This window comes from Arvicanthis niloticus, chromosome 2 (assembly GCF_011762505.2).
Source record: "Arvicanthis niloticus isolate mArvNil1 chromosome 2, mArvNil1.pat.X, whole genome shotgun sequence".
Taxonomy (NCBI): domain Eukaryota; kingdom Metazoa; phylum Chordata; class Mammalia; order Rodentia; family Muridae; genus Arvicanthis; species Arvicanthis niloticus.
The window spans coordinates 16419447-16549916 of NC_047659.1; the positions used below are offsets into that span (position 1 = coordinate 16419447).

Consider the following 130470-nt stretch of genomic DNA (forward strand, 5'->3'; position numbering starts at 1 on the left):
GTTCTGAGGAGGGATAGATGAGTAATTGAGATCAGGGTGATACCAACAGGGTGTACTAATAGGAGCGTGTTCACGGCTACTGTTTGCTGAGGCCTGACTTTGAGCGCTTGCTGGGCACTTTCTACAGGTTAGGGATGGCTCTGAGACCAACGTCAGGGCCTCGGACAGCCAGCTTCCCAGCTCTGAGACTTTGGGCAAGTTGCTTAACATATTGCTTTGCCTCAGTTTCCTCTGCTCTAAACCAACAAATTATTATATAAAAGGTATTCAAGCCAGGTGTGATGGCTCAGGCTCTAATCCCAGTATGTAGGAAGCAAAGGCAGGCAGTCCTCTGAGGTCAGCCTGGTCTACATTGTGAATTCCAGGCCAACCAGGGTCACATAGTAAGACCCTTTCACAAAATGGGGGTGGGGACAGAAGGGCTGGAGAGATGGTTCAGCAGTTAAAAGCACTGGCTGTTACTCTCCTAGAGTTCAAGGTTCAGTTCCCAGTACCCACATCTCTGAGACTAACAATTGTCTGTAACTCCAGGTCCAGAGGATCCAAGGCCCTCTCCTGGGCTCCTGGGCACTGCACACATGTGGTACACATACAAGCAGGCAAAAACACCCACACATATCACATTTTTAAAATCTTAAAAAAATAATAATAAAAAGAAACTAAATAACAGTATCTTCTATTTGGGATCTCCTTGGTGCTTTGTGGTCACCTGGATGGAAGGTCTTGTTATCTATTGTCACTTGATGATGAGGAAACAGACTGATCTATTTGAAACAGTCTTTAAAAGGGGACTGGCCAAGCTGAGCGTTGACTCTAGCCTGATACAAAGTTTGGTCCCAAATGGTTCCTATTTGTAGCATTGACCGGGCAGTTCCTAACTGGTTGGGACAACATTCTGAGCTGAGAAGGGTTTCCCCATGAATCACTCGTTTGAGTCCGTCCAGATCCTTAAGAAGGGCATTTAATATTGCACACATGCTGCTCTCCCTTCCTTCCTGGCTTGCGCCCCCTAGAGTACAGTATTACTTCTGGGTACTCAGGACACACAAGTGGCTCCATACCAGACTTGTGAGTGAATGACACTGGACACCCTGAGCTAGAGCAGAGGATTTGAGAGGAACCACCTGAAAAGCAAATGTCTGTGTTGGAATGGAAGAGGCAGGTGTGCCACACCCCCCCCCCAACACAATCTATATCTATAGGGACACGTAATAGTGTGCTAGACAGTTGGGTGTGATTTAAGGGCTTTGTAGTCATCTCTTTTAATCCCCAGAAAGTCTCATGTAATTCTGAAAACTTGTTTAGTACAAGTAACAGTCAATCTGGTTTTCCAGATAAAGAACTTTGGGTCGGAGCCCACAAGACTACGCAGCTCGCTGAGCTGGACCGGAACTCCGGTCATCCACATGCCTTCTGCCAAAACCAGGAGAGAACTGAGATGTTCCCCTGCAAAAACTGCAGGCCTGGCCCGGCTCTCCTTGGCTTCTAGAACCAGGAAAGGAGGCTCCAGGTGTAGGTATGATGGCCCCCCACTTTCCTCTTGGCTCACTCCAGGTTCCCACAGCTCGCACCCCCGCTGCCCCAAAGCAGGGCTGGGCTTGCAGCAGGATAACTGGGTCGGGCACCTGGGTCCAGGGTGAGATATCGGATGACACCTGCAGGGTGGCTTGGATTTAGACGAACCCCGAGAGCCGCTCTTGCAGCCTGGACGTAGCCCCCACTCCTGACGGGCGGAACCCGGAGAGGGGAGGGATGCTGTGGCCTGCTGGGTACCCCCTGGGGCTTCCTCAGTGCAAGCCAGGAACCGCCCGCCACTGAGCCAGTGCGTTGTTTTTCCATCAACAAGCGGCTTACGTAAACTCCCCGCCGCCTCCCAGAGCTGCCAGCGCGGGGGAGGCGCTTTATCTGATCGGGTCTCAGCCAGTGCAGGGGTATCCTGCGTGCCCGGGCACAGGCCACCAGCACTCAGGAGGGAGAGCGAGGTCCCCTCCCCCACACCCACCTGGGGGACCCCACCTTCACCTTGAGATTCCAGTGTGCTGTCCTGCAAGGAAAACCCCTTCACCTGCCCACAACGAAGAGCATGTCTTAGAGAGATGACCAGGTGGCCAGCCACCAGCTCACCTGCTCAGCGCTCCTTCTCAGGAACAGCAAGTCAGCGGGGCGTGGGGGTTGGGGGGCAGATTGGCATCTGATAGTGAAGACTAAAGCAGCAATAAAAAAGAAACCCACAAACAAAGGAAAAACAGAAACCATGTTTTATTTAGAAAACTTCAAAATCATAGAAAAGTCATTATAGACCCATAAACCCCTGCATGCCCTTCCTTGAGTTCCCAGTTTTTAAGCTTTTGCCCCTTACCAAGTCCTTCTCCAAGGTATCTTTGAAGTAAGGGCATATTATTCTTTCCATTTTGCAGATGGTGATGTTGAAGTTGAAGTGACTTCTCCAAGAGGCCCAGGGGAGCTAGAATTTAGAGTCACATCTCAGCTGAAAACGGGTTTACTTTGTCTTTTCTTAATTTTTAGAATTACATGTGTGTGTGTCTGTGTGTCTGTGTCTATCTGTGTATGTGTGTGTGTGTGTGTGTGTGTGTGTGTGTGTGTGTGAGAGAGAGAGAGAGAGAGAGAGAGAGAGAGAGAGACAGAGAGAGAGAGAGACAGAGAGAGCATCTGACTGCATATGGTGGTCAGAGGTCAACGTTCTGGAGTCTGTTCCTACCTCTCATCAGGTGAGGCTAAGGTAGCACCTTTATCTGCTGAGACAACTCAACCCTCCCCACACTCAACTATCCACAATCCCCCACGCCCCACGCTTTGCACTTTCAAAGTTACATTCCCCTACTTCCCCTACGGCTACCCTATACACATAGTCTACGAAGATACCCAGAACTTTCCCTACCAGTTCCTTACCAAGATGCATATCTTTCCACAGACATCCTTGGCCTGTGAAAGCCAGTCCAGAAGACATTTCACACAAGGGCTTTTGTTCAGTGTGCACGACTCTGGGCTTCGCCATAGAGATTTTTTTTTTTCCATATAGGAAATAAAAAAAAAAAAAAAAAAACTACTCCATTCTTTTAAACCAGTGTATATTATTCCACTGAATAGACACTTGAACATGACTTTACTAACTCCCTGTGGGTGAGGAATCAGGCTGCTTCCAACCTATTAGCATAAGCGGAGCTGTGGCAAATGATCTGTCTTAGACACCAAGCCACACATGTGTGACGGTATTTGCATGGTGGATTCCTAGAGATGAAAATTGTGGGTTAAAGGGTATGCAGATTTTTAATTTACTCAGATATTGCCAAATCTCTCCTCAGGGAGGGTGCCCCAGTGTTCCCTCCCACTTACAATGAATGGAAATGCTTGTTTCCCACACCCGTGCCAACACAGCGTGTTATCAAACTTTCTGATCTTTGTCAATCTGTTAGATAGAAAATGGTATCTCAGAGCTGTAATCTCTTCTCTCCTGCTACAAGGGAGGTTGACCGTGTTTTCATCTGACTAAGAATCATTTATGTTTTTTTTCCCTGGGAACTGTGTGTCTATCTCCTCTGCCTATCTTTTTAATTAGGTTGTCATCCCCCTCCTCTTCCTAATACGTAGGAGCTCTTAAAATAACAGAGATAGCAGCCTTTTGTCAATAACATATGATATGTCTGTAATGTATGTGCCTTTTGACTTTGTTTATGTCATTTTCTCCTGTGGAAATAAAAATAATTTATGTGGCTAAATGTATCCATCTTTTCATTTACAGATTCAGAGTTTTGTTTGAAATTCATTTTTCAAAGGACTTCAGAAAAAAACCAACAACCCCCCCCCCCCCAAACTGATAGTGATGGTGAAAGCTTTTAATCCTAGCATTCAGGAGGCAGAGGCAGGAGGATCACTAGAGTTGGAGACCAGCCTGGTCTACGGAGCAAGTTCCATGGCAACCAGGGCCACACAGAGAAATCCTGTCTGGAAAAACCAAATAAAATAAAATAAAATAAGAAAACTTCACCATAAGAATAGCTTGAAAAGCAGATTCTCATTGTCTTTATCCCAGAGGCTGGGATTGGCTGTCTCTGTGGGAGGCTATCCGGCTTCCCCTGACCATATATATCTTTTTTCTTTTTAGTGGTACGAACAAGTGGACACACACACACACACATTGACATCTGAGACGGCAGGTTTATAATCCTGCCTCTACACTTCCCAAACTGAGATTACAGGTGGCTCCAGCACATCTGTTCTTGAACTTTGAATTTGTGGAATTACAAAGTGAGTACTCTCAAGTGAATACTAGTGATGGGATCCCATACATGGTTGCTCTGCTGTGGTAGGCCATCTCTCTTTCATTGCTGTATAGTACTTCAGTGTAGAAGTCCTCTACAAGTCTTTTATCTAGTCTTTTCCTGTGGGTGTTTAAGTTGCTTCCAGTTTGGGACCTGTCTTTGTTACTTTTTTATTGCTGTGAAGAGACACCATGAGCCAGGCAACTTATAAAAGAAAGCGTTTAGATGTTGGCTTGCTTACAGTTTTAGAATTTATAGTTAATTCATGATGATCATGACAGGGAGCAGGTGGAGGCGTGCAGGCTGGAGCAGTAGCTGAGAATTTATAATCCTGATACACAGGCAGCAGTTACAGAGAGTGAGACTGGGTCTGACATGGGCTTCTCAAACCTCAAAGCCCACCCTACTGACACACCTCCTTCAACAGGGCCACACCTCCTAATCCTTCGTAAACGGTCCACCAAGTGGAAAATAGAACTTAAATATATGAACCTATGAGGGCCATTGTCGTTCAAACCATAAGAGCAATGTGAACAAGGCTTCAGTGAGCATTTATATCAGGTCTTAATGGTTGTTTCTTGCATTCATATCTTGGGCCTATGCTCAACTTTGAATTGCTGGGTCATGTATATGTTTAGAAAGAGCAGGTACTTGCTACTTTGTTACACATTTGTAAAAATCAATGTGACTAAATATGCATATGACAGACAACACATGAGCCCTGAAGAGCCTTCTCCGGGGCACTTCTGGTCTCTTTCCCATGTAGGTCAGAAGGCCTGGTTTCATCTCCTGTCTTTCTGCCCTCCTCTTAATCAACCACCCACTGTGGATGCTACACACTGAACTGGGTCCTGTGTACACAGGTGACTTGAGTGTAAGGGAGGGACTCATCACATAAACATTACTAGGTTTCTACCTGTCCATTCGACTGTTTCCCCACCAGGGGCAAGAAGCTATATGAGCAGTTTGGAAAGTATGTTTGGTGTGGCCCATCTTAGGGATCATGGAATCCTCAGAATGTTCAGGTCACGGGAACAGAGGGCAGCGCCACAGGCATAGGCAGATGTCCCTATGGTGTGTTCAAATGAACAAACAAACACAGTTTGCTGGCCGGGAGCCATGTGGCTTGTAGTGACAGCAGAGAGCTGATGATCTGGGCTTGTTCCTGTCCTCTGTGTCTTATTTTGTATTGAGATACAGTCTCTTGCATCTCTAGATGGCCTTGCGCTCACTACATAGCCCAGGATGACCTTAGATGTCTGAACCTTCCGCCTTCACCTCAAGATTACTCCATGCCCAGTTTCAATATAAGAGGCAGCATCTGGGGAGCAATCACATGGCACCAGACACTACCTACATGGGGTGCTTGACTTGAGTCATCTCCTCCTGAGACTCTTGCAGCAGTGCAGGGTGTGAGCACTATCTTAGCCAGGCTGAGTAACTTCCTTAGCTAGTACATGGCACATGCAGTGTATTTGAACCCAGACTGGTCTGCCAGCTGCCTAGCCCGTATTCTACATATCTAGTCTTCATTGCTTCTTTCCTTGAGACTCCGCAAATGACTACCTTCAAAGCTCCTCCTGGTGACTGGGGAGTGAGGAAATCCTCTGGAAGTGGGGCTATGAGATCAACATAGAAAACCCACAGCATGCTTGTTTCCCAGCAGCGACTGATCAGAAAATGTCACCCTACTATAATAAGATGGGATGTGAAAACTGAGCTTAGTAGTCGACTGACCAAAGATGTGTGCTCACACTGTGGAGAAACTGTAAATACAAGTGATAAATACACACATATACACACTCACATACACACATAGACAAAAACAAATACACATACACCACAGATATACACACAAACATACACCAGACACACACATACACACATAGACACACAAACATTTATCACATAGATGTACTCTCACACACTCACACACACACACATAGATACACATTGACATAAAAGCGCACACACACATACACCACATACACACACACACCATGCAAACATATACAGTCACACACACATAGGCACACAAGCACAGATATACACATGTACATCACATCACAACACACACACACACATATGCACATGCTCAGAATCAGTAAGGGCAGGGCTGGGGATGTAGCTCAGTTGATAGCTTCATGCATAAAGTCCTGGGTTCAATCCTTAACACTGAATAAAACCAGGCATGGTGCGGTACCTGAAATCATAGAACTTTGGGAGGTGAGGCAGAAGGATCACAAATGCAAGACCATCTTCAGCCACATACTCATAAAATCAGTACAATTTCACCTCCAGTGAGGTTGCTCATTAAATATGGTAACTGATTTTAAAATTCTAAAAAACCAGTAGTGATGTAAGATGGTTAGGAGCAATTTGAGATAGAATAGAGATGGGATTTGACCTGGGAAATAGACTGGCTCATATGCAGAGCTTAGGTGATGAACCTAGCCTGGCTGCACCATCAGTGTGCATATGAACCACATTATGGATCTTTAGGGGACATTCCAGTAAACCACCTGAGTCCAGGATCTTGAGAGTAACCTGGAAAACAATCATTTTCTGCCTAAAAAAAAAAAAAATCCTTTTAGTGGGAGATGGACTATTGAAAAACAAGACACACCTTTAATCTTATTACTTAGGGGTCAGAAGCAGGAAGATCTCTGTGAGTTCAAGGCCAGCTTGGTCTACATAGGGAGTTCTAGGTCTACCAGGGGTTCATAGGGAGACCCTGGCTCCAAAACAGCAACAAAACCAAAGGGACAGTAGAGCAGGAGGGCTCTCAGACTGATCATGGCTGTCTCTGTGTAAGGAAGGAAGGTGAAGCTGGAGAAGGGTCTAATAGGGACATTAGTCTGAAATCTTTACTCTTCATGAAAAAAAAGTCTAAGCAAAAATAACAAAATAGCAACCCCTGTTCTCAGTCAGGAGCGTGTGGTGTACATGAGTATGTACGTATGTGCAGTACACACGTGTGCAGGTGTGCATGCACATGCCTGTAAAGGCCAGAGGCCAACCTCAGGTTGTTCCTCAGGCACTGTCCACCTTTCTTTTTGAGCTACTCCAGCTCAGGCCTTCCCAGAGGTCAGTGCTGGACAGTGGCCTCGGAGAGATAGACTCATCCCTGGAGTGGACCAGTCCTCAAGGTCTCTCTGATTTAGATGTTCTGGGACCTTAGTCTCTTGATAGGAGTGACCCCTGGGAGCTCTCAGTTACCTCATCTGGAAAGTGGGAGTGAGGACCCTCTAGCCCATCTGATGATAGATGGTACCTTTGGCCACCTTCTTCCCAGGCTTGGAGGATATGGTGAATCCTGTGCCTGATGCAAACCTTGAGAATTCAAACAAGAAAATAACAATAAATGTAATAACTACTCCACACAGTACAGACGCAGCTTGTGGACTATGTTCTAACTGCTTCACATACTCAGCTCATCCAGTGCGCCTGTGAAATGGGTACTATTTTCTCATTGTGGGGGGGGGTATGTGATACACAGACTAGAATACTTATGTCACATATTCAAACATACACAGAGCTAGAGGTCAGAACAAGTGTTATGGCCCCAGGTGAGCTGTTCCTGCCTTTCTCAAGGTGAATACTGCCATCCCCACCTCCCAGATGGGCAGATGGAGCCTTAGAGCAGAAAAGGCTCCAGGTGCCAGATGACAGAGTAAATCCAGGTGACTTCAGCCAGGACCCTACCCCACTTCACTCAGCTCCAGGTCCTTTCTGGCCTATGGGAAAGCTGCAGAGTAGGATCTTGGTGCACCATTGTCCCTAGGGAAGGGAGGAAGATGGGTGCAGTCTGTGTGAACAGCCTCTGGGGGCCAAGGAGCAGGGCCTGGGATCACCAGGGCCTTTAGAAGTTGAAGGGTGAGCAAGATCAGTGCTGAGATGGATCTCATGGACGTGTTCAGCCTCTTCCTCAGAGCACAGATCTCTATGGCAATGCCCCAGATTTATCTGCAAAGAGCTGTGGAGATGGAGCCCTGCCAGAGAGACCAGGGAGGCTTCTGAACACCACCTCACCTACATTCTCCCTGCCTAGACTCAGTATCATGTACTCAACACACAGCTTGCCTTCATCCACATTGGTCATTGTAGCCCAACAGAGCCCGTCGGCTTCCTGACAGGTTCCAGGCACTTGCCTGGAGAATCAGGAATAGCAAGAAGGGCTCAGGAAAGGGAGCCAGGCATTGTCATTGCTTGCCTTTATCCCAGCCCTGGCAGAGGCAGGCAGATCTCTGTGAATTCAGGGCCAGCCTAGCCTTTAAAAATAAATGAACAAACAAACAACAACAAAAAAGACCAGACTCACAGAGGCCCAGAGTGCTTATTCTAACGTTCAGCCAGTGTGTAGGCTAAAGCCACTACTGTAGGATAAAGGGTTTTGGCTGCGGTCTGCCTCTGTCTGTGTGTGTGGACTGCACCACACAGTGTGGCAATCCTTCCTCCTGTGAGCTGAATGCAAGGATATGTTGCAACGATTGGAATTTGGAATCCTGAAAAGTTATCCTTCCCTCCCACCCCAAATCTCTCCCGAACCCAAGCGAACAGATTTATTTTTAGCAATCCGTCCTTATTGCGTATTTTCCAAAGCACTCTATTTAGTTTTTCTCAACACATTCCTTTTGTTATACAGGGTTCATTTCTTTGTGTTTTATCTAGCTAAATGATGTAATTACAACAATTCATACAACACAGCCAGCACTGTTTGGGTACAGACTTCACGATTCTGGTAGTGCAGCTCAGTCAGTGGAAAGAAAGGTTGGGCTGAGTGGGGACGGTTCTAGAAGCTCAAACCATAGGAATTTCCAAGCAGGGTCAGAGTGTTTAGACTTGTGACGAGAGGATAGCCATGGGTCCACAGGCCAATGTCGATATCTTCTGCTGGATTTAGGTCACAAGGCTACTGAGACCATCAGAAACCACCTAGGTCAACTCATAAGGGTCCTCCACGCTGCCTCGCACCCCAAGCCCTTTGTATCCAGCATCTACTTGCTGTTTGGTTTTCCAAATGTTGGGGATTGAACTTAAGAGCTTTTAGCCATCCCAACTAAGAATTCTACCATGAAGCTGCACCCAAGTCCTCTGTGTACACTGTCGGAGCTCTGGCCTACAAGGGCTGATTCCCTGTGATATAGGGAGTTCTTGTAGGTAGGGACAAATCTCCCTCCTCTGTGCCCTTGGGTCCCAGTGACTGATTGGTATGGTGTCTAGCTAAGCCAGCTCTCTTAATTACCACATAGCATGTGGCACATATCTGCAAGGATAGGATCGTTCTAATTAGGGTCAGGTGGCCTTCTGGAGACCATGGAAGTAGCCCCTGGTTCCTGCAGAGGCCTAAGAGGTGGATCGCACAGTCTAGACTGGGATCAGACAGTGGTGGGTTAAACCAGCCTCACACCCATGGCTATACACGGCTAACTGCCCTTCATAGATTCCTCCATCTAGGCACCCTAATGTTCATCCCTGAGGTGCTTCCCCTTCCTGTAGCCTTCCTGATAGCATGCTCTTGGCTCTTTTCTCATCCCTAAAGTAAGGATCTCTTGATAGGCACGTGAAAAGGTTTGCCATCTAGTCATTAATGGCTAACACAAACAAACCTGAGATGAGACAGCACTTTGGACAAGAGCAGGTGTTGGGACAAGGGGAGGCAGGAACCTCAGACACTGCAGAAGACTTCAAACTAATGCAAGCCACTCAGGAAAGCAGCTTCTCCAAAAGTTCAACACAGGGCTGGGAGTATGACTCAGCAAGTAAATGCACTTGCTCTACAAGCCTGGTGACCTGAGTTCAAGTCCTGGAACCTGAAATAGAAGGAGAGCACCAACTCCCCAGAGTTGTCCTTTGACCTCCACAAGTATGTGGCATGCACTCAACCGTGCACTCTCAGGTATATGTTGTTTCTCTCTCTCTCTCTCTCTCTCTCTCTCTCTCTCTCTCTCTCTCTTTCTCTCTCTCTCTCACACACAATCACACACACAAACTATATACATTACTATTCCTACTACTAGCAACAATAATAACAACAATAGACAAAGTAATTTTTTAGAAAAATTTGACAAAAAACTACCATATGACTCAGCCACTCCTTTAGCATCTTCACCCCAGATCAAAGAAAGCATTTTTTTACACAAAGGTTCCTATGGTGATTATAAACAGCATTATTTATAATACCTAAACCTGGACATACCCATTACTATGAATGGATAGACAAAATACGATGGTATATCCACACAATGGATATTACTTAGCCATGAAGAGGATCCAAGACTCCCATTGCTTGATGGCTGAGCTGTATCAGTGTCATGCTAAGTAAAAGGTGCTGGTTGATATATTATTGCATTTGTAAGAAGCTTCCAGAAAAGACATAGATATTGAGACAGCATATTAGTGGTCATCTGAGGCTGAAGTTGAGAAAAGAGATCGATAGTAAATAGGTCTGGGAAATCTTAAGGATGTTGACCTCTTCTAAAACTAAGGGTTGGTGATGGTGGTGCTACCGGGAAAAATTACTAAGATTCACTATCTCCTATCCTCAAAGTGTGTGAATTTTACAGTGTGCAAAACATACCATGGTGAAGCTTTTTGGAATGATGAAATGTACATGGCTAATAAATAGTGCTAGCCTCACACAGCTGCACATGTACACATCACCGTACGTGGAGTGCTTGCTGCAGACCAGGTGCCACACTGATGAGCCAGCTGGAGTAAGCAGCAGACACATCGAGGTAGTTAAGTTAGACCCTGCTTTATGGGTGAGATGCATGGAAAGGTTAAAGGACTTGCCCACGGCTACAGAGTGGTGGCAGGAGACTGGCAAAGTGACGCTGCTCCGTGTCTGCTCTGTCCAGTGGGGAAAATGGAGGCTCAGAGAGTGACCATTAGGATTCACACTCGCTCAGGAGGCCCATGATTGTGTCTTGTCCTCTGTGCCCTAATGATGTCACAAGTATTCTCTAATCTCTGTGACGGTAGCAATGGGCAGAAAGTAGGATTTTCCCATCCCCACTTTTTGATTTGTTTATTATACAGGTTCTTACTATGTAGCCCGGGTTGGCCTGGGATCTGGCATCTAGACCAGGCTGGCCCCTGCCTCCTTTATGCTAGGATTGAAATTGTATGCCACCACATTCAGTTGCCCCACCTCCATTTTTGAGAATCAGTCTGGACCCAGAGCCCATCTTGCTCCTAGTCTCTAGAAAGCAGGATTGTAGCCTCCGACTCTTCATTTTCTCTGTAACAACACCATATCCTCCACTCCCAGATTGGTCAATCTTCTCAGGGGAACCATAGAGAATCCATTGCCACTGGATGGGGCTCATTTTGGCCAGTGATAACTTCTCCACGAAGGAAGCAGAGCTGCAAAGGCATTTGTGTGTTTTACCTGGGTCGACTGAGGATCTGCCATCCTTCATTGCAACAGCTCTGGGTACCCACTGCTCTTAAAATGAGAGTCACATGGAGCAGACTTAGACCTGACCTGAGCCAAATCCAAGCAGTCCCAGAGGAGCCTGGGAGAGCCCATTCCAGCCACAGTGTGCTGAGTACAGAGGCAATGCTTGTTACCAGTCATCAAACTTGAGGACTGTCTGCTATGTGACTGAGGTAATGGTTAACACCCCTTTTGTTACATGGTCCTTGCAACTCTGTTTTCTCAGGCTTCTATGGCTCCAGTGGCCAGGATGGAGTCTTGGCTCTGATAGGAGTGCCGTCGAGGGTTTGTTGACTATGGAGGGTGTGGCTGAGGGTTGCGAGCTCCTAACTCATCTCCCTCTCTTAAGGTCACCAGCAGAAAGGTTCCTTCCAGGTAGGGGCTTCCTGTATCTCTTCACCTATGGTGGTGTTTCAAAGCAAGCTCGGACTCATGCAGAGGGTAGGAAGCTATGGATTCCTGGAAGTATCAAGCCTTGCAAGATATGAGTGGGTAAACCTGACAGCCTCCTTGTTCATCAGCCCAGCTTCTCTGAAGCATGCTCCAAGCAGCCCCACCATAGACTACAAATGCCTCAGTTGCCTGCAGGGTCTTCCTTGAATGGGAGCTCTCGTCAGCTTCCTTTCTTCCCTCTGACCTGCCTATTCTCTGTCTCTTTTGATCATTTCCCAAGTGAATCAATCACCAAGTGTGACTGAATTATTTTGTTTAAATAGTTATGTAGCAACCTGTTGTTCTAACATTAGAGATACAGTGTTTACTCCAGGGATACAGGACGTGCTCTCAGCTCCATATAAGACATGGAAGCCAGCTGACTTCATATTACAAAATACAGATGGAGTAGTTATTATAGGACCACCTGCAGCTGTCATCCTTTCAAGAGCCTGACTAAGAACTGGTGGCTCAGACACACACAGGTTCTCCAGAGAATGCTGGGAAGAAGGCAAATTCTATACTCGGACCAGTCTACCTCAGATCCCAGCTTTGGCTTGTACCAGCTGAACCTTGGGGAAAGATGTTGCCCTTCTCTGAGCCCTGTGTGGTGAGACTGCATGCCAGCCTCACCCAGCTGTGGGGAAGAGAGGACAGAGATGAAGGTAGAAACTCTCAGTAAAATGCCAAGTCAGATTCTAACTCTGATGGAATGTTAGTGACCATCAGAATGGCAGCTGTGGAGTCTGCATCTCAGATACAGATGACTGGTGAAAAGTCACTTTGCCTCTCTGAGCCTTGGTTTCTCTGCCTGGTAAGTGTGGACAATAATGTCCACTAGGTAGATCTCACATACTTCGTCATTGGATCCCTTTATAGTATTAAACTGGTTATGAATCAGTGTCCATTAATACTGTTTAACAGATTCATTATTAGCTAGGTGATATTTACTATAAAACATGAAAGTTAAAACTTAAAGCATTTACTGAATTAATTTTAAAAAAAGGACAAAGAACCCATTAGCCATTCACATAATCTTGGTCTGGAACAAAAGCTCAGCAGGTAACCTGCTTGCTACACAAGCCTGACCTATCCTTGTAGAGGTGAAAGGAGACACTAGTGCCATGTAGTTGTCTTCTGACCTTCAGAAATAGTAAATAAAGGAAAATAAATTTAAAAACATGAACTTGGGGTTGGAAAGAGATAGCTCAATGGTTAAGAGAGCACTGGCTGCTCTTCCAGAAGACTCAGGTTTGGTTCCCAGCACCCACATGGCAGTTCACAGCCATCTGTGACTTCAGGTCTGGGGGTTTGGCGCCCTGTTTTTACTTCTGAGGGCTCCTGCACACACATGATGCACACATAAACCACAGGCGTACACACACATAAACATGAAATTAAATCAATATTTAAAAAGTCCAACATAATATTTATAAAAAAATAGCATTTTTCCAAAAGAAAAATTTAATGAGAAACATGTTTTTATTGCATTTTTGAAACTCGTGGAGCTTTCTTGCTGGAAGAGAGCTAGACCCTCCTGCTGGCCTTGGTCTCTAGTCTGCTGTGATAAACTGTGTTGATTCAACTCTGTGCAAAACATCTGGTCTCATGCAAATACACAGCTGGAAGAGGGAGGGCATGTTCATAGTTTTCAACAAGATAATTGTATTATTTCTTGATCCTCCATCACAACATGACAAGCAGGAGACTTTTTAAGAGGTTAGTTAAATGGAGATTCCAGACCACACCATCCAAAATTTTGGTGCTGGAAATTAAATCCAGGGCCTCAAACATGCTAGACAAGTCTGCTACTGCTGAGAAACACACCAGCCCCAGCTTGCTTGTGTGTTTGTGTGTGTGTGTGTGTATACACACATGTATGTCTTTGATGGAGACAGCCTTTGTGTTACCTCCTGTAGCAGAAGCGCCCCAAGTACGTACCCCACCACCCCCACCCCGGTCACCCAGAATGTTAAGTGTACAAAGAGCTGACAAAAGGCCTCAGCAGGTAAAGGTACCACAGCCAAGCCTGGCAACCTGACTTCAATCCTGGGAACCACAAGTGTGTGCTTTTCACATCTGACAGCAAGTGTGCCATGGGCTAAGGGTTTAGTTGGGCCACAGAGTCAAGAGAAGCTCACAGGATAATGGAGCTGAAGTCTGTGAATCCAAAGAGACTGGCCTTCTTACTCAGGCCCAAAACTCAAAACCATACCAGGAATGTTCCTCTGTTTGGCTTCCCTGGAACTAGAACCCACCAGGGAGCCAACACACAGGGCCTGCATTCAATAAACACTTCAGAACTGTTTTTCTTTCAGCCTTGGAGCTTGGCATTGGGGGCAGACACTAGTCTAGCCCTTTCTGAGCTTGCAGGAGGATGAGACGATCCGCTTTAACTTACTTCAGTAAAGTGCATGACCAAGGAATGTCCAGAGCCCTAAATTACCTGTTCCATCCCATTGAAGAGCTGATAATGAAGTGGGGTCTTGAAGGATGAATAGGAATTTGACAGGCTTTCTTGGACTTTCTAGGAAAAGCAAGTGTGAGGAAGGAATGGAGCTAACTTGAGAGATTTGGTTAAACTCTGAGGTGAAAACAGCTTCATCAACAGGTGATTGGATCATCTAACCCCATGAATGGACAGATCTACCCTGAAGAGATGATTATGGTTGGGAGGTACTGGTGGGAGTAGGTCATTGGTACCTTGCTTTTGAAGGACATACTTTGCTCTTGGGCCTTCTCTCTCTGTTTCTCTGTGTCCAGGATGCAAGCAGCTTTCCCCCCTGGGGCCCTTCGGCCATTTTGTTTGTTTGGTAACAATTTCCTCTGAACTGAAACATTCAACCACCTACCACCCACTACCCACCACCCACCCTGAGGGAGGAGGCAGGCTAGACAGATTCAAGAAGCTGTAAGTAAGCTGAACTTTATAAGACACACAAGGCCCCCTCCCCAACATTGTGGCCACACTCCCTTTGAGTCCCAGTGTCCTATGGGGAGGGAGCAGGGGCTTTCACAGTGATGCCCTATCCTCATGAAACAGTGGGGCAGGATAACCCGACTTTAGTAACTGAGCCAAGATAAATCCTCCCTCTCTCAAGCTATTTTCTGAGGTATTTTGCCAAAGAGATGTGACAAGTTAGCTGGGTTCACCTGAAGCACACTCAGACACCTACACTAGCCCACGGTTGGAAGCCATCTCACAACCGTAACCCCTTATAGAAGGAGGCGCTGTCTGTCTCATCAACTTTACTGAATACTGCACTGAATCTGGTGACATGGGTGCACTCTGGTGCCATGATGGGGATCAGACACCTTAAGGGGCCATCTGTGTCAGTAACCATTCTCACTGCTGAGACAAAATACTGGACAACTTCACGGAAGAAGGGTTTACGCTGGTGCAGTTTGAGGGCACAGTCTATTATGGCAGGTAGGCATGAAATGGCTGGTTACACTGGGACTCCAGTAGGAGACAGGGAGACTTGCATGCAGATACTTCTTTCTTTGCTTCCTTTCTATTCAGCCCAGGACTCTGGTCCAAAGAATGGAGCCACCCGCGTGGGTCTTCCCTCCTCAGTCAAACCCTTTGAAAACTCCCTCAGAGACATACATTGAAGCGTGTCTCCTAAGTGATTCCAAATCCAGTCTGTTGGCCATGAAGATGGACCACCATCACATCATCTGCACTTGCTTAGTACTTACTGTTTACAAAACGGGGAATGTTCATGTGTTTAAGATGATGGAGCAGCTCTCAACCCAGCTTCAAAGTCATCTTCTGCATGGCCTTGGGCCAATCTTTCCTCCATTTTGGGTCTAAGTTTCTCCATTGGTAGCAAGTTCTGTTAGACTTAAAGGTCACGGTCATCACACTCTGCCCATGTGTCAGTGACCTACTCTCTGGTCCTGGGCAAGCCCCTGCCCTCTCTAGACTCTAGTTTGCTCACCTGTAAAATGGGAGGTAGGGACAGCTTTCACCCCTGACCTACGGAGCATGTGCATTGTTCCCCGACCTCCCTGCCCAGCCCAGGTTCCACGTCCCCCAGCTTACTTAGCTTCTTTCACGAGTCTCATCAGGATGCAACATACTTTAAATAGCATCTGCATGACTGGCTGGGTTTTTTTTTTTTTTTTTTTCTTCCCAGAGAAGCTTTCTACAAAGTGTGCCAAGTGGCAGCTGTCAGGGCCGAGGTGGCATTTTCCTCAGTGATGCTGACAGCAGCTGTCCCGGCGCAGGCTGAATGGAATGGAAATGACATCATGTTTATTCAGGAAAGACGTTCCCAGGCCCAGATCAGTGTCAGCAAGATTCTGGGATGCAAGGAACGAACACTCGCCCGAGACCATCAGTCAGTGGGGCTCCTCTCCTGTTGCACACATGATGCTTCAAGCCATAAACACCTCGAACACCAACGTGTACCACGAATGCTCCACCTTTTACATTCATTACATGGAGACTTCCACATACACCACACCCCCTCACACACACACCAACATGAGCCTCATGCCCCACACATACACATCACACATACATACACAGTTCATACCACACCCTCTCACATTCAACACTCAAGGACTTCCACATACACCACATCCCTTACACAAATACATATCAACACAAGCACTATACCTTACACACACACACCATACACAGCAACACAGCACACAGCACATCTCCTCACACCCTTAGACCCCCACATACTCTGCCTGTCCCCCATACCTCACACACAGAGTCCTCCACAGATACAAACACATGAGTCAACCATCTCACACAATACACCCCTACACAAATACACAGTGTGAACCATATTCTTCACACACATCTGAAAGATGCATACTATACCATACCTATATACTCAGCACCCACAGACCCCCACATACACTGTATCCCAGGTACAGACCAGAACAGGCCTCACACACATATCCTTGACACACACTCTACATACTTCTCATATAAACACATGCCAAAATGAGCCACACACTTCACAACCCCCCAAACACACACACACACACACACACACACACACACACAGATCACCACAGGCTACATGATAGTATGCCATAAGCTCACAGCCACAGGGACACCCAGGTGACATACACAGGTTATTGAGACCACTCACATCCTGCATTTGGAACCATGTCACAACCACACACAGGATGGAGAGAAACTTCAGTCCTGAAGGTATCAGTTGTTGTTGTTGTTGTTGTTGTTGTTGTTGTTGTTGTTGTTCTTCTTCTTCTTCTTCTTCTTCTTCTTCTTCTTCTTCTTCTTCTTCTTCTTCTTCTTCTTCTTCCTCTCTCTCTCTCTCTCTCTCTCTCTCTCTCTCTCTCTCGTTCTCTCACTCTCTTGCTCTCTGTCACTCTCTATCTCTTCTGAGAGATGCCTACTGAACCATCCTGTCAGTCTTGGCTTATGTAAAGACTGAATGGTAGAGGTGATACCCTGTGCCAGGAAGAGCTTGAGTTAAATCCAGACTCCATTCCTCCTGCCACTGTCTAGGTATGTGGTTCACTTGTGCTGAGCCCTTCGTTTCCCATGTCATTTAAACAAGAAGATACCTAGTGGCTCCCGTGGGCTGGCCACGTGTGGCTTCTGCTGTGCATTGAGGTCTGTGGGCCTGCACGAGATTGTCGGTGAGTATTCTGTGGGCTGGGCCTGGCTCAGCATGAACACAGGCCCCGGGCCTCTGCAGCACAGGTCTGGCTATAGGCATGGAACACTATGGGGATGAAGCAATAGAAGGTGAAGATGACTTTATGCCTTAGCGTCATGTCTCCTCTGCTGTCTCCTGTTTGTTAGAGTAAGTCCTAGGGCCAGCCCGTGTTGAGCTTGTGGCCAGCAGACACTGTTTACATATCACTGTTCCATCCTGCTGCAGAGCCCCGTAGAAACACCCAGTCTCTCCCTGGGATGTTATAGCCACTGAGAGACTACAGAGAAGGAGGAGGAGAAAGTCTTCTCTCTGTGTCTCTGTCTCTGTGTGTGTGTGTCTCCTCCCCTCTCCCCCTCCCCCTCCCTCTGCCTCTCCTTCTGCCTCTGCCTCTGCCTCTGCCTCTCCCTCCTTCCCTCCCTTCCTCCTCCCTCTCCTGGTCTCCCTTTTCAAATACTGGGACCTGAAGCCAGTGCCTTGGTGTGCTGGGCAAATATTCTTCCATCCTTAATCCAGCACTGAGCTTCTAGGTAGCTCCACTATAACCAAGCTACTGGGTTTTGCTGTCTCTCCTCTGCCCAGCTCCTCAGCTTGGATTTGCCCCTAGATTCCACAAATGCAACCCCCAAAAGTCAACATAGCGCTCCTCAGCTTAGATAAAGAATTTGTGGCTGCCATTTGTGGAGCACCACTGTGTGCCAGGCACCTTCCTCGCTTGTGTCATTGAAACTCCCCACTGGCCCCTGATGTACAGTCTCATTCCCACGTGATGAAAGCAGGCTTCCTCAAGGTCAAGTCAGAGGTGGTAACACTCCAGCCTCCACTGTATTCGGTTTCCTCCAATCAATACACATTCCAAGATGGCTGCCTGGCCCCACCTCTGAGACAGGGTTGGCGCTTCTGAGTGTGGGCACTGATCATCCTTCCCCACTCTTCTTTTGCCGGCAGCTGAGGATGGTACAAAAGCACAGGACCTGGAATCAGACAGACCTCTGTTTGACTTCTAACAATGCTGGATTTCCTTAGGCAAGTGACTGAATGTCTCGGTTTTTTCATCTAAAAATGAGCTAAATGAAAAGCAGTATACTGCACAGGCTTGCAGTGAGAATTCAGTGATGCATTGTAAGCACACAATGATGTTGGGGTGCACAAAGCAAGCAAGACCGACAAAACTACCACCGCGGCGAAAACTAGGGCAAGGGGGTTCGTTATGTTTATCCTATTTTTGTGTATGTTTAAGGTTTTTTTATAATGATTTTTTTTCTTGTTGTCTTTCATGAAGCTCAGCTATGATTATAAGTAGGGCTGCTCTTGGGAGGTTGGGGTGGGTAGGAGTGGGCAAGGGGTGGGGCTTCTCCAGAGACGATGGTGTCCTCCTCAGCCTGGAAGAGAGTCACGGTCTCCTTTAAGCCATACACAGCTCTAAAGGACCAGCAGCTGTTGGGAGCGCTCACAGCTTGTTCCTGGCCCTGCCCTCTTCCTTAGGCCACTGTCTTCTCTGGTGATGTCACTCTTCTCACCAGGCTGGGTCCTCCCATCCCACTGTACCGCAGTGAAGGGGTGACATGAAGGAAAGTTTCATTGTCTTGTTTTTATTTCTGTCCAATTTTTCTCTTTCTTTTGGGAAAAGGGTTTTTTTTGAATTATTATCCATTGGCCCTTGCTATTCTTTTTTTAATATCAGTTTTGGGTTTGTTTGTTTGTTTGTTTGTTTCATTTTGTTCGACATTTTGTATCCCAGGCTAGCCTAAAACTCACTATGTAGATGAGGATGACCTTGAATTCCTGGTCCTCCTGCTTCCACCTTCTAAGTGGTAGCATTGTGGACATGCATGTTCAAGCCCCACGTTTGCATTGTTTTTTGTTTTTTGTTTTTTTTTTTGTTTTTGTTTTTTGTCATTGTTTGCTTTTAAAAACAAAACAAAAGAAAAAAAACAAAAAAAACAAAAACAAAAAAAAAAAACAAGGACTTGCTATGTCACTCAGGATGGCCTGAAACTTGCTGTGCAGCTCAGGCTGGTCTCAAGTTGTTGATTCTCTCACTTCAGCGTCCCCAGCGATGGGTGACAGGTGGCTCTACCACACCTGGCATCTGAGCCTTCCACGAAAATATGTCTACTCAGGTTGTTTACCCAATCTTTGACTTTCTATTTTTTGAGTGAAGCGTTTTTAAAAATACATTTTGGAAACATACCCCTTATGAAATATGAGATCACAAATACTCTCTTCCCTTTCATTTTTCTTAAAGTTTTACATTTTAATTAATTGCTACTAGTAATTACTATTTAAGTATCCATGTTATGGGGAAAGGTGTGATAATCCGACAGAGGCTGTGTCATCATCAAACCAGGGGCTTGAGCTGTCTGTCTCCAGCGTGACTCATCAGAACTCCTCCTTGCTTCTACTTCTTTATAAAGTCAGTAGCAGGTCACTGTGAACTGTAATTGTCCCACTGTGCCGTAGAGGCTGGAGCTTAAGCTTTGTGATCTATTGCCTAACTTCTCTCTACTTCCCCCACCTCCCCAGGACCAGGAATCACCAATCCCGACAATGCTTTCTGCCTCCACGAATGAGGGAGAACACACTCCATTTGCCTTTCTGTGTCTGACTTACCGACTTTCTTCATGTGACACAACATCCTCTGGTTTTGCACATTTGTCGCAAATGACAGTACATCATTCTTTTTTTTTTTTTTTTTTTTATAGCTAATGATATTTCATTGCATATACATGTTTTCTTTATTCACCTACCCGTTGATGGCATCTAGACTGATTCTGGATCTCGGCCATTGTGAACAGAGCAGTATTGAACACAGACAGGTGTGCAGGCATCTCTCCGATCTGTTGGCACCAATAATCAGTAGCTGGGTGACCAGATCACATGGTAGTTCTGTTTTTGTAGTATTGTCCATAGTGTCTGAACCAATATCCTCATACATGTACAGACCATTCTTCCCCTCACATCCCCACCGAAATTATTTTTTTCTTTTGAGACAAGGTCTCATTATGTAGCCTTAGATAGCCCTGACTGGGTTAGAACTTTCTATATAGACCAAGCTGGCCTCAAACTCATGGAGATCTGCCAGACCCTGCCTCCTGAGTGTTGATACTAAAGGCATGTGCCACCACACCTGGGTGGCATTTTTTAATAATGGCAGTTCTAACTGGAATGGTATCTCATTGTGGTTTGAACTTACATTTTTGTGACGGCCAGCAGGTTTCTGTAAACTGTTGATTGTCTGTGCTCCCTCCCTCTCCCAAGAACTGTCTATTCAGAGCACTGTGTCTCCTGAGCCTGTCTGGATTTCACCATAACCTTAACCCTGCCTAGTACTTAAAATTTCCCTGGAAGATTCCATGTCTTGACTATGTGTCCTTAAGCAAGAAACGCAATCTCTCTGAGATTCATTCAGGTAGTTCTTTTATGAAGAAGGGGCAATGGTGCCCACTCTACCTCCAAAGGAGAAATGGCTACAGCAAGTGAAGTCATCTTTTAAACATAGTTTCCAACAAGACTGTACTCAGGACCTTTCTTAAACTTGCTTAAAAACTGTTGGAGCTTGAAATGGTTTACTTGGTAAAATGCTTGCCGTGCAAACACTAGGACCTGAATTTGGATCACCAGCATCCTTGTAAAAAACGCCAGGTTTGTATGTGCACATCTGTAATCTCAGCACTGAGAAAGAGGGGACAGGAGGATTCCTGGGGCTCACTGTCAGCTAGCTTAGTCAAATCAGTGAGCTCCAGAGGTTCAATGAAAGAGGCTACCTCAAAATAAGCCGGAGAGCAATTTCTGTGTACCTCTCAAATGTGTACACAGCATGAACATGTGCACATACACACACAGTTAGTCGGCTAAGATTTCACTAGTGAAAGTTGTTTAATGCAAACTAGATGACATTGAGTTACCTTATGCAAAATGACTGCTCATATAAAGTTATTGTCACTTAGAATCTATAGAATGTAGCAATCACTCCTGTTGAATCCCAGGCATTCAGTACTCTGTTTAGATGGGCCCACAGGTTCAGCTTTTGTCCCTGTGGATCTCAATACATCACTAAAATAGAAGTAAGGATGTTTAAGAAGAAAAAAAGGAAAAAAACGAAAAGAAAGGAATGAGTTCACAGTTGACAATAGCAAAAGTGGAAAGTGGAGATTTCTATTCCTTTTGTGATGAGGATTTCAGAGAATGCTAAACAGGTCAGAGTGGGCTGGATGGGCCAGTGGGTAGAACAGGCCCAGCTTGGCGCACACTCTTGCAGGGAAGATAGAGGGTGGGGCTCTGAGGGATTCTGCCCTGGAACCAACAGCTGGGATGGAGGTCTGGAGACCAGGCTGAAGGCAGGGTGTCACCTATAGGCCTTTACGTGATCACTGCCATTTGTCTCTCCAGCCCTGTCCCTAACCTAATGTGGGAAGCAAGCTGTGGCACATATCTGTAGGCCAAGGCGGGGAGGGGGGAACCCAACCTATCTCTTAACAGAGCAAGAGCTGTCAAGGAAAGCTGAAGCCATGCCTTTTGGTAAACTGCCCCGAAGTCTTCTTCTCCTGGCACTGGGAAGATCTTCAACCCAGAATGTAAAAACAGGCTCCTCAGCCACTTCCAACATCAGGCCAAGCATCTTTATGAACCATCCCAAGTCCTGGAACAGACAAGGGGAATTAAAGGGAGGGAGGGGATAGACAGAAACAAACAAAAATGTCAGTAGAGAAGTCTTACTGGATGCTTACATAGAAGCCACCAAGTACCCAGCACACACACATTTAGACACATCATGAAATATCCAGGTAAAGGGATCCAAATGCTGTTTAGAGAGAAAGTTCAGTCCTCCCGACACAGAACCAGAAGCATGCTACCACAGCCTTCCCGCCCAGGACACCAGCTTCTAAATGGAAATTAACATACAGAAGGAAAGCGATTTTCAGCTTGAATTCTCTTGCCTTGGTTTTTGTTTTGTTTTTGAGATAGGGCTTCTCTGTGTAGCCTCGCCTGTCCTGGAACTCACTCTAGAGACCAGGGTGGCCTCAAACCCACAGAGATCTGCCTGCTTCTGCCTCCCCAGTGCTGGGATTAAAGGTGTGTCCCACCACGCCCAGCAGAGAGTATTTTTAAAGATTCAACACGTTACAGAACTCGATTTCCATCTGTGCTCTGATGGTTAGCTTCTGCAATGTTCCCTACGGGCTCTTATTTTGAATGCTGTATGCGGATGCTGTGGACTTTTAGCAGGGTCTACACTGCAGAAAGAGGCCATTAGGGGTGGGCCTACATCTTAAAGGTTATTCCCAGCTTCCTTTCTGTCTTCTGTCTCTTCATGTAAAGAGCCTCTGCTATTCCAACCAACATGACTGGTGTGGCTCCGCCATGCCTGTCATATTGTGACAAACCAACACTCTCTGAAACTATGATTCTCAGTTGTGTCTGACAGGTGTTTTGCTCACAATGATGTAGAAGTAACTAATACATGGCTCCCCACCCCCAGCGAGCACACACACACACACACATACATACACACACACACACACATACATACACGGATGGTGAATTAAGATTCATGCTAGCAAAATAAGTCAACTTATAAAGTAAAATTGGCTCTGGAATGTCAGATCCAGTCCAAGACTGTAGTGCCTGTAAGTCCCAGTATTACAGACATCGAGAGCAGGTTAGTGAACAGTCTGTCTGGAAAGAGAAAGGAGGTGGGAGGGAAATTTCTGAGGATCTGGTAGTTTGACTGGAGGAGGGATGAGACATTTTAAACATTTGAAAATATAGTAATGTGTGCATTAAAGATAGCTCAGTGATGACTGAGTCTGATCTTGGGACCCACACAGTGAGAGGAAAGAACTGACTCCTGCACGTTGACCTCTGGCCTCCATGCCTGCAGCACGCACGCACGCACGCACGCACTCACCCCCACACCATTCAAAGGGGATTATTTAGCTGGGCTGGTAGCTTGAGTCTGTGATCCAGAACTCAGGAGGCTGAGGCAGGAGAATTGTCATGAGTTCAAATCCAGTCTGAGTCACATAGTGAGCTTGGGTAAACTAGGCTATGTTCAGACTCTGTCTCAAGAAAAAAGAATCAAAGATGATAGCTGACAGGAAGAAGAACGCCAGCATAGCAATAGAAGCCTCGAAGGCCACCATGACTCCTGGTTGCCGAGTGCTGCCCCTTAACCAACACTCCTCTGAGGGATGTCCCCTCTGCGTTGACAGCTCTCTGCTTGAGGAACACACACTTCCTTGTGCTAGCAGCCTCCCTCAGCCTCAGTTTTAACTCCTGTAAAGGGGAGGGGGCAGTGTTTTTACCCTGCTAACTTGTGTTGTGGCTCTCGGGCCTGCCTCCCCCACCCGATTTCTTTTCCTCTGTCCTAGGCAAATATGTGGACTCTGAGGTGTAAGACTGGTTTTTAAAAATTCAATCGGAAGAAAAATTCCTCAGTTCCCGAGAAACATTCTTTTACAGGACATCAGTGAGGGGGTGTTTTGCCTCTGTGTGACTCTGTCTTCTGGGAATAATGTGTGAGTGTGAAGAAATGTGCGAGTAAGTGAGAGTGTGTGAGAATGTGAGTGTGTGTGGGGTGCCTGTGAGCATGGTACGTAGCTTCTTTCTACATGTGTATGAGAATATGTGTGTAAGCTCATAGATGCCCGTGAGCATGAGTGTGTGTGAGTGCAGGAGTCACAAGGGTGCCTGTGAACACACTGTGTGTGCACATGGGCAACTGTTGTGTGTGTGTATATACCTGTTAGCAAGAGTGTGTGTTCACGCTCGTCTGCACATAGGTACCTGTGAGCATGGTATGTATACACATGCCTGTAATCGTGTGTGTGTTCATGTGTGTGTTTGTGTGCATGCATGGGTGCCTGTGAGCATGCAAGGTGAGTGTGTGCATGTGTGTGTGTATCACAGCCTAGTGGTCCCTCTTTCATAGTTGGGGGTGGGGGGTGTCAGCTGGAAGCTGCCGTGCGGCAAGCATCTCGCTGGAAGCAGAGGGCAAGAGGGTGACTGCTTAATGACTAGATGTTAAATGTTCCAAACAATTTATACATTTAGAATCCTAAGTTTTCAAAACTCAGCCCGCCGCGCTGTTCTGCAGATCTTGTTTATAACACATTCTGCTAAAATTATCCTGGTGCCTCCTGCGCTGCCTGTGGCACAGATGCCGCGGAACCTGAAGCTGTCTGGATTCCAGAGACTCCTGCCCAAGCTATTTGTGCTCTCCGTAAATGAAACGTGAAACTGAGGAACCGTGGCTCAGAGGATTTTTATAAATATATGCCTAATCTTCACAGCGGGCACTGGGGTTCAAGTTTTATTTATGTGTGTTTTTGCCTCTGAGGGCCCCAAGGGACTTGTTTTCCCTTGTGTTTGCAAGAGCTTCTCTATGTTGAAGGAGGAGGAGCCAGGGTAGAGCCTAGCTTGATTCCTAAGGACTCTGCCCAGGAAAGTGATTTGGGCTCTGCTGTTTATGTTCAGCGATTCTTAACCCAATCTCAAGCCTCACCTTGCCTCATCTGAGCAATGGGAACAGTCCTCATTCACATTGGGAAACATGTAAAATGCTTAATAAAGCTGCCTCATACATTCAATAGACATTTACTAAGGCTAGGGTTTTTTGTTTTGTTTTGTTGTTTTTTAAGGTCTGCTGCATGTTAGTTTGGGGTGGAGTACTTTCAGCAATTCAGACAGTCAGATTAAGCACTCCAGGCTCTGTTCGCCCAGTATCCAGACCTGGGGAGATTTTGAAATCCCCCAGGTGACTTCAATGTGAAATCGAGTCTGAGAACCACTGACCTAGATAAGCGGCTCTCAGACTTTTATGTGCGGAGCAGTCCTCTGGGATTTGTTAAAGAATATCACACGGAGTAGGTGGAAGAGCAGGGTTGCTAAGCACCCGTATCTCTAACAAGCCCTTGGGTGATGCTGTTGCTGGTGTGTAGACCACACTAGAGCCCAGCATCTGGGTACTGGGAGAGTTCCTGGGGGCACCGTGTCACACCAGTTGGTGGCAGCTGCTGTCTGTGTGGCTCTTATGAGAGGCACAGACAATTAAGCAGATGGTGACAATGATAAATACTCCTCGGGAAGTACAAGGACCTATGGAAGCTCAAAGAGGGGTGTGGGGAACCAAAGGACCGGACTTTGGGAATTTAGGGCAGCCTTCTGGGAACAATCTAAGCTATAGTCGAAAGCAGGGGGAGGGGTGCTGGAGAGAGTGCTGCAGGCAGAGGGGATGGCGTGTGCAAAGGCCCAGAAACAGTAGCGTGGACAGAGCAGCGTGACTGGAGATTCCAGGTGAAGACAGAGGCTTGAGCCGAGTTGGGAGTGGATGCGGGAGCTAGAGAAGCATTCTGGGATTAGGGAGATGTGGTTGACTTTGCCCCGTGGGACCATCACTCATTTCACGTATCCCTCTACTCTCCAATAACCAGTGACGAGAGTGGGTACTGCCCCTGCTGTGTGTAGCACCCAAGGCCAGCTGCTGCCCGGAAATACGGAGATAAGCCTGCCGCCAGTTCTTCAAAATCTCCAGATCTATGTGTGGTTGGGGAAAGGGGGACAGACACACAGATCTAGGGAACTACAGATCTGTGGGACTTGGTAGGTTCTGAAAGACCAGAATAAGGTGACAATGAGCTGAACAGAAATAAATGGAACACGGGGGATGGAGGTGTGTCCACAGACTGGAGGTCTGGGAGGGTTTCTGGCAGGGGGAATTTAAAGGGTGATATGACTTCAACCTGTCAGAGAACACAAAGAAGAGAATGGCATGCCCAGAGAATGGTGGACAGCCATCAAGGCTGCACGAAGGGGTCAGGAAGTGGCTCTGCTGTTGACATTGCTGATTCAAAGAGTGCCTGGCACAAAGCTGACACTAAAGGGTTTGTTTAATAAATGTTGATGGTACGTTGATACTGTGTCCTCTCTAGCTCCTGTATTTTATGCTCTTATGCCCTGTTTGATCCTACTTGGAGAATGAAACTTTGGGAAAAATAAGTCATAGGATAGAAGAGAAAGATTCACTTCACACTCTCTCTTCCTTTTTGTTTTGTTCTGAGACAGGTTTCCTTTTTTTTTTTTTTTTTTTTTCTTTTGTGAGTGTGTAGCCCTGGTTGTCCTGGAACTTGCTCTGTAGTCCAGGCTGGCCTTGATTTCACAGAGATTTACCTGCTTCTGCCTCCTAAGATCAAGAATTTACAAATGAGACCTCATAAAAATTGCAAAGTTTCTGTAAGGCAAAGGATATTGTCCAACAATCTGTCCAACAGATTGGGAAAAGATCTTTACCAATCCTACATCTGATAGAGGGTTAATATCCAATATATATACACAGAACTCAAGAAACTAGACTCCAGACAACCAAATAACCCTATTAAAAAAGAGGTACAGAGCTAAACAAAGAATTCTCAACTGAAGAAACTTGAATGGCTGAGAAGCACCTAAAGAAATGTTCAGCATCCTTAGTCATCAGGGAAATGCAAATCAAAACCCTGAGATTTCACCTCACACCAGTCAGAACGGCTAAGATCAAAAACTCAGGTGACAGCAGATGCTGGCGAGGATGTGGAGAAAGAGGAACACTCCTCCATTGTTGATGGGATTGCAAGATGGTGCAACCATTCTGGAAATCAGTCTGGCTGTTCCTCAGAAAATTGGACATAGCATTACCTGAGGACCCACCTATACCACTCCTGGGCATATACCCAGAAGATGCTCCAACATATAATAAGGACATATGCTCCACTATGTTCATAGCAGCCTTATTTATAATAGCCAGAAGCTGGAAAGAACCCAGATGTCCTTCAACAGAGGAATGGATACAAAAAATGTGGTGCATTTACACAATGGAGTATTACTCAGCTATTCAAAACAATGAATTTGAGAAATTCTTAGGTAAGTGGATGGAACTAGAAACTATAATCCTGAGTGAGGTAACACAATCACAAAAGAACACACATGGTATGCCCTCACTGATAATTGGATATTAGCCCAGAAGCTTGAAATAGCCAAGATTCAACTCACAGACCACATGAAGTTCCTGAAGAAGGAAGACCAACTGTGGGTGCTTTGGTCCTTCTTAGAAGGAATAACAAAATACTCAAGGGAGCAAATATGGAGACAAAGTGTGGGACAGAAACTGAAGGAGGGGCCATCTGGAGACTGCTCCACCTGGGTATCCATCCCATGTGCAGTCACCAAAGGTAGATGCTGATGTGGATGTCAGGAAGTGCATGCTGACAGAAGCCTGATATAGCTGTCTCCTTAGAGGTCTGCCAGAGTCTGACACATTCAGAGGCAGATGCTCACAGATAACCATTGAACTGATCATTGGGTTCCCAATGGAGGAGTTAGAGAGAAGACTGAAGGAGCTGAAAGGGTTTGTGACTCCATGAGGAGAGCAACAATACCAACCAACCAGAGCTCCCAGGGTCTAAACTACCAGCCTGGAAGCACATAGGGAGGGACCCATGGCTCCAGCTGTATATGTAGGGGAGGATGGCCTTGTCGGGCATAGGTGAGAGAGGATATCCTTGGTCCCATGAAGGCTGGACGCCAAGTGTGGGAGAATTAGTGGGTCCCCACTAATTAGTGGGGAGGTGGGAGTGGGGGGGGGTAGGTGGAGGCAAATCCTCATAGAAGCAGGAGAAAGGGGGATGGGATAGGGGGCTCCTGGGTGTGGGGGGGAATGGGGTAAGGGGATAACATCTGAAATGTAAATAAAATATCCAATAAAAAAATTATAAAAAAAAAAAAAATAGCCAAAAAGCATCTGTCTATACTCCAGGAAGGGAGACCTGCTCGGGGACTCAGATGACTAATACCTTGACCACAGATGTCCCAGCCCCCGGAACAGAGGATGTAAAGTTCCAAATATGTTGAGCCAGCTAGCCTATGGCCTCGTGTTATACTCACAAGCAGACTTGTATGCATGTGGTATAGAGGAAACAGGTTCTGGATGCACAAGTGGACCTGCAGGCAGCTGGGGCTTACTTCAGGTGGCATCATGAGCTATTGGGACACTTCCGTTCAGTTGGCAAATAGTAGCCAACTCCACTCACTGTTACCTCTAATGCTAGGACATCTGTGCCTCTCTGCCCTCCAGTTATTAAAGGGTTACTGTTCTGACTACTAAGGGCAAAGCCACTGACAGTCAGATGCTGGCAGCTTCACCCCTGGCTTCTAGTAACAGGAGCCTCCTGGGAAATGATAAGTGTGGGGGTATCAGGTTGGCTGGCTGATGGTGGTGGTGACACATGGGTGCTTATGTGATGGAGTAGGGCTTACCCCTCTGATATCCCCGTAGGTGTTCTGTGTCCTACAGCCTACACGTGCCTCTGTGCTTCAGGTCTGCCACACGTGTCTGTCACCTGGCTTTTTCTTCCCCTGAATCAGGATGAGCAGCCTGACTAAGAAGACCTCTTACAGAGCAAGCCAGTAAGCAGCATCCTCCAGGTTTCTGCTTTAATTTCTACCTCCAGGTTTCAGGTTGAGTTCCTGCCCTTGCTTCCCTTGATGGTGGACTGTGACCTATAAGATCAAATAAACTCTTTGCAACCTGCTTTTGGTCATGGTGTTATGAGCATAGCTAGAACTGGCTTGCTCTCTGTGGCTTGCTCAACTTGCTTACTAATACAGCCCAGGACCACCTGCCCAAGTGTGACATCACCCACAGTGGGTGAGCCCTCCTATATTAACCATTAATCAATCAAGTACCCCACCCACATGCCCACAGTCCATCTAATGGAGGTGATTTCTCAGTTGAGTCTTCCTCTTCCCAGGTGACTTTAGTCTGTATCAAATTGGTAAAAGTTAACCAACATAGACCTGACTACCCCAGCTTCTAACCATCTCTGGACCAATAAACAGTCGCCCATGGTAGGGGCAATGATATAATCCTGTGCACGGAATGCTTGAGTGTGTGCGTGTCACGTGTCTGTGCTAGGAGGAGGAAAAAGTTCTCCAGAAGGAAAAAGGAGCCCCAGAAGTAAAAGAGGTAGGCAGCAAAATAGCATCAGCTGCTCTTAACCAAGGAGTGTGGGCTTCCAGGCCCTGCGGAGCTGCAGAGGGTTCTGGAAGCCTGGTGTGGTGGGATTTAGGAAAGGTGGTTTTCATGGTGATGCAGAGAAGAATGGAGGATAGGAGAAACCACTGCAGTGTCAGACAAGAAGTATGGAGACGGATACTGAAGAAGGCAGGCCGCCGATGTGAGACAAGAGGAGGAGGAGGAGGAGGAGGATGGGGAGCAAAACAGTCTAGACAAGCCCTGTTCATTATCTGGGAGTTGTTGTGGACAGTGATGAGCAGGGACCCTGGAGAAGATCCCCCGTGTGGGTCTACTGCCTCCCTTTCCCAGGTGCCTGAAGGGGGGAGCACTCCTATTCACACACCGTCACAATGGGCAGCGTGTGACCCGATTTTGTGATATGACCAAGTGGTTCTGTTGTCTGTTAAGATCTGCTGGGCCGAGCCCCCTTCCACATCAGAGTTTGGCAAGCTACACCTGGCTTGTGCATATGGCTTTGTTTGAATACCAGACCTGTTCCTTGATGGATCGTTTTGCCTGTGAAGCTTAAAATGTCTACTATGTGGTCCTTCTACAACCAGGGATCTTCCCTCCCCTCTCACTGCCGTTGTTTCCCAGTCCCAGAGCCAGGGGCTGTGCATCACTTCTTCCACGGGGTACAATACAGGCAGCCTCTGTAGTTTTAATCCAAAAGTGAGTCCTGGTTGGCCAGGGCCCAGCAGGCAGTTTCAGCGCTCATTACCAGGTTGTATCCCAAGAGGCCTGGTAAGTCCTTGTGTAGATAGCTTCCTGCACATCTACACCACAGTGCCCACCACCCCTCAGCACCTGGACCCCCTTGCTTATGCTTCCATGGAGAGTGGATGTCAAAGAACCTACAGAAAGCTGAGGCTTATTATTAAGCTGCAGCATGGAAGGAATAGCAGGCTCTCTGCAAGCAAATCCTAACAATACAGGTGCGAGGGGCCGAGAAAGAAGGGGAGAGCAGGGGGACATCAGTACACATACCCCAGGCTGCTGCCACATTCAGCCACAGTGGAAGGAACGGCATCATTAGGAAGGACTGTGGAGAGCCAAGGAAGGTGGGAGCATGGCTTTGGAGGCTCGAAGGCTGGGGTGAATCCAGTCCTGTGGAAGATATTTAGAATGAATGTAAGAGGCTGTCGGGTGTGTCTAGGGAAGGAGACATAACCCAGATCCCCACTGTTAAGAGGAAGGATGAAGCGAACGGAGGACAGAGCATCTGCGTTCTTCCCGTGTGTTCACGGAGCAGTGTATTCATCAGAAAGAAGAAGGTCTGTTTTACAGCATGGCTGCTGTGTGTCTGCAGCAAGCCAGGCATTAGGCATTCTCTTTGTATCTCAAAGCTCATTACTGAAGTAAGGCAAACATGTGGTGACATGCACAAATTGGAAGCGGACAGTTCAATGGCTCTGTACAAACTGAAAAGGCACACATGAATACACATGCACAGGCATATGCAAGTGCACGTGTATATGCATATAGGTACACACAGACATACACATTTGTATATATTCACATGCATGTGCACACATGTACATATATATCTACATGCATATGCACATGGATGCATAAAATATATACACATGTATGTGTAGGCACTTATGGCAAACTACACCTGGCTTGTGCATATGGCTTTGTTTGGATACCAGACCTGTTCTTTGATGGATCGTTTTGCCTGTGAAGCTTAAAATGTCTACTATGTGGACCTTCTACAACCAGGGATCTTCCCTCCCCTCTCACTGCCGTTGTTCCCCAGTCCCAGAGCCAGGGCCGCTCATGCACATATCCACACATGCATCTACACACAGGTGCATGTGTATACATTCATACATATAGATGCATGTAAACATATGTGCATAAAGAGGACATAGTGAATATACCATATTTCTATTTGCATGCATACACACAGCATACATGTCTACTTTATAGTCATGAGGATGAATGCACATGTACATATGAGCACGCATCTATACACATGTCTATATGTTCACACATAGGCACAGGTATGCATCCATATATGAAGATACACATAGGCACATATGCACAAATCTATCTTACTAGTGAAACCAGGGAAGTCCCTCCTGCTGGCTTTATGAAGTGGCCTTGCAGAGGAGGGTAGCTGGGCAAGAGGCTACGGTGGCCCTCAGTCCCCAGCCTGCAGTGTTGGGGCCACTGGTCCCCATAACTTAAAAGCCCTGCACTCTGCCAATGACTAGAGGGAGCTTGGCATGGATTTTCCCCAGTAGAGCCTCTGGATGGAAATGAAGTCCAGTGGGTACCCTGACTCAGCTTCCCAAGACCTCATACAGGGCTTGGGACCCATGAAAGCTGAGGGATCACAAATGCGAATTGTTTCAGGCCACCGAGCATGTGGTCAATTGGTAACCACTAGGGTCAGGGTCTGTGTGAGCAAGGTGTGTGTCAGCCAGGCTGGGTGAGCAGTCCGTAGACAGGTGTATGTGAATGTTTGTATCTTCAAGTATGTGTCTGGGGTGAGTGTTTTGGGTTTGTAGGTACCCACAAAAGCATGCGTTGATGTAGCCAAGGTTGTTGCATGTGCGCCTCCACGTGAGCAAGCATGTACCACACATGCGTGTGCAGTGCTGCCCCTCCTCTTTTATTACTTCCTCCCTGGGTTTGATGTTGTGGGTGAATAAAATTTAAAGAGCTCTAAATTTTTTAAAAAGAGCCCTAAAGGGAGCGGAGCGCCAGTGTGTGAGTCATTACGTGAACACCTGTGAACTGTTGATTTTAATTGGGCCACAGCTGTCAGGTTGCAGAGTGGGAGGGATTGGTCCCTTGGCTGGTCTGACTTCAACACCCCCCTCTCTTGTCAGTCCTTTGTGTATGTAGGAGGCACAGCAGAAGGGCAGGGTGGTTCCTGGAACCCCAGCCTTCAGACTCCCAGTGGACATTGGGAAGGGGCTATGTGCCCTTGGCAGGGGAGCTGGCTTGGCTTTAGCTTTGGGTTGCAGTTTCCCTCCTTCCCTTGGGGTAGCCAGGGATCACCCACCTGGGATCTGTGGCCTTCCACTTATGCAGAAACATAGAACTGTGACTGCTCCTAGCTGCAAATTCACCTGCGTAGGAAAACCAGCAGAAGACAGTGGCACTTAGCACAGGACCTGTCCTCTTCTAGGCGCTGGACACGCCACAACACCATTGACTCCTCACACCGACCTACCGAGATAAGACAAATTATCTCTAGTCCATAGGGGAGGAAACTGAGGCACAGAAGGCTTAAAGACTTGCCAACCTGTCACAGTGCTGAATGGTCAGAGTTCTAGTCTGCACACTCAGATATGTCAACTTCTACAAACACTCACCCTTGGAAGGATTTGCACACACTTGAAAAATCATTCTCAGCAGCTCTCACCGTCCTGCCCACAGCCACTACTAGACACGGAGGCATGAACACACACACACACACTCACACAACACTCACCAACGTATGTTCTCCACCCACATACAAGCACACATGGGGCTTGTTCTGCTTGAGACATGCACCTCCATATACTCAGCGCTCCCCCTAACCACAAACGTGCTGATGTGTGCCTGCCTACAAGCTGTCACAAAACACCTCCAAGACCCACTAGCTTTCCTTTCTTCAAACAGCCAAATACCTCCTTGTAAGTCTGTACCCCTCCCACACTATGCAGTACCCCTCAGATCAGCTGCCCCGGCCTTGTGGCATGGCTGTGAGTGTTTCTTGCAGGCCCACAGTGAATCACATGCACAAGCCCCTGGCTGGTTGGATAGGATTTGGCCATCCTCACACCTGCTGGTCTACAGGGACTGGAAGGAAATGCTGGGCTCTCTCCTCTGTCCTTGCCACTCCAATCTTCCATGTCCACACCCAAGAGACATGTAAGCTTTGGGGCATGATGCATGCCTTGACATGCCTACCCTTTATCTCTCATTCAACAAATCACATAGAAGATCCATGCTGATAACCAGAGCTTCTCTACTGAGGATCCATCCAGTTGATTCAGTCAGCAGATGCCTAGAAAGACTGCTGGAGAGGAAGAGACATAAAAGCAGACACAGACGGCTAGTGTGGCAGTATAGGGCAGCCAACTGTAAGGACACATGATGCCGAGGAATGAGCCAGGCGGGCTTACTAGAGGCGGAATTAAGACAGCAAGGACTCAAGTCATACCGTAGGACATGGGTCAGTGAACTGAAATCCACACCGCAGATGTCTCAGCCGCTTTGAACTCTCCATCTTTGGAAATCTGGCTCCCCACTTCCTTAAAATGGGGGTAAGGCCTAAAGCTCCTTTCCCCGAGGAATGACTTCTGTCACCCTCCCTACCTTCACTCGATAGAACCTTTAGCCAGTGGCTTTCCTGGGTGACAAATTTAGAAAGAATGAATGGCTTAGGCCCTGAGCTTCTTATAACTCCTAGGCAAGCAGCCTATAGCAACAGGTAACAGGAACTCCTGGCTCCCTTCCCTTGTCTGTGTACTCATCACGTGACAGGGTCTCAAAGAGAACCTGCCCCTCCCCACACACCAACTACTTGAAAATACAGTATTTCATTTCATACATTTTATTTATGGGGGAACTCTCTGCATGGTTCCTGTATTTTCTCACATTCTCTCTGGACAACGAGTCTATTTTTATTTTATTTCATGGAATTTGTCTTTTGAAATAATTAACCACCTTCTTGCAGTAATTTTTCCTTACCCAGGAATGCAAAAAAATCACACAACACATTGGACTGTTTTTAATAGTCACCTCAAATTATGCAGTTGCTGTATTGTGATAAATATGTAGATGAGGGAAGTTGGGGTAATGTGTCCCTGGAGCTGCTCATCCTAGTTTACAGAGGAGTGTGGCTGCACCACACTGGGGCAGGAGGGGCCTAGCCAAGCTCTCCAAGAGGTTAAAAGCAAAAGCTGGTTGAGGCTCTCCCTTCTTCTGCCAACCCAAGATCCAGAACACAGCTCCTTCTTCTAGGCAGCTTTCCGGAGAAAGCTGTGGTATGTTTTATGCTCCCTTTAACCTCCCAAAATTGGACCCGAACGTACAAACAGGCACCAGGTGGTCCAGAAATTATAACTTGTCTAAGACATTGGCTCTCAACTGCCAGACAACTAGGAATGTTTTCAGGGCAAGAGGACCGTTTCCTGACCTCCAAGACATCGCTGTCTCCCTGCCCCCAGTTCCCCACCTTCACTCTTTTCTCCTTGAGCTCAGCCAGTGACCTCACCTTATTTCACTGAGCACAGGGGCAGCAGTCGGCTCTCTAGATGAAAGCCCTTGTGCAGAATAGCACCTACCGACCTCTGTGGTGAAAATGTCCCCATAGCAGCAGGCTTTAAGCTGCTAATGGTTTGGTAAGTATCACACAGCTGCTGTTTTTAGTCAGCCCCTTTCCCTTAACTCTTCTCTGAAACCTTTCTGCCTGAGCTCACTCCTGCACTGTCCTGCTCAGAGCACTTGCCCGGCTCCACTTTGGGCTGGTTTTAACCCCAAGAAGGCCCCAGAACCTCCCCTCATGGTTACCACGAATCATTCCTCAGCTTCCCTTTCGCCTCCTCTCCACATATCAACATTCAGACACAGTAGCCTGACCTCCAGGGGAAAATACCTTCGCATAGCCCCTCAATTATGCAACTCATTCTCAGGAGGACTAAGTGGTGGTGCCCCCTCTCTCTTGCTCATCCTTCAGGTTACCCCATTTGTACCTTCTGAGGTACCACTCTGAGGGACATTCTGGTCAAATTCATCAACTGTGGCTTCTGGATCCTTTACCTCTGCCCTCTGGAAGGGATTGAGAAGCTGCAAAGAGCCTGTTCAGCCAACACTCACATGGCCCCTGCCTCACGTGCTGACGACTGTCTTCATTCTGCTGATTGATTGGCTGCCCCCTGCCCCCAGTTCCTCCAGCATAAACAGCTCTGGGGAAATGAGTTTCTTGTTTGGGGAACTGATATACTCCCAGTGTTCAGAATTGTGCAGTACACAGTAGATGCAATGTGAGTATTCGTTAGCTAGTTGAGTGAGTGAGTGAATGAATGAATGAATGGATGGATGGATGAGATGTTAAAATTCAAATCTAGATCTGCTAGCTTGCTTGTGTTTATCTGCTGTGTTCTTCTGTACCAGAAGCCACAGGGAACCATTTCTAAAATTCAGCTGCGGTCTTCTGAAAATAACATTTTACTGAAAGGACTCACCTGCAGTCAGAGATCTGTTCCTCTCTTGCTTATTTTTTACGATAAAATATGAAGAAAATCTATATTCTTTAGCATGAAAGGTCCAGTTCTCATCTTCCAACACTGTACTTGATAGTCTAGCCCCTCTGCCCTGACCAAGGGGTACCCACATAGACAGCTGGGGACTTGCAACCCTCTAGTAGGCCAGGCTCCATCTTGTGTCTGTCTCAGTGTTCCAGGAGCACTGTGTTAGTCAGGTCGCTATTGCTGTGATGAGACACCATGACCAAAGCAACCTGCAGAGGAACGGGTTTATTCAGTTTACACTCCACATCACTGTTCATCACTGAAGAAAGTCAGGACAGGAACTCAAACAGAGCAGGAACCTGGAGGCAGGAGCTGATGCAGAGGCTATGGAGGGGTGCTGCTTACTGGCTTGCTCCCCATGGCTTGCTCAGGCTGCTTTCTTATAGAGCCCAGGACCACCAGCACAGCAACGACCTTACCCACACTGGGCTGGACCCTTTCCCATTAATCACTAATTAAGAAAATGCCCTCTGGGCTTGTCTACAGCCTGGTCTTATGGAGGCATTTTCTACTCCCCTCCAATGATCCTAACTTGTGTCAGGTTGACATAAAACTATCCAGCAAAAGCAGCATCACAAAGATAGCTTAAACAGCAGCTTTGTCTCCACACCATCCTGAAGAGTGGATCTCCAAGATCCAGTTGTCAGCAGGACAATTCCCAGTCTCTCCCCAGGCTCACAGATGGCCATTGCTGCTTGTGTCTTTTCACTCTTCAAATGCTTATATTGCACCATTTCCCTGGCTCAATCCCTTGCGCTGCTCAATCCCACAAATCCCACAATATCCCACAATATCCCACAAGGAGCTAAGATGACAAACTGAGACATCTTTCCCGTTTCCATAGCCCAGGGTGACACTTGCTTCCAGTTCTTGAGAAACCAAGACTATAGAGACCCCTGTGGTTCTTTTCTTTCATTTATTTGCTCTTCTGGGGATCAAACCAAGCACAAGTATGTAGGAATTGAATACACATTGAGACAAACCTCAACTATGTCCTTTGGATTTAATTGTCTGCTTTTTTCTAGCTCACTAGTTCACTCTGTGAGATTTGCTTGCTGTCATTTCATCTCCATGACCACCCCCTTGACCAATGGTACTCAGCATCCTGTTCTGCTACAGGAATCATATGAGACAATAGGACTTTGGAAAAAAGCCCACTCTGGAGTTGTGGGCGTGTGCAAAAGGTCCTAGGTTCCATTCCACTCTGTTCTGACAAAGGGATCTCTATGATGTCATGCTATTGTTGTTGAATTGTAAATAGTGACCTTGCAATTATTTCCCCTGAGCATAGTATATATTGCTGTTAAATAATAGAACTTTCCTGGCTTGGATTAATGGGAGTATGTTTGTGAATTAGTGATAAGTCTGAATTATGGGACATTGCAAAAAAAGTTGTATTGCTTTCAAATTAATGGGAATTAATGACTAATCCTGCATTGTCAAAATGTGGATTCTCAAGGGCAGCCTCAGTGAAAAGATACGAATCATTGGTAATTAAGCACTCACTGTGAGCAAGCGGACTCAATGCAGTACTCATAAAATATATTGGAAAACTTCTTTAAAGAGCTCACCACCCAGTTTGATTGGTGTGTCTGGCCACCTGCTCATAATACCCTGCCTAATTCAGATGAGAAGCCCCAAGGAAGCAGGACTGTGAACCACCAAAGCGTGACTATGGATAGGTGGGAGACACTGCACAGAGTGGCAGGTGCCAACAAACAGCAATTTGTGGGCTGGAGACTCTTCAAGCCTGCTGTTAGCTCCTGGGATGCCATGATATCCAGTAGCTGCACACAGACATATAACCCCACACATACACACATGCATTCACATATGTCCTTAACTATTGTACGTATACTTCCACAGAGTCACAATAATGACTCACTTTGTCCCATCTTGTGTATACACATACTCTTACAGACACACACATGTACACACACACACACACACCACCCCCATAGTAAGGGCTTTTGAATATTCCATCAAGGATCTCAATTCAAGTCAAGAGATAAACCATCCTAGACAGTAGGCCTTGTGTTCTGCAGGACACATTGTATACATGCCTTCCCAACAGATGAGAGTGCACCAGATGGATTCCCCATGCACCAGTACAGTCTACTTGCAGACAGGAGACAGCAGGTTTGGGGATAATGCTCTATGCTCCCACGATTCAGAGAGGAAGTAGGGCAACCCAAGGGAAGGACAGCAGAAATGCAGCAACTGGGACTGACAAGTGATGAGTACTAAGAATGTGCATCTAAGATCTCTGTTGATCTCTGTGACCTTCTCATAAGGGGGTTGGATTTATCATTGCCATTTTCCAGATGAGGAAAGGAGGTTAGAGAGATTTGGTGTCTTGCAGAAGAGACCATGGCAACTGAGGACCAACTTGGGATTCCAATGAGATCTGACTGTGTCTCAATTAACTGTCTTCCTCACTGAAGATTCTGAAGAGGTAGACTTGAACCACACAGGGATTAACAAGTATGGGGTTGGAGTGATTGTTACACTGAGAAGAGACAGAATGGAGAGGGAGCTGGTGTTTGGGGCAGGGCAACAGCCCACAGAAATGGAGGGAGGCCAGGCCCTCCAGGAGAACCCCAATATTGAGGAAGATAGAGCTGATTTAATAGAAATTCATGTCTCCCTAGAGAGACTTAGATGTCCAAAATAATGACAAAAATTATAATGATAATGATGACGATGATGATGATGATGACAACAACAACAACTATGTTACTACTTTATGGAGCATTTTTGAGACATTGCTACACATATCAGAAGTGACTTCACTTTGGGTCCTACCAGTAAACCTGTATACTTTTATTAACTTCTATAGGTATTTAAAAAATTTTATTTCTATCTATCTGTCTGTCTGTCTGTCTGTCTGTCTGTCTGTCTCTGTCTCTCTGTCTGTCTCTGTCTCTGTCTCTGTCTCTCTCTCTCTCTCTCTCTCTCTCTCTCTCTCTCTCTCTCTCTCTCTCTCTCTCTCTGTGTGTGTGTGTGTGTGATGAGCACAGATACCCCAAAGGCCAGAAGAGAGCATCCGATCCCACAAAGCCTTACAGGTGGATATGAGCCACCTGTCATGGGTGCTGAGAATCAAACTCAGGCACTGAGCCATTCTTGGTAAGGAAATTGGCCCAGAGAAGCTGATCTGGTGGGAGATATGCAGGACTCAACGCCAAGTCAGATGCTTTCTTTCTGTAACCTGTATACCTGACTTCCTGCTGGGAGGCATGCTGGGACTCACTGTGGCTTTAACTTCCTCCCTGCCCAACTGTATGAATAGGAACTGAGGGTTTGGTAACCCTGGTCATTCTTCTTACATATGATCAGAAATGGAGAAGCTTGAAGAATGGAAAAAACAGGAGATGATAGTTTTTTTGAGGTGCTGTTGAAAATACTTGGGGTTGGGGGCAGCAGCTTGAGATGGAAGGAATGGGAGAGTACAATGTATTTACTGATGGTTACTTACAATTTATCGGTGGTTAGTAAATGCCATTGCGATTTGTCCTTTTCTTTCTTTAATTGTAAGTCTGTGTGCCATGCTGAAGCTCTTGAACCATTACAAATGACACTCAGTGGGAATGAGAGTGGTGGTGCAGAGAAAGAACAGCATGTCAACATACCATGGGGACTTGCAGCTTTCACCCTTCAACTGCACTTTAGGCTTGTTGACAAATGTTTAGAGGAAATGTTTTAAATGCTCTGAGCTCACCCCCATCGATCTGAGAATGTCACCATGTCACCAAGAGTCTGAACTTAGACAATGAGAGACAGTGGATTTTTAAAAAGACTATTTCCTTGTCACCTGGTTGGCCCCTAATTTGCTATGTAGCTGATGATGGCTTTGAATTTTGGATTCTCCTGTCTTGTGTCAAGCTCTTGGGTTACAAGAATGCACTACTGCATCCGGTTTATATAGTGCTAGGTATCGAACCCAGGATTGTATGTGTGCTAGGAGAGCACTCAAATGGAAATGAGTATGAATCAGAACCACGGACAGCAGCCAAACAGCTGTGGTTGGGGAACTGTCCTGGGTGCTGGGTCTAGAGCTGGCATACTCCTGCTCAGGTCAAATATATCTGGGGCATGTTAGCACCAGTCCAGTGCTGCAGGTGTATCCTCTCATTTACTACATCCAATAGGCCTGTGCCAGGGGCATAATTCTCCTCCCTCACCCTTTTGTTTTGTTTTGTTTTCTGAGACGGGATTCTCCATGTAGCCCTAGCTATCCTAGAACTCATTCTATAGACCAGACTGGCCTTGAACTCAAGAAATCTGCCTTTCGCCTCTTCATGAGCTCTGGAATTGGTGTGTGTGCTACCACTTCCTGGCAAATTCTTTCCATTTTACAGATGCAAAGATAGGTAGCAGAGATTATCTTGTCTACACCCTCCCACCCCCAGATGGAGACAGAATGTGAATCCATGATTCTCTGGGTAGTGAATCTTCCATGTTAGTCCTTCTTCCATGTTTCCTCCACATATTCCCAAGGACCTCTCATTCTCCTCTCTCACTGGGTGGGAAGACCATGTTGAACCTCTTCAAAATTGTCACAAGCACAGGCAATACTGGGCCACATCACGTGAAGAGCTGGCTTGAAAGCTGTTAGTGCTTCGAGCAGGGTCCCCGAATTATACTTCTGGCTTCGGGCAGCACTGTTGTTAGTCAAGTAGAGTATGCAGGCTGTCTGGACAGATAGATGGACAGAAAGAGCCCATCCAGCAGCTCTGGATCATCCAGAACTACCTCAGAGGCTTCTGCAGGTTCAGCTCCTCCATTGGGCTTTCCAAGGGCTATCTCATACCATCTTCTCCTTGAGATACACAGCCAAGGGCACCACCCACTGTAGGCAAGATGAGGCTGAAGAGGTAAGCTCAGGCCTGACTTAGAAAATCCTTGAAGTCTAGATTCATTACCACAGAAGATATGGGGACTCAAAAACAAAACAAAACAAAAAACCAACTTAAAAAAAATCTCATGTAGCACAGGATGTTCTTGAGCTCACTATGAAGCCAAGGGTCTTCCTGCCTCCACCCCCCAAGTGCTGGGATTGCAGATATGCACCACCATAGTTGTTTTACGCAATGCTGGGAGGTAGAGCCCTGGGCTTAGTGAAAGCGAGACACACGCTCTCCACCAACTGAGTTAAGTCCAGCCATACTTACCCATTTTTAAAGTCTTGACTCAGACCCAGGTACGGCACTTGTCCATTTCTAGATACTTCTTCACACAATCTACATCACAACCTTGTCAGGAACTCCCCCGAGGTTACTGTATCATCCCTTTCCTAACTGATACTCATGGAAGGAGACTTATCCCAGATAGCAGAGCTGGGAACAGTGCCGAAACCTGTCAGCATCATTCCAAACTGTGCTAGCTAGGTTTTTTTTTTGTCAACCTGACTCAAGTCTGGGTCATCTGGGAAGAAGGAACCTCAGCTGAGAAAATGCCTCTAGATTAGCCTGTGAGCAAGTCTGTAGGCAATTCTCTTGATTGATGGTTGATATGGGAGGACTCAGTTCACTGTGGGTAGTACCACTCCTGGGCAGCTAGGTGGTCCTGGGTTGTATAAGAAAGCAGGCTGGCTTTTGCTGCCTGTCATGAACAAGGAGTCAGATGATGACATGGGATTTGGCTTGTTTGATTAAATTCCTGTCTCCGCCCCTGCAGAAAAGAAAAGAAGAAAAAAGAAAGCAGGCTGAGCAAGCCACGAGGAGCAAGCCATTAAGTAGCATTTTCCCATAGGCACTGCTTTAATTCCTTCCTTGAATTCTTGCCTTGATTTTTCCTTCATCCTGGGTTGTGATCCATCATTCAAAAGCCCGTGGCACCTACCCCATCCCCACACCAAAGTTACTTTTGGCTGGGTTGTTTTTATCACAGCAATAGAAAGCAAATTAGGATGAACTCTTCCATCAGGCCTTATGCTCAGGCCTTTGCAAAGGACCAATGATTCAAACAGAGGCCTGGACTGGGGGCTGAACAGAGGGCTTGTGCAGCATCCTCTCTGTGCCCTAGGGTTGGGGATCACTCCAGTTGCAGCCATAAAGCACAGGGTAGGTTCAAATAAGTGGTACTTTCTAGATTCGTAGGTAGGTGTATCCGTCCACATGAGCACTGAGTCTCTGAATTCTCTGGGTCCTAAGCTCGCCCTGCTGCTAAGGAAGACCTCATCTCCCATGGCGGAAAGCACCTCTCAACAGGCACTTTGGTCACTCGGCTGTCTTTTATGTTCAACTGAAAGTCCCATGGATGGTATTTCGTCACTCCTGGGGCTCTGCACTGCTGCCTCTGGCACCTGAATTGCCTCCCTGGCTGGAGCCTGCTCAACCTTCTACCAAGGAGCCTAAAGCACTGTCAGCTCACTGGTCCAGTAGGTAATACTTCTCCATGCTTCATGTGCGCAGAGGGGCAGGTGTCTTGCAGGGACAGATGGAAACTGAAGTGGAGTATGATTTATCTTCCTCAGCCACACCTGTGGTTAGGGAGGTACTTGAAGGCTGCTGCTGGGGAGCTCCACAAAGGCAGCCACCTGGAGGTTTCTGAGCTCAGTCTCTCCTGGGAGGGGCCCAGGTGTGGGGCTTTGAGATGCTGGCCCCAAGGGTGGCTCTGCTTACTCATTGGGTGGGAGTAGGAGGCATCAGCCTGTCCCTGGAGGAGTTGAGCCACCAGCTGGCAGGGCTTAGCACAGCACTGTCCAACCCCCATGGTCCAACCTGACAACTGGGCTAGTCTGTGTCAGGATCCAGATGGGGATAAAATGTAACTTCATACACATTCATGTCGGTAAGTCCAGTGTGCTCAACTGCACAAAGCTGACACCGTGAGCCCACTGTTATGTTATACCTGGGTGTTTAAGTGTCATATGTCTGTGTATAAGCTACCATCTGAATATGCATCTGCGTGCACATGTGTGCCTGTATGTGTTGGTGCATGTGAGCTGTGTGTAAACTCGTGAGCACACAATGGATATGACTGCGTTAGTGAAGACTCTAATGCTTACGCACTTTGAGTCTAGACATGCACCCGTGGAAATTTAAGTCTCAGCTCAGCCACTTCCCAGCTTTGGGACCTGGGTAGGTCACTTCTGTGAGACTGGTTTTCCTTATCTGTTTGATAAGACTGGAAATTGAATACTCATCCTAAGTGTTTGTGTGTGTGTGTGTGTGTGTGTGTGTGTGTGTGACAACTTAGAATGGAGCCCAGGCAGCACGCATTTAATCCCAGCACTCAGTAGGCAGGTAGATCTCTGGGTCTGAGGCCAGCCTGGTCTACAGAGTATTAGGATAGCCAGGGCTACAAAGAGAAACTCTATCTTGAAAAACAAAAACCCAACAACAAAAAGAACTTAGAATGGAACTATAGTCATGGGGACACGTCACAAATGTTGGCAATGACTGCTTGTTGCAGCTGTTCATGTATGTTTCGAAGCACGTGTTTATGGTCCAGCCTGGGGCAGTGTATAGACTTGTGGATTTAAGTATAAGCATATGTGCATCCATGACTTTAATTCGACATTTAATTAATCCTGTGTATGTGTGTGTGTGTGTGTGCGCGTGTGCGCGTGTGCACCTGTATCACACACATATGGCGATTAGAGGACAACTTTGTGGAGTCTGTTTTCTCCTACTTTTATGTGAGTTCCATGGATTGAACTCGTGTCAGTAGGCTTGAGTGCCAAGCCCCTTTACCTGCTGAGCCATCTTGCCAGCTTCTAACTATATTAGGGTTTTTTTTTTTTGTTTGTTTGTTTGTTTTTATTTTTTAAAGACAGAATTTCTCTGGTATAGCCCTGGATATCCTGGAATTCACTCTGTAGACCAGGCTGGCCTCCAACTCACAGAGATTCCCCTGCCTCTGTCTCCTGAGTACTGAGATTAAAGGCATGCACCACTACTTCCTGGCTGTCTCCTGTGTTTTAAAACTTACTCTTAAACTTCCATGATATCTTGGCAGTCAGTGTGGATGAGGCTTTTGTTCCTGACACTTTAAACCCCTGGTGTTTGAATGAGATGATTTGTAAGTCAAAACTTGTTTTTTTTTTTTTTTTTTTTTTTTTTTTTTTTTAAAGAATCTGAAACATATACACAGACACCACACACACACACACATACACACACACACACACACACTTGATTATCCAGCTCAGGAGCTGATACACGTAGACAGAAATTGGTTGTTCTTGACTGAATGTGCCTATCAAGTGGGGGTGGACATCTGTGTGAGCCAAAAGAAGTCTGAGGAGCCTAAGAAAACAGAGGGGGCAAGCCCTGACTCCTGCCCTCACCCAGAGGACACAGGGGCTATTGTTTTTGCACACAACCTACAACAGAGAACATGGCCCTGGAACCAGCTGGTGGGCGCTCAGGCCCCTCACCCTGTCTGGTTCATCAGCTGTTGGAGGCTTGCCCTGAGCTGTACCTCTTCTCTGGCTTCATCCAACCCAGTGCTACAGTTAAACAACACCCAGAACTCTTCCCGTTTGGGAGTGATGGGTTCCAAACAGGCCACTACAGCAGATGTAACACAGCCCAAGGCTTGGGGAGGATGCCTGAAAAGGAGAGGAAATCCACTCTATTGGTTCTGGGAAGGTGGAGACAGGGCCTGCTGTGCCACTCCAGAGAGATGGATAATGAAATTGAGAGTAATTGTTTAGCAAATTGACAGGTATCATTTTTTTGTTCATTGATTTTTAAAGAAGCAGGGCTGTATTTGTCACCAATGTTCACAGCAGCATCCATGATGTAGAAACCATTCAGATGTCCCAGTATAGACAAATAGGATACACACAGTGTGGTCTACACGCATTGGGGAATAACATTTAGCCTTGGAAAAGAGTGAAGCCGTGTCTCTCTTATGTATGACCTTTGAAAGCACTGTGTTAAATAAAAGACACTGGCCATGAAAGGGTGAGCATGGTATGGCTTCACTCAGGTAAGAAACCTACAATGGTCACATCATAGACAGGAGAAGTAGAATAGTGGTAACCCTGCGGGAGAAGAGTAGAGAGTTAGTGTTTAACAGTGGGGTGTCACAAAGCCCCTAGCAAATCAACCCACTAAACATCCTTCTTGCTTCCTACCACGAGTCACCGGTCCCAACATTGCATCTTGTCTCCACCAATCTGTTTCCATCCCACACCCCAGCTCTGACGTCGTACAAGCTAAGCATTTCTTATCTGAAATGCTTTGGATCGAATACTTTAGAGCTTGGACGTGGGGGTGTTACAAAACAATTTTGCAGAATGTTTCTGGCATACCTGCCTTTTGTCTGTGAGACATCACATGAAGTCATGTGTGAGCATTTCTCCACCTGGAAGCACTTCAGACTTCAGATTTTTGGATTAGGGATGCTGACTGGGTGAGAGTAAAAGGCCCAGAAAGGCCTAGTTTGGTGCCCTAAGGGGTGGGAGGAGAGGGGAGGGTCCACAGAGGTGGACCTGGGGCTTTGCTGGGCGGTTTCACTTGGTACTGTGCACTGGAGGTGTATCCACATTGCACATGTCTGTAGTTCTTGCCATGGCATGCTAAGACAGTGTGTGTAGAGACAGCACCATATACCTGCCCACCATGAAGGCTATGAAAGTCCTTTACAGTTTGGACAATGAAGACACCAAACACACACACACACACACACACACACACACACACACACACACACACACGTCTCATCAGCTTTGCTTCCATCCTCTGGTTCAACATCTATGAGTGTGATTGCTGGCTCCTGTGGAGAGGGAAGGGTTAAGGTCTCAGGTGGGTGAGCATCTTTGTACTAAATTCACTTTTTGTGCTCTGGCAGCTCGTTTTTATTTTATTTTTACACAAACACGGCCCACTATGGGCTGGTTGGAAGGAAAACACCTGCTCTTACCTCACAGTCTCAGAAGACTCCTTAGTGCAGTGGGGAAAGGTTCCCAGCACGGAGCTGCAGAGCCAAGGCCCACGAGAGCCTGGGCGGTCTAGCATTGGACCGGTGTCCTAGTTGAGGCAGGGGAGGCTGGGAACGGGGCCAGTGGTCAGATGGCGCCTCGCGCTGGTAGTGGAGCTCAAGACTGTCTGTCTGAAGGGGTATGGGGAGCCACTGAAGGCTCTTAAGCTGGAGAAAACTGATTTGAATCACGCCCCAGAAAGGCTCCTCCAGGTAGGAGGATCTGGCTTCTGGGAAACAGTCCCTGGCAGAGACCAGACAGAGGAGGCCTGGCTAGGACTCTGGCAGTGGTTAGGAAGGTAAGATGTACAGAAGCTGGGGTGTGCCAGTGGAGAGGGAGTAAGGCAGAGACTGGAGAGTCCGAGACCCAGCTGCCAGGCCTTGAAGGCCCTGGTGCCCCTTAGGAAAGTGGGTGGGAAGTGGGGGGAGGGTTTTTACAAAAAGGAGGCCAAAAAGAGACCTCCCAGCTCTGTGGCTGGGGGCTTGCCTGAAGGAGAGCCTCCCCTTACCCACCCCCACGCGCCCCGCCCAAGCCGGATCTGATTCAGCTGTCACTCAAGCAGTTGGGGCCCTCGGAGAGAGCCGGGGATGGTGATTTGTGCTGGCCTTGTCGGCCCATTGTCCTGCTGGGATTTGGTCTTTGGTGAGAGTAACAAAGAACTCGGCTCAGGAGCTGGGCTCTGGGCTGGCTGTGGGGGAGGGGACTGAGGGGGGTAGGGATCAAGGAGCTCAGGCTTGGCCAGGCTGCTTTGCACATTGCTTCAGGCCCAGCCTATTGCTTTAGGCCCTGCTTGGAAGTGTGTGTGTGTGTGTGTGTGTGTGTGTGTGTGTGTGTGTGTTCGTACATGTATGTATGGGCTGACACGGAAGGGCTGTCTACATAGGGCTGTCCACGATGCTCTCAGGTCGGAGCACACTGGGCACTTCTGCAGGATGCACTATACTGATTCTGCGCACCTGAACTCATCGCAGTAGATCAGTACTTCTCCAGGCTCACCCTGAGGATCATATTGTATTGGTCAGCCTTCTGGTCATTGTATGCAAGGGCTGCCCTGAGCCACTGCTAGCTACCACCCCCATCACGCCCCCACCCTCCCCGCCCCCACCCCAGGCTTCATTATGAACTTCTGGCTCCCTCGGCCTGCCCTCTCCCAGGTCACTTGGCCCTGACCTTGCTTGAGTGTGGCCTCCACTTCCTGCTGGGCCTGACCAAGCCAGTGCATGTGTTTGGGGAGTGTGTGTGCACAGGGAGCACTCCAGTTCTTGATGGGCCTGTATTCATCCTGACATGTGCACACATGCATGTATTTATGCCCACATATGTGTGTCTGAGCTTTGTGTAAGCATCTTTACATGTGCACACAGGAGAACAGTTGGGCATGAACAGGCACCTGGGCGTGTGTCCATGTGGATGTGTGGATTTGTGTTAACTTTTTAGTGTATTTGCAGGCGTTTTCTGTGGGGTGATTCGTGTCAGCAGTTTGAAGGAAGCTGTTGCTGCCTCCGAAGCTCCTCCTTTGGAGCCCAGGTAGCCCTGAGTCAACCAGTCACTCCTCCTGGGCTCCCCTGGGCCTCTGAAGAAGCTCTTCATCCTCCAAGGGGAACGAACTGCTCCTAAGCGTTCAGCTTGTTTTGTTCCAAATACATCTGCAGGAAACAAGGGGAGGCTCCCAGACTCTTTATCTTCTGGGATGTTGTACTTCTCTTGTGTCAGGAGGGTGAGTGGGTGAACTGGGTTCATTGAAGGCTACAGACCTTAAATTACTCACAGCATCAGACAATATTCAGAAAGTGAGACTCGGGGTTACTGAGAGAGACTTTGCTCTGTGAATGGCGTACACAAGACAGACACCAAGCCCAGAAGAGATCAAGCAAATGACCAGCAATTCAACGCTATAAAAATAATTAGATTCCTGGGCTGGAGAGATGGCGCAGGGATTAAGAGCACTAATTGTGCTCTTCCAGAGGTCCTGAGTTCAATTCTCAGCAACCACATGGTGGCTCACAACCATCTGTAGAGGGATCTGATGCCCTCTTCTGGTGTGCATGGAGACAGCATACATATAAACATAGAGTAAATAAATAAATCTTAAAAATAATTAGATTCCGAGCAGTGAAAAGAGTCAAACCTAAAAGACAAACAAGCTCATCAGAAATAATTATCTATATGTTATGTTATGGACTGGAATTATTATCTGTAATATATAAAGAGTCCCCACAAATAAATAAAAGAAATAACAGCACAACCATCCCAAGAGGAGGAGAGTGAAATGGCAACTCAGTAATGATATGAGCTAGAAAATATGGTCAGCCGTTTCAAAAGAACATTACAAGTGGAACAGATGGGTAAAGCTTAATTCCTCTAGTAACAATAAAATAGTGGAAAACTGTATTTGGTTGGGCAAATTTATTAAAAAATAAAACTACAACACATCCTCTTCAGCAATGGGAAGAAAGTAGGATATGAGCCTGTCCACGTGCTGTTGTTGGTTGGAATGTAAACTGTATCACACGCACACGCAAAAGGATGTCTGACCACTCATCGTCAAGATTTAAACTGTATTCTACATCCTAGCTATCTGACTTCTAGAAATCCGTCCCATAAGAGTACTAGCACTGCGTGCAGAGCGTGAAAGTATTCAGAAGCAGGTTGGATGTCATTCAGCGGCGACATGACAGGCAGCATGTGGCAGACTCGGACTGTGGGGTGAGGTGAACCGTTACACAGAGAACTGTCCCATGCAGAGTAGTTGCTCAACACAAAATGAACTCAACACAACAGCATTTTTGTATACTTTTTGTCTAATTTTGCTTTGTTTGGGATTTTTTTTTCTTGCTGGTCTTTTGCTTGTTTATTTTGATTTCCATTTTTGTGGGGGTTTTTTGGTAGGGTTTGTATGTGTATCTGTGGTTTTTTTCTTCTTGTTTGCTTTTAAAGAGAATAGGAAAAAAATGGATATAAAGTAAATGGGAAGGGAGGTAGGCATAACCAGGGAGAAATTGGGAGAGAAGAGAGAAACATGATTGAAATATATTGTATGGAAAAAATTTTTTTAAAGTTTAAAAGGGAGAGTGGGGAGGAGTGGGGGGAGGGCGGGGGGAGCTGCATTACACTGTCAGTAGAAGCTGCTGTGTGCTTCCTAGCATAAAATGCAAAGGCCTGAGTTTGGTCCTCAGCACTGCAAAATAAACAAATGCAATGAAAACTGTGCAGCACATATTCCCACCTGTGTGGCCAGCAAAGTTTCCGTAGCTCGGAGAATATGGTGTGAGCGATGGGATGTGATTCTAGGACTGAGTCATAGCATGGTCTGCCTTGTCTGTCTGGTTTTCTTGGAAGCCGTGAGCTCCGGAAGACAGAATGAGCAGGCAGCCCCTATCCCCATTTCCAGGCCATGATATATGTTAACAGTTGTGTCCCTGTGAAATACACATGTATATACACAGGCAAGACATGTCTAGGCACTGAGATGGCTCACTGGGTAAAGGCATTTACCACCAAGCCTGAAGGCCTGAGTTCAATCCAGTATTCATTTGATAGAAAGAGAGAAGCAACTCCTTTGAACAAATTGTACTTTCAATTCTGAGAGCATACACATGTACATTCATACACGTACACACACACACACACATGTGCACACACATGCACTCACAGACACACATGTGCACATTTTAATGTCTGGAAGTATCCCAGATCAACCAAAAATACTACTTGCTCCTGGGGAGGTTTTATTGATCAATGTTTAAGAAACAGAAATGTGTAGGAGAAATGGGAGAGAGAGAAGGCATGGGTCAGGTACATCTCTTGAGCCTGGGTTTCCCTGCTTACAAAATGCAAGAAACTAAAGTTTCTCATTCAGCTGTGAACACTCTGTGGCCTGGTCAGCTTGGGTAGGTAACACTTTCTGGCATTAATTGCTTTTTGAGAGTTTGAAAGGCACCTGGGTACAGGACTCAGTGGTAGAGCCGGTCTCATATGTGATGGGTGGCTATGTTTTTCATTCCCAGCAAAGCAAAGAAAAAAAAAATCCAGGCTTACCAGAGGGAGAGGGTAAGAGTCACACATGGTTGGGCCATGCAGAGCAGCAACAAATAACTGGTCACATTTGTTTATTTTTAAAAAATTTTTAAAGTTATTCATTTCTGTGTGATTTGCCTGCATATATGTCTGTATGTACTTGCATGCCTGGTGCCTGCGGAGGTCAGAAGAAGGCATCAGATCCTCTGGAGCTGGAGTTACAGTTGGTTGTGAGCTGCCGTGTGGGTGCTGGGAACTGGCTTCAGGTCCGTTGCAACAACATCAAGTGTTCATGCTCACGGAGCCATCTCCACCCTGTTTCAGGTCTTTCCCAAAGTAATGTGTGCATGGTCTCTTATTTATTGTTATTACCTTACATTGTATTTTTTGAGATGTAGCCTGGACTTGGCCTTGAACTCACTATGTATGTAGCCAAGGATGACCTTGAAAGTTTTTCTTTTGGTTTAATTTTGAGCAGTCTTGTGTGTGTATACAATGTATACTCACATCTTCCCAACATCCTACATTGATGTGGTATGTATATATGTGTTTGTGTGTGTATGTGTGTGTGTGTATGCATGTATGTATGTATGTAATTCTTTGTTTGTTTATTTGTTTATTTATTTATTTATTTATTTGTGTGTGTGTGTGTGTGTGTGTGTGTGTAGGTAGCCACAGCTGCTGTGTGACCCTGTCTGCCACATCACATCCAGAAGACAACATTTCACAGACTTGCCTCTGTCCTTCAGCTCTTACAGTCTTTCTGCCTCCCTTTGACACTGGTCCTCTTGCCCCTACCCTCTGGAGTATGGAATTACAGACATGAGTCACTATGCCATGTGGTGCTGGGGATCGGACCCAGGGTAAGCTGGGAAAGGCACTCTACCAACCGAGCTACAATCGCAGACACTGCTCTTCGCTTTAAAACTGGAGAACTGAAATGGAGCTGAATGGAGGGAGCTCTGGAGCGATATGTGCAAAACCCTGGGTCCACCCCTACACACACACACATACACGCAAAACCCTGGGTCCACTCCTACACACACACACACACATACACACACAAAGAGAGACAGAGACAGAGACAGAGAGAGAGAGAGACAGAGAGAGAGAGAGAGAGAGAGAGAGAGAGAGAGAGAGAGAAAGGGGGGAGGGAGAGGGAGAGGGAGAATGGTAGAGAGATCAGGAAAGAAGGACCTGAATACTTGAGGAGGAAGGGAAGCCCCTGTGGGCTGTTGCTTTTATTTTCTGGCCTCTCGTTTTTCAAGGCCACCTGCACGATTACCCTCCTCTCCCAGGGTCATCAGCATAGTCAAAATTATACAGAATTTTTGATTCACCCTGAACATCCAGCCCTGCCCACTGTGACCCTAGAGCCCTGTTGCCCCATGTCAACCCAGCACATACAAAATCAGCTGCCCATGGTGAGCTTCCCAGTCACCAAATATCACTGTCAACCACAGCCTCCCCTGTTCCCACCCACATGGTGCTACATGCACAGTCCTGTGACTTCTTCAGTGTCATGCATTGAAGCACTACACACACTGTCCTCAGCTTGGTCACTCCTCCAGGTTCACTTGCAAGCATCTATGTCCAGAGTCCTGCCTGCAAGCTCATGGCTCATAGTGACCCTACAACCCCGTTTGGGTCTGGTGTTCCACCCAAGATATGGCCTGCCATTGCCACTATCCAGGAGCTGACTCCATGTTACTGAACTGAGGACGCCATGATGTGGCCTCACACGGAAACAGAGCAAACATGGAGGAAAGGCTTTGCGTCTGCTCTGCTGAGGAGAGCCGACCCCCCTGGGTGTCCCCACCCCTAGGTGCACCCTCCTCTGGGTCCCCCCTCATAAAGGAACTAAACAGCAGTTATGTTTAGAGTTGTGTCAAACTTTTTTTATACCCTGGGGTGACTGTGGAGTCCCGCAGGAATACTCTATAGAGTAGTCTATAGAGCCTTAGCAGTCTCCAGGGAAGGGTAGTTCTCCAGGGAAGGCCCTGCTATGCTATCTGAAGAGCAAGCCCAGGGTGTGAGCATTAGACAAAGGAATCCACACCAGTGAGAGCTATGCCGGGATCTTGGATCTCAGTTCCTGCCTCCTGGAGAGCATCTGGTTCTCAGCTGTTAGAAGAGCAGGAGCTCCGAACACCTCCACCTTTCACCTACCAGGCACCTCACTGGCCTTACTTCCCAGAGGAGGTGATGACCACAGGCTCTTTCCACTACAGAGTCCATGAGTTGCTCAAGTCTGAAATCACCCAGATCTAAGTCAGAATCGAAGCTCTGCTTTTTAACAGCCACAAGCTTCAATTTCTCCACTGTAAATTGCAGATAATAATTTTTCATCTCTCATAGTGGTTGTGAAGAGTATTAGGAGTTAAAATCCTGGCACATAGTAGGGCCTCAGCCAGCTGATAAGCCTTGGACTGTGTGACTGTCTTATTTAATGCTGGGTCCCAAAGCCTAGCACACACTATGCCCAGCACACAAGAGGTGCCTAATATTTGTTCACGGGATTAAGCATGAAGCATCCTTAACAACCTCCAGCCCTCAAACCTTGCCTTCTTCCGAAACTCTGCTCCTTAGGGTTTTCCCTGAAGAGGCCAACTGCCAAGTCAACAAGTTGGCCACCTTCCTGAGCTGGGAGCCCTGAGCTGCAATGTCAGATCCTGGTCACTAGGGGGCGAAGTCTCTTAAGGTTTCTGCAGGGGCTCAAGTCCTTGCCACTCGGGGGCCACAGGGGACTTGAAAGGGTGCAGACAACTAGGTTCTGTTTCTTTGCCTCTCTGGCTAAAGAACCTTGGTACAGCTCTCCTGAAGCGCAGTGGAAGAGAGCCTTACACTCTGTTTTACTTGACCACTCAGAACGTGACTCTCTGTCAGGTTTGACTTGACCTCACCCCTTGAAGTTTTAACCTGCTCACCAGTGTCCTGGCTTTACCCACTATAGTGGTACACCCAAACCTCATGGTTTCCTGTTGCTCCCAGCCTGAGAAGCCCAGGTTAGCAAAGCTAGGTGACCCATTTGCTACCCATTTGATAGATGGGAGAGCTGAGGCCCACAGAAGAGAATCCTGTTCTCAAGGACCCATAGCAAGGAGAAAGTGGGCCTGAGACCCAAACCCAGTTCCTCTCTTTCACCAAGCTGTTTCCAGTGATTGCCCTAGGGGAGAAAGACCTTGAAGTCTTCCTTGTGTTCTCTTCCCCATCCTGGAGAAACTTCCTGTCCTGACTCACTGTATCCTCTGCATGGGATAGGTCTGGCAAGGGTGTCCCAGTTCACAGGTAACAGGTCACAGTTTGTCCCTGGGACTGTCTGACTTCCGGGCCCACCCCCTTTGTCTTATACTAAGTCAAAGTACGTAAGATTGCCATTCCCATAGGTCAAAGAATTTCAAATATCTGGTATGCTTAAACTATTTGTTTGGAGACATCTCCTTCCCCAATCCCCATGCAAAAGGAAGGAACAATTCTTGAGCTACTTTAGTGGTAGTGAGGGGCAAAGGGTGGCTTCTTTGGGTGCAAAATAGATTACTGTAGTGGAGAGATTGGCCCACAAAGTCCCCCCAAAGAATCTTCATAGCCAAGCTCAAGGATGTCTATCTTACAGATGTCATGTACCTCAGGTGGGAGAGATTCAGGGTGCATAGGGTAGAGATATAGCTGTTCCACTCATGTCATGGGGGCCCCTCGGAAGCAGAACAAGTCCACATGGTAGGAATGTTGAATGTCACAGAATGTCATGGAATACCGGTAGTAGCTGGAATGGCACAGAGGGAAGCTGGATGTTGAAGAATGTCATAAGATGCTTTGGAATGCCAAAGAATGTCACAGGGTATCATGGGTTCTTGTAAATGTCAAAAGACGCTGTAAAATGCTCTGCTTGGCCATCAAAGTCATGGGATGTCAAGGACCACTTCCCAGTGCTACCAGGCAATGCTGCAGAGGACTGTAAATGTCACGATGACCCAGACAGTCCTCCTGGTCTGTAATAGGCTGTTTGCTGGGAAATCACAGCATATCGTGGAAACCTCAAGCCCAGGAAGTACTTTGGAGATCTCATGGATTCACTTGCACGTTTTGCAGATGAGAAAACTGAGGGTGGTGACACAGTCCGTATCTAGTGGACATACAGTCAGAAGCAGAAACAGATTTGAGTCTCTGGCCTCCCAGCTGAACAGCCTCCCTGGGCCAGGGGCTCTTGGGGACTAATTAACCCCGTGATGGAAACAGCCATGCCCAGGGGGTATTGAGCAAACCTCCCAGTTCTGGCTGGCACTGGCCCTCTATCAGGATGGGAATTAACTCCACGTGTGGGGCTTTCTGGTCTGGAGCATGAAATAATGAGTTATTTGTGTGGAAATCAACAGCATACTAGCTCTACAGCCTGGTGAGGGTGGGTGTGTTGGGGGAGCCCTTGGAGGTGCTCTCCAGGCTCTGGGCCACAGAAGGAGCCTCTGGCCTTCCTGGGGGACACTCCTTTTGCAGCCAAGGACTTAGAAGCGCCAGTTTTGTCTAGAGCTTTTGGTAAGGGCTCAGAGGCTTAGGAGAATGGGGTCCGGAATGAGGGGTGGGAAAATTAAAGAGGGACTTTAGAAGGGGAACCTCTGATGTCATACTGTGCCTTTGTGCCAAAAGTCAGGTGGTAAGAGGGGATATAAGCATGTAGTGTGAGTCTGAGACACCCTCAGCTTTCTTGGAAGATTTTTGGGAACAGTGTCATGAGGTCTTGAGGGATCAAACTGGTGAAATGAAGGCAGTCTCAGGAGGTGACCGTCCCTAGTCTTGACATCTGGCAGGAGACACTGCTCATGATAACTGCTCACTGCTTCTTCCTCTTTGTCTCTGATTGCCACATCCTTCTTTGTCCTATCGCTCTTCCCTTCTCTGACCTCTTCCCCCCTTCCCCCCCCCCCCCCCCCGCACAAATCTTATGACTATCCACCAGCACAGATGGGCGGAACCCTGCAGCTCCCAGGGATGGGAGGAGTATTACAAAGAACATTTCAGAGCCCTGTCTGCAGTGCTGCTGGGGCAAAACCCCCTTTCTGGAGCTGAAAGTTTAGGAACCTTTCCTGGTCCACAGCCCAAAGCCAGGCCAAGATGCTCCCTAACCCAAGGGGACAAAGAGTCAGCAGTGGTGTGGAGCTGCTTGCCAAGGAAGGTCCCCCTGATGGGAGCCAGGATTGGCCATGTCTGGCCAATGTCACCATCTCCGTGAAGGCTGTGATTTTGCCTCTGGGGATCTGGGCTGACAGTGGCTTAGAGTATTAGGCACATAATCTCTTCACAAAATCTTCCCTTCTATCTGGGAGTTTGCCCTTGCAGCTGTGAAAATAACAAGGTCCCAGCAGAGCTTGGTGGCATAGCTGAGTTCAGGAAGGACCCAGAAAAAGTGTTCAGGATGATGGGGTAAGGAGCTCAGGCAAGGACAATCCATGGTACTGGGGACCTAGAGTCCAGTCAGTGGCTGTGGATGGCCACCAGGGGAGGGAGCACTGGGCTAACTAAGCCCCTTGCTCCTGTTGGCTTTAATGAAGCAGGGTACAAGGCATGCATTGTTGGGAACTCCGTGTCTGGGTGTGAACATGTGTATTCAGGTGTATTTGCGTGTATATGCTCCTTCACCCATGTCTCCAGGATTCCTGTAGGAGCTGGGGATGAACATGGTAATGACATGCTAAGATGGTACTACAAAGATGGCAGAATGAAGGTCTGATATACTAGGTCCCTGCTATATATGCATATATATAAAATGCTATATATGCATATATATGCTATATATAAAATGTCGGTTATAGGTTCTCCTTTAAGACCCATGACGTCACTAGCCTTGGGCAGTCGGCTAAGTTTCTAGTACCAGGCATAACTTCCCTCTTGTTGAGTAGGTCTTAAGTCTAATTTGAGAGCTGTTGGGTGTTGCCAAGGTATGCATGCCGCTACTGTACCCTTAGGGTTATTGTACTGGTTATTGTTGTGTTCAGAGGTGTCATAGCTGGGTAGGACTGTTGATTGCCTCCCTCCTTTAAAAGCGTGAATGGAGTCTTCTAGTAACATGAAAAGTAGACCTTAGGGAGAGAGCTTTCAGGTCAGATCCAGCTCAGGGGACCCTAGGACCTATGTCTGAAGTGGACAGTGTCTTCAGCAACAGGAGACTTCCTTTCTACCTATAGGGGGCAACCAAGGGCCATCGCAATAGCCTATAACACTCTTCCTTGGAGAAGACAACGGTAATTGATTATCTGATACCAAATGGTCAGTTCTGAAAACATATATACACAAGCGACACTGCCAGACTGAGCAGCTTGTATTTATTTATGAATACACACACACACACACACACACACACACAGAGAGAGAGAGAGAGAGAGAGAGAGAGAGAGAGAGAGAGAGAGAGAGAGGCACACACAAGCTTGCGTGCACACACACATATGTAACAACAATTAATGGAAAAAGAGGCTATGAATTCGAAAGAGAGCAGGGAGGGGTATATGCGATGATTTGGAGGGAGAAAAGGAAAGGTGGAAATGATGTAATTCTATTATAACCTAAAAAAATAAATAAATAAAAGAAACTTTTTAAAGAAAAGGATGGACACGAGCTAAGAGAAGTGGAGAGGAGAAGTGGAGAGAGAAGAGGGAGTCGAGAGGCTAAGGGGAGCTACAGGACGAAGAGCTGAGGAGTAAGGAATAAGAATGAGATGAGGGGACTGGCTATGGGAAAGGTGGTTGGCCAGGGCAGGCGAGAGGGACTGGCGATCAGGGATGGGTTGAGGAGACATGTCATTCTGCATTCTAACCTGGATCGCTTCCCATCATCTTGAAGTCTGAGTTCAGGCTGGAATTCACTTGCAGTCACTAATTGATGGTGTCCTTCATGTCTTTGAAGATGGTTCTATGCTGAAACTAGACTGTCTACCATCAGAACCTGTACCTCCATCAGCTCAAGCTGATGAGTCTGGGTGGGAGGACGTTTGAAAAGAAGGAAAGTCATTGTGAGACAGGCAGATACCCACAAGAAAGCCTTCCAATGACAGGCACATGGACCCTGGGTACCTATCTCCCCGCTCAGAATGGCTAGGGAGGGTGAAGGGCCATCAGGACTCCCATCTTTAATTTGGACATGGGTCCATCTGCATATGACTTCTACCTCAAAAGGTTTATAGTCTTATAGGAAAGAGTTCATGTGACACAGGGACGATAATAACAATGGCTTCTGTGGTTTGTTCATTTCACTGACTTTAGAGGAAGCCCTAGAGGTCTGTCTGTTTCTGCAGTTCTGGGGTCTGCCTGCTGGAGTGCTTGGCTTTTACATGGGTGCTGGGGGACTTGTGGGTCTCTACACAAAGTACTTAAGGTACCTTGTGTTCCTTCCTTCCTTAAGTGTTATGTTTTTATTTTTAATTTATTATTATATTTATTTAGTGGTGTGTGTGTGTGTGTTTCATATGAGTCCCTGGGAAATGAGCATTTAGAAGTCAGAGGACCAGAAACCGCCTGGTTCTCTCCTTCTGCCATTTGGCTTATGGATGTCAGAATCAAGTCATCATGCTTGACGAGCGGAGCCCTCTCTCTGCTTCTCCTTTCCACCTCCTGAGTCCTGAGGAACACTAGCATACATGGGCTTTGAGCAGAAACAACTTCGACTCCTTGATTGGCAGTGGGGTCTTTATTAACGTAATAAAGTCCCTTTTAAAAAGGGACACGGGCTTCTTGGTCCCCACCAGATTGTTCCCGCAGAAGGAACTGACTCATAACTTCTATGCTAATTAATGCCTCAGGATGGAGGATGGCATGCCGGGAAGTGTAAGCATAGGGTTAGAGCGGGGACTTTGAGCCATATGATATGTGCTCTACCTCTGGGGACAGATGTGGGATTCAAAATTCCATAAGCAGTGCTGTTTGATGAAACCCAAATAAAATGTGGATATTATCTGTCTGTATGTGCTTGGCCCAGGGAGTGGAACTATTTGAAGGTGTGGCCTTGTTGGACTGGGTGTGTCATTGTGGCGTGGGCTTTAAGACCCTCATTTTAGCTGCCTGGAAGTCAGTATTCTGCTAGCAGCCTTCAGATGAAGATGCAGAACTTTCAGCTCCTCCTGCACCATGCCTGCCTGGATGTTGCCATGTTTCTGCCTTGATGATAATAGACTGAAACTTTGAACCTGTAAGCCAGTCCCCAATTAAATGTTATCCTTATAAGACTTGCTTTAGTAATGGTATCTGTTCACAGCAGTAATACCCTAACTAAGACACTGGCTCAGATGAACTTCCCCAGTTAGCAGGACCATGCTTATTGTCACAGGTCCCTCCTGGAGAAGGAAGCTTGTGGTATCCTCCTGGCCTCTTCTTTAGACAGTTCTAATTTGCATCTTCTTGGTGGTCATACATGCAAGGTTATGCTGAGTTCCCTGTGAGGGAGAAGTGGAAATCCCCAAATTTGTTATCAGCTGGTCAAAACTAAGGTCAGCCCAGGGAACCCCAAATTTGAAGTTGATGACTGAAGCAAAACCAGCTGTGTGTGTGTGTGTGTGTGTGTTGGTGGGGGTGCTGTGTTTCTAAACTTGTAATCTGTCAAACACTGGGTAGTTATGGAGCCAGAAATGATTGCAGGCAGGGACTGGGGAAAGGAAGAAAGGAGGGTGCAGGAGCCTGGGATGGCTTGGCCAGATGGCTTACATGATAAAAGTACCTATTGACAAACTTGATATTCTGAGTTTGTTTCCTGGGACCCACATAGTGGTAGGAGATACCCAACCCCCAAAATTTGTTCTTTGACTTCCATATGCTGGTGCCATGAGGAGTCACTGTCTTCCCTTCACCTTCTGAGCCAGAGAAAGAAATCTGGATGAATGCAGAGAATGTTGGAGTGGACCATCAGCAGTGATGGAGCCTTTAAAAAAGGGACACAGGCTATGAGGGCTAAAGTTATGTTTTAAGTTCAAATTACTGTGCTTGAGAGATCTATAAAACAAAACAAAATGCCTTTAATCTGTAAGCCCCACATGCAGAAGAACAGGTAACTTCCTGGAATGCTAGGAGCTATTGTTCATGTAAAATAACAAGCCATGTGTTTTCACTTCAGTAAACAAGGTTGGTTGTTCCAACTGCACAGGATGTTCCGCCTCACACGTAGGTGGGAGGTGTGTAGGCAAAAACTGTGACAGGATGTATACTTGCCCTGGAGTGGATGAAGGTGGGAAGGACATACCCTTGTGGGTTTAGACTTTTTAAGCCTCTGACTTAATAAGTGCCATACTCTGGGAATCTTGGGTATGGACTTACCCACTGTCCATCACCCCAGCCAATATTTGACAAAGCTTGCTTCCAATTCGGCTCAAAAATTGTGGTACTGGTCTTATTCTCACCCAGTGTGATTGACAAGGCCACTCCAGCAAGGCAAGTTGGAAAATGAGACACTGAAATTTTTTCTCCACATTCTGGTCTCTTGCTAATGGACTGAGCTGAATGGAAAACAAACAAATCCATCCAGGTCAGGTCCCCAGAGGCAGAGCCAAGTCAGCATGGATCCAGAGGGGCTAACATTCAGCTCATTTGCCCTAAACAAAATGGCCTGCCCACTCCCTCTGTTTCTTTCCCTTTCTTGCAGAATGGTATCAAATGAGGGTCTAGAAACCCTTTGGCCACCGTTTGGAGACCACTCCCTAGGAGAGACAAGAGACAAGGAAGCACAAGGCCCAAATGTCTTCAGGGAAGGCCTTTGCCCCCTAATCTGCCATGAGTAGCTGTTTTCTGGGCTCTACTGCCCAGCTTAGCCTGTCCCCTTCCTTGTCTCTTTAGCTTGGGGCTAATGCATGGAGCTCTCTACCATCAAGCTGAAGAGGAGTTAAAGGGCATAGTGTCCTCAAAGGTGATTAAATGAGGTCAGGTTCTTAAACATCATGTCTCTGTTTCTTACAGCTTAAGGAAACTGGCAGAAATATTCATACCAGTCTCTTCAAATATGCCCTTGCTATGACTTCATAAAGAAATAATTAATAATAATTAAAGCAACACAAAAACAATGAGAATGATCAAAAGATTATATTCCATCTATCCCTGAGCCGTGCTGTGAACCGGCAAAAATGATTTACTGTTTGTTTTTGTTTTTTAAGACAGGGTCTCAATTGTAGCCTGACTGCCCTGGAACTTATTACATAGATCAGGCTGGCCTTGAACTCACAGAGATCATCCTGCCTCTCTCTGCCCCTCAAATTGTAGGAATACAGGGACGTACTGTCATGGCTGGCTTGATTTTTATGTACAATTCCTAACATAATAAAAGCTAATGACATAGGGTTAAGTGAAAAATTGAAATGAAATAGTTATAGGGACAGGAGGCTCTGATCCTGTTCTGCACACACCGTCAGCCCTGTAAAAGAAGATAAATTAGCCAGAGGAAAGAACACTTTAAAAAAACCAGTTCCCTGTGACACGGGAGCCTTCAGAAAACTGGTTTTATGATTAGGTGTGGTAAGGAATGGATAGCCACGCAGATGTGAACAAGGCTGAACAGCAGGATTTGATATTTACAGATGGAGTTGGGAGCCCATCAGGGCCTCTGCTCAACTCTTCTTTGGTGGCTTTAGCATTCTTTCCTCCTAGCAATGGAGTAGGAACCCTCTAGAATGAGCCCCTTCCAAGGAGAAAGGACAGTGCTTTTTCTAGGTTCTAGGGCTTTGGGTGGGGCAGGTGTTCTTTTCTATGGCCTGCCTTGGGGAGAGGAATTCTGGTTTCTATGACTCATTTTGAGGGAGGAAGAGGAACAAAGTACTGGAGGACAGAAGGAGGTCAGAGGGGATTTGCTTTAGAAACTTTTCAAGAAAAGTTCAATAAATTTTATTTTTAATTGAATTGAATTTTATTTATTTTTGAGACAGGGTTTCTCTGTATGGCCCTGGCTTTCCTGGAACTTGCTCTGTAGGCCAAGCTGGCCTCCAACTCAGACATCTGCCTGCCTCTGCCTCTTGAGTGCTGGGATTCAAGGTGTACACCATCACCACCCGGCTTTTTCAGGGTCTTTTAAGTCACTGTGCTCAGGTGCTCAGTTTTGTGGTATCATGATTTAAAAGCCACCATGGGTTTGGGCAGAGCCTTTCTCCTGGGGTTCTACACTTCTTTGCTTCTCATTGTTTTCACATCGACAACATATCCTTTTTAAAATAAGAAAATGTGCCTTTAGAGAGTATCTCAAATAGGGGCTGGGAGAATGGCCTCACCAATAAAATGGGACTAAAGGTGTGTGCTGTTACCCGGGTGACCCTTCCTTCCTTAAGTTCTTTTCGTTGAGTATTTTGTGGCAGCTATGAGGAATGTTTCTCTGACAGTCCAAGATTGATTAATGATGTCTGCCATGGGTGGAAAATGAGTAAGTTGTCAGATGTTTACTGGACATTTGCCAGTCCTTGTGTAGCCCTCAGGGTGCCTGCATTTGTAACTAGATAAGCACCCAATCCTTCAGGAATCCTAATTACTTATATTTCAGGTATTGCCTGGAACGTATGCTGTTGGAGTGTTGAGGAACGGCGCCTTGTTTGTGGAGAGTCTTCCTTATCTCCCACTGAGTGAATGCTGGCCTCACACCTGTTCCATTCTCTGGCTTTTCTGAGTCATAATCCACCAAGCAAGACCTTGGACTTTTGTCTTGGTTGGGTTTTCTTCTTTCTGAGGGTCTTACACTGTAAAGAATGGTCTTACTTTAATCTAGTAAACACAACACAAGAAGTTGGAATCCTCCATATGTCTGTTTATATGGATCTAAGGTTCAGACCCTAGGAATGATGATCCCATCCAGACCAAGGCTAAATGCCAAAGTGCTCCGGGACTCTGATTTGGCCCCCTGCCCTGCCCAATGTTTCCATTTGTCTGCTCAGTCCCATGCCAAGTCTTCCCTAAGTGTCCCGTGCCTCCTCTTTTTCCAACATCCCTCAGTACTGAAAACTTCTAATTTAGTTGCATGACTTTTCCTTGGGAGACATAAAGAAATATCTGTTTACCCCAAATAGGGCACCAGTAGACCAAAGAAACAATTTCATTAAAGTTCAGCTAGTGGAACCAATGAATTTCTTGGGATTACTCACAGGGGGTCTCAACCCTGCCCCAGCATGGATGATTATTAACAAAAGCTGCGTATCTGGAGATGCAACTTCAATCAACCTTCTTCCTCCCATGTACTCCGAATGTCCAAGACCATCACAGTTGTCGTAGGGTTCCATGCAGTTGTGGGGTGGGACAAGGAGTGAGTGTCTGAGATCTCAGGCCAGAGAATGTTCATGGACCCCATCTTTTGAGGATCCTGTGTGGTTGATTACACAGACTTTCTGATTTCAAGGTGGCAATGGCCACATCATGATCAGAGGACAGAGTTGAATTGCCTACAGTTACACTCACAGCATTGTCCAAATACCATCTCAAATACCTGCCTCTTTCCTCGACTGTCTGGTGCCATGAGAAGATGACATCATAGATGTCAGTCTCATTTCTGCTTCTCACTGAGAACCCAAACATGAGACTCTCTCGATGGCCAAAAGAACCCCCTATCTCACTCACTGAGAGAGCCTGAGGGGTATGAGGGTCAAGGGCAGGGAAGAAGGGACTGGAGCATGCTGACCAGGCCCCTTGTTACCATTGTAACAGGCAGGATGAACTATGGTCAGAGTGGGAATCAGGTATGATGTTTAACCAGCAGTGTTTGAACCCAGACCTAGGTGGCCTTCCTTGAGTTCAACTCCCATCATCCTTTGCCACTTCTCTTCTTCCTTCTCCTCCTTCCCCTTCTCCTCTTTTTTCCCCTCCTCCCCCTTTTCCTTCCCCTTCTCTTCTTCCTCCTCCCCTTCTCCTCCCCTTCTTTTCTTCTTTCTTCTCCTCCTCCCCTTCCCCCCTCCTCTTCTTTCCATCCCCCTCCTCTCTCTCTCTTTCCTATCCTTCCCTCTGCCCTTCTTTCCCTCCCAGAACCTAGGCCTTCGTATCTTTTCCCCTACTTTCCTTATCCCTCCTTGTTCTCTCCTACTGTTCCTCTTTCTCCTTTACAGATTCCTTTGTTCTTGTTTACGTACATGTCTGTGTGCCAGGTACATTCCTGATGCCTACAGAGCCCAGAAGAGGAAGGTCCCCTGAAATCATAGTTACAGGTGGTTGGCTGTGAGCCATCGTGTGGGTACTGAGAGCTGAACCCGTTCTCCATAAGAGCAGAGACTGCTCTTAACCACTGAGCCATCTTTCCAGCCCCATGTTAAGATTAATTTAGCTGTTTCTTCACCAATGAGCGTTCGCTCAAGTGTGCATGGCTTGTGCATGCGTGGATCTGCAGGACAGGAAGAGAGATCGCTTGAAGAATATGAACATTTAAATACACATCGCCTGCTCTGGCTGTCCGGGAACTCACATTTAGCATCGTCTTTAATTCTGAGCTCTATAATTACTGACAACTTATCTTTATTATTTGTTTCTTCCTTATTTAATATTTGTTTTCCCCTCATTTCTCCGTTAGCTTGTTCTTAATGTACTTGTATGTGTTAATTATTAATGTCCTGTTCTATATGCTATGAGTTTTCCCCGTCTATAAGCTTTCATTTGATAACATAAAACTTTTATGAATTTCCCCATATCTATCATTTCCATTTATTTACATATTTACTTATTTATTACATTTTGAATTGTGTTTATGTGTTTGTGTTGTGGAGCTGGGGTTACAGGCCCAGGTGCCTGTGTGGAGTGAACAGCTTATAAGACTCAGTTGGGACTCACTCATGGTGGGACTCCCTCCACCACCATGTGGGCCCTGAGGAACACACTCAAGTAACCATGTGTAGTAGCAGCAGTCCGTCTAGTGAGCAGTCCTACAGGCCCCATTGTTGTTTGCTTTGAGCAAGGTCTGATTAGGAGACCCTGGCTGGCCTAGAACTCACAGAGGACTACCAGCCTCTGCCTCCTGGATGCTGGGATGGAAGGTGTGCGCCACCACACTCTAGTTGTTGTTATGGCTGTTTTTATTCTTTTATTTATTTTATGTGGATGAGTGTTTTGCCTGCATGCATGTAGGTGTGTCACATGTGCATGCCTGGTATCTACAGAAGTTAGCAGAAGGCATCAGACCCTGGGACTTGGAGTACAGGAGCTGCCATGTGGGTGCTGGGACTTGAACTTGGGTTCTCTGTAAGAGCAGCAAGTGCTGGTCAGCCCCAGATGTTGTTTTTGTTTGTTTGTTTCTTTACATTTTTTTTCTATGTAGCCCTCAATGTCCTGGAACTCAATTTGTAGACCAGGCTGGCCTCAAACTGAGAGATCCTCCTGTCTCAGCCTCCCAGTTGCTGGGATTAAAGGCGTGCAACACCAGCTTTAGTGTTGGTCTTTAAAGCAGCTTTTTTTTTTTTTTTTTTTTTGGCTAAATCCAAACCCAAACTCTAGATTGTCTTTGCTGTGGGCAGCAGTTAGGACTTATGTCAGTTTTCTAGCCCTATATAAGTTTCTTGAAACTTTTTAAATGAATGTGAGGTCCAGGGGTCATCTAGAGATTGGAGCAAAGTTTATATTCAGAACTGGGGTGGGGGGTCGGGGAAGGGGGCTTCTACCTGTCTGTCTCTGTTTTCCTTGGAAGTCTTCTCCTCAATTTCCACTGCTGTGTAAACTGTCTTTTAGTTCTTAAGTAAGTCTGGGTTTTCTTTGTTGTGTGTGCATGTGTCCTGTATGAGTGCACATGTGTGTACCCAGGTGTGTACACGTGGGTATGGAGCTGGAGGTTGATGCCAGCATCTTCTGTCATTCCTCTCCACCTTATCTTTTGAGATGAGGTCTCTCATGAACCCAGCTCACTCACTGACTGGACTGCCTGGCCAGTGAACTCTCAGGATCTGTTTATTTTCCTCTACTTCCCTCAGGATGAGGGTTTCAGACGTGAGTAACCAACCACACATGGCTTTTATATGGATGCCAGGAGTGTGGGCTCAGGTCCTTATGTCCATGCTGCCTGTACATTACTGACGGAGCCAGTTCCCCAAACCCAAGACTGAATGTTCTGTCTAAGTTTCAGTAACAAGTGCTGACTGGGCTCTGCTTTCAAGCAAAACTTTTGAAATGAAAAAAAAAAAAAAAGACTTAATTCCTTCTGTCTGTCTGTCTGTCTCTTTGTCTCTGTCTCTCTCCAACTTCAATTCCTTTCCAGTTTCTGTCTCCCACTTCCCAGTGCTTTCAGAGTATTTATTATACATATCTTGATTGGTTCAACAAGAGCGTCAACCACTCAGCCATTGGTAGAAGTGTAACCTGTTTAGCCTGCTTACCCATCCTCTTGGGTTACAAACAGAGGTAGTCTTGGTATGCCTGATAAGTAACTGAGAGATGTGCATTACCCATGAAGCATGTATATAAACTTGAGGCTCTGGAGCTGTCTTTCTCCAGAGAAGAGTGTCTGTCACTTCCAGTGCAGGCAAGAGAGAGGCAGCCCCCCAAGTCCCCATCAGGAGGGATCAGGATGACTCAAAGTTGGCTTCACATGTACAACTTTAGTTTGTGTTTTAAACTATGAGCTCCATTTCCTCAATAAACATAGGCCTCAGCTTGCTTTGTATCTCTTAAGAGAGGTTTGACGGTTGGTGTCTTTCAAGGAATTTATCCATTTAGTTAAGGGGTTGAAATCGTGGGCCAGTTTGTTTGTCAAATGTCCTTATCTGAATTCTTAGCATATCTCTCATTACTGATGTAACTGTGTCTTCTCTCCTTTTAGTCTGGGCCATTTTGGGTAGAATTGATGAATGCTAATGATCTTTGCGAAGGCCTGCCTGTACTTACATCTGATCAATTTCTGTCTCCAGCCTTATTGCCTTCCATTCATACATGTTTTCTTTCCATCAACTTGATTTGCATTTAACTTGGTCCTCTTTTTCTCTGTTAAGTTGGGAGCTTAGATCATTACTATGCTGTTTGGTCTTCTGTTTTGATGTAAGTATTTGATGCCATCAGCTCCACATAACTATCAGTTAGCTGGATGTTAGTTACAGCTCTCGCTGCTGTGGCAAATTCCCTGACAAGAAGCAACATTTTTTAATTGAAAAAATATTTTTTTTTATCATACGATATATTCTGATCATGCTTTTCCCTGTCTCTAGTTTTTATCAGATTCTCTCCACTCATGTCTTTTCTTCCCTCTCTCTTTAGAACATAAACCAGGAAGCAAACAAACAAACAAAAAAATCCAAACGTGCTCCCCACACCAAAAAAAGAAAAAAAGAAAAAAGAAAGAAAGAAACACAAAACAAACCCAAAACCTACAAAAACACAAAACCAGACATAATTCCAATAAGATAGAAAAAAAAAAAAAAGCCCAAACAAAGCAATATTAAACAACAGGTCTGTAAAAATAACATTGAGTTCATTTTGTGTTGGCCATTAACTACTAGGCATGAGGCCTGCCTTGTATGTCTAATATACCCATTGAGACTTCAGTTGAGAAAACTAATTTTTTCTTTGTAAGAGGGTATCAATTGCCGATACCCTATTTTTGGTTAACCCCTGTCCACTCTCCCTTCTCAACATTGGAACCCTGACTTGACTGACTTGAACCTGTGCAGGCTCTGTGCATGCTACCAGTCTCTGTGAGCTCATGTGTGTGTCAGTCTGTTGTGTCTGGAAGACCTGTTTCCTTGGAGTCATCTCTCCCCTCTGGCACTTACAGTAATGTTTCCATCTCCTCTTCTGCATAGCTTCCTGAGCCCCGGGAAAGGCTTTTGATGACATCCCATTTGAGACTGCGGGCTCCAAAATCTTACTCTTCTGCACTCTGTTCAGGTATGGTCTCTGTTAGTTCCCGTCTACTTCGAGAGAAAGCTTCTTTGATGATGGCTGAGCACTGCCACCCTGTGAGCAGAACACCATTAGGAGTCATTATTGTTGTGATCCTTTAGCAGAACAATAATATTTAATTTTCCCTTAGAGCTATGACCTATCTAGTCTCAGGTTCTTGGTCACCCAAGCAGCATCATTCATGGGTTCATCGTGTACAGTGGGCCTTGAATCCAATCAGAGAGTGATCAGTTACTCTCACAATATTTGTGTCGCTATTGCACCAGCGTATCTTGTAGGCAGGTCACTGTTGTAGATTGCAGGGTTTGTAGCTGGGTTGATGGTTACCTTTCTCCTCTGGTAGCTTGTAGAGTACCTTCTAATACCATGAACACTAGTCAGTAGGGGTGAAGGCTCTTGTCTCGGCACCAGATACACATCTCTGTGTTCAATTAAGTGTTGTCTTCACCAGCGGGGTGTTACCATCAGTTTGTGGAGAGCAACAAATAGTTTTGGCAATACCTAGAGATGTCTGGGTGTTTCCACAGGGACTCTTTGGTCAAGGACTCAACTAGATGTAGTCCGTTACTGGCACTGGAGGTTTTGTTCAATGGTGAGAGATGTTTAGTTGGGACATTGTCTTTCCCTGACAAGAAGCAACTTAAGGGCTGATGAGATAGCTCAGTGGGTAAAGCCTGATAACTGGTGTTTGATCCCCAGGATTCACACAGTGAAAGGACAAAGCTGACTTCTGCAGATTTCCTCCCAGTCTGCTAATGATCTTTCCTTTGATTCTATTGTAATCTAAGAAGACACTTTGTATAAATTTAATTATTCTAAATTTAGTAAGTTGGGTTTTTGAAAAGAATGTATATTGGTCTGGTGCTAGGAAGAATAGCTTTAAAAAATCGATTAGAGGCCAGCTTGGTCTATATAGCAAGGCTAGCCAGGGCTGCATAGTGAGTCTCTGTCTTTTGAAACAAACAAACAACAACAATAACAAAAACAACCAGGGTGGTAGTGCTGCACTCATTTAATCCCAGCACTTGGGAGGCAGAAGCAGGCAGATCTCTTTGAATTTGAGGCCAGCCTGGTCTACAGAGCTAGTTCCAGGACAATCTAGGCTACAAAGAGAAACCCTCTTTTGAAAAAAAAAAAAAAACAAGAACAAAAAGATTTTCAATTTAATTAGGATTAGAACAAATCTGTTGATAGGCTTGTCTATAATCTTTTGTGGTTTATTTTTTGAGACAAGATCTTACTATGTAGCCAGGGTTTCCTATGCTGACCTGAAACCTGTAATTTTCCTCCCTGCCTAGCTTCTGGGATTATAGATGTTTTCTTATACCTAGCCTCATCCTCTCCCCCTCCCTCTCTCCCTCTCTCCCTCTCTCCCTGTCTCCCTCTCCTCTCTCTCTCCCTCTACTTTCTCTCCCTCTCCCTCTCCTCTCTCCTCTCTCCCTCTCCCTCTTCTTCTCCCTCCCTCCCTCTCTCCCTCTCTTGTCTACCTATTTTTATACTAAGAAAATGTTGAAATCTCCAAGTATAATTGTGGACTGTGTACTTAATTCTTTAAAATTCTACCAAAACGTGCCTTTGTGGGTTTTTTTTGTTTTGTTTTGTTTTGTTTTGTTTTGTTTTGTTTTTTTCGAGACAGGGTTTCTCTGTGTAGCCCTGGCTGTCCTGGAACTCACTCTGTAGACCAGGCTGGCCTCGAACTTAGAAATCCGCCTGCCTCTGCCTCCCAGGTGCTGGGATTAAAGGCATGTGTCACCACTGCCGGCCTTGTGTATTTTTTTAACTCCTCAGTATGCATTATGTTTTCTTGGTGAGTTGACTCCCTTATCTTATGTGACATTCTTCATACGGTCATTTCTCTTGTTCTGATCTATTTAACAATGTGCTGGACAGTTTTAAGTCAACTTGACACAAACTAAAGTCATTTGAGAAGAGGGAGTCTTTTTTTGAGAAATTGCCTCCATAAGGTTGAGCTGTAGGCAAGCCTGTAGGGCATTTTCTTATTTACTGATTGAAGTAGGAGAGTCTAGCTCATTGTGGGTGGTAGCATCTCTGGGCCCTGGGTTCTATCAGAAAGTAGTCTGAGCAAGCCAGCAGGAACAAGCCAATAAGCAGTGCTCACCTACAGCTCCTGCTCCCAGGTTCCTGCCCTGACTTCCTTAAACACTGTACTACGATGTCCAATGATAAGCCAAATAAACCCTTTCCTCCCCAAGTTGCATTGGTCATGGTGCTTCATCATGAGATAGCAACCTTGAATAAGAGAGACAGTAATTCATTGACTCCAGTGTTCTTTCATTGGAATCTGTGCAGCATGTCTTTTCCCATTATTCTCCCTGGCTTAAAGTAGATTTCTTGCAGACAGAATGTAGTTGGTCTTGCAGCTTTTAAAAATGTCACCCAACAATCCTTACATCTTTACATGGTATTTAGACTGTGCGCCTTAATGAAAATATTGGAACAGTCTAATTAAAATACAGCATTTTGTTAGCTATTTTATTTTATAGTGCATATATATATGTACTAAACTCTAATAAACCACATATATATATATATATGTGTGTGTGTGTGTGTGTGTGTGTGTGTGTGTGTGTGTGTGTATGGTTTACTAGAGTGGCTAACAGGCTATGATCCAGCTAGTCCAATAATGACTATCTACCAATAGAAGTCCAAGAATCCTGTAGTTGTTTAGCCCATGAGGCTAGGTGTTTCAGTTGGTCTTCGCATTCTTTGAATTCCAAAGAAGTAGGCTTTAATGCCAGTAAGAAATGGACTTGCCACTGAGAGGGAGAGCAAGCAGGCAAAGAACAAAAGCTTCCTTCTTCCTTGTCCTTATATAGGCTGCCAAGAGAATGTGTGGCCCAGATTAAAGATGTGTCTTCCTACCTTAAGTGATTACACACCCCCAGGGGGTAGGGGGGAGGCTGCGATCAGGATGTAAAGTGAATGAATGAATGAATGAATGAATTAATTAATTAATTAATTAATGGGAAAAAAGACACCTGCCGCACAGATGTACCCAGCTACTTGGATTAATTCTGGATGTAGTCAAGGTGGAATTGACAACTGTGGGCAGCCATCACAGTGCACATGCATGTGTGTATAGGTGTGCACATGCCTTGGTGCATGTGTTGAGGCAAGAAGGCAACTTGCAGAGATGGGTTCTCTCCTTCTGTCCTAAGGGTATTCAGGCTTGACAGCGATGGCTTTACACATTGGATCATCTCATTGACCCTCATAAACTTATTTTCAAGACAGAGTATTACTGTGTAAGCCTGGCTAGAACTCACTTTGTAGACCAAGCTGGCCTCAAAGTCATAGAGATCCCTGGCCTCTGTGTCTGAACTAACATAGTCTTAAAATTCTCTATATGTATGTGTATGTGTGCTTTTGTATGTTGGAATGTGGGTGAATTTATGCTATAGAATACATGTTGAGGACAACCTTGGATATTAGTCTTGCCTTCCACCTTGTCTGAGGCAGGGTCTCTTTGTTGTTTGCTTCCCACTGTGTAGGCCAGACTTGCTGGCCTATGAGCTTCTGGGGATTCTCCTGTCTCTGCTTCCCAGTTCACCCTTGGATGCTGGATTGCAGATGCTCACACTATACTTTCAGCTTTTACATGGGTCCTAGGGATTTGAACCCAGATCCCCATACTTGTTACACAAACACTTTTTACTCACTGAACCTCCCTAGTACCTTAAGATTCTTTGGAAAAACATTTGATGTCTTTCTCATCTTTTTGTTTGGTTGCCTGCTTGTTTATTTTGTGTGTGAGCGCTCTGCTGCATGTACACCTGCACACCAGAACAGGACATCAGATCCCTTTATAGATGGTCGTGAGCCAACATGTGGGTGCAGGGAATTGAACTCAGGACCTCTGGAAGAACAACCAGTGCTCTTGACCACTGAGCCATCTCTAGCCCTGTCTGCTCTATCTTACATTGTACATGTTTAATTGATAGCCGTCTATTTTCAAATAGCATTATTGTTTAAGTCTAGATATGATGTCTCTCAAAGATGCTCATGTGTTAGGGGCTTGGTGCCCATGAGGTAGAGACATTTGGGGAGGTTCTAGAAACTTTAGAATATCATTAGAGGAATTTTCTAGATCTCTAGAGAGTGGGTCCACAGGGAGTGCCCTGTCCCTCGCTCCTCTATGCCTTGTCCTGCTTCTCGCTGCCATGAGGTAAGCAAAACCCATCACTGACCACATACTCCTGCCCCTATGACATCCTGTGACCGTGACCTTAAACTCTCTGAAATTATGAGCCAAAATAAATAGTTCCACCCACTCATTACCTTATTCTCTCAGACATCTTGAAAAAAGTAACAATTACATTGCTTTGTGCACAGTACATATTTCACATGGCAGCAGACTTCTTGTTCTCTGTATTATTTTGTCAAATATACATGCAGTGTAGACCTACAGTACATTGCATTTTCTCTTTACTCTGACACTATTTGCATTTTTATCTCTTACTGTAGATATATGTTGTCTGTAATTTCTTCTACCTAAACATTTATACTGTGTCCTTAGTGTTAAATATGCAGGTAATAAGTTTTCTGAATAGAAATATCATTGTGTCTCCTGAATGTTGGGAAGATATCCTCACTAGATAGACAACTCTGGGTTGACAGGTATCCCCCCAATACCTTGAAAGAGATGACACTCGGGACTCTGTCTTGTGTCATTTCTGCTGAGAAATCTGCGGTCCTCATCTTTGTACCTCTATGCGTAACATGGCTTTTATCTCTGGTTGCCTCTATGATTCAAGGTTTTCTTTTCATCTTTAATTGTGAGCAGTTTGAATATGACATTTTATTTTTTTTTCTTTTTTGTGTGTACACGTGTGCCATTGTACACCCAAGGAGGATGTTGGGTGTCCTGCTCTATCCTGTCCACCTGACACCCTTCAGATGGGGTCTGAAGCCAGAGCTAGACTGGCAGTCAGCAAGGCTCACTGATCCTCCTGTCTCAACCCCCACACAATGCTAGCTTTACAGGCATTGTGGTCATGCCAGGCTTTTTAAGGTGGAATTGGAGATTCAAACTAGATTCTCACAATCCAGACAAGCATTCTTACCCAGTGAGCATTTCCTCAATCCAACTCTCTCTCCCTCTTCCTCTCCCACCCCTTTCTTTCCCTCTTTCTCCTCCTTCCCTTCTTTCTTTCAGTATTTTCTTTGCTGTCATCTGAGCTCCTTGGATCTAGGATTTCTTCTTTCTTGTCTTTTATTAGTTTGAAGGCAATTCCCAGCCATTATCTCTTCAAGTGCTTCTTGTGGCTCTTTTCTTCTTTCTCTTATATTTCCGGGACTCTAACTCATGGCTATTAGGCCATGTGATACTGTCCCACAGCTACGGTCTCAGTCAGTCCTTTTACCTTTTCCCTGGAACGTTCGGTAAGCTTACAAGGCTTCAACTCCACTTCCACGTCTGAACTCTGTGGTGGCGTGGTCATATTTTCCTATTACAGATGTTCCAGTCCTCACACTACACATGTATTGTTGTTCCAGACAAATTAAAAATACTAACCAGTTTTCTTCATTTCAACTCATAGTCCCATACATTTATCTGGGACCACTTTCCAGATTGAGGGACTGTTGTGTTGCTTCAGACAGGGTCTCTCTGCACCTCTGGCTGTTCTGGAACTCACTACACAGACCAAGCTGGCCTTGAATTCACAGAGATCACAGATCTGCTTCCCTTCCAAGTGCTGGGATTAAAGATGTACCTTTACTACCATGCCTTTGTAGACCAGGCTAGCCTCCAACTCATAGAGCTCTGCCCACCTCTGCCTCCTGAGTGCTGGGATTAAAGGTATGTGCCACCACAGCTAGCCCCTGAAATGCTGTCATTTTGGTTTAAGTTTTGAAGGGTATTTTTGTCTTGTATGGCACTCTAGCTTGTCAGGTTGGTTTAGAATTCTTATTGTACTGTCCTCTGGCTTCTGAGGTTTCCATTGAAAAGTCCTCTTAATGCTACCAGGCAGTGATGGCACACACCTTTAATCCTGGCACTCAGGAGGCAGAGGCAGGTCTCTGAGCTCAAGGCTACAGAGCAAGTGTGAGGACAGCCAGGGCCATATGGAGAAACCCTGTCTTGAAAAACAAAAGAAAAAAAAAGTCTTAGTGGAAAACACTAGCCTGTGCCCAGGTGTAGTGTGTGGTTTCTACTACCCCACTTTAAGCCACTACCCTGGTTCCCTTGGATCCGTGGATGAAAGACACAAACACACACACACACACACACACACACACACACACACACACACAGATAGAGAGAGAGAGAGAGAGAGAGAGAGAGAGAGAGCGCTCATTTTTAACCTGCCTTATAGCTCAGCAGCTGGGTTCTTCTAATTCTCTTGTGACTAGCATGTCTTTCCTTTACTCCTTGCTCAACACTCTAAATCTGCCCTTAGCTACATTTCTAATCTCCCGCCTGGGGAAGAAGCCAATGGCCGCTCCACCCAAGATCTCACATGGCTGGTGACTCTCTCTCCCTCCGAAGCATGACAAACTCCCTTTCCTCCTCTTGTATCTCCTAGCCTGCCTACAGGAACCTGGAAGTCCTGCTTCTTTCACCCAGCCATTGCCTGCTGGCATCTTTATTGATCAACCAAGAACCAACTGGGGAACAGGACCTTCACCGTTTACACACAGATTCCCAATCAAAGCATCAGAACCACCCCCTATGCCCAGGTTCTCTGCAAGAGCAACAAGTGTTCTTTCTTGCCAAACCATCTCTCCAGTCCCTCCTATCTTTCATTTCAAGAGTCAATGTGCTTTTTAAAAAGAAAATGTTTTATTCTTCGTGGTTTTCATAGTGTGCACCCCAACCCCACTCATCTTCCCATCCCTTAGTATCTATCTTCTCTCTGCCCTTGCAACCTTCCCCTCAAAAGAAAACAAACAAACAAACAAACAAACAACCCCACAAAGCATAAAAAACATCTAGTTGTGGAAGCTGTAGTAGTGTGTCACAGTGTATCTTTTGTCTACACATCTTTACTTGCAAATGTTCATTGTAGTGAGTCACTGGTTTGGTTTGAGGCCTCTGGCTTTTGCTACATTATCAATTTTGGATCCTAACCCAGACTCCTCTCTATCCTGTGTTGCCCTATGCCATGGTGATCCTGCAGCTCTGGATCTGCAGGGCTGGCCTCTTCGCAAGCTCCTGCTATTCATAGATGGGGTAGAGGTTGGGGTGGGCCAGCTCAGAGCCCTGGATCTAGGCCTGGACGATAGCTGAGTTGGTCAGCCCTCCATCTTTTCTACACATTTACACATTGCTGCAGCTGGCAAGGGGCAGAGTCAGCTCTCATGACCTCAGGGCTGGCTCACCCACACTCATGCCACCAGAGCCAACTCTACTGTGTGCACAGTGAAGGTGTGAGGCCTACCCTCCAAAGTATTGCCTCTGGTGAGACATGGGGCCAGCTCTCCTGAGTGCTGCAGCCAGCGAGGGGCTGGACCAGCTCTGCACAATCCCTGGACATCAGTGTGGTCCCAGGTGGCAGCCCAGACTAGAAACATCCACATGGTCTTTAGTGGTAATATAAGTCACAGACATTGACACAGACCCCTGCTCCTGCATGGCCACAGACCCAAACATGGCCCTCAGCAGCTTCATGGACTGGGATTTCACCATGGCCTCAAATGGCAGGGCAGGCTACTCCTCTCCACCCTCCAGTTCCATCTCTTCATAATGTTCAAACTGTTCACTTTTGTTTCTCTCCCATCTGTCCAACACATCCTTGCACACTGTAGTGGCTTCCACTGTGGGTGATGCATGCAGCTGTCAGGCCTCTGTGGGATCTCATTTGTCTGCACTGTGTGGTGTGGAGGCAGGCAGGCTTCTGGGAGTCCTCCCTAACCTGCACTGCAAGGCTTAGTAGCAGGCAGGTCTCTGGGTGTTTTCAATAAAATGGAAGCTTTGTGCTTCCATCTCCCCATTCCAGGACCTCACTCCATCAAGAGAAAGACCTGTGCTGCATTTGTGATTAGTGTGTGTGTGTGGGTGTGTGTGGGGGTTGTTTTGTATTTTGGTTTTTGTTTTTGATTTTTCAAGACAGAATTTCTATGTGTAGCCCTGGCTGTCCTCACTCTGTAGACCAGGCTGGCTTTGAATTCACAGAGCTCTGCCTGCCTCTGCCTCCTGGGTGCTGAGGTTGAGGGCACTGCCTGGAGTGACTTGTGGTTTTTAAAGTACCTCTTCAGCAAGATGTAGTGCACGTTATCTTATTTAGGGTTTACTGTTGTGAACAGACACCATGACCAAAGCAACTCTTAAAAGGACAATATTTAATTAAAGCTGGCTTACAGGTTCAGAGGTTCAGTCCATTATTATACGGTGGGAACATGGCAGTGTCCAGGCAGGCATGGTGCAGGCAGAGCTGAGAGTTCTACATCTGAAGGCTGCTAGCAGAATACTTACTATAAGGCAGCTAGGGTGAGGTTCTTATAGCCCACACCCACAATGACACACCTACTCCAACAAGGCCACACCCACTCCAACAAGGCCACACCTCCAAATAGTGCACTTCTTGGGCTAGGCATACTCAAACCACCTTACACTTCTATAAGCCTGGCACTTGGGAGGCTGCGGCCCTAGCTACATAACAAGCACATGCCTGAGAAAGCAAATACCTTTCCATCAAATAGTTTGACTACAATGAGGTTCCTTTCTCTTAATGAAATTGGAAGAATCTGATGCTTGTATAAAATTATGAAACCATCAGAAAACACAAAGCCACACCATCACTGCAAGCTGATTATTTCTGCTTCTTGGTAGTCAGTCCCCCACTCCATATCTGGCCTTGGATAAACATTGTTTTGTGTCACTATAGTTTTGCCTTTCCTAGAATTTTCTATAGATGAAACCATACAAATACATTGTCTTTTATGTTTGATTATTTTCATTCAATATAGTTTTGAGGCTCAAACATGTTTTTATGTCTATTATTCTGTTCCTTTTTTTTTTTTTTTTCGTGGTGAGTAGTGACCGCAGTTGTGACCATATAGTATTTCATTTTTTTCATTCATAAGCTGGTGGACATCTCATTTGCTTTCAAATGGGGGTTATGAATAACCATGAACATTTGCATACCAACACTTGTGTGAACAGATGCTTTATTTCTCTTGAGTAAGTTCCTGGAATTGAATGGCTGTGTTGTAGTTTAACCGAGTAAAATGGCCTTAGTGGCCTCTTCACATCAGTAACCTATGAGAGTTCTAGTCACTCCATGTCCTTGCCAACACTTGGTGTTGTCAGGTTTTTTATTAGATTTACTGTGTCATGGCGTGTCCTTCTAATTTTGATCGTATTTAGGAAACAATACTAAAAGCTGACCATCTTTTTATGCAACTATAACCATTATGCATCTTCTGTGAGACTTCTCCTCAAATATATTGATCATTTTTGTTGATTTGCTTGTCTTATCATCACATTGTAAAGATCCTTAATACTTCTTGGATACAACCCTCCTCATTTATGTTTTTTAAATTCTTGCTTTACTTTTATTTAATAACAATATCTTAATTTTCATATGTGTGTGATATGCATGTTGTGGCATAGTATGGAGATCAGAGGGCACTTTCCACTTTGTTAGGTCATCTCTGAGTGTCATTTGTCCCAGGTTGCTCATACTGCCTGAACATAGGACTCTGTAACACGGTCAAAGCATGGTTTATTTATCTACCCTCTGTCAGATTATTAAGACTAGGTGTTCCCTGTGTTTTGCTCTCATCGTCTCTAATGAACGCTCTTGCTTGCTTCCTGACATATGTATGTGTTCTCTAATCCACACCCGAAAGAACACAGAGTTGTACACCTTGACATTTCTTCCAACTTTCTCTTTAGCTCTATTTATCTTACTATTTAGCTAACGTGCCGAGTTTGAGCACTTATTTTCAATTTCCAAAATTATACTGAGTTGTAATGGTGCACACATTTAATCCCAGCACTTGGGAGGCAGAGGCAGGTTGATCTCAGGCGGAGCTACACAGAGAAACCTCAAAAATAAATAAATAAATAAACAAACAAATAAATAAATAAATAATATTTTAATATATTATATATTATATATCTCTCCAAGATCACTTAGGGTTTATTTCATAACAGCCCATTCTGAGATTACGGGAGCACTTTCTTCTCCAGTCTCCCAGGTTAATAATTGTTTGACTTCAAAGTCCCCAGCTCATGTTTGCTTTCTCTTTTTTATTTTGGAGACAAGGTCCAGACTGGTCTAGAACTCACTATGGAGCTGAGGGTGACCTTGATCCTCCTCCTTCCACTCCCCAAGCTCTGGAATAATAGGAGTATAGTGACTGTTATCGCTACATGTGGTTTACATAGTGCTAGGGATGGAACCCAGGGCTCCGTTAGAGTTCTGCTTGCCCTCTTAATGGGTGTCTGTCTTCGTTACTGTTCCATTGCTGTGAAAAGACACCATTTTAAACCCCAACTGGGAGTCCATGGGGCCATTCTTATTCAAACCACCACGAGTCTAGGGCCTTGTGTTTGCTTAATCTGATGCCTCCCTTTCAAGTGCTTGAACATTTTTGGTTTTCTTTCCCTGTCTGTCTATCTCTGAAAGATGCTGTTGACCATGAGGGTTTGTCTCTGGTAATCACAGTGAAAGAGTGCCACCTGTGCTGAGTATAGATGGTGATCATGGTCCTGTTTCCTCGTGGACCATTGGCTACCTCAGGGCCCAGACCCACCTTTCAGATTTAGTGCTTCCTCTCACTGATCTCGTGATTAACAAGCACAGCTTCTGATTGCTTATGCTCAGGATGGCTCCAGGCTCCTCTGCTGTGCCTGGTAGGCCCTGGTCCTGTCTACTCTTGTCTTGGGCACTCCTGAAACCAGTCTCACTAAGCACAGGGTTTTTCTTCTCCTGTGTTTCAGATTGTAGATACCCCGTCAAGTTTATCTATTTCCATCTTTCAGAGATCCATAAAATCTCTGACTTACGGCACAGTCCTCTCGTTTCTTGGGTTTTGCTTTTTTTTTTTCAACTCTGAATATATAAGTACATGTATTTTTTTTCTTTAAAAACTTGTTTAAATGTACAATTATTTATTTACTTGTGCGTGTTGGAGGGGGGCTGTGTATACTATAATGAGTGGACAACTTATAGGAGTTGGTTCTCTCCTTCTACCATGTCAGTCCCAGGGGTAGAATTCAAGCCACCAATCTTGGCAGCAAGCACCTTTATCCACTGAGCCATCTTGTGGGCCCACATGTTTCTTTTTCTACAGTAATTAGAGATTCAGACAGGACTGTGTACCAGTCTTTTATCCAGTCTTCCACTTGCCTTCCCCACCCCCTCAGATGGAGTCTCACTATGTTGGCCAGGCTGGCTTTGAACTCCTTCTGCTCCAACCTCCCAAGCATCTGGGACAACGGGTATCTTCTGTCATCCTGTGCTTATCCTTTTGCGATTCTGTTGTTGCTGGGTCTTCTTTGGATCTCTGACCTCAGTTCTCTGTGCTACATGTATCTTTAGCTACATGCATCTATATGTCCCCAGTGTGGCCCCTGTCTCTTTCTCTGTGACTCTATCTCTATTTGCATCTGTCTGTCCCGGGTCCTTGAAGCCCCTCTGTGCCCTCAACCCCTTGATCTTAGTGGCTGTTTCTTATCAGTGCCAGGTTCTGGCCCCCATGGCTGGCTGGCTCTGGAGCAGTTTGTGGGTAGGGGAGCCCCAGATTGCTGCAACGTGGAACAAGCATTTCCAACACATGCTCTCGCTGGCAGCCTGCCACCACAGCCCACTGCCTGCCAACATCACACTTCAACTTAAAGAGGGAAAACTGCCAGACCAATGTTTTAGCTACAGCCCCGTGTCACGGCTGCATGGGGAATCTAGCAGCAGCCCCTGCCAGGAGCTAGAGCTGTGAGGAGGACTGGAGAAGGGGCTTGGGCTGCAGGATGGTGCTGGGGATCTGAGCCCCCACTTCCTTGGCCCCTCTGTTTCTGGGTACCACAATATCTATTTGGAATCTTCTCTGGGTTCTAGTTTAACCTGGAAGCCTAAGGGCCTCCCTGGGAGGAAGATAATTCCCTTCTCAGCCCTCAAGCAGTTTACCAGAGTCCTACTTTCTGTCTTCTTTGTCTCGCTGTATGGTGTATCTTCTCCATGGATAGCCCCATGTGTTGTAGTCACAGGGGAGGATCTAGAATCCAGTGCAATGATTGGCTTTACTGGTCAGAAGATTAAAATGTCAGGAGCATGTATGGAAACTCTTACTCTGGCCGTTGAAAAACTTGCTATGTAGCCAGTGATGGTCCTGAACTCCTGATCCTCCTGCTTGTACCTCCTAAGTACAGGGATTATGGGGTATGCCACCACACCTGGCAAAAGATCCAGTCTTACCTAGAATACATCTTTTTCTATTGCAGACACATCTACTTATCAAAGCACACATTCTAATAATGGGGGTGGTAATGATGGAAGCCCATGGCTACCTGTGCAGAGCACCCTTCCCGGAAGCATAGGTCACCAGTTTTTCCATGGTGGTCATACCCACCATGTCCTGGGAATATCCTTATCTCTACCTTTGCATATTTTTTCTAAGCTCAATTCCTGTCTTCATAGAGGGACCCTCTCGTCAACCCCCATCCCTTCAATCTAGGTGTCCCCTCTGAGCAGTCTTTTCATCTGCCCATAAACTATCTCAACATCATAAAATACCCAGCACTGTGGAGAAGCAGACACAAGTTATGACTCCCAGTGTCAGTCTTCCAGTGTGTCATGCACCTGCCCATCCCACACCAGGGGCAGTCTCTCTTTAGGGTTACAGAGACACCAACAGCAGCAAAGGTAAAATCTGCATGCATGCTCAAATGCCCACACAGAAGCACTCATGTTAGCTGGGTTAGAATCATTGTCCTTGAATACTGAGACTACCTGCCTACCTAGCAGAGTAGCAGCCATCCGTGTAGAAACATCTGCCAGTGTGAACATCATAGAGTTCCCAATGTGCCCATCTGTCACTAGAGCCCACCTGGTCCCTTGGGATGCTTGGAAGACCCAGAAGGAACAGGTATCACTGAGGACACATAGGTGGCAGGAGAGGTGGAACCGGAAGGAGCCACCTGATCAAACTGCCAGGTCTGGGCATGTACCAGCTGCCAATACAAACAGATAAGCACTAATAATCACACTCTCAGAAGCCAGCTTGCCTGTCCCGTTTTCCTGAGGACATCACCTGCACAGCTGCTCCTAATCAAGGGCCATTTAATTCGTTCCCAGATCATTGTCTGCACTAATTGTCTTAAACAAACCCAAGTTCATTGCACCTTATTCCCCAAGGGCCTGGAAGACTTCTAATTACCTGTAGGTGGTTCTTCATGCAGCCTGGCTTCATTAAAGATCACAATATGTTCCCCTAATAGGTTTCCCATTAAAATCCAATGGGTTCCCATCAAAATGAGTTATGTCTCCGAAAAAAAAATCCACTAAAATATATTTTAATTAAAGTGAATTAAATATTGCATATGTCTGTGTCAGCCAACAGGTTGTACTTGAGGCTGATGCCAGGAGAAGGGCGGGGGATAGAAAAAAAAAAGACTCACAAGTGGAATGAAGGACTTTGGAATAAGGAATAACAGTGGCTTGGCCATTCCTAGAAGGGGACTCTTGGCAGACCTCCTTATCAATTTGAGCTTCAGTGTACCCATCTCCAAAATGTTGACTATAATCTCTAATTTAAAGTTATTTTGGTTAAGATGAGATGACAGACGACAGTAGGAGGATTCACACATACAAAGATGTCACTACTGTTAGGTAATATTCCAAATAAGTGTCTTGTATTAGCCAGCTCTACTTGGTAACAATCATCACTCATCTTAAGAGTTTATAGTAACAGACCTTGTTTTTTTTTGTTGTTGTTTTTTTTTTGTTTTTTTTTTGTTTTAACAAGGAATTGGCATTTTAGCCATGGCCCTACAGCTGAAGTCACAGCCTTTTCTGGGGTATGACCTTCTGAATGCAAAGAGTGGAGTGCAAGAGGGTGAACAGTGCAGGAACAGGCTGAATGATGCAACTGTATTCAAAGCTTGTCCCAGGCTCTCTGAGGCCCTGTCTCTCACTTTCTCACCCACATTGTTATGCTCTGCCACAATGCAGAGAACTATACGCTTGCCTCCATGAGCAGGGGAAGGGTGGGGCTGCATAGTTCTCTTACAGGGAAAGGAAAGAATAACTGTTGATAATAAAACCATACTCCACAATCTTATCACTGGGCATGATAACAGTGTTTCCCAAGCTGCCTGATGAATAGAACCAGGGAGGTGGGGGAATGAAAATATAGACAGAGTTTTACCACAGAGCTCCTAAGTCTCTATGGAGGGTCTTTTGGTCTGTTTGTTTTTGTTTTGTTTTGTTTTGTTTTGTTTTTTGTTTTTTGTTTTTTTTTTTTGAGACAGGGTTTCTCTGTGTAGCCTTGACTGTCCTGAAACTCATACTGTAAACCAGGCTGACCTCCTACTCAGAGATCCAATTGCCTCTGCCTCCTAAGTGCTGGGATTAAAGGCAGTGTGAGCCACTACTGCCTGGATGGCTTTGTTCGTTCGTTTGTTTGTTTTAATGTTATCAGATCATAGGGGCCAAAGAGATGGCATCAAAAGCATGAAGACTAAATTCCAATCTCTAGAACCCACGCAAGAAAGCCAGGCATGGTTGCAAGTTCCTGTAACCCCTGAGCTGTGGGGGTAGAGACAGGAGGATCCTTGGGGCTTGGGGCCACCAGCTGAGCTTCAGGTCCAGTGAGAGATGCTGTCTCAAGGGAAGAAGGTAATGAGTAGTAGACGAGGGTACCCAATGTCTTCCTCTGGTCTCTTGAGTGAGTGCATCTACACGTCCACCATGCCACACATGTACAACATTATAGAGAGCTCCATGCTATAAAATAGTACACAAGAACAGGCTTTTAAAGAACTGAAATGTCAAACTGTTTCCATCAAGTGTCATCACAGAATGGTTTCTGAATCTCTTGGAATCCAGACCCTTGTTTGTGAAATGAGTGCATGGACTAGAGTCACTGTTCTCAGGTCTGGGCCAAGGCAAGCCTTCACTAATCCTCTCTCTCTCTCTCTCTCTCTCTCTCTCTCTCTCTCCTCTCTCTCTCTCTCTCCTTCCCTCCCCCTCTCTCTTTCATTTGCTTTTAAAATGGCTTTTGTGTGTTAGTGTTTTGGGTTCAAGTAAACCTGATGTGAACGGACGGTTTCCCCATTCACTCCGTGACCCTCCCCAGTCTCCTCCATTACCAGTGTCCTGTCATGGTGGTGTATTTGTTGCTGTTGATGAGCATACGCCAACATATCCTTATCACTCAAAGTCCATAGATTAGCTTAGGGTTCACTCTTGGTGACTCTATGGGTTTAGATAGATGTAAAATGTCACATGTCCACCATTATATTGTCATGCTCAATGGCTCCACTTCTTTAATGCCTTTCTGTGGTCCATCCTTTCATCCCCACATGGCTCTTCTTGTTTCAAAAATACCAACAATAATAGTAACAATGATAATAAAAATGTCTAGATATGTGCAATGCAATAAGTGCTAAACTCTAAGAAAAGCAGTTTTAGGACAAGTAAGATAGTAACTGAATGGGTGAAAGGTCTTGCCATGGAAGCCAGACACCTGAGTTTGATCTCCCAGGACCCATCGTAAAAGAAGAGACCTGACCTCCCAAAGTTGTCCTCTGTCTCCCACTTACACATATGGGATGAGTGTGCTTGTACTCATACACACATGCAATAACAATAAATAAAGAAAAAAGGGATGAAATTTTGATAAAGAAAAATATGTAACAATCCACATGTAAGGATTGTGAGGGAAGAAATATATATGGAGCAAATCAAGTGGTTGATGGTGCTCCAGACTCCTCAGGAGTAGTCCTTGGCTTTAGTTATGTGTTAGACTCACCCTTAGAATTTAAAAAGTTCACAGGGCCTTGGCTCACCTTCTGGAGACTCTGATTTCATCGGATGGTGTAGAGGAGCATGTTGGTCAGGCTTTCTGGATCTTTCCACTGGGAAAGCTGATTTGAAAAGCCACTGCTCTAGAGCCCACTTGGAACAGAGAATCAGCCTCTCTGGAGAGCTTGTCAGAAATGTGTCATCTTAGGGTCCACCCTGGATCAGAGCCGTTTCACAAGAGTCCTAGGTGATTCAGTGTACGGTAAGTCTGAGAAGGCCATCCCCAAGGGGCTGCCCCTCCCCGCCACACAGAAGTGTGTCCCCCAACCTCTCAGCACAGAGCCCGACATGGTTGAACACATCTTCAGTCGTGGACAGTTTTTGCCCGTCTTCACTTCCACTGTGACTTCGCACACTCTTATCTCCTACTTTTCTTACCTGGAGTCTTCTCTACTGACCTCTAAAAGCATGAACAAAGACAGCACAGTGCTGGCTTCTCTCTTTCTCAGGCTCACCCTGCATCTTGAGTCATCCTCACCTGATTCAATGCTGGTAGACACCATCTACTAAATAGTAGCCACATGACTACTGAGCAGCAAGAGGTGCTGAGAAAGTAATTGTCCTTTGTCAGAAGTAACTTCAGGGATCTGTGATTTGTGCAACTCCACACTTGTATTAACACTTTGGTGTCACTATCTTGACAAATGTCACTATATGGCATTTTTTTTCAAGTTTATCACATCTATTTATGCATTTATTTTTGTTTGTATGTATGTATGTATGTATGTATGTATGTATGTATGTATGTGTTTATGTATGTATCTATTATCTATGGGTGGGGGTGGCGTGCATGTATGTGCCATAACTAATGTCTGGAAGTCAGAGGACACCTCTCCGGAGTCAGATCTCTCCCTCCACTGTGTCAGTTCTGGGGGTCAGACTCAGGTTGCCAGCAAGCATATTTACCTGCTGAGCCACCTCGAATGCCCGTGAAGCTTGAACAAGGGTCTCTGTATCTTTGGCTGGCACTGGGTTTGTGCTTCTTCTCATCTGCATCATTTACTCTGCAAGTGGTGTCTGACCTTTCCTCCCACTGGGATGCCTGAGATGGCGAGGCCCCAGAGAAGGAACTTGGAGTTCATAGTGGTACAACACCCCCCTGATGTTCTCCTCACCCCAGATTTATGTTCCTCTAGCTTTCTTCCCATTGGCAATAGCACTAGGATTAGCTTGATTGATTTCCCAGCAGCATCCTTGGTCATTGTTTGTTCCCCTCCACATTTCTCCTCTGAAATATGGTTTGACACTGTCTCCTTCCTCTCTAACTCAAGTGTCCCTTGTCTTGTCTTCTACTGAAATATTTGCAGTTGTCTAGACGGTTGTTTTGTGTGTGTGGTATGCATGTGTGCTCACCTGGGCTTGGGAGTGTGAGGGTCAGAGTTTAATGTCAGGATGTTTTTCTTTAATCACTTCACCATATTTTTTGAGTCATGGTCTCTCACTGAATCTGGACCAGCTGGCCAGTGATTTCCTAGCATCCCCCTTTCTCTGCCCCTATTGTTGTGATTGCACGGGCGCTGGGATTAGAACTCAGATCCTCATGTCTGTGCAGCAAGCACTTTATCCTCTAAGCCATCTCCTCAGTCCTCCTGCTTGGATATTTTTAACTGGGCCCCTGTCTCATCTTGACTCTAGAAAGTCTAGAATAATCCAGTGAGTGGAGATGTCAGATCCCAACGTCCCTTAGCTGCAGAGTCTGAGATAGCTCCTCATCCTTCCAGGGGCCTCTGGACCTCTCTTGTTTCCTCCCTTGCACTCCCACCCTCCACCATGTTGAATGCCCTACCGTCCTTTCACCTTTTTGACCTTTGTACACATTCTTCCCCCTCTTCTCTTAGGCCACACCCCCTTGACCCATCTATATAGTTCATCTTCCATAAGGCTGACTTCAAGCTCTCTGCAGCCTTTGGCCTCATGGAATTGAGAAACTTGCTGTCTCTTGTGACCCCTTCACAAGGCTATGCCATGTGCTTCCTGCAATGAATGCATCAGGGTTACTGTCACTCCCCTTCATGCTAGCCCAGGCCATACCACCAGCCAATGCATCATTTTTGCCAGCTCCTCTGAGCCTTTGCTTCTCAGTGGGCCATGCTGGGGCTAACTCTCTGCCCAGCTTTGCATCCAGTGACATATGCCCCTCTGAAATGAGCACAGGAGTCACGGAGAGAACACTTACACCATGGGAACTGGCAGAAGCAAAGCAAGGGCTCTGGGTCATGCTGAGAGAGCTGGCTTAGCAGCACACACTCTGTCTACACTTTCAGTGCTCACTCAAACTCTTTCAGGCCTTAGCAGCCACACTCTGGGCGCAGCTGAACCATCTCTTCTTTAGGACGAATCTGACTATGTGGTTCACTAGGTCCAGGCACCGGGCCACATATCTCCCATATTTCATATGTTGGAAACCATGCCTGGATGGTATCTGGAGGTGGGGACTTAGAGAGATCATTGGAATGAAATGAGGTCATTAGGGTGGGTTCCCTAGGACAGCCTTGTAAGGAGAGGAGGAAAGCTGGCATGCTTGCTTTCTCTCTCATGGAACATGTCAGACTGTGGCAAAAAAAGGACCTCACCATATGCCAGTGCCATACTTCTGGATTCTCACATCCCATAGCTACACATTAGATAAACCCATGGATTCCCACATCCCGTAGCTACACACTAGATAAACCCACGTTCTTTACAAGCTGTCCAGTCTTGGGTATTAAGTTATAGGAGCAGAAAACAGATAAGGATAAGACTCTGGCCCTGGCGGGTGCCTGATTTCCCAGCAGAAGGCACAGCCACAAGCCACTGTGCCCACCCAGTTCAGGCCCTGCCTCCCACATGGGACACATTGAGTCCATTGACTCAGGCTAGATACCTAAAACAGTTTTTCTCATTCCTCAGTGATGCTCAAAGGGCAGACTGGTTGGCTCCCCTGTCTCGTGCACTTGTTCCCGCCCTGTTCTCTGCCCCTGTGGGTCTCCAGCTAGGCTTTTCTGTGGCCCAGAGAGCTCAGGTTTTCTTGTTAAACTCTGAATTGGCTTACTGGTTATTTATCCAACATTTTAATAGTTACTATGGTAATACTAGTTAATTAAATCAATACTTAATAAATAGTTGCTATTTATTGGGCATTTTTGTTGTTGTCCCAGACCATTTACAAAACCAGACTATTACACGTGCGTAGATGGAGGGCATAGGTGTTCTAAAACCAGACCCCCATTATATTAGGGTTATGTTGTCCTCATGAAGCCAAACATGAGCCCTGGATCTACCCTAGAAAGAGGGTAGTTGCCCTTTGGCTTTGGCGACATATATATTACTGGCCTATTGCTCCTATGATCTGAAGTGAAGAGGCAGAGAAATAGGAACTTGTAACTGCAAGAGGTTTGTGTAGGTTTCAGGAGCAGACAAAAGCAGCCTTTGTACCATGCCCTATTGACTGCCAAGTTTCAGGCATTTGTTCATTCATTCATTCATTCACAGGGACCCTGTGCTGGTTACAGGGAGGTTAAGTGGCAGGCAGGACACTCAAGGCCTTGTCCTTAGGGAGATTATGTTTAAGATCAGAGAAAGATAAAAATCAAGCCAACAACACAGACAATTAACCTCATTAAGCCTCAAAAGGAGAAACAGGATGTGGATGAAGAACAAAGGGGACCGATGCTCTACTGCAGGAGGATCAAAGATGCCTTTGAGCTGTACCTGGAAGATGAGGGGGGGTCAGTTAAAGGAAGGCAGAAGAGCTGTGTAAGCAGTTGGCATAGCACGTGTAGAGGGCCTGAGGCAGCAGGAGGCAGGAGACTAGAAAAGGCCTCATGGGCCTTGGCTCAGCCACCACTGGCTTTCAACACTTGGAGCTGTGACAGTGAAGAACAGGCCTGGCAGAGATAGGGGACACTTAAACACTTTACTGAAGGAGTAGGTAAGGGAAGCCCCTCTGGAGGAGTAGAGGCTGAGGGTAGGAAGGCAGAGAGGGCCTTGTAGCTGGGACCAGGAAAGAATGTGGTGTGGGTCACAAATTCAGATAGAGGAACAATGGCCAGAACAGAGCCAGTAGGACCATCTACAGGTGTCGGGGGTGTTGGGGAGTGGTGTGTCCAAACTGGGATCCAAGATGGCTCTTGGATTTCTGTCAGGAATTTTCTGACAAGCCCCAAGCACCTGAGCAAGGAGTTTAAAGAAGGTTTTTATGGGTCTGAGTCACTCCGGACAATAAAAAGTTATGTAACACTTGCTGATTAAGCGTTTTTACATATATCATCCCCGCCTCCCCATCTTCAGGACAACCTACATGGTGGCAGTTGTTAAGCTCTCCATCTGACTAATGAAGATAGGAGGCAGACTCTGGTCTACAGAGCAAGTGCCAGGCAGCCTGGGCCACATAACAAGACCTTGTCTTGAAATAAATAAATACTGGAGAGATGGCTCAGCGGTTAAGAGCACTGAATGCTCTTCCAGAGGACCTGGGTTCAGTTCCCAGTATCTTTATGGCAGTTCACAACTGTCTGTAACTCTAGTTCCAGGGGATTTGGCATCCTCACACCGTCAGGCAGGCAGGCAAAACATCAATGCACATTACAATAAATAAACAAACAAATAAAATGATAAAAATAAAACCACCACCACCAAACACTAAAGTAGGCAAAGATCACTTCCTGGTTCCCAGTAAGGGCAGAGATGTTACTCAATAGCAGACAGTCTGACCCAAGGTTCATGTTCTAGAAATGCACCCTCCCTCCCAATCGTGTCATTTTGAAACCAGCCCTGAAGCCTGACATTTTTCACCTGTATGGTACCTCTGACATCCCCTGCCCACTGTGTCCCTGTCATTGATGAAGTTGTTCCAAAAAGAACTCCTGAGGAGTTGATCCCAAGAGGAGTTAGCAGGAAGCTGGGCCTGAGGGGGCAACTCTAGTGTGCTGAGGAGCAGAGGATGGACCAAGAGCAACTTGAGTTCAAGCCCTCCAGAAAACTCTGGGAAGGAGGGAGATCAGACGGAACTGTATCAACTCTAGACTGAGTGGCTGAGGTACTTCTGGAGCACTGGCCCCCCAGGACTGTTAGCATGCCCCAGCCAGGGCTGAGCACAGCACTGTGGCCAGTTATAGCCTCAGGCAGTATCAGGATCTGAGATTCTGGGGATGGGGTTGGGGGCATATACATCCCATCAGCCTACCAAGAAACAATTTAAGGGAGAAAGGCATTACTCAGGCTTACAGTTTGAAGGATAAAATCCATCATGCAGAAAAGGCAGCTTTCCTTGGGAAACACATGTTACACCCACACAGGTGTCTGCTTATGATCCATGCAGGGACTCTCATCCCCCTGCATGTCGCTTGGCCTTGGGGGCTTTCCAGAACCTTAGTGCAAGCTTTATAGCTACCTTACTTTTGCATTCTATGTGTTTGCAAAACCAGCACCTTGTGAATGATGCCAAGTCCTGCTACCACCCTAAGATGTAGCTTAGATACTCTGATTCTCCTGCCTGTGTCTCCGTAGTGCTGGGATTACAGGCACACAACCCCACATCCAGCCTTCTGAACACTGAAAATGACCTCAACATGACTGCTCACAGCCAATACACTGTGGGTTCCATGCACAGCATAGTTAGGCCACGTGGCTTAGAAAATAATGGCCGGGCCATGGTGGTACATGCCTTTAATCCCAACACTTGGGAGGCAGAAGCAGGTAGATCTCTGTGACTTCGAGGCCAGCCTGGTCTACACAGTGAGTTTCAGGACAGCCAGAGCTATACAGGCAAGTCCTATTTCAGAAACAAAACAAAGTCATGGAGAGAAAGAAGTTGAAGATGTTCACTGCAGATGTGGGATTTTCTTTTTCAAATATTCAGTTCACGGCCTGTTGACCTTGCTGATTGGGGGTCATTGGCTAATAAGGACTAATGATGTTTGTCTCTCTTTCTCTGTCCCTCCCTCCTTATTTTGTTCCTTCTCTGTCTCTATACCTATATCTCTTTTTCATCTCTCTCTAGTTCAGGAACACATACCTGCCTGCTTGTTTGTCTGTTCCTTATCCTATCATCCTGTTGCTCTCTCTCTTAATCTCTCTTCCTCTCCTCCATGGCTGTCTGTGCCATGGTCTCTCGCCCTGTCCCTTCCCCCTTATAAGCCTGCTTCATCCCCTCTGTGACCTGGACTTCAATCTGCTGTTCCATTTGAATTCTGGCCAAATACAGCCACCTCAGTCCAAGCCCCACGTCCCACTCCAAACACCCAGGCAGGAAGGCAGCCCAGCACCTTTGCATCCCAATGCTCATGGTGCAGGAGAGGAAGCTGAACTGACACAGCTGGAGTCTAGGTCCATTTCAAGTCTAACCAACTGTTATCAAGAGATCCGAGAGAGGGGAGACAGATATGGCTCCCAGTGCTTCACATAGAGGACTCGGGTCCTAGAAAAGAGATGTTGAGAGCCATTCAGAAGCACAAAGAATGACCACTACATCCAGCAGGACCTGCTCAAACATGGGTTTTGACTGCAGTTCCAACTGTGGTCTCCTCCCTTTTGTCCATGATCATTTAACAGTAGCTGAGGCTCGGGACTTTCAAAAGAACACTTGTTAAGAGCCATGTGGTGATCTCTAGGGAGCCTTGAGTTTAAGGCCCAACTATTTTTTTTTTTAAGCTTATCTGGGAGAATTGGACAAGTCCTTGATTTCTCTGAATAGTTTTATCATCTGCAAAACAAAATTCTGGGTTCTCACAGCCAGGATATTTTAGGAGATAATCTAGCACACCCCAGCTGGCCTGGATTGTTACCTGCTGGGTGAGTGCTTCCCTCCTATCTTAGCACAGAAACAGTAGTGAAGGGTCTGGGCCTCCCAGGGAGGAAGTGGAAACAGAGGCCTCTGCATCCCCTACACACACACACACACACACACACACACACACACACACACACACACCTGATTGAAATCTCCACTGATGTGGCTTCTACCAATGACTCAGTCCTTGCCCTATCTGATTGTCAGGGTCAATTTCTAGAAGTTGAAAGTCATTCTTCTGCAGCCATTGCCACAACTTCATACCAAGAGGCAAGTTCTAATTCTGTCTCTCCACCACAGAATCTGGAGGAAGAAGATGACAACACTTGGGGTTTTCCAGGGAAAGTCTGGGCTGTAAGTCTGGGGGCCAGGCAAGACTTCAAAGGGTGAGAGGCCAAGCACCAGTCAAGTCATGGGCAGAGAGCAGACTTGTGGAGAGGGTAGTGGAGACAAGCTCTGGGCTATGCCAGCTGATCTGTGGGACCTGGGGCTCCTTAGTCAGCTGTCATCCTTCAAATTTCACTTTCCAGAATAACCACTGGAGTGGCTCAATGCAGTGCAGCATCTATACACAACCTAGAAGATAAATAGACATGAGGGCAGAAATCAAGTTGGAGGGTGGGGCCACTGCATCATGAGTCATGTCTAATCTTTTGACATTGAGATGTGACTTTGCCGTCTAAAAAGTTCATACTAAAGAACCATGCAACAACAACCACAAAAATAACCATGCAACCAAGGTCAAACATGCATACACACACACACATATACACATGTACACACACATGTGCACACATGCATGCACTCATGCACACACAAACATGCATGCACATATACACACAGGTACACAAACACATGTGCACATACATATATGCATACACACACATACACACATGCATACACACCTCCAAGTTGCCCTGCTAAAGGGCCAGGAAGTGGGAGTAATTGCCTGACATATGCAAGTCCTTGGGTTTAATCATTTTCTCTGTGGGGGTGGAGTAGGGCTGAGGTGTTGTGACCTAACAACACATGTGCACTTTACATGCTACTTCGTCATGTCATCTTGACAACATGTTAGGGGACTGCTGTTCTATTCCTCCATTTCACAGATGAGAAGACAGAAACATGGAGATGTTGAGCCACTACCCCATGGATAGTAAATCCCTGCACACTGACTCCATGAGGGCTGATTCATCAAGGCATGTGTTTGCATTCAGCAGATGTGCTCAGCGCGTGATGGGTCACCTCACATATATGTAGAGGAAGGAAACCTTTGGTCTTAGTGTTCATAGCACATGACACTCAATAGAAATGGATTCATTCATGAACAAGTGACAGGAAGGGGACAAGAATGGGAAGCCTTTCTCTGCCACCACAAGTATCTGTGTGACATAGCCTGGCCATAGTCACCTTCCTCTGTGAAATCTCCTCACACTAACATCTCCCCCCTTTAGTTCTTACCCTCTGCGTAAGTTCTGCCATTACTGTATTTCTCTAGTAAATGCCTTCATTGGCTTCCAGTCCATCTGCCCCACTCTCTTGCCACCGTGATTGGCTCAGCCCTCACTCTATCATATTTTACAGGTAGACTACTCTATTTACCAATACAGGGTCAAGACTGGATAACAAGTAGAGTCAACCAGCACCAGTTCCGTGTGGGCTAAATCAGCAACATTGGTTTATACCACTAAATTCCCATGCCCCAGTGTAAGTAACTAGAGAGTAGGAATAGACACAGTGAAGGCCCCACCCTCACCCACATAATTCCAACAAGTCACTGCTCCCACCCCACTTGATCTGAGCTTTTAAAGCACAATTTAAGAATGAGGAACTTTTTATGTATTTTGGTAAATCCTTGATTTTTCCCAGAGGTTTAAAAAAAAAAAAAAAAAACAAAACTAAGTCAGATGGTTGTGGCACATGACTTTAATCGTAGTACTCAAGAGACAGAGACAAGTGGATCTCTGTGAGTTCAAGGCCAGCCTGGGCTACAGAGCTAATCTTAGTACAGCCAAGACTGCACAAAGAAATCCTGTCTGAAAAAAAAACAAAAAAACAAATAGAAGCAAAACAAAACAACCCCAAGCAAGCAAAAACAAAACAAAAGAAACGAAAAACAGTGGTTAGTAACCCTGAGCTGAATGGTAGTTAAAGTGTCTTCCAACCCTGTTCTCCATGGTAATAAACACTGAGGGAAAGTCCAGTTCTGACCTCCACCTAGACTTTCTGATTTATTAATATCTTGGCATTTTAATTTTAGGACTGGGGAAATGGTTCAGTGGTTAATGTGCTCGTGAGGATGAGAATTAGGATTCCCAGCAGCCGTGTAAAATAAAACCAGCTCGGTGGTGCCTGGGATCCAGGTCTGTGAAGGCAGCTAGAGAAAGGATTCTTGGATCCCACTAACCAGCCGGCCTTGTCAAGTTGATGAGCTCCAGGTTCACCGAGAGATCTTGCCTCAAAGAATAAGATGAACAGTGAATAAGACACTCGCTAACAACCTCTGGCCTCCAGATGCACAGACACGCATACCTGCCCCCCCCCCCCAAATGCATAACACACATATGCACACATATACACACAGAGAGGAATGTCTACATACCCATACGCTATACAGATACAGACACACATACAACAGGTTTTGGTTACTTACTTACTTACTTACTTGGTTGGTTGGTTTGAAAAAAGGAAGGTTTTTTTTTTTTGTTTGTTTGTTTTTGTTTTTTAATCACTGTGACTGTGCACACAGTGTGGGGTGTCATGGTGCCCGTGGAGAGGTCTGAGGACAACTCTGTGGAGTCAGTTCTCTCCTTCTACCTCTCTACGATCAGGGATCAAACTCAAGTGCGTGGCAAAGCACCTCTACATGTGAAGCTGCCTCGGTGGCCTGAAAACATTTTAAGCACAAGTTCTTAGAGAGGATTTTTAGAGCAACTTCAGGCTTACAGGAAAAGAACCTAGAGGTACATAGAATTCTTAGGACTCCCCCAGCCACCACCCCGCTACTTTCCATACTGACTAATCTGTGACTACATGTTATATTTGCTGCAGCTGACAAGCAATATGGAAACGCTCTCATTAAATAAAGCCCACCAATTATGTGGGATCCACCCACCATGTTGCATGTTTTATATGTTACAAAACATATAATGACTAATGGATATAAGTTTAATATATTCATTATAGTAACCCAGGATGGTTAGTAGCAATCATTATGGCATCATGCAAATCAGATTCACTGCCCAAATCCCCTGGGCTCTACCTCTGACAGTCACAAACTATTTTACTATCACTATGGTTCTGTTGCTTCCAGGCTTTCATAAAGTTGGAATTATAGAATTAGAGCCTTTTCAGACCTATCTGTTTCAATTAGCAATTTGCATTTATTCTTTCCCTCATGTCTTTTTCGTGGCTTAATTTCTATTACTATAACAATGTTGTTATTATATAATTATATATTATGTAATATACATAAATACATAATATATAATATACCTAAGTAAATTTTCTGTTGTAATCATTCTTTGTGTATATGTATACATATTCATGTGTGTGTGCACATGTGTAGAGGTTGGAGTTTGTCTTCTGAGGTAGGATCTCTCAAAACAATAACCAGTTTAGGGAAGGTAAGGGTTTATTTGGCTTGCACTTGTGGGTTTGAGTTCATCACTGAGGGAAAGTTAAGGCAGGAACTCAAATAACTGGTCATGTCATATCCATGATCAAGAACATAGATTAAATTAATACATCCATGCTGCCTGCTTGCTCTCTGCTTATTTACTCTTCTACAGTCCAAGGCCCTTGAGCTAGGGAATGGTGCTGCCCACAGTGGACTGCATCCTTCTACGATTAATTGCCAGTCAAGACAACTCTCCAAAGATATAACCACAGTCCAACCTGATCTAGATAATTCCTCAGTTGAAGTTCTCTTCTCAGATGATTCTCTTCTGGCAAGTTAGTAATTTAAAACTAGCTCTCATTTCCACAGGACCTGAAGTTCACCAATTGGGCTAGCCTGGCTGGCCAGCAGGTCTTTGTGATCCATCTGACTCTGCTTCCCCAGCACTGGGATTACAAGTTCATGCCTCCATGTTGGCTTTTGCATGAGTGTTATAGACCTAAATTCAGGTCGTCATCCATGAATAGAGCCCTACATACATGGAGCACACAGACTGAGTCCTCTCCCTATGACCCTATTTCAGCAGTTTTAAGTGTGCATCTCAGGAACATTAACGCTGTCCTCATTTATGCAGTCATCACCATTGTTTGAGTCTCAAGCTGGAACTGGATGCATGGTAAACACTAACTCGCCATTCCTATGGTTCATTTTATTTATTTATTTATTTATTTATTTATTTATTTATTTATTTTTACTGACTAGTCTGGTTGAGCCACAGTGTGTTTATCCAGTCCTCCACTGAAAGATATCTTGGTTGCTTTCAAGATTTGCCAGTTCTGAAGAAAGTCACTTCAAACATCTGTGCAGGCTTTTGCATGGACATGAATTTCTAAGTCACTGGAGAATGTGTAATTCTGTGTCTTCATTTTACCAGTGTTACTGAGAGTGACTAGAGACAGGCTCAACACACCACAGAGATAATTTTTACTTAATTGCCATAACAACCCTGAGACCCAGGGCTGCTACCCAAATTATGGATTAGCAAACTGAGGCTTGAGGAAGCAGAAACACACAGCTGTGCCTTCTGATTTGGAGACATGAACTGGAGATAAATATTGTCTCTAGATTACTCTCATTCGGCTCTATTTTGAGTCTTTGCTCCTTTGAACAAAACAAACAGATCTGCTTTCCAATATGGTTATTCTAGAAGGGGTGTTCTCTCCTTCCCAGTCACAGTCTATCATTGGGATAACGAACTCTCCAACTCTGGAGTCACAGCCTACGTTTTTGGCTGGTACTTCCACCATGTGTCCTGAGGCCCCTTCTTCACCTGGCACCTGTCTGGGACTTGCTCAAAAACAGCTGGTTGTGGAAAAGCAAAGACCTCAGGTGATGGATTCCTTTCTCTTATAAGAGGACCTTCCTCTCCTGGTGGCCCCGGTGACTATGGAGTCCCTAGGGAGATAGAATCCTGGCGGAAGCCACTGTCCTGAGGTAGCAACCCCTGTGGTGGTTCCTATGATGCTCTAGGCAGATGAAGGCAACGGAGCTGAAGCTCATGGGAGTCCTGTCACCCTGGGATCATGAGAAATACAGCCAGAGCAGGGGTTCACCCCACTATCAGCTCAGCTCCCAAGCCCAGTCACAAGCCTCCCTAGCTCCCACCGTGGCCAGTTCCCTCCGTCCCCAAGCCCCCTTAAGTACCAATAATGGAAGTGCTTACTAGGCCCCGCAACAATTCACCCTTATCTTTTATTTATAGCTGACAAAGCTCCAAGCAGGAAAAATATAATCACACTTTAAATAATGGAAGTTGTAGGTATTAGAGCTACATGGGCAGTTACCGGAGCTGCCGAGATGCCTCCCCACAGACCTGACGGGGGCACACCGACTGCATTTTTAATTTTTAAAACATATTTCTTCCCAAATTATTCCGCGTTTCCGAGGAGCCACATTTATGGGGGTGATAAATTACTGTAATAAAGTGCCTCTTCTTCAGATATATAGGACAAAGCCTTGCCGTGCACAGCCCAGCTCAGGCGGCCCCGAGAGAGTGGCGGGAAGTCCCACTGCCTCACTCCTCGCTTTAATTATTTGGCCAATGTGTCCTACATTTTTAATGCAGTCACAAGTTTTCTTTAAGCAAAGAATTCAAACAGGCCACCAATTTGTATTTGTAGTGGCAGTGTGCATGAGGCTTTAGGAATGTGAGTGCCTATGTGTGCACCCTTGGGTAGATAGGTCTGTATGACTGAAAGTGTGTGTGTGTGTGTGTGTGTGTGTGTGTGTGTGTGTAAGCTGGTGGATGTGCAGATACACATGCCCACACATCCACAGGCATGAATACACGTGCACATTGTGTGCACACATCTATATTAGCTCAGCATGCACATAGGTGCCTTCATTCAGCTTTAGTGTCTGTTCTGTATTGAGCCAACTCCTTGCCATCTCTTTCTTGCACAAGGAAGCCCAGAGTGTGCATCACAGGCTTGGAGAAGAGACTGCCTCTTATTAGCTACAGGAACTTGGGTGGGCCTGTTGGGGCCTCAGTTTCCCCATCTGTAAAGTGAGTTCATACTGAGTGTTTATCTCACAAGGCTCCTGAGAAGATCAATGGGTTTGGCACATAAAGAGCATCTCACAGGCAGTGGGTACTAAGTATGGACCATTCTCCTTCCATCCTTCCCTTCCCTTTGCCTGCGTTTCCTTCTCTCTCCCTCCCAGCCCTGTCTTTCTAGGTGAGCCCTGCATGAAACTCAGGGAACATGCTCCCTGGTGACACAGAAAACCAAGCAAGCAAGTGGAAGAGCAAGGACCAAGTCAGGAAGGTTTCCTTTGAAGAGAACATAGCCCAGCGGAGGGCTTCAAACCCAAGGATGAATCAAGGGCCATGGGCCACACAATGAGCCATAGTTCCCAGTTCTTGTTGAGCTTATGGACACATGGACAGATGTGAGATAGGATGGACAGACACAGGGATATATGTGATACTTTCAGACATACAAATTGTCTGTAGAGTCCTATTCCTCTCTCTATTCCACCACCTCTCTCTCCCCAGGCTTTCATATGCTGGTCCCTCTGCCTTGAATTCCAGTCAATTTGGAAAATTCTCTTGATTCCCACCTGGTATGGCTTGGCTTCTAACACCTTCCTCCCTTCTTAGAGACTTCCGGTGGGCCCCAAGGGTGACACTTCCTGGCTTCCAGTCAGCTGGTAGTCCAGTAACTGTAGGTGTGAGTCCCTCTGCCCCGACCAGCTCTGAGCTCCTTACAGCTGCTCAGAATGGAGGCAGTGCCTTGATTGCTCCATGGAGCGTATGGGGTGCCTACCCGTCCATGCTGCTGGGAGGGAATGATGGATTGGTATGACTACACGGCTGTCCCAGAACAGAAGCCAGGTCTACATGACACTTGGCAGAGAAGGCGGAGCCAAGCTTTACTCAGGGCTGTTGTCCAGTGTTTGTGCCCCAACTCCCAGGCTCCTTTCCACCCTCTCCCTGTTCCCATCTCTCCTTTGTCCCATCGGTGTCTCTGGCTGGCATCTCTGTTCTCTCTGACTATCTTTCCACCTCTGTTGTTCTCACCGATGATCTCCCCTAAACATGGCTACTGAGATTGTTCAGTGTGCAAAGAAAGTGTTGATGTTTGACCCAAGTTAAAAAACCAAGCTCGACACTCACCCCATCTGAGAGTTAAACCTATGATCTCTGCTCCCCGGGCCTTGGTTTCCCCACCATCTCTGGAGGCATTTGAGACAGACTTTCTACGACTCTGAAAAAGGCTCAAGGCTCAGGAATCTTCTTCCACTGCATAGGCCTTTGTTAAACAAGTATTCTCTCTCTCTCTCTCTCTCTCTCTCTCTCTCTCTCTCTCTCTCTCTCTCTCTCTCTCTGTGTGTGTGTGTGGTCTGTCTGTCTGTCCTGTGTATGAGTGTGCACATGTGCATGTGTATGCACGAGACACCAGGGTCAAGTTTCTTCTTCCGGCGGTTGCTCTCACTTTTGGGAACATGGAAGCTGGAACTCCATGGCTGGCCTAAGCCATGCTTAGCATGATGGTCTCCAGCTTTAGTCACTTCCTATAAATGACGTAACTGTGGCCCCTCTACAGCTGAGCAAGACTCTATTGTGTGCATGCAGCACATTTTCTTTTTCCATTCTTCAGTTGCTGGACATCTAGACTGCTTCCCATTCCCAGCTATTGTGAATTAGTGCCACAATAAATACCGATTGTATCTCTGTGGTAGGAAAGGAAGCCTATGGGTGTATGCGAGGCGGTGGTATAGCTGGGTCACATGGCCTTTCTATTTTTAGCTTGCATTCCCCCCCAGCAGTGGATGAGCTTAGAGGTGAAACTCAAGGGGCGTGGTAGATCCCCGTGGTGGAGCATGTATAAGCCTGGGTTCAGTTCCCAGCACCCAAACCAAAGCATAGCTGAACATTCCAAGTGTAAGCTTCAGGTTCTCCAAGCAAGCTGCCATCAGCTCAGCTGAGCCAGGAGACTCCAATGCACAGGCCACAGGCTACACCCCAGGATAGCTATCAGTGAAACCCAATGATACCCAACAGAGAATGGTAAATTTATTTAAAACATTATGGGAAGAATGTATGAGAGAAACACACACATACAGAGAGAGAGAGAGAGAGAGAGAGAGAGAGAGAGAGAGAGAGAGAGAATTGTATGACTCTCAGTTGCAAACTTTGCAGATGACAACTTGTCTTGTAACATCAAAAAGCTGGAGATTCGTGCCAGGTGGCAGTGCTATACAACTTTAATCCCAGCACTCTGGAGGCCAAGACAGGCAGATCTCTGAGTTCAAGATCAGCCTTTTCTATTGATCAAGTTCCAGGACAGCCAAGACTACATGACAAAACCTTGTCTCAAAAAAAGAAAGGAAGGAAGGAAGGAAAGAAGGAAGGAAGGAAAGATGGAAGTGTTTTTCAAAGATTAGAGACTCTTACTCAGCACAGTATGGCTGGGATACCATGGAAACCAGGGCAGACACCTCCAGCCCCAGGCTGTTTTAGTGTCAGGTCCCCTAGTGTGAATAGTTTCCTCCTAGAAAGATGGAGGAACTTATAATGGATCATACAGTGAGTGTCAGGGCTGGACTTGAACCCATATCTCCCTGCTTCAAGGCCAGGCCTTCTGATCCTGCCAAGAGCGGAGTACTGATGGCTGCCCCAGGGACAGAGCCAGCCTCTCACCTGCTTTGGCATATGATTGAGGAATGTCTCAGGCCTCTTAAGGACCCCAGGGGGCAGGGCACCTGTGGGTGGGGTTGTCCAGGGATTCAGCTAAAATAAGAAGTGGCTTCCTCTGAAAGGCCTGTGTGGTCTGTAAAGGGGAAGGAAGTGAAGGCCGGAAACTGGAGTGGGCAGAGCAGTAAGAGGCGGAAACTACAGCCTGCACCACAGAGACCAAGCTGGGGCACAGCAGACCCTGCAAGGCTGCAGCTCTGTGCCTGGGGCCAGTGGACCTGAGAGCTTGTGTTCAGGGCTCTTTTTCTTTCTGTCTGCAAAGCACTGCCTTTATCCTCCTGACATTCCTACACACCACACACACACACACACACACACACACACACACACACAGAGGCAGGCAGGATTAGGCAACCACAGACCCTTGTCATAGCCCGTAGTGCTTACTGTGGCAGTTGGTGAATCTTAGCTGCCTCATGTTTACAGGGAGCCAAAGATGCTCTACAAGGATGATGTCATCAGATTTTTTTACAGAAACAATACTGGGATCCATTGATTTATTTTACAGGTGAGCAAGCCAAGCCTCAGAGACAATAACTTCTCCTCCTGGTTCCATAGTCAGTAAGTAGCCAAGAAGAGAGTGTAGCCCACATTAAGCTGCACAGCTAAGCTATCTAGCCAGGCACAGCCCTCTTCAACTAGAGCCTGGGCAGTACCCTCAGAGTTGAGCCACACATCTGTAGCAAGAGGACTGTGCTACTGTTACTTGTGATGCACCCCTGGGGTAGCTGGGAGCTACAGAACGTTCTAGGAAGGGGAGAAGCCCAGTTGCAATGAGGAAGCATTTCTTTGTAAATATTTCTGGTAAATGTGTGAAGACATTTTACCAAACTACATACACAGCTTCTGTATCATTTGGGGTTTTCTATTATTCCTCTAAATATTTTTTTTAATTATTTAAAAATAATTTAATTATTTTAAAAAAATTTAATCCTCTAAAGAGTTTATTTCTATATCCAGTGTTTTAGACTGAACTCAGGGCCTCATGAGTACTAAGCAAACATGGTGCCACTGAATATTCCCAGCCCTGATACTCTTTTTAAAATTTATTTTTAATGATGTTTATGTGGGTGTGTCTGTGCAGGAGTGTGTTCATGTGAGTGCAGTTGCCCATGGTGGCCAGAAGAGGGCATTGGTTCCCCCGGAGTTTGAGTTTCAGGAGGTTGTGAACTGCCTATCATGCGTACTGGCAACTGAACTCAGGTCCTCTGCAAAAGCAGCAAATCTTAATTGCTGAGCCATCTTTCCAGCCCTATGTGCAGGCTTGTTTCAGAAAGAGAACTGCTTTTGAGCCAGCCACGTTGATGCATTTTTATAATCTTAGTACTTTGAGGGCTGACAGGATGAGGATGAGTGTGATGTCAGCCTGGGCTACAGAGTGAGACCCTGGGGTGTGTATCGGAGGCGGGGGAGGGGGAGCCTTTCAAACCTGAAGAGCTTCATGCCTGAAGTCTGACTTGGTGGCACATTGTGACAATCAAGCATGCTGTCTCAACTCTCTCCAAGGTCCCTTTCCCTTCCCATAGTTTGAAGATGTTTAGATTTCCTGCTGATGGCTCTGTCTCCCATCTCTACTTCTCTTCACAAACAGAACCAGGAGAGATTTGATAATCAGGAAATGAATGAATGCAGGTGGGTCTCTTTAATGACCATCAGGGAGTGTAAAAGATGCATTTCCAGCTTCAAACTCCAGCCCCAGCTTCCTGTGTGTCAAGTCTGCCTAGCTGATGAGGGCCAGGGCTTATCTTGTGTGGCGGTGTCTCACTAAGAAGCCCCAGAGCCTCTGCTACCGTGGCCATGAGCTTTGCAATAGAAGTGGGTTCCTGGATCCTCAGGCCTAGACCTCCTGCTCTCAGCAAGGCCCAAGCTGCCCCTTGAGGCCTTTGAAGCTACTGGAAACTCTGCAGTGACAGCAGGTGAAAGGCCTCCTCCAGATGAGGAAGCGAAAGTGCTGCTGGGTGAGCCAGGAGGGTCGCCTGGGACTGTTTGGTGCCAAAAGTGGCCAGATAGAAAGAAGCACCGGAGGGATGGGGAAGACCTGAAGTCACTTCCCTGTCCTCCCCAGACACTGGGATCTTCACCGAAGAGAAGCAAATGTATATGAAATACCTCTTCCCCATGGGTCTGAAGTGATATTGAGCGGAGAGAAGCTAGACATGGTTTGTAGGAGGTACAGATGGAGCCAAAGGGGCAGGTCTCAGAGGCTATGTGGCAGGGTACAGGGTCTGGTGCATGGTGGCCACCTGGCAATAATGACAGCTAATGCAGATGAGACCATCCAGGCAGGGGTCAGGGTGTGTACTGCTTGCTGAGAACTTGTTTTAGAAGACAAGCTCTGCCTCTCTCTAGCTGCAGTATCTCAGACACTGGACTTCCTACCTACCTCCATGCCCTCTACGTGCTCTTCTGAGGACTGGAAGCCCACTACTTAATGCAGAGTATTTCAGTGTGGCCTGACCCCACCAAAGCTTGCATTCAAGCTTCATCCCCAGTATTAAGGTGTTGAGGAGGCATTGGGAATCATAAGGGATTAGTGTTTTCCTCTCAAGACTGGCTATTATATAGCAAATTTAGCTTCCTCTGTTCCAGCCCTAGCTTCCTCTTTACACACTATTCATCCATGTGATGTCAGTCACTTTGTTGGGTGGCAATTCAGAACCCTGTCCTTCTCAGAATTTTACCCAGAAGCTGCCTCTACCCCACCACCCCCCAACACACACACACCACACACACACACACACACACACACACACACACACACACACCATCCGACCACAAGTTCGATTACCTTTCTCTCAGGCTTGGGGCTTGGGGCTTGGGAGTATTCCCACCTATGTGAGCCCTTCCTCTGCTTTCTTCCAGTTGTGGGCCTTGAAGAGTCCATTTGTCTTCCTATTGCTCCAGAGCCTTCAACTGCAGCAGAAAAAGGGAGCCTGGCCCAGGCTTGTTGTACTATGGTGGCGATGCCATGAAGGAGTCATGAGGCACTGGAGAGGGGGCTGTTCTGCCATTGTGTTCTTATCAGAAATCAACCACATTCAGAGACCTGGGGTACTACCAAGCAGGTATTTTTGCTTTTCCAGTTCTTTGGCTCTATGAAGTGCATCATGGGGAAGTGAGCAGGGAGCTGCCTGCTGGCTGGCCTGCAGGTCTGCTCATTCCCTGCAAACTGATTTCCCCAGGCTTCTTCACCAGCTAGTGTCTTGCTGTGTTAGGCTAACAGGAAGGAGATTGGAGGTGTGGGTGGGAGGAGGGGAGAAGTCCCTCTCTCCCCATCTCCCTCCCGTTCTACTGCCCACCCTCTTCACTGAGAGGACAGGTGTACTGGAGCCATTTTCCCAGCACCAGCTGCTCTCTGGCTTCAGCTCCTACAGAACCACCCATCCATCCAAAGTTCCAGCTCCACCTGTGGTCCCTGTCAACATTGTCAGACAGTCCCCAACTCCCTTTACATCCAGCTCTGGCGTGGAAGCAGTTTCTTCAATTGCTGGACACCAAACTGCCCCACAGTTAGCTGTCGGCTTTTCAGCCCTTCTCCTCCTTGTAACCAGTTTGAAATATTCAGAGCAGCTTCGGTTTGTTTTGATTGGCTCTGATTTTTGCACAAAAATCATTAGGTGTTTTCTTTCTGCCTGTGAATGTTCCTCTTCTCAATCCCTAGTCTGTCCTGGAGGGTCAGAGGCAGGGGTCTGAGGTCCTGTCATCTACAGAGCGGAGAAGGCTCTAGGTCCTTGAAGCTTTTTTTAGAAAGCCTGCTCCCAGGAAGTCCTGCCACGCTGGCTCGTTCTGGGACAGGGCAGTTTCACTTCTTCAAGACTGAAAGCAGTGGAGAGAGGATATCGAGGAAGGGAGCAGGGCATCACGCAGCAAGCTGCTGCTTTCCTGTTCCTGGGACTCAGACAAAGGTTTGAGAACCAGCTCTGGAGGGGATGCAGGTGGATTCTGTGCTCAACAATGGCCCCAGAGCCCTGCTTCCAAAGGGGCAGCTGCTGGGACAACTTTCAGAGCAGGGAGCAGCTGTCCTGCTTTGCAGCAATGGCTCCAGTGGCTGCTTGTAGACATCCTGGAATTCGTCTCTCCACTCCTCTTTGTCTGTGCAGAGCCCAGGCAGAGGTCATTTTAGCCACGAGGTCAAGAGAAACCTGGAAACTCATTGAGCCCAACGTTGTCCTCTGCATAACACGGGGCAAACTGAGGCCCAGAGTAGAGATGCTGCCATGTTGTTTGGACTGAGGGAGGTGACACAGGATGAATTAAGACAGAGCTCAAGACCATGTGACCTACCTAGGCAGCTGTGGTAGCATATATGCATATATGTGCTCATATGTATCAGAGAGGCCATGTATGTTTACCAGCCATCACAGAGACTACAGGCTCAATACCAAGGCTTACACATATGTAAGCATACACATATATGTGTGTCCCAGTTATATATACAGTGACATGCTTGTATCTTACAGGCCCACAATCATATGCAGGATCTCACATGCATTTACTGTACTATGTCTCATCACCTGGGCTCAAGCTAATAACAGCAAATACACGGAGATATGCAACAGTTTACCAAGGTGGCCTCATATTCAAGGACACAGGCCACACCTTGCAGGTCTCTGTGTTTACCCCAGTGTGGTACAGAGCACAGCACAACTTTTGGGTGTCATTCCTATGTGGGTGGTCTTGACCATGTACAACTTCTCTCCTGTGTCTCCCCCTGACTCACAAGTGGCCCTGTCCAAGTATAGATGCAGCTCACGCCCTCACATGAACACACAGAATGCTCCCCACCCTTGTCACTTGTTTTTGAGTCCTAAGCTGGACTCACAATCAAACTCAGAAGACCCTGCCTCAGCCTCCTGAGTGCTGGCAAAGTGTTCTCCCCTTCCCTGGCTTCTTCACTACCTCACAACCATGTGACCCCTTCTTGGTGGCCCCTGGGAACCATCTGGCTACCCTTGAAGCAGAGGAAGCACCCTGGTCCTCTCACCCTCATCCCTAGAGACCTGGTGGCTGAGGTCCCAGGGGAAGGGGAATGGCTACCAAAAGCTCAAGGTTCTGGGGCCAAAGTCCTGTTTGCAGGCCCTGTAGGAAGTTGCACAATCTGCCCCAGCCAGCCAGCCAGTGACTCTTTCATTGTCTCTGGCTTCCCTTTGGCTGCAGGCCCAGTCCCCAGCAGCCCAGTGACCTGTTTCTCTGGAAGAAAGGCAGGTGCTCCTCCTTCCCCCACCCTGTGATAACCGTAGTGACTTGAGCCTCAGGAGCCTCAGAGGCCAGCCTCCCCTTCCCAGCTGAGAAGCTAAGGCTCAGGCTAGGTCAGGTTCTTGCCCACATCACCCCACTAGCCCAGTGGGACATGCATTTCCTCCCAAACTCTTTACTGAACATCTCACAGAAGCCTGACAGTTGGAATGGAGCTGAGCATAGCCCCTCTGAATATGAGCCAGCCTACACAACAATAGCTGAGAGAATGCGAGAAATCATATTAAAATGTCCTAAGCGCATGGAGCTTACTTCTGATAGTCTTTTTCGCTTTGTAAAATCTTTAAGAAAATGCATGAGGGGAGTAGGCAAAACATTTGAGGGATGTGGGGAGTCAGGACTGGTCTACACTAGTTCTCCCAGTTCCCCTTCACACAACAACAAAGGGGGAGGGGGTAGAGATAAACAGAACATTCCAGAAATTCCCAGAAATCTTCTAAAGCTATGAATAACCATGTTATGCCTGCTGCTCTCCCTTCCTCCCTCCCTCCCTCCCTCCCTGATGGGATCATTAGACAGCCCGAGGAAGGTCATGGTTGCTTCTGTGCAGTTTCAGTGGCCTGGTGACAAGATGTCAGGGTCAGAGATGGACCCATGTAGAGGGTGTACCATAAGGAGAGGACATCATAAATAAAAGTCTGCATTGCTCTTTGATGAAGAAGGTATAGACGTAGAAAAGGAGAAACCAAGGCAGGACTCTTCAGGCATTAGCTTGGGCTTGAGACTCTCAATGAGGGCCGATGGTTTAGGAGGAGGGTCCATAGGTGAGAATCCATCATTTTAGAGGAGGAAGTAATCCTGGAGCTGACCAAGGGAGCATCAGAGCAAACCTGGAACACTTTATTGTATCCAGAAGCAGGGGAGTGATCAGCAAATGGTAGGGACATGCAGAGGACACAGAAGCCAGCTATTAGGGACTTCTGATCAGTGTGATGTACTTTGAACACAGAATAAGCTAGGCTGGAGAGATGGCCCAGAGTTTGAGAGTACTGGCCGCTTACAGAGGACCTGGGTTCAGTTCCCAGCACCCACATGGTAGCTCACATTGTCTGTAACTCCAGTTTAAGAGGATTAGATTAGATACCCTTGTCAGGCTTCTCTGAATGCATGTGGCACACATATGTACATGCACACATATACACATACCCATAGACATAAAATGAAAATAAATCTTTAAAGTAGTAGTAAAAGCAATGGATTATAATACATTGGATAAAGTAAATCTACCCTGCTAAAATAAACAAATGAATTGATGAACGAAGAGAAAGATCTTCCTCATTATAGATGCCACCTTGTGGTAATTATTTCACGTAAGAAACATCTATGGATACTAGAAGCAACAATATTTACAGGATAGCTGCATAATGCTAAAGTATCTCAATGTATGAACTTACTACTTAAAAAATAACACATGATTTGGGAAACACAAGCTAATCAAAGGGCTTGAGACAACACTTCTGCCCAACACTATTGCCATGGGGGAGTCAAACTCAGGAGGCTGGGCCTGAGCAGGTGAGAGTACTTGCTGTATAAATACAAGGACCTAAGTTTGGATCCCAGCACCCACATAAGAAGCTGAGCATGGCAGTGTGCAGCCTGTGACTCTGGAGCTGTTCAGGGCAAAGACAGGAGGGTTATGAGGGTTTACTGGTTGCCAGCCTAGCTTCATATTCACTGTTAGACTACACCTCAAAGGAATGAGGCATAGAGCTGTAAAGTGAGTGTAAAGTGAGTCATCTATTGTCTTCCTTTGGCCTCCACATGGGGTATGTGTATTTGCACACACACACACACACACACACACACACACACACACAAAAGATCAACACTACATTCCCCTACTCACCAACAGAACATAGGACAGAGTGACTTTAGAGACCATCCTGTCAGAACCAGAATCCAGGCACAGTCACATGAAAACATTCTACCTATGACTGCCCTGTCATCTTCCCAAATATCACAGTGTGGAACCTAAAACAAATCTAGGAACTGTCCTGGGAAGAAGGTGGCAAGAGAGACCTAGCAACTCATGACACTCATTTCCTGTCTCTAAGAGACATCATGGAGCAGCTGTTGGAGCTTCCTGAGGGGTTCTGAAGGAAGAGCAGGGGAGCTCTTTGCACTGTGCCTGTGTCTTCCACAATTAGAAACACTTGCAAATAGAATGAGTTTCACACCCCAGGCAACAGTCTTACAATGTTGAACATTGAACATTCTGGACAGATATTTCAAGAAAATGAAGAGGCAGAGGGTCGAGGGACAATTGGGCTAGGCACCTAGAAATTAAGCAAACAAGGAAAATTATGTCTGAGAGAAACGGAAAGCAGCGCAAGAAAACAGCATGCATCCTGAATACCATAAATGCCTGAGTTGTCAACGAAGTTCATGTGGTCACAAAATGAACCCCACATATTCCTGACCGCCTGGGTGATGTGGCAAAACCCTGCCTCAAAGTAAAAACAAAACAAAATGTTTCAATATCCACTGAACACAAAAAAATACAAAATGAGCGTAAAGGGTGCAGATCTTAGGGGAGGGAGAAGTAGGGCTGGAAAGGAAGTGTCTCCTCCTAAAGTCAGAACACAGTGGGTTATGGCAAAAGCTAAAATGGTTACATAAGTAAGCTATTTAGAAGCACACAGGTAGATACAAAATAATTTTGTTTTATGCTAAAAAAAAATGGGTTTCCTCCATCTGATGTGGTGGCATCCACCTTCAGTGCCAACATTCTGGAGGTTGAGGCAGGAAGATTTTAAGTCTGAGGATGCCCTGAGAACACCAAGACTCTGTTTAGAAAACAAAACAACAACAAAACAAAAGCCAAAGGGGGCGCTGGGGTGGGGTCACAGCTCAGATGGTGGAATGCCTGACTAACACGAACCCTTCATTCCATAAACCAGGTATGGCAGTAAATATCTGTAATCCCAACACTTGGGAGATAAAAGCAGGAGGACCAGGAGTCCAAGATTATACTCAACTTCATGTGAAGTTTAAGCCCAACCTGGGCTACATGAGCTCCTGTCTTGGAGAAACAATATAATTGCCTTTGGAGGTGGGAATCAAGGGCAAAGAACAACAGGGGATGGCTGGATTTTAAATCTCATAGAGCAAAATGTATTTTAAAAAACTTTAATAAAGTAAAAATCAAGCTATAAAAATATAATTATCCAGTCTCAATGAATACACCTACAAAACAACTCCCCCACCTAAGGCTCAAGGATCAGATCTCAGAAGAGAGAACAGAAAGATCAGAGGAGCCAGAGGATCTGGGATTTGCCATGCGACTGTGTCTCCTAATAATGTCAAAAGCTACGCCCATAAAGAAAAATGAATCCATTGGAAGAGTCAAGTCAGAAGGATGAAGCAGAAATATATAATAATTAAGACTGACTCTTCAGCAAGCTTTTAGGAAAAAGCTTTGGACCCATTTTTCAGTGGGTCGGGTCCTTCAGTTTGGAGAATTACCCTTTTTGCTTCGTGTGTGTGTGTGTGTGTGTGTGTGTGTGTGTGTGTGTGTATCCAGGCACATGCATGTGTGCCATGATGTATGTATGGAGATCAAAGGATAACTTCAGGTGTCAGATCTCACCTTCTACTGTGTTTGAGACAAGGGTCTCTTGCTGTTCATCACTGTGTATACCAGGGTAGCTAACATGTGAGCACCTAAGGACTCTTCTGTCTCTTCCTCTCATCTCACTATAGGGATGCTGGGATTACAGATTTGGACTATCACATCTAGCCTATTGCATTCTGGGAATCCAATCTCAGGTCCTTATGAAACATTTCATCTACTAGACCATTTCCATACCCTGAGGATGACCTTTTGCTAAAGCAGCCTTTGGGGATTTCATTGAATCTGGCTAGGGACCATTCAGGCTTGTCTTCCCAAGATCAGCCTCACCCACCCAAAGCCCTTGTCTTTCTTCCCTATATATTTGGTGGTGTGAGTTTCAAATCCATTTTACAGATGAGAGAATGAAGGTTTGGAGAACACTGGAGCCCAAACCTAACCAGCTAGACCTGGTGACAGCTCTGTCCTTACTCTGTTCCTAGGATCACACAACTACTGGCGCCAGACTTAATTACAGCTTTGCTGCCCTTCAGCTGATTGGCAGGTGAGTGTATCATCAGGGTTTGGGACTCTGGAAGTTCCCCACCATCTATCATTATCTATAATTATGTGAATTCCGGCTTCTGCGTGGGCCTGTGGAGCCAGAGTGTCTCCATGTAGCCAAGAAGTGGGAAAGAAGCTTCTGAAGGATTCTGGTAACCTGGTACCCACACCCTGGGGAAGAGGTGAGCTCTAGGGCCCTGGTAGAGGTGTAGAGACTCTGAGGTGGTACACCGTGTGTGTCAGGGTTTCTCTGGGTTCTCTTTACCAGCTTCTTTCATGGGCAGGCAATGGAATAGAAGGAAGGGGTACTTGAGGAAAGTCCCCAGCCTCTTGTCTGTCTGTCTGTCTGTCTGTCTGTCTGTCTGTCTGTTTCTTTGTTGCTCTAATACTTATACATGTACAGAAACAGGGTTCTAGATTGTGACTCTGAAACTTTGAGCAAGGAAGAATTTGCCTCCAATTTCATCAGATCCATTACATCCTCGATTCCAGGAAGGGGCACAGAAGTCAGTGGTCCCATTCTCCTGTCACAGCTGGACAGTGGAAGGACCCTCTGCATATGTTCACTTCATAACATATGGTATTACCTGTAGCTCTAAGATTAGAAATAAAGTCCTTTGCCTTGAGGGGCTTGCTTTCCAAAGGGGAGAGAGACAGTGGCCACACAAGTAATGTGTCATGTCATGAAGAGCACATGAAGGTCTTCTAGAGGACCTGGGTTCAGTTCTCAGTGAGCCACCATGTGTGGCTAGAACTGTCTATAACTCCACTTCTAGGGGATCCAATGCCCTTTTCTGGCCTTGTTGAGCACCAAACATGCACAGGTAGGTATACATATATACATATAGACAAAACACTTACACACATAAAAACAAACAAACAAAATAATTAATTAATCTGGTAAAGACATCAAACAACAACCCTGATAGTGAAGGACTGAACATTTTTTCCCTGAGGATAGGAGCAACAGCAGGACCTCGCTGCTGCTCTTCCACTTGGCATTGTGTATCTAAGCTAGGACAATGAGACAAGTAAGGAAGAAATGAGATCGCTTAGAGAATGGTAAGTAAGTAACTTGCATTTGTCAAGAGCATGGTCATCTATGTAAAGAAATCCCCCCAAAAATTACTGAAAAGAAAAAAAATACAGATGAGGAAGATGGTAGGACCAACATGCAAAACTCAATTACATTTATGTGTAAAAGCAATACAAGTAAAAAGAAAATTAAAAAACAGTACCATTTATAATAACATCAAAAACATGAATTAGAGAGCAAATCTAATGAAAGAGCATGTATGCGTTGAAAACTAAAATTCATTTCCATGGCAAATCCATTCACTTAGGTCTTCCTGGAATTGCCTTGAAAATGATCTAAATGAGTGGAACGATATAGTATGTTTATGAGACCTCAGTGCTCTAACGAAATATTACCAGTTCTAAAGAGTTGTCTCAGATCTTCGACTAATTCATAGTCAGGACAGTCCTACCCAAAAGCCTGGCAAGCTTCTCCTGGTAAATATTGACAAACTAATTCTCAATTGAAAAAGCAAAGGCTCTGGAATAGGCAAAATAAAATGTTGACAAGGGTGAATTTGGGGTACTCATGCTAACACTTTCAAGACTCATTCCGAGGCTATTGTGAACAAGGCAGTGTGGTGATTTGACCCCTGCATGCATGAAACAGAATAGAGTTCAGAGATAGGCTAAGTCACATGTGGTCATATATTTGACAAAGAGATCCAGGGTAATTAACACTAATAAAAGACACAGAAACAATCCTATGTCCAAATTCATATATAAATTATAATTCATATCCAAATCTCCAATTAAGCTTAACCCTCACATCATCCAAAAGTTAGCTGAAGATACACTACAGGTCCAAATATAAAGTTCCAGAAAATAATGTAGGAAAAACATCTTTGAGCCGTTGATAAAGCTTCCTCAGATATAATGTAAATGACATAAACCATAAAGACAACACTTGGGACTGCAGGTGTCTCAGTTGGTGGGGTGCTTGCCTGGCATGGTGGGTTGAGTAAGAATGGCCCCTATAAGGTAATATATTTGAATGCTTAGTCACCAGGGAGTGGAACTGTTTGAAAGGATTAGAAGGATCAGAAGATATGGCCTTGTTGGAGGAAGTGCATCATTTCGGGTGGGCTTTGAGATCTCAAAAGCCCATGCCAAGCCTAGAGTCTGTCTTTCTCTGGCTATGGACCAGGATGTAGTTCTCAGCTTCTGCTCCATCACCTGCCTGCATGCCACCATGCTCCCTCTGAAACTGTAAACAAGCCCTCAATTAAATGCTTTCTTTTGTAAGAGTTGCCTTGGTCATGGTGTCTCTTCACAGCAATAGAAATGAGATACCTAGTGTTTGTGAAGCCCTGTGTTCAATTCTCAGCATTCTACCAACAAAATGTGGTTATGTAATCCCAGCACAGAGAAGTGGACACAGACCAATCAGAAGTTCACGGTCATCCTTGGCTAGACAGTGAGTTCAAGACCAGCCCAGAATACTTCAGACCCCATTGGCAACGAAGATAAAGCTTTAGAAATTGAACTTTATCAAAATTAAAAGCATCTACTTCTGGTAAGTCACTGCTAAAAAAAAAAATGAAAAGACAAATCAAAGAATGGAAGAGAATGTGATAATAATGTTATTCAGAATTTTAAAATAACACAAAGTAAAATGTTAAATCATGGGCAACAGATTTTATTTTATGAGTATGGGTGCTTTGTCTGCTGCATGTCTGTATACCACATGTGTGCCTGGTACCCCCAAATAGGCCAGAGAAAGGGGTCAGATACCCTGGGCATGGAATTACAAATGGTTGTAAGCCATCATGTGGGTAATAAATAGTACTCAAACTTGCTTTGTCTAGAAGAGGAGCCAGCACTCTTAATCACTGAGCTATATCTCCAACTCCCATGGACAATCATTTTAAAAGACAATTCTTTCAAAAGAAACAGGTAGATTCTGACTTTGAATCTGTAACTTTCAGAAGAGTAGAATAGAAACTTTCCCCTTAAAATGCCTCCTGAGAACCAGGCCTAGTGGTTCAGGCCTATGGTCCCACTTACTCAGGAGGTTGGTACAGGGGAGTTGTAGGTTCAAGGCTTGCCTGGGCAACTTAGTGAAACACTATCTCAAAATAAAAAGAGGATTGAGAATGAAGCTAAGTGGTTGCGTGCTTGCTTATTATGTTGGAGTCCCTGAGTTCAATCCCTAGGACAGAAGAGAAAAGGCATCTTTGAGTTTCCTGAATCATGGTAGGACTTCCATGTAGGATTACACTGGGATACTGCGTGGAGATCGAAATTGTGTAAAGAGAGACCCATGTACATCACACAGAGGGAGCTGTCTAGATGAACCCTGCAAGGAAGCTTCTACCTGACTTTTATGTTGTAGAAGTCAGTGTTTGCAATCTGGGTGTGATAGTGCAAACCTGCAATCCCAGGACCCAAGGACAGGAGGATGCCTGAAAGTCTAGGGCCAGCTTGGCTTACAGGAGTTAACAGACAGCCAGGGCAAAGTTGAGATCTTCTATTTATTATATGAAGCAAAGTAATCCAAATTCAAAAAGACAAAGGCATGCTTTCTCTTGTGGGCAAACCCTAGATGTGTGTGAGTGAGTGTGTGTGTGTGTGTGTGTGTGTGTGTGTGTGTGTGTGTGATGAAACAGAAAGGAGAACATGAGAAAAGGGAAACACATCTTAAGGAAGGGAAAGGGAAACAGGCAATAGAATACGTGCAACATGGAAGTTGAATGGAGACTTCAGGGCTTGTGGGAAGGGTGGAGGAAGGGAAGGGAGGGGCTGAGAGGATGTGACAGGGGATGGCAGATCAACAAAAACTAACTATATATGGAAATACCATAATGAAACCCAATGCTTAGTTTGCTAATTTGAAAAACAAACAACTTTTAAAAAATTAGGATAGTTTGGGTTTGCAGCCCAGCCATATTCTGCCTACCCTCACAGAGGTGGAGGATGGGCCACAGCTTCTCCAGTTGACCTATCCCAGCCCTGGGCCTCCTTCGCTTGGAGGAAAAAGGTTCCAGAGAGCAGGGAGACAAGAAGCATGCTTCCCCCAGTGGTACTCTGCCCTGAAGAATCTTTCAGCAACCCAGACTCAGGAAAGGGCAGGGGGACTCTCTCCAGATGGATGGGGTGACCTCAACTCCGACTCAGTCTCTGTTTATAAATAGGGTGGGTGGCAGCCCTGGGCCAGCCTCCTGGGCTATCATCCCATCTTATTTTCCCAACAGTACCTTGATGCACATAGGGAGGTTGAAAACAAGAGATGATTTTTCAAGGCCATTGGCCAAGTTTAGTGTGTGCTAGCTTTGGACTCAAATCTCCAGACACAGGCTCGGGGATGGCTCCACCTTGAAGTCTTCTTGAGAAAAACTGAGAGTGGCACCTGGGTCAGAGAGGACGTTTGCAGAGACTACTGCTCAATGTGACCTCATGGGAGAGACAATTCCATCTTTTCCTTTTGGTTTATCTTGGAAAGACCCTCCCCATTGCAGAGCTATTTTCTAGTCTATAATATGTGCCAAGGTTGACTGGAGGCCAGCATTGGCTTGACAGCTTAAGAGGGAGCTGGGTCAAAGGCCAGTCCATCTTGTGAGATTCCCAGTAGGTCCTAAAGGTAAGTGACATAAAAGTAAGTGACCTGTATTTATCCTATCCCTCTTCAGACTGCCACTGCCCAAGCACAGTGTGCCCAGGATTCAGCCGCACTGAGGGGAAGCACTAGCTCTGTAGATTTCCATGTGAGTTCAACTCTTTCCTGTAGTCTGGCCTTGGCCAACTGCCCCCTCCTCTTCAAGTCTTCATTTCTCCACCCAGAAACTACAGGTACTCATCAGAGGGAGGGGGACAGGCTGACTGAGAACATTTGACAATGGGGCCGACAGAAAGTACTGCTCTAGAATGGGAGCTGAGAAAGGTTTCCCAGCATTCCTTCTTCTAGAACAGTGCACTGGATGCTAGCCCTGTGGCATGGGTGCTAGCTTTGGCTACGGGATAGGCCATGGTGGGTCAGCCCTGGTCCTTGCTCTTCAGTCCAGAGAGGAAGGTCAGCCACACCAGGCAGTAGCAGCATGTAGCCAAGGGATCCACCCAAAGAGGGAAGAAAACCCTGCCTGGGGCCAGGAAAGGCGTCCCAGAAGGGTGGGCTGTTTGTCAAATCACTGACCAATTACTTGAATGGAATCTATAGACCCCCTCAGTGTCTGCTAGATGAATATTATTGTCCTAGGAGAGTGCTTTTGATGCAGGTCCTGATGGATGAATAAGAGTTTGTCTCACTGGTGGGGAGAAGGGACTCTCCAGGGAAAGGAAACAGCATGTGCTAAAGTCTAATGACCAGAAAAGACCTGGCATGTGTGTATAGGGATAGAAAAGGGACAAGTTCTTACATGTACACCATAAATGCTCACAACCAACAGCCCTAACAAAGGACAGGGTAACAGGAGGAAAGCAGAGAAATGTATTTGATCATAGTTTGGCACAACACAAGGGCCTTCAGACTGAAGTCTCCAGAGCTGGGATGAACCATTTGTGTGTTTAGCTTCTGTGGAGCGGGCACACACATGTGCAGGAATGTGATTGGACCAGCTGGGGAGAACTATGGAGATGGGCTAAGTGGAGAAAAACCAGGTAAGTCATAGGTCTGTCCCAGTATTCCTATTCTCTCTGGCCCTGTAACTGTAGCATTTCTTTTTCCTAGATGTGGGGCAAGATACTTCTTACACAAGGTCATTGAGAGAACCTCCTTAGGGCTCTCTTATCCAAAGAGGCAGGGTAAGCTGGAGTGACATCTTGAGTTTTAGAGCTGGCATTGTGTGTGTGTGTGTGTGTGTGTGTGTGTGTGTGTGTGTGTGTGTGTGTGTTGGGGGGGGGGGAGGGTAATCTGGTTTCTAGACCTATCTTGAGGGAAAAGGAATTCTAGAGTCTTTGGTTTGTCTTGGGTGAGGAGAAAGGTGAGAGACAGGAAGCAGGAGGTCCCAATGAAAGTTTGCTTATGAGCCATTCCCTTTGGGATACTATTTTTCATGGGATGTGTGGGAAAGAGTGGAAGACAAATAACGAAATAGATACAGATGCCTGTCTTCACCTCCCAAGCACTGTGAACTCTTCTGGCATGGTCAATTGTAGGACTCAAATCCAGGACCTCATGAGTGCAAAGCAAGCACTCTCTCACCTGAGCCCAGGAGGAGTCTCAAATGGTTTAGGTGACACATCTCCGATGTGGCATTCCACACAGATGATGAACAAACAATGTCATAGAGGTTTCTGGAGTCTGGATGCCCCCAAGTATATGACATCTGTTTAGAGATTGTGACTAGGGTTTGTCTGAGTCTAGACTCCATTCTTCAGAGTGACTGGTGTGGGCCAGGAAGACAGGTGCGTCCAAGGGGTTTTAGAGAGAACACAGGGAGACCGATGAATGTCCTGGGATACAGGGTGAGTCTGATGCAGATTTCAGCCATGCAGATTTCCCATGTTCCTAGGAACACTTAATCTTCCCATTAGCTCAGGAAAACTCAGGGTACTTAGTAATGAGGCATTCAGTTCCGTCATACACTCTACTTGTTTTACATGCTGTGTGACTCTGAGTTGGGCGTAAGCCCTCTGTGGGCCCACAGTCTCCTTGCAGTAGCAGCGAGCCTGCTGTGCTCTCCCTTGGAAATGAGCCATGTCCCTTGCAGATTCTCTCCTGCTGACCACCCTGGCTGGGCATGACAAGAAACCCCAGCGCTTCTGTCTTGGACACAGCTGCATGTGAACCCCAGCTCTGGGATATACTGGTTGCTTAACTTTGCAGAGTTGCCCGATGCTGAGCCTTCCCACCCTCACTACCTTGTAAGATTGGTGCTGTGTACCCTAAAGGAAAACACTCCAGAGATGAGAAATAAAAGTGTTAATATGGGGTCATACTTCCTCTGATGCACCATGTGAAATCTGAGGTCAGCAGGTGTCATGCATCCCAGGGTCCTGTGAACATTAAAGTGGCTCCATAAAGCAATAAATAGCCATTAGCCTGACCATCTGGAGAAGTGGGAATGGACGACCCTGGAAACTGACTTGAATCTCTGAAATGAAGATGGAGAGACAGATATGGAGGCTGTCGAGGAGAAACATGAACAGATGTGGTAAGGAGTGTCTTGGGCAAGAGAGAGTACCATGTGCCCATGTAGCCTGCTTTTGGAAGCCTTCTGTAGAATATGCTGACTGGCTCTCATCTACTGTGTCTCTCAGGTATGGCTTTGCAGTAGCTGGGGTCTGCACTGGAGTGGGGTGACTTCATAGGACCCATAACTCTTCCTTGTTTTTCCTACTTTGGAACATCCTGTTGAGCCTGGGTTTTGCAGGCTACCAGAAAGGCTTTATTACAATTCCCAAGTCAAAAGCTTTTAGCCTAGAAGGTAATGAGCTCAGTAGATATCTAGGTCCTTGACCAATGAGAGAGTTCTTGTTCTGGGACCTGATCCACTATTGTTCCTGGACACCTAAACCAACCATCTCTTTCTTGCTGTTGGACTGGCCTAGGCTGTCCTGCCTCCCAAACCTCTCCATGCAAAATTCCTCACCTCTTGAAGTACATTCAAGAAGACCTAATGCCTGCACACTGGTTTTTCTTTCTCTTCCTCCCCATTGGAGGCCGGGCTGGGCAGCAGCTGGTTGGGGTTGGAGGGCTCTCCCCAGACTGTAGCTCTGCAAGGCCTTTCAACACACTGTTGTAGACAGAGTCTGCATTCCTTTACCCTTAATACCTCCTCTGAGAACAAGAAGAAACCTGAGCCTTCTATTCACTGTTGACCAGAAGAGGTGGGCTGGGCTGGGTAGAGGACCTCAGTTCCTGCCTTCCCTGAGAATGGAAACCCAAGTCTTCCCTTCCCTGTTTGGCTGCTAGGGCTTTGAAATCAGGGAACTAAGCAATGGCCTTTGTTGAACCCACCTAAGAAGATGGGGCTGCAAGAGAAAAGAAATTACCACTGATCAGAAAGGTTCAGCAGTTTCTAAACTCACTCATTGCAAAGGTCTTCCCACCCAGGTTTTTTCATTGCCCCCTTAGGCTTTTAGGGCCAATCGGAGGTGTAAGTTTTCTAGTCCAAGTTTACAGAGCCAGGAAGAGAAAGTAGTTCAAATCCATGTGGGTTTCTCAGTACCCCTCAACTCTTAGTTTCTATGCCCCAGGCACAGTTGGAGTTATCCATCGCATGCTGCACCTCTGTCTGCTCAGGTGTGAAATTCCTCCAGCAGCAGTTATTTGTCTGGTTGATGTAAGCCCACACTTCACTACACACTGGAGTCAGGAGCAGAGGCAGGAGCTCAGTGGTAAAGTGGGTAGCTAGTGCATGCAGGGCGTGGCTTCAGTCCTCAGCCCAACCCTTTCTGCTATAGTTTAGAAAACCGAGTCCTTCTGTATTGATTTGTTAATCTTGAAGAAGGCAGAGTGTACTGGCTGGTTTTGTATGTTGACTTGACACAAGCTAGAGTCATCAGAGAGGAAGGAGCCTCAGTCGAGGAAATGGCTCCATGAGATCCAGCGGTAAGGCAATTAATTCCTCAATTAGTGATCAATGGGGAGGGTCCAGCCCATAGTAGGTGGTGTCATCCCTAGGTTGGTGGTCCTGGGGTCTATAAGAAAGCAGACTGAATAAACCATGGGAAGCAAGCCAGTAAAAGCACCACTCTGTGGCCTCTGTATCAGCTCCCACCTCCAGGTTCCTGCCCTGTTTGAGTTCCTGTCCTGACTTTCTTTGATGATGAACAGTGACATGGAAGTAAAAGCAAATAAACTCTTTCCTCCCCAGCATGCTTTTTGTTCATGAGGTTTCATCACCACAATAGAAACCCTAACTAAGACACAGAGGTTGAAAGGCAGCCACAGAAACTGGTATTTAGGGATTCTGGGCAGGTTGGCTATCTTTCTCTGCCCTGGAAGTACAGAGGGCAGAGGTACCCTACTCTTTCCCTTCATAAGGGTCACAGTCTATCTTTCATAATAGCAGATAGACCAAGAGACAGCAGGGCAAATATATAGAGGTATCTTTTCACAGAATATAAGGTGAAAAAATCATACAATCACTCAGCTTTACAGATATCTGAACAGATAGGCAATACTGAATTAATTAAATGAGATAAACACAGTGAAAGACACTAGATTATGACCTGTATAAACTTTGATATTAGTGTTATTTTCTGCTATATATGGGCTTGGTATTATTGGGGGTCTAAAAATGACACCCTCAAAACAGAGGCCTTAGCCACAAACCCTGCCTGATGCTCTCTTAGCCTCTTCTGAGTTACAGGGATGGGCACCATGCTCAGCTGGACAAGAGAATCTTGAAGGGGAGATGTCTTAGCTGTAAAAGCACTTTCCTTGTCAGTGGGAGGGCCTGAGTTTGATTCCCTGTGAAACTTCTAGGCTTGGTGGTGTGTGTCCATAACCATTGGAAAGGCAGAAATAGGAGCATCTCAGAAGTTCTGGCTAGATCCTAATCCAATTGACGAGCTCTGAGCCAAGAGCAGTCTTTTCCTCTCCTTTGCCACACAAGACAAGCTGTGGTAGCTAGACACTGTCATCTCCTAAGAGGATCATGGGAATCAGAGATTCCTTTTAACAATGCCATTAGAACCTCTCCATCCCTCTCTTTGCAGCTACCTGTTAAGACACCTTGTCTGATAGTAAGTCACATAATCCTCATTCCAGAGGTATCCTGCTCCACACTCAGGAGGAAAGAATGCTAGGAAAAGCCTACAAGAATCTGTACCAACAGGCCTAGCTGGGCCCAACGCTCTGCAGATAGACTTTTGTCCTATCTTAACTCTGTCCATTGCCATCTGAAAGTGGACTTTTATCTGAGTCCACATGGTCATCTATGCTTCATCAACCCGAGAATAAAGAATGGCTTGAGTGCATAAGATGGCCCAGCAGGTAAAGATGCCTGCTGCCAAGCCTGATGATCTGGGTTGGAGCCCTTGGACCCATATACTGGGAAGAGAGAACTGAGAACTGACTCCACAAAGTTGTCTTTTGACAAAAGACAGACAGAGACAGACAGAAAGATAGACACACACACACAGAGGGAGGGAAGGAGGGAGAAGGGAGAGAGAGAGAGAGAAAGAGAGAGAGAGAGAGAGAGAGAGAATAAATTAAATAAATGGCGGCTTGTCTTGGGTCTTTGAGTCTTCCATCTGAAAGTGTCTGTGTCATATAAAACTAGGACAAACACATTTATTGCCCTTTTCCCTCATGAATCTGCCTCTGCCCCAGGGTATCAGCCGAGACCCTTTATAATAGTCCTGGAAGGGATTGGGGTGTTCTTTCCTGGGGTAGCCTCCCCTGATCCCCACCTATCTCAACCTGGTAAAAGAACATGTTCTCACTTTCCAGGTCCTGATGAGGATGAAGGAACTGGCTTAAGGTCTCATCACCAGGAACTAGGAAGCTGGGCTCTGAATTCCCTCCAGAGTCTGGGTTTCTAACTAGACTCTCAGCTGCAGTTCTGCCCAGAGGCGTCATTACAGCATTATGGTATGCAAGCTCCAGGCTTCAGGAAGAATGTGCGGGACTAACAGCTGCCTGTCCCAGGGCTCCGCTGAGCAATTCTGCTCAGAGCCACAGACTCTGGCTCCCAGCCACACTGTGCTTAGGCCTGCCTCCTCCATCTTCAGAGGCTCTGAAGCTTTCAGGCTCACCACCTCTTCTTCAGCGTGAGCCTGGGTAGCCTTTCCAGGGAAGTCACCCCAAAACAGCCAGATGCCCAGAACACCAATGGGACAAGGGCAAGTTTTTCTGTTGTGATGAGGGGTTCAACTGATAGCTTCCCTCCTGGCATAAGGATGCTACTTTTGGACTATAGGTGGGAAATGGCAACACTAAGACAATCCTAAGACCCTTCCTAATCTGGCCTTTAAGATTCCAGCCTTGGGCTGGAGAGTTGGCTCAGTGGTTAAGAGCACTTTGTTGCTCTTGCAGAAGGGGGGTGTGTGTGGGTGGGAGGTGTGTGGGATGTGGGGATGTGGGGGTGGGGGTGGGGGGTGGTTCCATTTCTAGCACCTGCATGGCAACTCACAACTATCTGTAATTTCAGTCTCAGGGGATCTGATGCCTACTTCTGGCCACCTTGGGCACGTGGTGCACATATATCCATGCAGGCAAAATACTCATACCCATAAAAAAAGAAAATAAATATATACCTAAAAGAAGACTCCAGACCTCAGTTGGGCATAGTGGTTTACATCTGTAATCACACCATTTAGAAGGCAGAGGCAGGAGTATGGAGTCCAAGGCTAGTCGGGGTCACATAGTGAGATCTTGTCATAAACAAAGATCTGTAGTCCCAGCCATCTGCTTCCCCATGATACCTCCAACATGGCACTGATATATGCTGGTGGCTGGAAAAATTGCATTCTCCCCCAAGCACACCAGGGCTGAATAGCCATACCCAATTCCCACCAGTCCATCCACTTCATGTTTGGGATTGGCCGACCAATGGTGTGTCACTGGCCTTACATCCAAGGAACCCTTGCTTCTGTTTGGTCTGAAAGCAGCCAGTCTTTGGGCCTTGGCCATGCAGGAAAGCCTTAGACTCAGAGCAGGCTCCCACAGGACATGTGGGAAGGTTACCCAGGACCCTTACTTGCTCTCAAAGCTAAAGGGACACTGGATGCCCAGAGAGAAACAATCAGGGCAGGACTGGTGACCTAGTTCATTTGTTTCTTAGCCATTCACATGTGGCCATGCAGAGAGATAAAATAGAGTCAAGCCCTACCAGATGCCCCTTATAAAATGATGTATGTTCAGACTAGTGAGATTGCTCAGTCTGTAAAATGCTTGTCTTGTAAGCAGGAGGACCAGAGTTTGATTCCTAGAACCCAGGTGAAAATTCTGGATGTTGGCGGCATGTACTTGCAATCCCTAGGGAGGTGGAGGGATGAGCTTCCCTGGGGCTTACTGGCTGAACAGTCTCACCTAATTGATGAGCTCTAGGCTAGTGAGAGACAGCCTCAAAGGAAGTAGACAACATTTCTGAGGATGACATGAGGTTGTTCTTTGGTCTCCACACACCCCCTCCCATACCCCCATATTGGATGACATAGGTTGGCTTCTGTCCCCCAGGTACAGGTACCTACACACACCCTCCCATACCCCCACACTGGATAACATGAGGTTATCTTCTGGTCTACACACACACACACACACACACACACACACACACACACACACTGAATGACATGAGGTTGTCCTCTGGTTTACACACATGCACAGGCACACACACAGACACCCTCCCACACCCCACGTTCACATTTAGAAGAAGTGTGAAATAGAACACTGGCTCACCTCACCAGGTACCAGTTTTCTTTTGTCCTTTTTTTTTTTTTTTTTTTTTTTTTCCTCTGTTTTTTGAGTCAAGAGTTTCTCTGTATGGCCTTGGCTGTCCAGGAACTCACTCTGTAGACCAGGCTGGCCTCGAACTCACAGAGATTCACTTGCTTCTGCCTCCCAAGTGCTGGGATTAAAGGCGTGTGCCACCACACCTGGCAGCATCAGTTGTTTTTTTAAATTTGTGAACTTTCCCATCCATGAGAGGATGCCCACACAGGGAAACTCACTTGAAGAAGGAGAAAACCAGGTCTGAGAAGGCCCATTGTTCTTTTATGTTTTTGCTGGGCCAGCTACTATTCCATTTGATATCCAGTGGGGAAGATGGTGCTTTGAGTATCTGAACAGCAGGCAGCACCAGGTCTACCCTGAGTGTGTAGGGATTTCTGAGCACAGTGAATTCTGAGGCTTCCAAGGAGATTCAGGGGCCAAGGTGAACACTTCACCACCCTTGTCCCAGGGGAGGAAAAAGACCAAGTCTCCAATCACAGTCAACATCAGAAGAGCAGTTCTCCAGTAGCAACTAGTCTCAGCTTTAACGCCCATTTAAGGGAGGGGAAATGACTCGAGTGGTAAATTACTTGCCAAGCAAACATGAGAACCCAAGTTAGATCTCCGGCACCCATGCAAAAAGCCAGGGGTCATGACAAGTGCGTGTGATCCCCTTACTGTGCAGCCAAGAGAGGAAGGTCTCTGGGAGTCACTGGCCAGCCAGACTGATTAGTAAGCATCAAGCCAGTGACAGACTTTATTTCAAAAAGAACGATGCTGGCTGGAGAGATGGCTCATCAGTTTAGAGCACCTGCTGCTCTTGCGGAGGACCCCAGCTCAATTCCCAATACCCACAGAGTTTATAACTATCTGTAATGTCAATTCCAGGGGCTCCATTACCCTCTTCTGGCCTCTGTGGGCATAAGATATACACGTAGCACACATACATGCATGCAGGCAAAACAAAATTAAATTAATTTTAAAAATCAAAGCAAATGGCTACTAAGACATAATATTCAAAGTTGACCTCTGACCTTCGGACCCGGATACACTGACTCCAGGGAGATGTCCAAAATGGCACCCCTGGACTCTTTGCCAAGCTTGTGGTCTTCTAGAAGCTGCAATCTGCACCCTCCTCCAGAGGAGCAGTGCAGCACAGTGCCTCCAAACCTCCTGTGTTCACAGGCTCTGCAGAGGGTCCTTAAAGCAACGCTGAGAGGGCCAGTCAAGAGTGTCCATGAAAGGCTCAGTTCTGGGTGCTCAACTGGGTGCCCATATGGCTCATCAGGATTTGAATCTGTGATCTGAAAACTAGGTGTGGTGGTACTGTTTTTAAACCCAGGACCCAGACTAGAAGATCCCTGGGCTCTTTGACTAGCTAGCCTTGCCTAACTGGCAAGTCCCTGAGACAGTAAGCTATCTTGCCTTTTTTAAAAAACAAAAACGTTGGATGCTCCAACGTTCTGTAGTATAGGGGCTGTCTAGGTGTTCAGCGCTCTCTATAAATTGGCTAAGTTTTTAGAAGCTATGCTTTGGGCTTCCCATAATTTCAGTTAACTCAGTCATTCTGGATTTCTGACAGGGTTGAAGACTTATAGTCTCATAGCCAATCCCGGCTATTTACTTTGAGAGAAAGGATTTGAGAGGATGGTTTTCAGCTGACATTCATTCTAAAGCCAAGAAAAAAGCCAGGTTCAGAACTAAGTCTTTTAGTTAGGAGAGATGACGGAGGCTCTGGTTAGTCAACAAAATGATGGACTGTGTATTAGGTCTATCTTGTACCTTACTGACACAAATTGGTATAGTTATGCTCTAATTGTATTTTGAGAGAAAAGTTTTAAAAGAAGGATAATATGTAGGAGGAGCTAAGGTGGGAGGAGTAAGGAGAGGAAGAGGAAGGACAGGAGAAGCTAGGTGATGAGGGTGGGGGGAACATGGAGGCAGATGTTTACATGTCTCCACCAGTCAAAGATAGTTGATATATCTAGGTTGTGTATTGGGATACACTTCTGATTGAGCATTACCAAACTTATAAAGCCTTTGGTTAACATTAAAAAAAAATTGTATAAAAGCAAAAAGGAGAAGGGGGCATGGGATAGGGGTTTTCTAGGGAGAGGAAATGGGGAAAGGGGATGGCATCTGAAATATAAATAAAATATCCAATAAAAAAAATTAAAAAAGAAAAAACAAAAACAAACCAGAGTGTATACTTCTTGAGGAACAACTCTCATGATGATCACCCCACCACACACACACACACACACACACACACACACACAACACACACACACACACAACACACACACACACACACACAACACACACACACACAACACACACACACACACACACACACACACTGTAAAGGCTAATATAGCTTAGAACAGGCTGACTACTTAAAAAAGATGAACCAGTGAGTTGGGTAGAGGTGAGAAAAATCACACATCCTGAATCTCCTTCATTATTAAATTTCCCAGCGTGCACAGCCTGATGCGCAGTCCTAGAAGGCAAAGTCTAGAGTACCGTCTTAGTGAGGGTCACTATTGCTGTATACAACACCATGACCAAAGCAACTCGAGGAGGAAAGGGTTTATTTAGCTTACTTGTCCACGTCATAGGTCATCAGCAAATGAAGTCAGGACAGGAGCCTGGAGGCAGGAGTTGATGCAGAGGTCATGGAGGAACACTGCTTAGTGGCTTGCTCCTCATGGTCTGCTCAGCCTGCTTTCTTATAGAACCCAGGACCACCAGCCCAGGGATGGTACCACCCACCATGGGCTGGGCCCTCCCCCTAAGTCATTAATTAAGAAAATACTGCCTACACCTGATCTGATTGAAGCATTTTTCTCAAATCGATCTCCCTCCTCTCCCGAGACTCTAGCTTATGAAAGGCCAGCACAAGTACTCTTGGAGATCATTTTGCCTGCTGAGAGTGGAGGTACTGACTACTTTCCTGGCTAGTGAGGATCCCTGCTCTTGGACACACAGATGCTGAGACGTGGAGAAGGGAGGGCCCAGAAACCCAGAGGCCCAGTTCTGCACTTGGTAGAACATGAGGTACCCCGAGGGCCTTTCCAAACAGGCAGGTGACCCCAGGTGCAGGGGGCTAGGGTACCGTATACCTTTCCCTCAACTCCTGCCCTTCAGGAAGATACATGCCTTTGATCTAATCAGAAGCATTTTGGGGATGAGAAGTTTGCTGTGGATAACCACAGCAAATGGGAGAATAGAGAAAATTAGAACTATAGTCAAAACTGGCACTCTCCCACCACGAAGCTGGCAATACCCAGTTTCTTGGGAAGTGGAGGCAGAAAGCTTACAGGTCCATGAGTTCAAGGCCAGCCTGAGGAATATGAGACTGTGCCCTACCCGCCCCCTCTCCCAATCAAAAACCACGTAAGTAAATTCGTAAAATCCTAGTACTAAGAAGCCATTGAGGAGATACTTTGCTCCAGGGATGTGGCAAGATACAGTCTGCTTCTGGTTTCCATGCCTCCCTGTCCCAAACTGCCCTTCTTCCTGTCTACACCCTGCAGGAATACCTCCACTCAGGATCACATCCCACCTGGAATCACACCTGTTTCCTTCAGTGAGCTGCTGTGTCTTCAGCTGCAGCCCACGAATTGCCACCTCCATTAAGAGGATCATCAGAGGTCACACCTTGCTGATGACTGGGCCAGCAGCAGAAGCGCCTAGCTGCTTCTCCAGGGAAGGTGCAGAGAGAGCCAAGATGGTTTCTCTTCCTCTATTGCACAGTGATAATGAAACGGCAGAGCATCATCCTGAAAGTCTCCAGGGCAGACGCAGAGCTGGCCCCTGAGACCACATTCCCAGTGTGGTTGGCAGTGGGAGGCACAGGCAACCCCAGTGCACAGGGAGGCAGCCATGCTAAATCTGGGAGGCATTTTGCAAGTACCTCTTTTCTGTGACTCATCTGGGGACTCACTAAAAACTCCTGTGAGTTGAAAACAAAAGTGGCCCAGGCTGAGGTACTTGGCACCTCTCCCTTCTCCCCTCCCCTGCAGAGAGATGGGTGTTGAAGGGAGGGCGAGGGTCTTGGAGCTGACGAAACTTGATTCTATGTCAGAGCATGTCAGCAGGGTCTGCAGACCATCTGTATGGTCCACAGTCAAAGAGAAGGAAGTAGGGGCGAGAAGGAGGAAGGTCTGGAGCAGGGTGGGTGTACTCCCACCTACCCCTTAGGACTGAAGATGCCTTATGTAAGCCCCACCCATCCTGTCTTTGCATTATTGGGTGTGTGGAGGTATGTGGGCTGGGCCCCTGATGCTCTTAACACTTAAAGTAGGACCACTTGTCTACAGCCAGACCTCTAAGGTTCATCATTGGCTGTGAGACTTGGGACATGTTGCTTGACCTTTCTGAACTTCAGTTTCCTACCAGGAAAAAGAGAGCACTGCGTGTATTTGTGAGCTCAGGGAGGCTGGAAAAAGTCCTTTCGAGTGGTCTGATGCTGCGTCTTAGCTGCTCTGCAGTTTGCCAGGACAGTTTGTACAGCAGGGTACCCAGTCTGAACACAGCAGGTCTCTAGCCACACCCTCTCCCCTAAAGGCTTCTGCTCCTCAGTAGAGACCTTCACTCTTCCTTGCCTCTTAGAAAGCACCCCTGGTCCTCCTGCCTCCACCCTGCTTCACTTTATTTATCCTACTGTCTGCTTCCCAGAGAAACTCAGACTTTCTAGAGTGGGTGTTAAGCTTTCGTTTTTTTTTTTTCTTTTCAACAGTTATTCGTGTGTGCCCGCACATGCCATCATCCACGATGTATATGTGCACATTAGAGACAACTTGTTAGAGTCAGTTCCCTCCTCCCAGAGGCAGGGACCAGCCTGGCTGCTCTGGGCTGGTGACCATACCTTTCTTACACCAGTGTTCTAGAACCAGGTTGCCTAGCAATAAGGTGCTGAAACCAGAAATCTGTCATCTGCTTCCAGTTCACTCACCACCTGGGGGACTTTTGCACACAGGCCTCATTAAAGCCATCTAAGAAATGGGCACATGGGTGGCATGATGCCTCCCTTACAGAGGCTGAACACCATGAGGCAGGCAGAGGGAGCAGTATAGGTTGTGGGCCTGATTACTGTGGACTCAAGCAGACTAGGTAACTGAACATACTCAGCAGGATGCTGTCCTGTGCCAGACTAGTGCAGAAGACTAATGGACAGCTGCCAAGTGCTCTGGGGACAAAGACAGTCTAGAATAGTCAGAAGCAGCAATACCTGTTCCAGCCAGGAGCACCCCCCCTTGAGGAGAAGTAGGAGGCTCCTTAATTGCTCCCCAGAGAAGCTTGGACATCCTAGTGGTTAAGTATTCACAGATGAAGGTTTTTTTGTTTGTTTGTTTTGTTTTGTAAACACACACTACCCAGTGTGCATTTGGAGGACATGTGGAAGTTAGAGACAATTTGCTGGAGTTCTTTCCTTCCACCATGTGGGTCTGGAGGATCAAACTCAGGTCCCCCCACAGCCCCCAGAGTATTTGGCTGGCCCTTAGTGGAGCTGCTTACTCCTTCTAGAACCTTCTGCTTCCTGGAGTTCCCAGGAAGGCAGTATCCCCAGGAGATACTGGCGCTTTGGGGTCAGGGGCTTGGATTTATCCTAGGGGCCTACTTCTTGAACTGTATTAAGCACTTATTTGTACACTGTATTATTGTACACACGGAGCGCTTTTTTCTTTTTTCTTTTTCTTCTTTTTTTATTTTTTAGACAACTTCTCATGTAGCCCAGGCTGGCTTGGAATTTGCTATATAGCCAAGAATGAATGAATTTCAATCAGCCTTCCTAGTTCAAGGATTACAGGTGCCCAATTTCCCTAGTGCTGAGATGAGGGAGAGCATTCTACCAACTGAACTCCTGCCTCCTGCCTCACCTTGTGGATGGGTCAATTTCAGTCCTAGGGCTGTGATAGGAGTAATGTCAGCTGATGGGGAATCCATGGGTGTGGGGAAGGGTCCACGAGTTGGTTACCCAGAGTATCTGCATCTTCAGGAGTCTAGAGCCCGTGCAGAGGGTTTCAGTGGCCAGGATTTTGGAGTCTGAGCTTCAGTCTTCCAACTTGGGCAGGACGATCAAGCACCCAAGCTGGGAGCGCGTCCCCGGCGCCCCCTAGCCTGCGTGGCGGCCGCGCGCACGGGCGCAGGGGGCGGCGCGGCCCCGCGGCGGGGAGGGGCGGGCGCGCGGGCGCGCGCAGAAGCGGCGGCTGAACCCGGCGGACTAGCTGCGGCCGTAGAGCCGCCAACTCCCGTGCGACTCGCGCTCAGCCCGCCGCCGAGAGAGCCGCCAGCGCCGGTGAGTGGCCTGGGACCGGCGAGGGGCGCGGGCCAGGGCGTGGGGCCGTCACCCGAGGCGTTGTGGGCGCGCGCGCGTGCCCGGGGAGTCAGCGGGGACGCCCGCAGGAGGCCGAGGTGTCCCCGGCGGGCTTCATCCGCCCCGCTGCGCGGGAGTGCGTGCGTGTGCACATCAGGGGCCCCCCGGCTGTGAGTTTGGGGTGGACCAGTGCGGGTGGACGGGCTCAGCTTCGGTTTATCCGTGTATCGAGTGTTTACCGTGGATGCCAAGGAGTACGTGTACCCACGTGTCTGAACGTTCCCGAGTGTGTGTGTGTGTGTGTGTGTGTGTGTGTGTGTGCACACGTGCACGGGCAAAAGTGTACAAATTCCATACGAGTGTGTGTTTAGGATCCAGGCTGAGCATTCCACGCTGCAGGCCAGTGTGTGTGTGTGTGTGTGTGTGTGTGTGTGTGTGTGTGTGTGTGGTGTGCCAACTGACCCTGTCCGGAGAGGGTCCTGGGCCGTATTCTGTGAGTCTGCAGATCACCCGGTTATGACTCTAGTGGAAGCTGCTGAGCCCGGCCTTGGCAGGACTCTGCATGGCCACGCAGGCTGAGGAGGGGGCTGCGCTGGACTTGAATTGAGGTTTTCTAGATACGTCTTAGTTCCCTGGCTTTGTTCGTGGCTGTCTCTAGCTAGGCCAGATTTGGACTCTGCCCCCCATACCTAGGGGTTAGGCCCTAGGGAGACCCGGGGCCCCAGATACTTGTCCTCCCCGCCTGCTCCTCTAAGTTAATCATACTTCCCTGATTTATCCGAGCCCTGGAGGCAGTAACAAATGGGTGACTTGGGACACATCCTCCAAGGGCTGTCCGTGAAGTTTTGATTGACAGTTTGTGTGTGTGTGTGTTTGAAAGCTTTAACTGCTTTAACGCAAACTTTAGAAAGTTTCTCTTCAGAGTTTTACTTCACTTGCAAAATGCAGGTTGACTTTTTGAGGGGAAAATGACTTCACAGGAGTCTGGTGTGTGTAAAAGGGCATGTTAAAAACCCTGTTGCTAATGGGAGAAGAATTTCATTGAATGGGTGCCTGACTCCCAACAGGAGGAACTTAACCAGTGAACTTTAGACATAGTCTTTCAGCAGACAAAACCTGGAAGGAAACAAAAAAAGACCCATGTTCTTTTTTTCCCTCTTTGTCCTGAAAACTGGAGAAGAAAAAATATCCCCACCTTCTGGATGTGTTGAAACTTTCCCTCCCCCATCAGGGCCAGGCTCTCCCTGGATCCCCCACCCCCAAATAAAATATGCCTGTGGGGAGCGGAGGAGTGAGTCACTCCCTGGCAGAGGGCCCCACGGCAAACATTTGGGAAGGTTCTTGCCTAACTTCCCAGAAGAAAAGGCCCGGGATTTAAAATGGTCCCTGTGGTTGTGAGCCTTCAAGCTCCGTCTGCTTCAGAGATGACTACAAAAGTCATTTGCTATCTTTAAAAAGCCCAAGTCTCGGACTTAATGACAGAGATTTAAGCGTTGGCCAGGATTTAGAGCTGTTTGGGTTTCCAGGAATGGAGATGCTGGCCTTCCCAGGTGGCACATGGTGTGGGAAAGGTGGAGGGAAAGGGGTTGAATCATTTACAGAGTACCTACTGTGTGCTGAGAATAGTGGGGGTCCTTAACTGTCCTGGTATTCCACTCTGTTTTTGGGTTTGTGCCCAAGGCATCTGAATCATAGAGAGATCAAATGTGTCCCAGGCCATGTGGGAGAGGGTGGTGGCCAAAGTCTGAGCCACCTGCCGACCTTCTAGGCCTTCCTCCTTCACTGGGTCCAGGACCTGACATTTGACTTCCTAAGGTGCACAGCCTGGGCACTATGGACTTGAACACTCGTGTCCTCATTGGGCTCACTGTATGTAAGTCAGAGGTTAGTCTCTATTATACGAGAAAACAGACAAGAGCAGTGAAGAACTGTCTGGCATAGTTTTGGGCAAGTAGCACCATGACCCGTGTCCCCCATTATTGGGGATATGCCCCGTGCTGGGCTTGGTGCACAAAGTTTGATTTTTCTTTTTTCCCACCAACACTGTACGAACTGTTATGGTGTCCATTCTGTAGATGAAGAAACTGGGGCACAGAGAAGCTACAGCGTAGCAGTGGACCCAGAATCTGAACCCAGACTTGTCTGGACAGAGTCTGTAGTCTTCCTGGGAACTTGTAAAGTTCAGTAAGTTGATAAATGGCAAAGTCAGGGTTTAAAGTCGTTTCTCTGATTCTAGGACGGTCTTTCTTAACTTGAAGCATGCCGGCTGCCTTTATTGTATTTTGCTCTTCCGGCATGTTCTAAAGCTCAGAGATTTATGACAGGCCAGGTTCTGCAGGCCTTCCTGGTTCCAGAATTTGGGGAGTGGTTCTCCCAAAGGCTACTGAGCCACCAGAGTGAAGGTACTACAGTCTTTCCAAGTGCCAGGGATGGCCAAAGAAACCATTGTCAAAAGGAGACTAATGTTTCTCTCCTCTTCTCAGGAGAGGTGAGGGTGGAGGACTTGGTGAATCACTCAAGATTAGATATAGGTTACAACCAGGTGTGGTGGCCCACGCCCATAATTGTGGCTGAGGCAGGAGGATTGCTTTGAGTTCTGGGCCAGCCTGGACTTACATAGCAAGTACCAGGTGTTCCAGGATTATACACCACGACTCCTTTTAAATAAATAAATAAATAAATAAATAAATAAATAAATAAATAAATAAAATAAACACATAGATACATGTTGGAGACAAAGCTGGACTCGGGCCCCAGGAAGAGCCCAGCCTCTGACCATGTAGGGAGATGGAGCGTGATCTCTTCAGAGCCTTACTCTTCACTCTGAATCTTGACACGATCATTTTTGCAAAGACTCCTTGTCACCTGTCATTCAGAACTGGGTCTGCCAGTTCACTTCCTCATTCACTTCCGTTTCTGGTGTTTCAGAAGAGGTCTGTGTATAAGTAAGGACCTGTGTAGTTTGGTCTGTGCCTGCCCAGCTCTGTGTCCTCTAGCACTAACAGGAAAAGGTCGCTCCCCCCTTCCAAGAGTGTCATTTGCAAAGTGCTTTGTGATGCAATGCCTAAGTGTAAGGTGTGAAATAATAGAGGGTATGGGAAGGCCCAGCCTCGGGTTCTGGCTTTGATAGATTCCTCTCCATCTGGCCTGTGATTTGCAGAGGTAAAAATAGGCCTTGTTTCTATGTTTTTATTTATCTAATTTAATTTTTGCTGATGTCATCATAGGCAGCAAAGTGCATTTTTTTGAGAGTTTGCTAGTTCTTAGAACTGGGGCTCTCAGAGCAGGGAGATGGTAGAGGGGCCATTGTGGTCTGGCTTTCTGTAAAGGGTTTTGAAGTTTTTGAGTGGATGTTCTTAGTTCTGTCACCCAGGTAAGATCATCTGTCCTTCCTCTCTCTCTCTCTCTCTCTCTCTCTCTCTCTCTCTCTTTCTTTCTTTCTTGCTTTCTTTTTTTGGAAACTTTCCCCATTCCTGTCTGAATTTAGTGACACACACATAATCCATCTTCAGGTCAAACCTGTGGCCTTCTCAGACCCAAGGTTCAGACAGAAGTAGCATTGGGGCACATCCATTAGTGGTGTAATTTCCTGTGCCATTAATCCTGGGAACTTGAACTTGAGCGTGTGATCTGGCATTTTGACATCTGTCACTCCAGCAGGACTTGCTATGTGAATACAGACCCGAGTATGCAGGGGACTCCAGTTCTGGATTTTAACCCCCTACAGGCGACTTCTCACGTGGTCTGGCAGCTGAGGAACTGGTCTTCTAGGCAGGCTTCTTGAACTGTGCTGGCTGGAATCACAACACCCCCTAAAACTCTTGTTCACCACCCCTGGAGCGGTGCCCTGAGGGGGCCGTCAGATTGCTTGCGGGACCACTGCATTCATT

At 46.4% G+C, this 130470-nt stretch overlaps 2 protein-coding genes and 2 long non-coding RNA genes across 9 annotated transcripts in view; 3 read left to right on the top strand and 1 right to left on the bottom strand.

Annotated features, from left to right (window-relative positions):
• Window positions 1–18155: 18155 nt before the first annotated feature.
• Window positions 18156–34255, bottom strand: LOC143441293 (uncharacterized). 3 transcript variants are annotated; one of them, XR_013108553.1, is made up of 5 exons: window positions 34013–34255; window positions 32867–33033; window positions 30838–30957; window positions 20552–22443; window positions 18156–18775 (listed from the first exon to the last, which is right to left on the bottom strand). XR_013108553.1 is itself a non-coding variant. In XM_076928668.1 (4 exons), exons 1-4 carry the CDS (start codon window positions 34076–34078, stop codon window positions 22394–22396), a joined length of 303 nt encoding a protein of 100 aa, XP_076784783.1. In that variant the 5' UTR covers window positions 34079–34255; the 3' UTR covers window positions 21205–22393. The 3 variants fall into 3 exon arrangements, 2 of the variants coding, with proteins under 2 accessions (XP_076784783.1, XP_076784784.1); XM_076928668.1 differs by lacking the exon at window positions 18156–18775 and having other exon boundaries at window positions 21205–22443; window positions 32867–32933; XM_076928669.1 differs by lacking the exon at window positions 18156–18775 and having other exon boundaries at window positions 21205–22443; window positions 32934–33033.
• Window positions 34256–42909: 8654 nt separating this feature from the next.
• On the top strand, window positions 42910–48432 carry LOC143441294 (uncharacterized). Its single transcript, XR_013108554.1, has 2 exons — window positions 42910–46339; window positions 47490–48432. It is a non-coding gene; the product is annotated as an uncharacterized LOC143441294 (long non-coding RNA).
• A 6945-nt stretch (window positions 48433–55377) lies between these two features.
• LOC117703962 (uncharacterized) lies at window positions 55378–118883 on the top strand. 3 transcript variants are annotated; one of them, XR_013108555.1, is made up of 6 exons: window positions 55378–55473; window positions 66758–66842; window positions 101360–101562; window positions 107807–107868; window positions 110304–110457; window positions 112232–118883. It is a non-coding gene; the product is annotated as an uncharacterized LOC117703962 (long non-coding RNA). The 3 variants fall into 3 exon arrangements; XR_013108556.1 differs by lacking the exon at window positions 66758–66842 and having other exon boundaries at window positions 112232–115136; window positions 118279–118883; XR_004606204.2 differs by lacking the exon at window positions 66758–66842.
• A 7528-nt stretch (window positions 118884–126411) lies between these two features.
• The window catches only part of Nek6 (NIMA related kinase 6), a 74544-nt gene continuing 70485 nt past the window's right edge, over window positions 126412–130470 (top strand). The window contains exon 1 of one of the 2 annotated variants that reach the window (XM_034494458.1): window positions 126412–126562. The gene's annotated coding sequence lies outside the window, so the exon portion shown is untranslated. Of the gene's footprint in view, window positions 126563–126620; window positions 126751–130470 lie in introns of those variants that run through there. The other variant, XM_076928671.1, reaches the window with a different exon arrangement.

Coding starts and splice junctions, on each gene's coding strand:
- LOC143441293 (XM_076928668.1), bottom strand. CDS start 34,078: ATGGAGAGTTCAAAGCGGCTGAGACATCTGCGGTGTGGATTTCAGTTC. Junction 32,934..34,012: donor TCACTGACCCATGTCCTACG/GTATGACTTGAG, acceptor TTTCCTACGCAG/GTGAATTTGCAGCTAGGAGC. Junction 30,958..32,866: donor TGGAAGGCCACAGATCCCAG/GTGGGTGATCCC, acceptor TATCTTCCACAG/GACTGGATTCACCCCAGCCT.